Source organism: Zea mays, chromosome 4 (assembly GCF_902167145.1).
Source record: "Zea mays cultivar B73 chromosome 4, Zm-B73-REFERENCE-NAM-5.0, whole genome shotgun sequence".
Taxonomy (NCBI): Eukaryota; Viridiplantae; Streptophyta; class Magnoliopsida; order Poales; family Poaceae; genus Zea; species Zea mays.
This window is the reverse complement of record NC_050099.1, coordinates 170663022-170806455: the sequence shown is the minus strand read 5'-3', so window position 1 is coordinate 170806455 and position 143434 is coordinate 170663022. Positions and strand designations below refer to the sequence as shown.

The window sequence follows — 143434 nt, the reverse complement described above, 5'->3', positions numbered from 1 at the left end:
TTTATATGCTTCGGTTTGAATGTTAAATTTTGCTTCATCTTATTTTGCTTTATCCACCAATGAAAGTAGAATTTTGTCTTTCTCTATGGCTTCATTTCTCAGCCTGATGATCTCTGATCGAAGGTTGTTGAGAGCTACAGAGCAGCTCTCGTCTTCAGCGTTCTTTTGCGCCCTCAGCGCGTTGCTAAGGATTAAGCCCTGCAAGAAATAATAAAGGATTAGTGTGAGAATAAAAGACTTCATTCCCAAGTTCATAAACTTCAAAGTTCACTTCTATACCTTCAGACTGTTGTATGCGAGGCTATCCACGAGGTTAGCCTTCGTCATGGCGCAAAGGCTAGCTTCGAGCTTCGGAAATCCCATACTTCTGGCCATCTCCTGGTAGACGGATAACTCTTTGTTGTCCGGGAGGCAGTATAGGAAATCATCTCCGTCCGTCCCGTTAAACACTAAGGCCCCCTTCAGGTACTCTAGCTCCTGGGCATAGTGTTTGGCTTCAAAAACTTCTTCTTCGGACAATCTTTTCCCCGAAGCATGTCGAATAATATAGTCGACATTTTTAGACGGTCTTCGGGAGCAGGGGAACTGATTTTTTCGGTCACATCCATCTCCACAGCTATGCCGATATCTGGAAATTCCTCGGCCATTTGCTTAGTTGCGGCAAGCTTCGTCTCAGCAGGCATCGAAGGCCTAGTTTTGGTTTCGATGTGAGTTGTAGCAGCTTCGACAACTTTCTTCATAGGAGTAGGAGTCAACACTCTTGTTGTCTCTACAACGACGTCTAGTACACTTGCCATTCTTCTCCTTTTGGGAGTGGCGGCGGAAGCTTCTATGATCTTCGGTAGTTCTGTTTTTTTCTAAAGGACTTAGAATTTTAGGCAGCACTATTGTTTTCTCTATTTCTGGTCTTTTGGCCACCTCATCTTTAGCTTTGGCTGCCTCGGCTATAGGCACCTTCGGCACTACAGTCGATTCTTCAGCACTTCGAGTGGCGGGAGCCGCTGGTTCTGCTTTGGCAACGGAAGATGTCTCCTCACATAATTTTGGCATTGTGGCCGTTTCAATGTATCTAGGCCTGTGGGTCAAAACTTTGATCTTCTTGCCCTTCGGTGCGACAGGAATGGCCAAAGTGGCAGCTTTCCTCTTTTTTCCTTGCCTCCGTGAAGGATAGCAATAATTAGGATATATGAAACCAATCGCATCAAAAACTCTGTTCAATCTTTTCTTGATCCGACCCCCGAAGGCTGAAGACAAAGCATCGTCTTCAGCTTTGGTATATGCCCCAAGCAACTCATCGCTAGCAGCCTCAATACTTTTCAGCCAGTCGTCATTTGGTTCGTCAAACCGGTCTCTAAATCTGAAGGTGTATTCCAGGCGAACTAATCCACCTTCGCTGGACCCGATAACAGTCTCCTTTGGTGTTTCCCAGCTATCCACAAGTGGCCATACCCTGTAAGCTATGTGTTCTTGGATCAGGTCCCGTGTACCAATGAAAGCACAGACATTACTGAAGGCTTTTTGACATGCTTCGTCATCATTTTCAATCGCCACCCTTGGCCTTCGAAGTCCGAAGCGAGACCAGATTGGGCGTTGGATAATTTCCTTAATGTCCTCCCTGTCAATCAGACATAAAACCATTCCTCCATCCTGAAAGGGAAATAGGGTCAAACCTTTTCCTATATGAATTTTGGTGGTTGAATTGCCCAACATAAATTATTGGACTAACTAGTTTGCTCTAGATTATGAGTTCTATAGGTGCCAAAGGTTCACAACAAACCAATACAAAGTCTAAGAAAGGGTTCAAATAAAAAGAGCAAATGACAACCGAAGGCTGCCCTGGTCTGGCACACCGGACTGTCCGATGTGCCACCAGACAATGTCTGGTGTGCCACCAGACAGTGTCCGGTGCATCAGGGAGGATCAACTCAAACTTGCCAGCTTCGGGAATTTGGGGAAGCCGCTCCGCTATAATTCACCGGACTGTCCGGTGTAGCACCGGACTGTCCGGTGTAGCACCGGACTGTCCAGTGTGCCAGCGGAGCAACGACTACTTAGCACCAACGGTCGTCTGCGAAGGAACAGTAAAACGCTACAGTGCGCGCCTGTGAATCATCTAGGCCCCTTTGGTAATGTTTTGGTAATTAATGACAACTACTTGTGGACTAACGATTCTTGGAGAAATAAGAATGCAGGGTTGGGCCACATAGAACAGGAAATGTTGAAAAGTCATACGCATTGGTTGTGGATCAGATGAAGGCAAAGGTATAATATAGGTTTTACTTTTGTCGGTCTTGAGGAGTTTAGAGAAGATACCTGACCGGATTAGTAGGCTAGATAGTCGTACTATTAAGAGGGGTCAATGACTTAGATCTGTGTAAAACTTAGTGCCTCATAGAGCATCAAGTAGTTGCATTTGCATGAGGACTAACAGCGCTTCTCATTTCGTGAGTTAAAAGTTCATTCAAAAGCATGGTTGAGACTTGAGAAGTCTTGGTCGCGCGGACTGTCCGGCCCTTGGGGGCGGACCGTCCGCGACCCTCCAGAGGGTCCGAAGTCTTACCATTTGTGTTGACACTGTGTTCTATTGTACTGCGGACCGTCCGGGCCTTAGGGCCGGACCGTCCGCAGTCCTGACCAAAGGAAGGTGGCTTCGGGTCAGTCCCTGAATTATAGGCGGACGGTCCGCCTGTGAGGGGCGGACGGTCCGCATGTGTCTAACTCGTTTTTGGACAGGGACTGTGTGTTTTTATAGATTTGTACTACGGACGGTCCGGGGGACAAGTCCGGACAGTACTGTCTCAGGTCGCGGACGGTCCGGGATTTATAGCCGGACGGTCCGCGTGTGTTAACTCCGTTTGATCCGAGGCTCGGGTGTTTGAATTTGCCAGGTCGCGGACGGTCCGGCCTTGAAGGGCGGACTGTCCGGACCCACCTTTTGAGACAGCTCTGACATGTTTCAACGGTCATTATAGCCGTTATGTTGTACGGCGGACCGTCCGGCCCTAGGGCGCGGACGGTCCGCGTGTGCGCAGAATTGCCCCCCTTTGCACATAACGGTTGGTTTTAGATGGAGGGCTATAAATAGAAGGGTAGCTCGTGTGAGAGAGCTCTCTTGGCCATTCCTTGCACACATTGAGCTCATTTGTGATCCTCCAACTCACTCTCTCACACTCTTCGCTTGAGATTGCATTCTAGTGAGAGATTGAGGGTTCCTAGTGCATTTGCATCATTTGGTGATTCTTGAGGCACTAGGTGGTACACCGAACAAGCGTCATTGGCTTGTTACTCTTGGAGGTTGCCGCCTCCTAGACGGCTCGGGTGATTGTCTCCGTCGAGCTCTCCAAGAAGATTGTGGAGAAGCCGCGGTGTTGATTGTGAGGGGTTCGCGCCTACCTCGCCGGAGCGGCAAAGGTGACATTAGTGAAATCGAGGTATTGAGTGATTTCTTGTCCACTTGGCTCAAAGATCAAGTCGTGTCTTGATAGAGGAGCAAGTGAGAGCTTGAAGTCCACCTCAACGTGGATTAGGGGTGATCGGCAAATCACCGATACCACGGGATAAATTTCGGTGTCTATTCCTTCTAGCATTACTTATTGCCTTGCAATTGATTAGTGTTTTGCTTATTGTTCTTCAAGTATTCAATCTCCGTAGTTGTCTTTCATACATTGTTTACTTATTGACACTAGTAAAGTTATTCCTCTTGTCGTATTGATTAAATTTACTTAGTATTGTTGTTTTTAGTCAAAACCGTCTATTCACCCCCCCCCCTCTAGCCGATGTCCTAGATCCTACAAGTGGTATCAGAGCCGAGGACTCCATTGTTTGTGGATCTAATCATCCCGGAGTGGGACAAAATGGCTAGTAACAACAATGTGCACATTGGGAAGCCACCGCACTTTGATGGAAACAATTATGATTATTGGAAAATAAGAATGTCAATGCATCTTAGAGCAATGGGTGGAAAAATTTGGCCAATTGTTAGAGATGGATTTGTTGTATTGAAGGAAGATGAACCATCCGTTAGTGATAATGAGAATATCCTCACAAATGATCAAGCCATGAATGTCTTTTATGATGCTCTTGATATAAATGAGTTCAATCGTATCAAGAATCTCACAACCGCTCATGAGATTTGGGTAAAACTAATGGAAATTCATGAAGGAACTACAATTGTGAAGAGTGCCAAACTATATGTGTGCAAAGGGAAGTTTGAGCAATTTATTATGAAAGAAGATGAGAGTGTATCCGATATGTTCAATCGGTTGAATGAGATAGTAAATGAACTCAAAGGACTTGGTTTTAATGTACCGGATGTGGACTTCACACACAAGTTCCTTAGATCACTTCCGGAGAAATATGAGACTATTGTGACAATGCTAGTAAGGAGTGATCTATCTACAACCTCTCCAACCGAAGTATTGGGAGAAATTCTCACTCAAGATATATTTAAGAAGTCACAAGCCGATGCTTTAAGTTTGGCAAAGAAGGTGAAAAATGAATCTATTGCTCTCAAAGCCAAGGCCTCAAAGGCAATTGAAAAGGAAGATAGCAATGATGAAGAAAATGAAAGTGAGAGTGATGGTGACATGGCTTTATTTGTAAGGAAATTCAATAAACTCATGAAGATGAGAAGAGGTCAACCTAGAAGAGGTCAAACATCTAGAAGAAATGCTTTCAATGATAGAAAATGTTTTGAGTGTGGGGAACCCGGTCACATTGCCATGAATTGTCCAAGCAAGAAGAAGAAGGGCAAAGATGAAAGTGACAAGAAGAAAAAGAAATACTACAACAAGAAGAAAGATGGCAAAGCCTACTTAGTTGAATGGGACTCGGATGATAGCTCGGATGATGATGATGATGACACCTCATCCAAGCTTAATGCCGGAATTGCCATCAAGGAAGCTCCCTCACTCTTCTCATCCCCCCATTGCCTCATGGCAAAGGGAGATGCTAAGGTAAAAATCATCACCGATTTAAATGATATAAATGATGATGATGATATCGATGATGTCGATGATGATGGCTATTCATATGATGATCTTGTTAGAATGTTAGGTGAGGCCGATGACTACATGCACAAAGAAAAAGAAAAATTTAAGGCCTTGAAGGAATTGTACAAAAACCTCCAAGTGTCTTTTGAGGAGCTCAAGACCTCTCACAATGACCTCAAAGAAAATTGTGAGAAGCTTGCGGATGCTCAAAAATTATCTATTGTGCATGAAGTTGAGGTGGTCACTAAGGATGTTGGAGTCACTTGTGACTTACTTGATAGTCCTACAAGTGAACCACTACCTACTAACTTTATTTGTGATAAATGCAAAATTTCTCTCAATGATAACATTGCTCTTGATGAATCAAAAATTATTGTTGAGAATGAAGTGTTAGTAGATAGAATAAATACTCTAACTCATGACTTAGAAAAGGCATATGGAGGTAAGACTAAATTGAATTTCATATTGGGAAGTCAAAGATGCTCTCTTAACCGTGAAGGTCTTGGATATGTTCCCAAGAAAGGAAAGAATGCTTTTGTAAAGCAAAAGACATTGTTTGTGAAAGAATGTGACAAAGTGTGTCACAAGTGTCACAAAAAGGGACATGTTAAGAAAAATTGTCCCAAGTTCAAAAATGTATCCTCCACTTGTTTTGAGCATTGTTATGTTCTTTCTCACAATGCAAAAGGTGTTCATGCTAAATTTGTTGGTACTTCAATTGTTGGAAACAAAAAGAAAGCTATTTGGGTACCAAAGACCTTGGTCACTAACATCCAAGGACCCAAGCAAGTTTGGGTACCTAAAAGAGATTGATTTCCTTTTGTAGGTAAACTACAAGGCGGGAGGGAATCATTGGGTGTTGGATAGTGGATGTACTCAACACATGACCGGGGATATGAAAATGTTTACCCAAATGAGTGAGGAAGATTGCTCAAATTATGATAGTATCACATTTGGAGATAATCGTAAAGGAAAGGTTAAAGGTTTGGGTAAAATTGCTATCTCAAATGATCATTCTATATCAAATGTGCTATTGGTTGAGTCTTTGAATTTTAATTTACTTTCCGTAGCTCAATTATGTGATTTAGGATTTTGTTGCAATTTCACGGTTGAAGATGTTATTATCTCTAGTGTTGATGGTAGCAATCTTAAGTTTAAAGGTTTTAGACATGAAAATCTTTATCTTGTTGATTTCTCATCTAATGAGGCAAAGCTCACAACTTGCCTATTTTCAAAAGCTTCACTAGGTTGGTTATGGCATAGAAGACTTGGTCATGTTGGGATGAAGCAACTCAATCGGTTAACCAAGCATGACTTAGTTCGAGGCTTAAAAGATGTGAAGTTTGAAAAGAACAAATTGTGTAGCTCTTGTCAAGCCGGTAAGCAAGTGGCAAACACTCATCCAAATAAAAGTCAAATGTCCACTCATCGACCCTTGGAATTACTTCATATGGATTTATTTGGGCCCACATCTTTTGTAAGTATTGGTGGTAATTCCTATTGTCTTGTGATTGTGGATGACTATTCAAGATTTACTTGGGTCTATTTTCTACGAGACAAATCCAATGTGTTTGAAACATTCAAGTCATTTGCTATATTGGCTCAAAATCAATTTGATTTCGACATCAAAAAGGTTAGAAGTGATAATGGGTCGGAATTCAAAAATGCAAGAATTGATCAATATTGTGATAACAAGGGTATCAAACATGAATTCTCTTCAAAATATACCCCGGAACAAAATGGTATTGTTGAAAGAAAGAATAGAACTCTTATTGATATGGCAAGGTCTATGTTAGCGGAATATAATATATCGGATTCTTATTGGGCCGAAGCAATAAATACCGCTTGTCATTCATCAAATAGACTATATTGTCACAAGCTCTTGAAGAAAACTCCATATGAATTGCTCATTGGTAGAAAGCCAAATATCTCATATTTTAGGGTATTCGGTTGCAAATGTTATATTTTGAGAAAAGGGAGCCGGCTTTCTAAATTTGAGAAGAAATGTGATGAGGGTTTTCTTCTTGAATATTCATCAAATAGTAAGGCTTATAGAGTCTTCAACAAAACTCATGGTGTTATTGAGGAAGCATATGATGTTGAATTCGATGAAACAAATGGGTCTCAAGATGAGGGTGATAATCTCGATGATGTTGGGGGAACTCAATTGATAAATGCAATGAAAACAATGGCCATTGGTGAAATAAAACCAAAGGAAGATGATGATGAAGATAGTGTGGTTGTCATTCCTTCATCCTCAACTATAAATAAGGAAGAACATCAAAGCCAACAACTTAATGAAACCATGGATACTCATGATCAAGGTACTTCAAGACCTTCGGTTCCTCCTAATGCTTCATCAAGCAATTATCAAACGGTATCAAGAATTCATCATTCCATTGTGAAAGATCACCCGATTGATCAAATTGTGGGTGATATTAGTAAGGGTGTTCAAACTCGCTCTCGCATAGCTTCGTTTTGTGAACATTTCTCTTTTGTATCTTGTATGGAACCTAACCGTGTAGATGAAGCTCTACTTGATGTTGATTGGGTGAATGCAATGCATGAAGAATTAAATAACTTCGCTCGAAATGAAGTTTGGGAGCTTGTTGAGAGACCAAAGAACCACAATGTTATTGGTACAAAATGGGTGTTTCGCAACAAGCACAATGAAGATGGTGTGGTAGTAAGAAACAAGGCAAGATTAGTTGCACAAGGATATACTCAAATTGAAGGATTGGATTTTGGGGAGACATTTGCTCCCGTAGCAAGATTAGAAGCAATCCGGATTCTACTTGCTTATGCTTGTGCACATAATATCAAGCTCTACCAAATGGATGTAAAGAGTGCCTTCCTAAATGGTAAGATTAGTGAACTAGTGTATGTTGAACAACCTCCTGGTTTTGAGGACCCCAAAAGACCTAACCATGTGTTCAAGCTTTCTAAAGCTCTCTATGGGCTTAAGCAAGCTCCACGCGCTTGGTATGAAAGGCTTAGGGATTTCTTGCTTTCCAAAGACTTCAAAATTGGGAAGGTTGACACTACTCTATTCACTAAAAGAATTGGCAAAGACTTATTTGTTTGTCAAATCTACGTTGATGATATTATTTTTGGATCTACTAATGAATTATTTTGTGAGGAGTTCGGAAAAATGATGTCAAAAGAATTTGAAATGTCTATGATAGGAGAATTGAGCTTCTTTCTTGGCCTTCAAATCAAACAATTGAAAGATGGAATTTTTATAAGTCAATCAAAATATTTGAAGGACATGCTCAAGAAGTTTGGTTTAGAAAATGCTAAGCCTATCAAGACTCCAATGGCAACAAATGGTCATCTAGACTTAGATGAAGGAGGTACTATGGTTGATCAAAAACTTTATCGTTCAATAATTGGTAGTTTGCTTTATATTACCGCATCTAGGCCCGATGTTATATTTAGTGTATGCATGTGTGCTCGATTTCAAGCTTCACCTAGAGAGGTTCACTTGAAGGCCGCTAAAAGAATTCTAAGATATTTGAAGTATACTCCCAATATTGGTCTGTGGTATCCCAAAGGTGCTCAATTTGAATTAATTGGATATTCAGATTCGGACTATGCGGGGTGCAAAGTTGATAGAAAAAGCACCTCCGGTTGTTGTCAATTTCTTGGTAGATCTCTTGTTTCATGGTCTTCTAAGAAACAAAATTCGGTTGCTCTATCTACCGCCGAGGCGGAATATATATCGGCCGGAAATTGTTGTGCTCAACTATTATGGATGAAACAAACCTTATTGGACTATGGAATTATTTTCAAGAATGTGCCTCTCATGTGTGATAATGAGAGTGCGGTAAAATTGGCTACCAATCCGGTCCAACACTCAAGAACCAAGCATATTGATATACGACATCACTTCTTAAGGGATCATGTTGGCAAGGGAGATATCTCTATTTATTCCATTGGCACGGATGATCAATTAGCAGACATTTTTACAAAACCTTTGGATGAAACAAGATTTTGTTCTCTAAGAAGTGAAATGAATGTGATCGATATCTCAAATGTGGCTTGAAGTTGATCACACATGTGTCGTATTGCAACTCGGGTCTCAGTATGCTCATTATGCTATTTATTTGGTATTATTCGTGCATTTTTTTCTAATTGCTCTAGATAGTCTAATTCAAAAATCATGCATTACTCAATTAAATCATATGTCTATGCATGCATATCAACTCTTGGATTGGTCAAAATGTCCATATATGAGCATCAATTCGGATTCGGAATTCAAAATCAGAAAGTGGACAGCAATTGGAAAAATGAGTATCAGGCCGCGGACCGTCCGCCCATGGACCGCGGACCGTCCGCAGCATCAGGAAATGGACAGTCCGATCAGCCTCGCAGACCGTCTGAGATCATCAGGGCGCGGACCGTCCGCCGTCCCAGCGCGGACCGTCCGCGACAGGACAGAAAAAGGGGCAGTGGCCGCTGACTTGCCAGTAGTGCTCATTCGCTTGTTCTCTCTAGCTCTCTTCTCACCAAATCCTGTGTCGAGTGTGCGCGGACGGTGAAGTGAAGTTGTGCGCGGACAGTCCGACAACTTGTGGCAACATTCCCTCAACATGTCTTCCTCACGGTATCTTCAAATCTTGTGGATTTCATCAAATTTCTTCAATTTTGAGATTATTTGGGTTTCCTCTCTGATCTGAAATTGAGCAGTGGGTTTCCAAATCTGATTGGTGGGATTGATAGTTCTCTTCAATGTGACTGCTATGCAAAATTTTGAACTTGTTTGGCTGGGTATTATTTGCAAAAACATCAAATTGAACACTTGTGGCGGCTAGGGTTCTTGGGGTCGCCCCTGGTCGGTCGCGGACCGTCCGCCTGGTGGACGCGGACCGTCCGGGCCTCTGGCGCGGACAGTCCGGCCCCCTAGCGCGGACCGTCCGGACCCTGGCAGAACATTACCATTCCATTCTTTTTATAAGTGGTGATTGGTATCAATTATTTATCTATGGACGTCTGTCACCTTGTTGCAGTGGTTTTGGTGGTCTCCGCAAGAAACTTGCAGGTCGCTTTAAATCCAAGCGCCCTCGTGGCAATGATGATGACTATACACCGACCACTGATTCAGAGGCCCAATCCTCAGCTGGGGGCACTGAATCCATGGATGCTGAAGATTTTCCTCATGTTCATCCTGATTATCCCATTGATATCCAAGGATGGACTTATCCCAAGCGGAGATTTTCTATGGCTGAGTACTGCTCTAGACGGACTGTGAACCAGTATAATCTGCCATCTGATACAAATATCCAGTTTTTCCACACTCAGCTGCAGTTTGATGTCTTTTGGGGCACTCTGGTGGATACCAATTTCCACAAGCATCAAGTGATTGATTGGTCCTTCTTGCTCAGTCAATCAGTCATGGAGGGTCTCATCCCTAAGTTTGAAACATGTGGATTATATCAGTTTATGGGCCAACGCACAGATTTCAATGAAATGGCTATTAAGCAATTCTTGGCTACTTCAGAGATTGATATTGACGCAGAATCTATCACCTGGATGACTGGCTTCAAGCGCTATTCTGCTTCCTTTGCTGACTTTGCCGCTGCAAACAGTCTGAACTATGGCACCATTTCTGCTGGGCTGGATCTTTATACTGAAGATAATTTTGAGGATTTTGTGCAGTTTTATGAGCCAGCCAGGCTCGGTATTCCCAGGAGGTTTGGAGAGACAGCAGGCCTCAGACATCATCCTGCTGTCATCAACAAGATTGCCAGAGTCACCATTCTTCCCAAGAGTGGTGATAAGAGTAAAATTCGAGATAAGTTCTAGAACATAATCCAGCACATCATGAATGGTGAAGTCATGAACATTGTTCTTTTCATGATGAGGCAGCTTAATGATTTGAAAATGGACAAGAATCAAAATCTGGCATATGCTCCATACATTATGGCTCTCATCAAATCCAAGACAAGATTTGAGGGCCCATGTGAGATTGTTCACACACCATTCAGGCCTTTTAAGAATGAGATAGGATTTCTCACCAGGCCTCTCACTCCCTTCCCAGATGATGAGGAAGACCCTGGCTATGAGGGTGAAGCAGCTCCTAATGTTGAGGGACAGCAGATGCCTCCTCCTCCACCTCCTCCTCAGCCTCAGCCCTATTGGGAGCCTGCTCCAGGATACTTTGATCCTTATTTTCAACAAATGCAGCAGGGGCTTGAGACTCATATTGATACTCGATTTGAGGGCTTGATGAAACATGTGGATCACCGCCTCGATGACATGCAGTCTCGCTTTGACAATAACTGGGATGCGCTCAACTCTGAACTTTCTGACTTTCGTGATCAAATTCACACTAATGTCACTGATCCCATCATGTCCAGGCTGAATAATATGCAACAGAGTTTTCAAGATAATATGGGTGCTCTCTCCAGTCAATTTGACAATCTTTCTACAACTGACAACATGCATGATATAAGTCAGAGGCAGCAGCAGCTCCAGCAGGATTTTGGCTAGTTCTCCTCCCTGTTTGACACCTTCAGCACTCATTACTACAACATGCATCCTCCGCCGAGTGATCAGTGAAGCCTCTCCTTTGTGGCAATTGATGCCAAAGGGGGAGAGAAGTGATGAGAAGTTGTCAGGCGTCTCCTTCAGGGGGAGTTGGTGGTTCTATGGAGTTGGTGGTTCTATGTGGACATTAGACATTAAGACCATGCATATGCATTTTACCTTTTCATGCCGCTTTAGATGCATTTGGAACTTGGTTTGATCGATTAACTCTATGTCGTATGTCTGTGGACTATTATCTGTAATGTTCTGTGGGATGAACTATGTTTTAGTTCAAATTACTCTGTGTGTGGTTAATCGAGATGTGATTATAATTGCTGCGCTCACTCTACGGATCATCTCTTGTATGCCTCGATAACCATGATTGTAGGAAAGTCTCCATCAAGCTCCAATATATTATGTGTGTTATATCCTCAACTTCAAATAATCCTGCACACACTTAGGGGGAGCCTTTCTTGCATACTGAGTTTTTATTGGGATTTATCTATCTCTTGGACAGAACTTCAAATCAAGATAAGTCCTATGAAACTCATCTCCAAGATCTATCTTATACCTTAGGTATGAGAGAGATTTGGAGAAACTAAACTTCTCTTTAATATACTATGTGGTGTTGTCATCAATTACCAAAAAGGGGGAGATTGTGAATCATCTAGGCCCCTTTGGTAATGTTTTGGTAATTAATGACAACTACTTGTGGACTAACGATTCTTGGAGAAATAAGAATGCAGGGTTGGGCCACATAGAACAGGAAATGTTGAAAAGTCATACGCATTGGTTGTGGATCAGATGAAGGCAAAGGTATAATATAGGTTTTACTTTTGCCGGTCTTGAGGAGTTTAGAGAAGATACCTGACCGGATTAGTAGGCTAGATAGCCGTACTATTAAGAGGGGTCAATGACTTAGATCTGTGTAAAACTTAGTGCCTCATAGAGCATCAAGTAGTTGCATTTGCATGAGGACTAACAGCGCTTCTCATTTCGTGAGTTAAAAGTTCATTCAAAAGCATGGTTGAGACTTGAGAAGTCTTGGTCGCGCGGACTGTCCGGCCCTTGGGGGCGGACCGTCCACGACCCTCCAGAGGGTCCGAAGTCTTACCATTTGTGTTGACACTGTGTTCTATTGTACTGCGGACCGTCCGGGCCTTAGGGCCGGACCGTCCGCAGTCCTGACCAAAGGAAGGTGGCTTCGGGTCAGTCCCTGAATTATAGGCGGACGGTCCGCCTGTGAGGGGCGGACGGTCCGCATGTGTCTAACTCGTTTTTGGACAGGGACTATGTGTTTTTATAGATTTGTACTACGGACGGTCCGGGGGACAAGTCCGGACAGTACTGTCTCAGGTCGCGGACGGTCCGGGATTTATAGCCGGACGGTCCGCGTGTGTTAACTCCGTTTGATCCGAGGCTCGGGTGTTTGAATTTGCCAGGTCGCGGACGGTCCGACCTTGAAGGGCGGACTGTCCGGACCCACCTTTTGAGACAGCTCTGACATGTTTCAACGGTCATTATAGCCGTTATGTTGTACGGCGGACCGTCCGGCCCTAGGGCGCGGACGGTCCGCGTGTGCGCAGAATTGCCCCCCTTTGCACATAACGGTTGGTTTTAGATGGAGGACTATAAATAGAAGGGTAGCTCGTGTGAGAGAGCTCTCTTGGCCATTCCTTGCACACATTGAGCTCATTTGTGATCCTCCAACTCACTCTCTCACACTCTTCGCTTGAGATTGCATTCTAGTGAGAGATTGAGGGTTCCTAGTGCATTTGCATCATTTGGTGATTCTTGAGGCACTAGGTGGTACACCGAGCAAGCGTCATTGGCTTGTTACTCTTGGAGGTTGCCGCCTCCTAGACGGCTCGGGTGATTGTCTCCGTCGAGCTCTCCAAGAAGATTGTGGAGAAGCCGCGGTGTTGATTGTGAGGGGTTCGCGCCTACCTCGCCGGAGCGGCAAAGGTGACATTAGTGGAATCGAGGTATTGAGTGATTTCTTGTCCACTTGGCTCAAAGATCAAGTCGTGTCTTGATAGAGGAGCAAGTGAGAGCTTGAAGTCCACCTCAACGTGGATTAGGGGTGATCGGCAAATCACCGATACCACGGGATAAATTTCGGTGTCTATTCCTTCTAGCATTACTTATTGCCTTGCAATTGATTAGTGTTTTGCTTATTGTTCTTCAAGTATTCAATCTCCGTAGTTGTCTTTCATACATTGTTTACTTATTGACACTAGTAAAGTTATTCCTCTTGTCGTATTGATTAAATTTACTTAGTATTGTTGTTTTTAGTCAAAACCGTCTATTCACCCCCCCTCTAGCCGGTGTCCTAGATCCTACAGCGCCTGCGCACACAGAAGTCAGAGCAGGCGTCAGAAGGCACACCGGACAGTGAACAGTGACTGTTCGGTGCACCACCAGACTGTCTGGTGGCCCCACATGTCAGAGCTCCAACGGTCGAACCCTAACAGTTGGTGACATGGCTTGCGCACCTGACAGTGTCCGGTGGCGCACCGGACTGTCCGGTGCGCCATACGACAGCAGCCATCCCCAACGGCCACTTTGGTGGTTGGGGCTATAAATACCCCCCAACCACCACACTTCAAGGCATCCAAGTTTTTAGCCATTGCATTCAATACAAGAGCTCTGTACTTCACTCCAAGACACAAACAAAGAGATCAAATCCTCTCCCAAGTCCAAAGATCATTCCAATCAAATAGTGACTAGTGAGAGAGTGATATTTGTGTCCTTTTGAGTTCTTGCGCTTGGATCGCTTTCTTCATTCCTCATTTCTTGTTCTCAAGTGTTTTGTAACCAAGGCAAGAGACACCAAGTGTGTGGTGGTCCTTGCGGGGTCTAAGTGACCCGTGAGATAAGGAGAAAGCTCACTCGGTCTAGGTGACCGTTTGAGAGAGGGAAAGGGTTGAAAGAGACCCAGTCTTTGTGACCACCTCAACGGGGAGTAGGTTTGTAAGAACTGAACCTCGATAAAACAAATCACCGTGTCATTCGCTCTATTTCTTTGGTTGATTTGTTTTCGTCCTCTCTTTCAGACTCATTTATATTTCTAACGCTAACCCCGGCTTGTAGTTGTGCTTAAAGTTTATAATTTTCAGATTCCGCCTATTCACCCCCCTCTAGGCGACTTTCAATTGGTATTAGAGCCTGGTACTTCATTAGAGCTTAACCGCTCGAAGTGATGTCGGGAGATCATGCCAAGAAGGAGGTTATGACTGGCGAAAAGCCCGCTACAAGCCACGGGAAGGCTCCATCAAGGGAGTCCGGCTCCAAAGGAAAGGGAGAGTCAACCTCCCACAACATGTCGCATCAGAGTGGCGACAAGAAGAAGATGAAGAAGGTGGTCTACTATGAGACCGATTCTTCGTCGCCATCCACCTCTGGCTCCGATGCGCCGTCCATAACTTCTAAGCGCCATGAGCGCAAGAAGTTTAGTAAGATCCCCCTACGCTATCCTCGCATTTCTAAACATACTCCTTTACTTTCCATCCCATTAGGCAAACCACCCGTTTTTTATGGTGAAGATTATAATATGTGGAGTGACAAAATGAGGCACCATCTAACCTCACTCCACACTAGCATTTGGGATGTTGTTGAGATTGGAGTACAGGTACCATCGCCGGGGGATGAAGACTATGATTCGGACGAGGTTGCCCAAATCCGGCACTTCAACACTCAAGCTACCACTATACTCCTCGCCTCTCTAAGTCGAGAGGAGTATAACATGGTGCAAGGGTTGAAGACCGCCAAGGAGATTTGGGATGTGCTCAAAACCGCGCACGAAGGAGATGAGGTGACCAAGATCACCAAGAGGGAGACGATCGAGGGGGAGCTCGGTGGTTTCATGCTCAACCAAGGAGAAGACCCGCAAGCCATGTACAACAAGCTAAAAACCTTGGTGAACCAAGTGTGCAACCTCAGGAGTACCAAATGGGATGACCATGAAATGGTCAAGGTTATTCTTAGATCACTCGTATTTCTTAATCCCACTCAAGTTCAATTAATTCGTGGTGATCCTAGATATAAACTAATGTCTCCTGAGGAAGAGATAGGAAAATTTGTGAGCTTTGAATTGATGATCAAAGGCTCCAAGAAAATCATCGAGCAAGGCACCTCCTCCACACCCGATGTGCAACCCGTTGCCTTCAAAGCAACGAAGGAGAAGAAAGAAGAGTCTACATCAAGTAGGCTTCCCATTGATGCCTCCAAGCTCGACAACAAGGAAATGGCGCTCATTATCAAGAGCTTTCGCCAAATCCTCAAGCAAAGGAAGGGGAAAGATTACAAGCCCCGTTCCAAGAAGGTTTGCTACAAGTGTGGTAAGCCCGATCACTTTATAGCAAAATGTCCTATCTCTAGTGACAGTGACAGGGGCAATGACAAGAGGGGGAAGAAGAAGGAGAAGAAGAAGTACTACAAGAAGAAGGGTGGCAATGCCCATGTTTGCCGGGAGTGGGACTCCGACGAGAGCTCCACCGACTCCTCCTCCGACGAGGACGCCGCAAACATCGCCATCAACAAAGGTCTTCTCTTTCCCAACGTCGGCCACAAGTGCCTCATGGCAAAGGACGGCAAGAAGAAGGTAAAATCTAGATCCTCCACTAAGTATGCAACATCTAGTGATGAGGCTAATTCTAGTGATGATGAGGATGATTTGTTTACTCTTTTTGCCAATCTTAACATGCAACAAAAAGAGAAATTAAATGAATTGATTAGTGCTATTCATGAGAAGGATGAACTCTTAGATAGCCAAGAGGACTTCCTAATTAAAGAAAACAAGAAGCATGTTAAGGTTAAAAATGCTTATGCTCTAGAGGTAGAAAAATATGAAAAATTAACTAGTGAGCTAAGCACTTGCCGTGACACTATTTCTAGCCTTAGTAATGAAAATGCCAAATTAGTTGCTAAGGTTGAGAAATCAAATGTTTGTGATAATTCAATTGTTAATCTTAGAAATGATAATGCTAGTTTAATTGCTAAGATTGACATGTTGAATGAATCTTTTGCTAGCCTTAAGTTTGAGAATGATAAATTAATTGCTAAGTCTAAGGAATTAGATGTTTGCAATGTTTCTATTTCCAATCTTAGAAATGAGAATGATATTTTACATGCTAAGATTGATGAATTAAATGTTTGCAAACCCTCTACATCTACTATTGAGCATGTTTCTATTTGTACTAGATGTAGGGATATTAATATTGATGCTATTCATGATCACCTTGCTATGATTAAACAACAAAATGATCATATAGCTAAACTAGATGCTAAAAATGCCGAGCATGAACTAGAAAATGAGAAATTTAAATTTGCTCGTAGCATGCTTTATAGTGGGAGACGCCCTGGCATTAAGGATGGCATTGGCTTCCAACAGGGAGACAATGTCAAGCTTAATGCCCCTCCTAAAAGATTGTCTAATTTTGTTAAGGGCAAGACTCCCATGCCTCAGGATAACAAGTGCTATATTCTATATCCTGTTGGTTATCCTGAGGATAAGATTAGGAGAATTCATGCAAAGAAGACTCATTTTGTTACTCACCATGCTTTTATTTATAAGAATGAGGCTTCTAGCTCTAGGTGTTCTACACATGTTAAAATGCCTAAGAAGAAAATTCCTATTGCATCAAATGATCATAACATTTCATTTAAAACTTTTGATGCTTCATATGTGCTCACTAACAAATCAGGCAAAGTAGTTGCCAAATATGTTGGGGGCAAACACAAGGGATCAAAGACTTGTGTTTGGGTACCCAAGGTGCTTGTTTCTAATGTCAAAGAACCCAAGACCATTTTGTAGGTTTATGCATCCGGGGGCTCAAGTTGGATCATCAATAGCGGGTGCACAAACCACATGACTGGGGAGAAAAGGATGTTCTCCTCCTATGAGAAAAACCAAGATCCCCAAAGAGCTATCACATTCGGGGATGGAAATCAAGGTTTGGTCAAAGGACTTGGTAAAATTGCTATAGCACCTGACCATTCTATTTCCAATGTTTTTCTTGTAGATTTTTTAGATTACAACTTGCTTTCTGTTTCTCAATTATGCAAAATGGGCTACAATTGTCTTTTTACGGATGTAGGTGTTACTGTCTTTAGAAGAAGTGATGATTCAATAGCTTTTAAGGGAGTGTTAGAGGGTCAGCTATACTTAGTTGATTTCAATAGAGCTGAACTCGACACCTGCTTAATTGTTAAGACTAACATGGGTTGGCTCTGGCATCGCCAACTAGCCCACGTTGAGATGAAGAATCTTCATAAGCTTCTAAAGGGAGAATAGATTTTGGGACTAACCAATGTTCATTTTGAGAAAGACATGATTTGTAGCGCATGCCAAGCAGGGAAGCAAATTGGTGTTCATCATCTACACAAGAACATCATGACGACTGACAGGCCACTGGAGCTACTCCACATGGATTTATTCGGCCCGATAGCTTACATAAGCATCGGCGGGAGTAAGTACTGTCTAGTTATTATGGATGATTATTCTCGCTTCAATTGGGTATTCTTTTTACAGGAAAAATCTCAAACCCAAGAGACTTTGAAAGGATTCTTGAGACGGGCTCAAAATGAGTTCGGCTTGAGGATCAAGAAAATAAGAAGCGACAACGGGACGGAGTTCAAGAACTCTCAAATTGAAGGCTTTCTTGAGGAGGAGGGCATCAAGCATGAGTTCTCTTCTCCCTACACGCCACAACAAAATGGTGTAGTGGAGAGGAAGAATAGAACTCTATTGGACATGGCAAGGACCATGCTTGATGAGTTGAAAGCTCTCTTGTGGGTTTTGGTATTTGGATGACAACTCAATTAAAGGAATAACAAGTGTGTTAAGGGTTGAACAGGTGCTGAATGCAAAGCTAATAGGGTTCAACACAAGTAAACAAGTGTGATGGTCCAAAGACGGAATTATCTATAGATAGTGGACATCATAGGAAAGGTGGACAATGCTTAAGTGAGACTTGATGTGCATAACTTGGAGACAACTGATCGAACCAAGGATGGAAGCAAGAAGAGCTTCGAGGTACCGAGTGCACGGGAGAAAGTCAAGGAGACCAGGAACCCAAAGCCAGGGGTGAAGAAGGAGACTTGCGGAATCAGGGTTGATCGAGTTAAGAAGAGTTATGGTGCATCAAGGAACACTACATAAGGACATGACTTACAACCAATGAGGTAACATCTACAATTATGTGGTGTAAGTCATAAGGCTCAAGACCAAGCTCAAAAGGGAACAAGGTCACTGGAAGGAGAACAAATGTCAAAATCAGAACCAGAAGCAGCCCAAAAGAGCTAAGTGCACCTTGACCTTTAGTTCGAGTTGTTCCTATATTTGGAAATATTCTATGTGACCTTTGTAGGATGTTGGAGCTCAGAAATGACAATCTAGATCAAGTCAAGCTGACTTGATGACTTATGAGTCCAACATCAATCTCAGTTATGCCAAACGCTAAAGAAGTGAAAATCAAAGAGAAGGTATGTTTCTAGACTTAGTACATTAGTTTTTGTGTACTAACATATTTGTCTAAGTGTTAGAAACAGAAAGAAGAAGAAAAGAAGAGAAAATACAAAAGGAAAAAAGACTTGGCTGGAGCAGCCAAGACTCTGCGCAGTCTGGGTACACCGGACTGTCCGGTGGTGCACCGGACAGTGTCCGGTGCGCCAGGCTGGTGTCTGGTCAACTGGCCGCTCTCGGGAATTCGTCGACGGCGTACGACTAAAATTCACCGGACTGTCCGGTGGTGCACCAGACTGTCCGGTGAGCCAACGGTAGGACGAGCTAACGGTCGGCCGCGCAATCCGCGCGTGACGCGTGGACGAGCCAACAGTCTGATGGGTGCACCGGACTGTCCGGTGTGCACCGGACAGTGTCCGGTGCGCCAACGGCTCCAAGTCTGCAACGGTCGACTGCGCCAATTTAGGAAGGAGATCCGCACCGGACAGTGAACAGTGGATGTCCGGTGGTGCACCGGACTGTCCGGTGCGCCACCCAACAGAAGGCAAGGATTGCCTTCCTGGATTGCTTCCAACGGCTCCTAGGCCCCTTGGGCCTATAGAAGGGACCTCTAGGCGCCTGAAACAAGTGAACAAGAGCAGCCAATGATAGTATACATCACTCTGATCAATTCTCACTCTCCCTCTTGTGTGTATCTCTCTAGTTTGTGTAGAAGGCAAAGCTATAAGCCTTTAGAGAGTGGAGAAGTGCTGCTAAGAGATAAAGCAAGGTCTTGAGCATATTGTTACTCTGCCGGAGTGCTATCAAGAAGATTGTAAGCAGCCGCGGCTTTGTTGTAACCCAACTCGACATAGTGGAAGGCTCTATCTGTCATACTGACAGATCTGAGCAAACGGAGGAAGGAGTTGAAATAGACTCGAAGCCCAGGTGTGGCTAACTCCAACGAGGACTAGGCAAGCATTTCAGGCTTGGCCGAACCTCGGGATAAATCCCTGTGTCTGTGTGCTTCGCTCTGTATTGTGTGTTGTCTCTCTGCATTATCTACTCTTTATATCTGCACTTCAATACTTATTTATTGTACAAGTTATATTTGAAATGCAGGGCATTTTGAGATAGGATCTTCTATTCCGCTGCAACCTACTCGAAGGATCTTTCATTCCACTGCGATCTGATCTTCGAGTAGAGTAAGAATAAAGTTTTAAAGTGATAATTTTTATTCGCCTATTCACCCCCCTCTAGGCGACATCCAGATCCTGTTCCCGGGCAAAGGAAACTTTCATGAGTACAAGACTTCGGATCGGTTTTGGGCCGAGGCGGTCAACACCGCTTGCTACGCCATCAACCGGTTATATCTACACCGAATCCTCAAGAAGACATCATATGAACTCCTCACCAGTATAAAGCCCAATGTTTCATATTTTAGAGTCTTTGGTAGCAAATGCTTTATTCTTGTTAAAAGAGGTAGAAAATCTAAATTTGCTCCTAAGGCTGTAGAAGGCTTTTTACTTGGTTATGACTCAAACACAAGGGCATATAGAGTCTTTAACAAGTCCACTGGACTAGTTGAAGTCTCTTGTGACATTATGTTTGATGAGACTAACAGCTCTCAAGTAGAGCAAGTTGATCTTGATGAGCTAGATGATGAAGCGGCTCCATGCATCGCACTAAGGAACATGTCCATTGGGGATGTGTGTTCTAAGGAATCCGAAGAGCCTCCACAAGCACAAGATCAACAACCATCTTCCTCCATACAAGCATCTCCACCAACCCAAGATGAGGATCAAGCTCAAGATGATGAAAATGAAGATCAAGAAGATGAGCCACCTCAAGAGGAGGACAATGATCAAGGGGGAGATGCCAATGTTCAAGACAAGGATGATGAACAAGATCAAAGGCCACGATACCTAAGAGTCCACCAAGCAATTCAACGAGATCACCCCGTGAACACCATCCTCGGCGATATTCATAAGGGGGTAACCACTCGATCTCATGTTGCTCATTTTTGTGAACATTACTCTTTTGTTTCCTCTATTGAGCCACACAGGGTAGAGGAAGCACTTCAAGATTCGGATTGGGTGCTGGCGATACAAGAGGAGCTCAACTACTTCACGAGGAATGAGGTATGGCATTTGGTTCCACGTCCTAACCAAAATGTTGTAGGAACCAAGTGGGTCTTCCGCAACAAACAAGATGAGCATGGTGTGGTGACAAGGAACAAAGCCCGACTTATGGCCAAGGGGTATTCACAAGTCGAAGGTTTGGATTTTGGTGAAACCTATGCACCCATAGCTAGGCTTGAGTCAATTCGTATATTACTTGCCTATGCTACTTACCATGGCTTTAAGCTTTATCAAACAGACGTGAAGAGTGCCTTCCTCAATGGACCAATCAAGGAAGAGGTCTATGTTGAGCAACCTCTAGGCTTTGAAGACAGTGAGTATCCTAACCATGTATATAAACTCTCTAAGGCGCTTTATGGGCTCAAGCAAGCCCCAAGAGCATGGTATGAATGCCTAAGAGATTTTCTTATCACTAATGGCTTCAAAGTCAGAAAGGCCGATCCTACTCTCTTTACTAAAAATTGAAAATGATTTGTTTGTATGCCAAATTTATGTTGATGATATCATATTTGGGTCTACTAACAAATCTATTTGTGAAGAGTTTAGTAGGATCATGATACAAAAATTCGAGATGTCTATGATGGGGGAGTTGAAGTATTTTCTAGGATTTCAAGTCAAGCAACTCCAAGAGGGCACCTTCATCTGCCAAACGAAGTACATTCAAGACATACTCACCAAGTTTGGAATGTAGGATGCCAAGCCCATCAAGACATCCATGGGAACCAATGGGCATCTCGACCTCGACACGGGAGGTAAATCCGTAGATCAAAAGGTATACCGGTCGATGATAGGATCTCTACTCTATTTATGTGCATCTCGACCGGATATTATGCTTTCCGTATGCATGTGTGCAAGATTTCAAGCCGATCCTAAGGAAGTTCACCTTAGGGCTGTGAAGAGAATCTTGAGATACTTAGTTCATACACCTAAGTTTGGTCTTCGGTACCCTAAGGGATCCTCGTTTGACTTATTAGGTTATTCAGATGCTGATTGGGCAGGGTGTAAAATTGATAGGAAGAGCACATCAGGGACTTGTCAGTTTCTGTGGAGATCCCTGGTGTCTTTGGCTTCAAAGAAACAAAACTCAGTCGCTCTTTCTACCGCCGAAGCCGAGTACATTACCGCAGGCCATTGTTGCGCGCAATTACTTTGGATGAGGCAAACCCTTAGGGACTATGGCTACAAATTTAGCAAAGTCCCTCTCCTATGTGATAATGAGAGTGCAATCCGCATGGCGGATAATCCCGTTGAACACAGCCGCACTAAGCACATAGCCATTCGGTATCACTTTTTGAGAGATCATCAACAACGGGGGATATCGAGATAGCCTATATTAACACCAAAGATCAATTGGTCGATATCTTTACCAAACCATTAGATGAGAAAACCTTTACCAAACTTAGGAATGAGCTAAATATTCTTGATTCTAGGAATTTTGATTGATTCTTTGCACACATAGCTCATTTATATACCTTTGATCATATCTCTTTTATGTCTATGACTAATGTGTTTTCAAGTGTATTCTCATGCTTAGTCATAAGAATTGAAAGGGAAATGGAGTATTCGGCAAAGACGACGCTTCCACTCAACTCCATCGGTATTATCTACTCTTTGCCGGTATTCCGCATAGTTCTCCACTTTGGTATAATCTTCACTCATATTTAATTGTTTATCATTGGGAGAAAGAAAAAGGGCTTATATTTCACTCACAAGTATCCGTTTTTGGCGATTCATGCCAAAGGGGGAGAAAGTATTAGCCCAAAGCAAAAGGACCGCACCACCACCGAATTTTAAAAATAAAATTTTCAAATTGATATGTCATTGTGTTCAAAAGGGGGAGAAAGTTCTAGTATCTTGAACACTAAGAGGAGAATTTCATTGAGGGGGAGTTTTGTTTAAGTCAAAGGAAAAGCATTTGAAACAGGGGGAGAAAATTTCAAAACTTAAAAATGCTTCTTTCAGTCTTACTCATATACCTTTGACTTTTTGCAAAAAGGATTTTGAAAAGAATTTACAAAAGAATTTGCAAAACAAAACTCGTGGTGCTAATGTGGTCCAAAATTTTAAATAAGAAGAAAACCATCCATGCATATCTAATAGAAATAATTATTGGTTTCATTCCAAGCAACCTTTGCACTTACCATATGGAAACTAGTTCAATTCTGCACTTTTTATATTTGCTTTGGTTTGTGTTGGCATCAATCACCAAAAAGGGGGAGATTGAAAGGGAAATAGGGTCAAACCTTTTCCTATATGAATTTTGGTGGTTGAATTGCCCAACACAAATTATTGGACTAACTAGTTTGCTCTAGATTATGAGTTCTACAGGTGCCAAAGGTTCACAATAAACCAATACAAAGTCTAAGAAAGGGTTCAAATAAAAAGAGCAAAAGACAATCGAAGGCTGCCCTGGTCTGGCGCACCGGACAGTGTCCGGTGCACTAGGGAGGATCAACTCAAACTTGCCAACTTCGGGAATTTGGGGAAGCCGCTCCGCTATAATTCACCGGACTGTCCGGTGTGCCAGCGGAGCAACGGCTACTTAGCGCCAACGGTCGTCTGCGAAGGAACAGTAAAACGCTACAGTGCGCGCCTGCGCGCGCAGAAGTCAGAGCAGGCGTCAGAAGGCACACCGGACAGTGAACAGTGACAGTCCGGTGCACCACCGGACTGTCCGGTGGCCCCACATGTCAGAGCTCCAACGATCGAACCCTAACGGTTGGGTGACGTGGCTTGCGCACCGGACTGTCCGATGCGCCATACGACAGCAGCCATCCCCAACGGCCACTTTGGTGGTTGGGGCTATAAATACCCCCCAACCACCACACTTCAAGGCATCCAAGTTTTCAGCCATTGCATTCAATACAAGAGCTCTGTACTTCACTCCAAGACACAAACAAAGAGATCAAATTCTCTCCCAAGTCCAAAGATCATTCCAGTCAAATAGTGACTAGTGAGAGAGTGATATTTGTGTTCTTTTGAGTTCTTGCGCTTGGATCGCTTTCTTCCTTCCTCATTTCTTGTTCTCAAGTGTTTTGTAACCAAGGCAAGAGACACCAAGTGTGTGGTGGTCCTTGCGGGGTCTAAGTGACCCGTGAGATAAGGAGAAAGCTCACTCGGTCTAGGTGACCGTTTGAGAGAGGGAAAGAGTTAAAAGAGACCCGGTCTTTGTGACCACCTCAACGGGGAGTAGGTTTGCAAGAACCGAACCTCGGTAAAACAAATCACCATGTCATCCGCTCTATTTCTTTGGTTGATTTTTTTTCGCCCTCTCTTTTGGACTCGTTTATATTTCTAACGCTAACCCCAGCTTGTAGTTGTGCTTAAAGTTTATAATTTTCAGATTCCGCCTATTCACCCCCCCCTCTAGACGACTTTCACATCCAGGCCCCATGCCATCTTTTCCGAAATGTTGGAATAGGGTAGCTTGCATTGGGATGGGCAATGAATCTATAACAACCGAAGTTGTTGTGATACTGTTCTTTCCCAGTAGCCTTCGTCTCATATAATAGTTCGTGCATATTGCAGAAACACTTTGCGCTCGGTTCCAGCCCTTGGCTTCTCACAGCCTAAACAAACAACCCCATCGTAATTATAGCTTCGGGAGTAATTTGGTGGAGAAAGATCTGGAATATCTTCAACACTTCAACCACAAATTTGCTTAATGGGAACCGAAGGCCTGCCTTCAAAAAGCTTTGGTAAACAACAACTTCATTTTCTTTAGGAGCAGGGGTGGTGCTGTCTCCTCCAAGCTTCACAATAGACATATCACGAAAGTACCTTCCTCTCATGGCGTCAACCTGACTTTGTTTAATGGTCGATTTCCCAAAGATAGTATGGCTTGGCCGCGAGGGTCGATCTTTAGAATCTTCGTCTCCACTCTCCATATCAAAGTCGTCACTGTCATCAGAATCTTCAGATAAATCCGCCATTATCTCCTTGGTGATCTTCTCTGTATTTGTTTTTGCGATAGATTCATAAAACCCAACAATAAATGGGTCCATGACCTTCTTCTCCTCATCCACCTTCGTCACATCAGAAACCTTCTTCTCCTCAGACATTTTTACAAAACTTCAGCCTATCACAAAGTTTGAAAATCAAGCAAGAGCTGGTTGCAAGAGAATTACAAGTTTGAGCAAATAACGTGAGGAACAGAAATGGCGTAACAAATGTCCCTGCTGTGCGTTTCTATTTATACACCTAGTGCATTGCAACTTGGCAAACCCCATTTGTCATTGACTTTTGCTATTCTAGCGAAGCGAAGGTGTTTTTTCAGACCTTCGACTTAAGGCCTTCGTCCATGTCGTAGTCTGAATTCGTTGTTACAACAAATTAATACTGCGAGGGGCTACTATTGGGGGCCTTCGTCTTCCGAAGGTCCTCAAAAACATGACTAACATGCTTTTCGAGTATAATATATTGTCACAGGAACCTTCGGTCTTAAGATGAAGCTGTGCACAGTATGAAAGGCGCAGTCTGAGAGAAGGATGAATCAGTGCCGAAGCTATTGGTGAAGAAGCTTCGGCTCAGCGCAAAGGCAGCGATGGAGAATGGAACCGACCTAAAAGGGAATATACCACTCAGTCCTCGACAAATTACTCCTTAGTCAGTAGTAAGTGTTGAAGACACAAATGTAATTTTACCCACGCTGCGTCCTGTGCCTATAAATAGATGAACAGTAACACCGTACTATTCATGCTGACTTGTAATTGCTCGCACGTCACTTTTGGACTTTTGCCTTTTATCAAGCCGAAGGTATAAGATGTATTTCAATATTTGTCCGTAATCATATAATAAAAATGTTGATGATCTAATGATTTAATATAATCATTCATATCCATTCATGTTCTTTTATGTCTCATATGTTCTTGTTTTTACATATTGACATGATGAAGGTATGTCCTTTATGACCTTCGTCCGAAGATCATTATATCCTAAGGGATACAGTGCTTCAAAGGACGAAGGTCTCTAATCATTAACATTTGTGTTGCCTTATTCTTGATTCATAGCATTTGAGAACAAGTCCCCAACACGTACACAAAACAATCTTTGAATCTTATGGTTGTACCATTTCTGCTCATGTCAATGACTGTACAACGTCCTTAGGTGCTTACAATATTGTCACTCAGTCATTTTTGTGCTACTATTCCATCATTTTCCCTTGCTTATCAATGAGAGTCTTTATATGAAACTAATGCTTGATGAATTGCTTTCTTTTCCACAACTGAATGTTTCTTGGTAGGACTGATGTTCAATTTTTGCATAGGTGGCAAAAGGTTTTGAACCCTGAGCTTGTTAAAGAGCCATGGTTGAAAGAAGTTAGATCTACATATCTCTGGTTTGGATTTATTTCACTTTTCTTGAAACAAACAAATGTCATTTCGGTTATTTTACTAAATTATATTATATGCTACATGATTCTTTTATTATTTATTTTTTAAGAAAGTCAGGGCCATTACTCAGATGGTAAACAAACTTGGGCCAAAGAAATGGTCGACCTTGCCCAAACTATACCTGGACGTATTGGAAAGCAATGCTTGGAAAGCTATGCCATGAAAGATATTTGTAGCATTGTTACATGATGGCATCAAGTGCTGGGCAAATATTTATTAATTTGTGGTTTCGCTTCTATGGAATATAGGAGTCATGATTTTGTGCATTTGATCGGAGACCACATTAACTAGAGGATACTTTCTTTTTTCAAAATTACAAAAACAATACTAAGTGTACCTATTATTGTCTACTCGTCTCATGATGATTGCTATGTAGATAATTTTCTCTAAGTTATGAACAGTGACCAATGAAATATATCCATTTGCATACAGTTCTCAAACTAATGTGCTCATGTCATTATCTATTGTGCCAGCTTTGTCTATTACGCAAATTCTAAAATTAGCATATCACATAACTTTGATTCCTTTTGAGCAATTTAGTTTTTGATTTCTTTTGAACAATTTAGTTTACGAAACAACTATGTGTATATGAACAGATGATAGTTTAGCAACGCATGGACACCTTACTATATCTTTTAAGGTATGTAAACATCTACTTTTGTTGACGCTAACAAATGTATAGAATAACAATTAGGTAGTGTTCATTCACTCCAGGTAATGAGAACGGTAATGGAATGGGTTGGGGTGCTATCGGTCACAGTGTAATAATTACCTTGGTTTGTTTGTTTTATCTAAACAGCATCATCAAGGCGTGATCGTCGTGTCAAGGCATCCGACTCCGTCACAAATTCAGTGGTAACAAGATGGAACGGGACGAAGCCGACTCCCACCGTGATGGATCACAAACCGTCCGAAACAAACAACAAACAAAAGCAACAGTGTCGGGTTGCGGTGGGAACGGTTACCGACTAGGGATGGCAACGGATAAGCTATCCGCGGATAGTGTCTCTAGACATCTATATCCATGACTTATATCCGATATCCGAACCCGTACCCGTTACCCGTTACCCGCTACGAATAAAAAAAAAGTATCCACATTCGTTACCCGCGCGGGTAACGGATATCCGCGGATATATCCGTTTGCCCACTACACATCTGAAAAGCATACAAAAATCTGAAAAACTACAAGAATCTACAAAGAAACCGAACCTCCTGAGTGAGCTGGCGATGTCCTGTGCAGTGCTCGACGTGGTCGCGTGGAGAAGATCGATCCCCTGCGCAGTGCTCGGCATGGAGAGTAAGGAAGGTCGCGGTCGCGAGTGGATGGTAGAGAATGGAGCTGCACGAGGACGGCCGGTCTCCGGTGGCGTGTGCGAACAGTGAAGACGGCGGCGGCGCACTGATCTAAGCTACGACGGGGAGTGGGGACCGGCCATCCGCAGTTCGCACATGTTGGATCGCTGGCAAGCACGAGGAGTGGGGACCGCCGGGTGCCAGACCGTGGTCGTGGTGGCCGCCTGGCCGGGTGGTGGCTGGCCGCCAAGGTCTCGAGGAGGGTGGGGGTGGGGACTGGGGTTGTGGGCTTGTGGCTAGACCTAGACGGGTTGCTGCCTTGCCTTGCTAGATTGGGGATTTGGGGAGGCTAGACGGTCAGGAGATGGGCGGGCCACGACGGGACTTGGGTTGGCTGTGGTCCGTGAAGTGGTTCCAAACTCTAGTGATCCCACATATCAGGTTACTTTAACAGATATTCAGGTATGGATACTGATTTTTCGTACCCGTTTTAAAAATATCCATAGATATCAAATGCTACCCATATCCGTATCCACGAGTACATGATCGTATCCAAAACCATACCTAACGGGTTTTTTATCCGTCGGTACGCAGATAAATCACATCCATTGTCATCCCTATTACCGACCAAAATAAACCTAACCAAACAGCCCATTATTTGTTTTTACATATCAGTGCATTTTATCAATATTGGTTTTATAGTAACGCACGGGTATATACCTAGTAATGAATTAATCGAAGTGGTTATTGTTCCTGCATCAAGATCAAAGGAAAGCAAGCATGTTGCTAATTACGATGCCTCTGCCCGAAAAATGGCCCTTTCATTTGCCATTCTTCATTCATTCCTTTTTTCTTCGGGTGAGGACCGTGAGGTACACTTTGTTTCAAAACCCAAAATATATTGATACTTTTCTGCTTGCAAGTTAGGCTGGGTTTTTGTTATTAACAAGACTGCTGTATAGTTTCACTTTTTTTTTACGAAAGAGAAGGGGTGAAAAACCCATACTAGAAACGCATTAAACTAATTTTCTTCTCAGCCTCTCTAGTTCTGAAGCGAATTTGAGTTTCTAAATTGGGAGGTTTTCTTTCCTGAGTTTGCCTCCACTTGCTTACAAGCTAGCTTTTTATACTTATCATGATGCATATTCTTGCATTAAGGATCGTTCAAGTGCTTAACTGATATTTTAGGAGGTGCGAGAAAAGGAAATTTCTTTTGTTTTGACAAGCAGACTTCCATAACGATATTAACGAAGGAGAAAATGAAAGACTGTCCCGAACGCTTGGGTTCCAAAAGGTGAAAGCTTCAAAGCGCAAAGAGAGAATGGTCGGTCTACCTATCAACTAATTCTCATTCTACGAGTGTGCACATCGCGCGAAAAGAGAAAGAAAGCGCAGCGACTAAAAAAGAGATCTCAATGTGAAAAGAGGAAAGAGACTTCCCGTACGATGTGTAGGAACGTCGGAAATAAAAACAGTTCAGGCCACGTTCAGTCTATTAGCTTTGATTAAAGCTAGCTCTGCTTCAACTCTAATTCATAGCGGCAAAACACTGATTAAAGCTATTTTGAATTAAAGCCAAACGAACCGTTTGAAATAAAGATGATTAAATCCCTTATAGGTTTAAACCTTTCTCAATCTGCCATGGTACAGGATGAAACGGGGTCAGTCGCGTCGATTTACACACATGATGGTGTAGTACAGGAAGTACTACTAGTCGTGTACGTAGTACCAGGCGATCACGAGATGACCCGGTGGGCTATCAGCTATGGATCACACCACCTCGTCGTTCTCGCTGCCACACAACCCATACGTGTGGCCGAAAACCTTCGCACATTCCCAGAGTCATTAGCGCTACAGGGGGAGGCAGGAAGCCGCGCGCGTGCCCGTTTGTGGCCGAAATCGCAGCGCGGGTGGGTAGACCGTAGAAGACTGCAGGGCCGGCCAGCCGAGCAGAGCTGCCGAAGCCACCACCCACCCATGGCCCCCGTCCCCGTGTCGGTGTCGGCCACCCTCGCGCCGCCGCCGGCGGCGCCGCCAAAGGCAACATCCAGGAGCTGGGAACGGCGTGCGCCGGCTGACGCCGCGTTCGCGGCCGCCTCTTCCGTCGCCATCTCGGCCGCGTTGCTGACACTGACGCCGGCCGCGCCCGCCGCGGCCTTGTCCAAGGAGGACGTCGCCGGCTCGCTTACCAAGGTGCGGCGCGTGTTGTGTCGGTCTGTAGCGTCGGCGGACCGCCGCTCGTGTTGGAGCACGCATCAGTAATTGGTTCCGGGCGTCGTGGTTGGTTGGATTCGTTGCGCAGGCCGTGGACACGGTGAGCCAGGCCATCGACGTCGGCGGCAAGGCCGCTGAGCAGGTGGCGGCCGTGCTCAAGGCGTTGGGCGAGGCCGTCAAGCCGGCGCTTCCGGTCCTGAAGAGCGCCAGCGACGAGGCCCTCAAGCTGGCCGCGCCCGTGGTGTCCGCCGCCTCCAAGCAGGCCACGGAGGCACTCCAGGGCGCCGGCGTCGACCCCGCCCCCGTTCTGTCCGTCGCCAAGGTACACTGGTGTGCTGGAGCGTCTCGTACTGTCCTGTCCTGTCCTGTTTGGATTGACGACCTTGCTCCTCTGCTCATTAGACCGCAGCGGAGCAGAGCACGAAGGTGATCGACGCCGCGAAGCCCGTGGCCTCGGCGGCCGTGGAGACCATCACGTCGCTGGGCCCCGAGGACTACGTCGTGGCCGCCGGAGCGGCGTTTCTCGCGTACCTCCTCGTGCCGCCGGTCTGGTCGCTGGTCTCGTCCAGCCTCCGCGGTTACAAAGGTACTGGTGGCACTACCATTTGCATTTTCTTTCATCAATCCTGCAGCTGCGAGCCTGCAACATATCGCGGCCTCGCATTGCTCACCATGCGGTTGCTATAATAAAGGCGACCTGACCCCGGCGCAAGCACTGGACAAGGTGACCACGCAGGGCTACGTCCTGATCGACGTGCGGAGCGACAAGGACAAGGCCAAGGCAGGATTGCCGCAGCTGCCATCGAACGCGAAGAACAAGCTCGTCTCTGTGCCGTATGCAGCAATTTCTTCCAGTGCATTTTCTTCGTTGCAACCGCTTCAACTCATCACGCTGTGGTGTGTACGTGCGCTCTCAGGCTGGAAGACCTTCCGAGCAAGCTGAAGGGCATGGTGCGCAACGCGAAGAAAGCCGAGGCGGAGATCGCCGCTCTGAAGATATCCTACCTCAAGAAGATCGGAAAGGGCTCCAACGTCATCATCATGGACTCGTCGGTGCACCCCACCCATCTCCATTTCCGATTGCTTCTGCCTTTCAAGTTCCAACTTTGATACGAGCACGGTGGCGACCTTTTCTAACCTTGGCGTGTGGTATGGGCCTGCAGGTACAGCGACGTCGCCAAGACTGTGGCGAAGACGCTGGACAGCGTGGGGTTCAAGAACTGCTGGGTCATGGCCGGCGGCTTCTCTGGCCGGAAAGGGTGGGCGCAGAGCCGTCTCGGAACGGATTCCTACAACCTATCCGTGGTCGAAGTCGTCACGCCGTCACGTGTGATCCCTGCTGTCGCAGGCCGCCGCACTGGGACGACCGCTGCACGCATTGGGACGGCCTCGTCGGCGTCCAGAGCGACTACTCGCAAGCTTCTTCCCGGCGGCGTAGACTGATGATGAGTGGAGCTGAAACTGAAACAACTCCCAAGTGTAAATCCATATGTTTCTTTTATTTTCAGATGCAACTTTTGGTCTGTGCGTTCATTTTTTTTCTTTTGCAGTAATAACACAATTTTGTGTCCGTAAATAGGGACTGTCATCTTCTACACAGTAAACTATCTCAAAGTATGTCTACATACTAGTCGGTTGTCCGTGCGCTGCGATAGCTCAAAATAATACCCACGTAAACTATCTACCAAAAAGATCTCGAAATTTTTTATTAATTGTCTCCGCTCTCCACATAATATATTTTTTATTTGACTAATCGAGTCGACATCGTGGTAAAGGAAATGTCATTTAGATACACGATATCGAGCCATCGAAAGTGTACCATAGGTAGCAAATCAGGGATTCACATCCCTCGCCTCCCCCACTTCCAAGTTTTCGTAGAGCAGCAAGAGAATGGAAGAGACAGTCATGTTTGTTCTTGCCGAAGAAAGACACGACGAAGACGTAGACATCTGGAGGTGACACATGTAGTATACCGCTAGATACATACAGGGAGAGAGCACACAAGCGGAGAAAGAAGTCCAGCTAGAGCAGCTCCAAACCAACAGGCACCTGCACCAGACGTCATTTCGAAAAGGGCGAGAGAATGCGAGTGCCTTCCAGCCCTCGACCGGTTGAGGTGACACAACACCACCACCAACTCTGTAACATATGTCGACTGTTGCCACGCTATGGGCCTTTGTTGTCCAATATCTTAGATCTGAACTCGTCGTCGTCAAGATAACCTAAGCGTGGCACGCGCCATCATGTCCTCCTCGACGGCACGCACGAAAAAAAGCAGGAGCAAGACCGACTCGCCCGTACCCGCGTTGACGAGCGTCGGTCGGCTCGCGACTGTGACCGTGAGCACGGACAACAGGTTTGGGAGGAAGAACGGGGCGAAGGGCGGGAAGACGAACGGGACGTCCGACGACGGCGAAAACGATGGTACATATGCTGTGAAATATTCTCGTGGACGTGCAATAGCCACTGCGCGGGTCGGTGTCAGGGCTGGTGTCGGACGAAAACGATGGCGCCTCCTCCCACGCCCTCTGCCGAGAATGGGTGGCGTGGAGGCGGAGTCATGAGGGGAGAGAAAAAAGAAGCATGATGGCGAACGAGGTGGCGGCAAATGAGGCGAGAACTATCATTATCGTGCGGAGGTATAAATGGTCAAATGAGTCGTGTCTGGCAGACTGATCCGAGGCACGACTCATTTATAGTGACTGGGTCATCCCGACACAAGCGTCGTGCATGCTTGGGTCGTAGTGCTGATCCAGGCCGGTACGGTTATTTTTTTTACAAAATATCGTATTTATATACGTACAATTTATATTTAATATTAAAAACAGTTGACCATGATGTTCTACTGGTTAGACGACTTTACTCAGTGTTTCCTGCTCTTCTTCCATCAGGGTTTAACCAAATTGTCTGACGAGCTAACAGGAGGTTGTGTGCACGGAGGAATGTAAAAATATGACGCGGGAAGGCCATTAAAACTAGTGCTTTGATATAGTAAATACTAGTCTTGACATCTTTTCTTTAAAAAAGGGGAATAATTACTGGCATTTGGACGACTTTAGACAGAAAATCACAAATGCACCACCATTAAGAGATTTTGTGAAACACCAGCGGATCCCAAAAGTTGTCTAGAGGTGTTATCTAGGTCTCGAAAGTCCTAAAATACATTTTTTAGCTGCTGAGAATTATAACGGATTTCTCATCCAGGTCTAAACTAGTGTTTACTTATTTTCACTGTTTTACATGTCATGTCAATCCAACACACTTGTGAGAACCACATGTCAGCGGCAGCACTATTTAGCTCCCAAAAGTTTGTATCAAATTTTCTCTATAAAATAAGTATAAACCTTCTTGTGGTCTACGAACAACTTTAAATGAAAATCATATTAGGACCATCGATGTACGAAAAGAAAAGTCATATCTCGTAGTTCCTAGTATGTTGCTGGCACCAACTTATCAATAATTTTAAAACACATATAAAGGAACAATGAAATGAAAAATTTACAAAAAAAATACCTACAATAAAGCTATCATATGTGTAGAAACTTGAAACTACCTCCGCTGAAACACGGGTTGGTTCAGCCACAGTTAAGCACTTAGAGCTTAAGCTATGCATCTATCAAAACAAAAGGTTATAAGGTCTTGTATAGCTATGTTGAACCAACTATAATGCGCTAATTGTTAGTTGGTGTCGGCGGCCTGCCAGATGCGTTCTGCAACACCGGCTCTGTCAAGGTATTGTAGTTGTAGGGCTGCCGCCTGCCGGAGAGATAACATTATCTTCATCGTACCGAACAGGGGCGATGCCAGCCAGTGCGTCGTTGACATCTATGCGGGAGTGGCAATCCTTTCTGCAGGTGAACAATCATTGCTTAGATAGGCTTTAGGGAGATACACATTTTTTCTACCAGAACTCATCGAGGCAAGAAGAGCTTTCTGTTGTTGCTGAAGAAATATTATACTCCATGGTGTTGTTCTTTGTTTGCAGCAATCAAATAATAATCACGGATTAGCTTAGTGCTTGGCCATTTGAACCTTAGATTGTGACCATTTGATTTCAGATTCTCTCGATTTCGTTGCTTTGTCAACTAGAAGTCAATGAGTTTCAGATGTCCTGAAACAAAGTCTTCTTTTGGTGGTTCATAAAATCATCCGGTTGCCACAATTAATACTTATGCGAAAATGGGTATAAGGGACTTTTCCTAGTAAAATCTTATTTTTTAAAATCTAAAGCTGGTCTGTAAGCCAAACATTGTCAGAAACTCTATAACTTTAAAATAAAGCTCCTTTACAGTGAAGTTTATGAACCTTAGTTGGTTTATGTGAAGCTAAACTGTCCCAAACACCCTCTTAGGACGTGTTTGGTATGGCTCCACAGCAAAATTTTAAGGGGAGCTGACAAAAGCTTGCCAAACACCCTAACTCTAGAGTTACAAACTATATAGAGTTTTGAGAGCTGCATTACAGATTTTTGGAGTACCTCTTTTGATTCTCCGAAAACTATAAAAAAGCAACCTAAACCCGGAGTTTGGATTTATTTATCCACCACTGTCACTGGTTATGAGAAAACCACTTAAATATGGAGAAGAGGTGCTCCATTCATAGTTTTGGAGTGAGCTCCTCTAAAGTAAAACATAGTCACGCCAAACATCTCTACTACTTATTAAGAGAGCAATAGTAGTCTGCCTCTAACATGTTCTGCCATCAGTGTGTTCTGTCGTTCTGCCATCTACCCCACCCAGAGCAAAAGTAACACACGAACGTGAGAATTGAAGCCACCAAACACAATATAGTTCAACCACAGAGTTCTTATTCACAAGACTGAGCTAACGCTTATAAGCCGCTCTATGCCTCTTTTACTAGCCGATACGGTACTAAGTTTTTTGCAATACAATGCAACAACACAGCAGTGCAAGCGTCCTGGGCTAAATTTTTAGTGCGGCCCATACTCCAGCTACGTTTGGCGCGGCCCATATACACCAGCGACGATAGCGTTCTTCATTTGTAACCTCCTTATCCGCGACGCCCTGCCCAACCCCTCTTCTCCGAGTCAGTTCCCCTCTCAATCCCCTCCCGCACTTTGCCGATGCCAGAGACGTCCGCGAGCTCCCCTTCCTCCTTCCTGCATCGGGAGCCGGCAGGCCTCGTCCACTCCCTTCCTCCATCGACCATCGATGCGGCATCAGCGAGTTTGCTTACGGGCTATCTCAGCCGAGCCTGTCTCGTCCATGCCGCCTTCCCTTTCTCATCCCAAACCCTAGCCCTAGCGCCGGCCTCCACGCAACACCCCATCCCTCGAGCGACGCCAAGACAGAGAGGGGAACAATTGGGGACAGGGAAGCCATGGCCACCAGCACGATGAAGCTGTCGCCGTCGAAGAAGGCAAGAAGAAGAACAACTCCTTGCCGTCGGCCGCTGCACCGACCCCTCCGCCGCCGGAGGGCACTATGGATCCGAAGGCCTGCCCCCCGCTGCCTGGAACCTTAACCCTAGCCGCTGCCATTAGTAGCAGGCTAGCAGTGTCAATTTTGTCCCCCTTCATTACATTTGATTGGCGGTGAATTGGGCTCCGTTTTGATGATTCCTTGGGTTCGTTGGACGGCAGGAAACAAGATCCTCTAGAGGTTTGTGCTGTTTGGCGTGAGTTTTTTGGGGCCGATTTGCTTTGCTCGCATGGGGGATCATGTCACGGTGGATGTTGGGGAGCTCGTAGCGTCCCGAGTCGTTGAGACAGCGCGGTTAGTGTCCGGCGCCAAGGAGGAAACAGAGGCGCTGGACGCTGGTTGAGATGGTGGAGTGCCGCATTTGCCAGGAAGAGGACCTCAGGAAGAACCTCGAGAGCCCCTGCGCTTGCAACGACAGGCTCAAGGTGTGTGCTGGCTTACTTCTCTTCAAACCAGAGATTCTGGGTCCATCATCCCATCTTGCTTATGTTGTTTGCCTCTGGTTCATTCTATTGTCAATTCATAGATGAGAAATTCTTAAATATAAGTATATAAAATGCACGCATCAACAGAGCAAAATATCACATTAAGACTTAGCCTGCAGCTTTGTTAGGGCGTAAGAGCAGCTTCAAAAGGTGACTAGAACATACCCCAAAACCCGTTTTAGACATGGAAACAAAAAATGTCTCCCATCCAACCGTTTTATGTAGCCCTATGGCTGAAATATTCAGCCATACAATTTAGTATACATGATGTTATTTATGGTGATGATTCTGCTTGTTTCACTTGGAGTGTTCTAGAATTAGTTGATGTTGTTGTGTATCCTTCACTTCTAGAACCAATCAAGGAAACTATTTTGAGGGTTCATAGTGTGAAGGTAGAATTTTAGTTATTACCTAAAATTCAGTTTCTTCTCAGCCAGTTCTATATCTTTTAAATGCGCAGTTATGTGAATCTTTCTAGGTCAATCTTCTTAGAGATGCTTTGAAAGGACAATTTATTACTATACTCTCAAATCTCAGTTGGGGGCGGGTTGGTCTACACTATCATCTCCACGGTGTAAATAGACTCGACTACTGAGGCTAGGCATCTCTTCCTTCAAGCAGACTGAATATTCTTTTAGCTAGCATCACATTATTGTTCCTTCAATTGGACCTATCTTTTTTGGAAAAATCTTCATTAGTAGTTCTGGTTTATAGTAGTTCAGTTAGGCCTCCTTATTCATTGCTCCTAGAGCTGCCGGTTCTCTGTTGGAGGACTCTGCCAAATAATGCAACGGATAGACAATGGTCAGACACTAAAACTACAAATACAGGAGCAATCTCCAATTGGATAAACAAAGCACAAATTACCTGATCGTTGTATGCTCTGCCATCTTTCGAGATTGCAGCTGGGAAGACAGATTCCTTGTCACCCCTTAAGATATGGACATAGATGGTGGCAATCTACAACAGAAAGACAAGTAAAAAAAACGAGTGAACTATCCCATAAGGCCATAACAGATGTAGTAAATCGCTCCATCCTTGGAACCTGTTTCAACAGCTGCTTCGGCTTGAACTCGTACTTGTCTGGATCCTTTACAGTCAAAGATTTCCTCTAGGGACCAACAAATTGCAAGAGGAAGTAATTAAGCATGCTCGCGACCCTTTCCACCTAAAAAAGAAGAATTATTCAAAATATTTACATAAAAGGGACAGTCCAACAATGATTCCCATTTGGCTATCATAAGTAATATTTGTGTTAGTGAGAAATAATAATTATTCAGTACAAAAACCCCCAAATAGCTTTGACAATGCTACAATAATGAAGTTTACAATAACACAGGACATCATAAAAAAACAGAAACTAATATATGATTTAATGACCTTACCATTTTAGGCTGGGTGAGAAGTACAAATCAATACATCTCTGTAGCTCACTGAATTAACTGATTTTTCCTTTTAGTGCAAATCTATACTACTTATTAAGGCTCTAAGGGTAGCCTGCCTATGCTTTGTTCTGCCTTCCGACGATCTCAACCGTCCAATGTCCCGTGAAGCCCTCCTCCATCCGATGCGCCCGATCTCTCCCCCGACGCCCACCCGCCCACGATCCCGCATCTCCCACCAGTCGTCACCTCCGGCCTGCCCTACTTGCTCGTCCCCCAACCGCCTCACCTCACCTCCGTCGCTGCCTTCGAGAACGAGGCGATCACCTCCGCGCTCTGTGCTTCCGGCACCAAGATTTTAGGAAGACCAGAGGCAGGGTGCTGTGAACCTCGCCCTCGCCGCACTGCAATGGAGCTGTTGACCAAGGCGCCCGTGGTGGACTGCTCCGGGAAGATGCAGAAGCAGCGGCAACGAGAGTCCGTGCTGGACTCCCTCGTCGTGGGCGCGGGTGGATCCCCTACAACCATGTCCCCGATTTCGCCCGCCGCCAACGCCGCCCCGGCCTCGATTCCGCTGTCGCCAACCGTCTGATCCACCCCCCATCACCGATGAACCACTCGTCGCCTCCCCCGACGCGGAGTTCAGGCGGGAGCAGGTTGCATCCCCCTCGGCCGGGCGTGCTGCTCGATCGATCTGGGAGGGGCTTTTTAGCACACCAAATCAGCTCGGTTGCTTGCAGCAAATGAAGGGTGCAGTCCTGCAGGATCCAATGATGGATTGACTTGTTAACGATCTTTGAGGAATTCTCTCTGCTGGTTGACATGGCGTCAGACTGTCAGAGATCGATCAGTCCTTCTTCCTTTCAAGGTAGGACCTCGTTGAAATACTAGAACCTTAACACTTCACTTTCTCAGGGGATTGAGATGCTGTCATTGGGATCATTTAAAACCAGAGCCATTCTCTCGGTAAGTGTTTTCTCAATGATTGCTTGATTTAGTCTGAACACTATATACTTCTATTTTCTGCTATAACTTCTGAGAACACATCATCACTATTTCAATCACAAACCTGTCCTTATTTTATTATCTCTGTACCATCATAATCACCACTTAAACATTACAATATTATATCTATGGTTTATTACGGATCATCTGGTCTTAATATATCTTTACTTCTTTTGTCTATGAAAGGAGCTATCTCTTATGCACTATAGGAAGCTAAAAGTATTGCTTGTTGTTTGTATGTGGATTTAAATGTGTACAATTTCATATTCTTGTTAGATTGTATTGGGCAACAAGTATTGCTTGATGTGGGGTTTTTTAGCATGCACTTTGTCATATACTTCCTTGGCGAGCTTTGAATTGTGATCATATTATATCATGAATATTATAATATGGAACCTGTGTCTCATGCATAATTGATTAATACTCCATCCAAAATAGTAGTCGTTTAGCTCTAGATTTTTATGTCCATATTCATATGGATAATTATGAACCTAGACATATATATAGAACACATACATTAATTATTATTGTATGAATCAGTAAAAAGGTAAAATGAATTTTAATTTGGGACGGATGGAGTAGTTCTGAAGTAATTGGGGCTGGGTCCTTGCACTTTGACTGTAGTATTGACTATTTCTGAAAATAATGTTACAACCATTTTATCAGTTATGGCTGAGTTGATTTCTTCTACTTGTTTCAACATTGTGCCAGTGAATCATTCTCTGTTCATTATTACATGCAATTGTCATTTTCCATTTCCTGGGTGGACTTCTTGTGTATGCCATTTTCTGGGTGTTCTTCACTCCAGTTATGGTCAGTGTGGCTAAATCTTTTGATGCTCCGATAAAGGTCAGCACTCTTTCATACTGAATCTTTTTTTTGTTAATACCATTGTCAGTTACTCAGTTAGTTGGTTCCATTTTTCTCATCTTGATGCTTCAGCTGATCTGGCTTTGTTTGGTTATGTACAACTTCTGTTTCCTACTGTGGATGATGCACGTGCATTCTCCATGCTTGGCCTTGGTGACATTGTAATACCTGGTTAGTAATAAAAATTCCTTTCCTTGTGCTATGTTACATTTTGCTTTGCAGTGATGTAGATTTTGCCCCCTTATTGAATGGTAATATTAGCCCCTATAGGATTGTCAAGTGCCAACTTTGTTCTGCATGATTAGATTATTTGTACCAAGCTGCTATATATTGCAACATTATTAGAATGTCTATAAGGAGGATTTGCTGATATGCTGTATCAGGGGACCTCTTGCTTTTGTTGATTCATGGGGATTGACTGTAGTTGTTAACTCCAAACCTACATTTATAGCCACTTAATCAATAGAACACATATATTTATATTTTGTACTCTATATTTGAACATAAATAAATAAAACTGTAGCAACATAGAGTTTTGTTTTCATAGTGAGTTGATATCCCATCTACGGTTGTTGAGACATGAACCACGGGGACACCTCCTAGACAAGCTATAAAAAAATAAACACTCTCCTCTCTTGTGTGCTAAGTGTTTGTTTTTTCAGTAATTTTAGATAACATTTTTTATAGACAACATTTTTATATATAGAACCAATTAATAAAAAATATTTTTTTCTTATGCCTGAAAAACGGTAGACAAACTAATTGATACTTCATACTTTATCCCTCTATGATTTCGACTGTCTATAAAGTGATCTGTACCAAATGATTTGACAATAATATAGGAACATATCAATGTAGAGGAATTGCTAGATGTTAATCGAGTCCATGTATATAAATTTTCTTTGAGGGCTATTCTGAAGTCACGTCTGAAAAAGTTTGTGCAAGATATGATGGTCCACCCACTGTATCAATTTCAAACCGGAACTATAATTTTTATAGCCTTATTAAAGTCTTATTCATGCCCCATGGTGCTGCCTCTTTTATTGCTTTAGCTATGAAATATTGTGAACATAGTGCAAATGGGCACTAGCTATGGCTAACTTTCCTACTATCTGGAGTTCCATATTGTTGATATTGCTATGTTTTTTCTTCCCTATCTGCTTGAAGGTTATAGCAGCATGAGTTGCTTGTAACCCTGGAAACAAAATGAAGCCTACTCTGCTTGGATTTTGGATCTTAAAAAATGGGAAGGTCAGTTTTAGTAGTTTTAATTTGCAATCATAGCATTTTGTGGTGTGAGATTTTGTGGCTCGAGATTGGATGATGAAAAAGTTTGGATTTAATCTAGGAAACGACACTTTAATACTGTGAAGATCGCTAGGCTGCTAGGTGATGGATTTGGCTCAACACCAGAATTGAGTAAACAGAACTTCTTGTGGGTGGTTAGCCAAATGCAGGCCATCATCGAGCGTTAACCTTGCTGGTATGGTTTACAACATCATATCATCTTATGATCTTGTTCAGTTTTCTTATGAGGAAGCTAGAGCAGTTGGACGTCGCGCACAACTTGCTCACCGGCGCGGTACCGCCGGGGATATGCGACCTGCTGCGCCTCAAGAACTTCACGTTGGCCACAAACTTCTTCACGTGCGAGCCGCCGTCTTGCGCGCGCGTCGTGCCGCGGGACGGTGACCGGAGCAATTGCCTGCCCAACCGCTCGTCGCAACGGACGTCGCAGTTGGCACAATCCTTCTATCTCAGCATGGTTTTTTTGGAGAACAAAAACGAAATATATATTGAACTCACTACATTTTTCATTGTTTCACATGACTGTTTGCCAGAAGATCATTTTGCTCTTGTTTTAATCCGTGTATGGTAACTTGCACTGACATTCTAAGTTTGATTAATGGATATTATTGCCTTTCTTTCCATTTTCCCCAATAATTATGAGTCCATGGCAGCCATCATCCAGTAAGTTATCTGGCTATCATTTAGTTGCTTCATGTAGCAGAATGCTTCAATAGCTTTGGCAATATCTATAAGCTTTTGGTTTCCATGTTCCTAAGCTTGTGATTTTCAGCTCTTGTATTAGGCTATAAATGATATGTTGTTATCCCATTTTCAGCAAATCAGAACATTCATCCAGATGAGGACTAACCTGAAGGTGGTTGATAACTCTGGGGCCAAGCGGGTGATGTCCATCCAGTCCTTGAGGGGGAAGAAAGGAGCAAGGCTCGGGGACATGATCATCGGATCCGTAAAGGAGGCCCAGCCTTGTGGCAAGGTCAAGAAAGGAGACGTAGTCTACGGCGTGGTCGTCCGCGCCGCCATGAGGAAAGGGCGCAGCGACGGCAGCGAGGTCCAGTTCGACAACAACGCGGTGGTCCTCGTGAACAAGAAGGGCGAGCTGATCGGCACCCGCGTCTTCGTCCCCGTCCCCCACGAGCTGAGGAAGAAGAAGCACCTCAAGATCGTGGCCCTGGCTGAACACATCGTTTGAGGTGTGTTGCAGAGCCAAGTGTTTGTGTGGGAATGTTTTTTTTGTGTGTTCTCTGTTTGAATAATGCATTGTGAAACGATAGCATGGACCGTTTGAACTATTTTGATGATATTGCTCGCCCATTTGGATGGCCAATACGTGTCGTGATCGATTCTGGAGTTTCATTTTTTTGTTACAAGCTGCTTTCACATGTATGCATATATCCTTGTCTACGAGTTCATCTATGTGATGAACTTCGAATTAGTTGCCAATAGCATAATCCTATTAATCCTGATTGTATATGTCATATAATTTACAAATTAATCTGTGTAAAGTTTCTAAAAAACAATAGTTTTAAACTCGAAAATAAGTAGCAATGTAGCATATCTATTTACGGTCGATCGAGAGATCGTTTTGCATTTGTCTCTCGAATTGTATTGAGGCGGACACGCTTTGGTTTGAGTTTGTTTTCATTGCTACTGTAGGTTTTGGTAGATGATGCTTTATAGTAGTAGAGATAAGATGTTAGAAAAGAATATTTTAGATATTGAGGTCGATGATTATCTTGTTCGTTTTCATGTATTCGTTTTGCACTAACATTTTATCGAGTAATTTATATATCATTGCGACATTGCACTATGTAGTGGTAAAATAGTTAGATTAAAATAATAAAATTTATGTATGATAAAATCACAAACGGATTACGAAACCTTTTCTTTTTACAGTATATCACATTTGTACATAAATTATCTTGGTATTATATATAAGTTATCTTTGTATTATATATTCTCGTTGCAACGCACGGGCACTCTGCTTTACACACAATATTATAATTTGATCCTTCTGTCTGCAGTTCATTTGGAAACTTGACAGTACAGAGTTCACTAATGAGGAAAGGTTCCAAGTCATGCGAAGTGTTGCTGAAGAATTATCAGTCAGTTTTGATGCCAAGGAATTGGAACTCAAGTTATGGGCCTCACTACAAACAGAACATGTAAGTTCTCCACAAATTTATTACCTATTTTTCCAGAACAAATTTATTACATGAACTGTGATGTAGACACACTAAAATGTCCTTAACTTGAAATCATTTAATGTGTTTTACACTTTCCCTTAGGATATGCTTGAGAAGGGTTCAAGGAAGCCAGCAGAACTAGCAATGCCTTCATCGAGCAAGCAGATATGCGTCGAGAATGCTTCATGTGAAGAACAAGAGGATATCCTTGAGAAGAGTTTGACAAAGCCAACAGAACCAGCAATGTCTTTATTTGACAAGACAAAGTACAATGGGGATGCTCCATGTGAAAGAAAAAATAAGGATATGCTTGAGAATTACTCAACCAAGCTCATAGAACTAGCAACTGATTCATCCAACAATCAGAAGGTTACTGAGAATGTTCCATGTAAAAGAAACTATGATGCTGAACCTGCACACCATACCGAGAAAGTGGAGATACAGTTGATCCAAAAAAATATTCAGTCTGTTGCTGATGCACACCATACAATTGATGAGAATTCGAGGAAGCAGCAACCTTATGTGTCTGATGAGAAGGAACATTTGCAGAAACCAATGTCTCCTGTGGACACTAACAGGACCCAAAAAGATGTTCAGAAGCTTAACAGAAGAGTTGTCCGCCATTTGGAAAAGGAGCTGATGGAGGCAGTGGAACTTGATCTCAATGGCCTAACAAAAAATGGATTTGGCGCAGTCAGATTTCCCGAAGCAGAAGGCAACAAAACAGTTCAACTAAATGTCAAGCCAAATGAGGCCGCGAGAGATTTCCATATTGAAAAAGAGAATGATGAAGTCCTTCATTGTTCACGTTTGCATGGTGGTTCTGAACACAATGAGGGACATGCAGATTCAGGGCTAAGAGCTCAGCGCCTAGAGAATCAAGGACATCCAGTGAGTCCTCTTAGTGGTAACACTAGAAAAAAGGCTCCTTATACTAAGCCGAATGTTGTAAACATAAAGAATCCTACTAAGAAACAAGCAAACAATGGTTTCTTGCATGATAAACCGCAACATTTAGCTGATCTGGGATACCCGGTGCAGAAAGGACAAGGAGACCCAGAGAGGGCACTTACTATGTTGTCTCCTTATGTTGAACCAAAGTCTAACATGCAACCTGTGAATGATGATCCTGAAAAGCAAACTTCAAATGGTTACAGAAAGTCCAACATCCCTGGACAAACTGATCACTTGGAGAACAAAAATGTGCTTCGACCTGTTTCTGTCAGAAGGAGAACTGCAAAGCTGCCAGCACCTGTTGATGCTTATGTTGAGTGCCTAACAATGCGAAGGTCACAACCCAAACACACATAAGTCACAGAAGCCACTCAAGCAGGAGGAATGGTGCTAAAGATGACCAGAACCGGAAATGTAATGGGACTGATGATGTTGGTAGCAAGACGAATGCTCAGATAACTCCAAGTAGCCAATCAAAGCACATAGGCAGAAGGAATGGAGCTTTAAACCACAAGAACAACTCTGGCAGGTTGATGCAGCGTATGCAACCTGAAGCAGCTGAGACTGCAATTGATTGTGGTAATCTCTTGCTTACCTAATTCTTGTTGTGTAGGGAGAAAATTTACAATTGCTCAAATTAAGGAATCCAAACATCAACATGAATATATATACGCAGCTTGGAGACTAGGATGAGGTAAATAGTTGGGTTTCAAAAAGCTTTTTTATTAGAAATAGATTCTTTTGTGAATATGCATACCAATCCAGAATATGAAAACAGTCCATCTTGACCAAACAATTCAACCCTAGATGGGCCAAATCAATTTGATTAGTCATGGTAATATCGTGTTATTTACCATTATATTCATGTTCTGTATCGAGAACATTCACATTAGATTGCGCAATAAAAAAATTGCGCTTATTTTTCTTTGTTTTGATCCATTATGAAGTCTAAACATGGTTGATATCAAACCTATCATGATTAGACAACAGTTGGTAAAAATAATCTGTTTGAAAAAGTTGGCAAGACAACGCTTGGTAAAAATAATCTGTTTGAAAAAGTTGGCAGCATCAAACCTATTTGTTAAGGTTAATTATCAACTTTTATTAGGAAAAAATGTTCACGAGGCCTTCTTGCAAATAACGAAATACTGCAGATTTTGCCTCAACTTTTGCATCTTTTTTATTTTACAACAATATTGAGGTTGTCCCAAACTTGAGTTACAACTGACATAGAATGCTCAAATTTAAGGATTTTGTGTATCATATATTTCAATTCTTTCCACTGCACGTAAATTTGCTCTTGGCTGTACCAAGAACCTCCAATAGATGTGTCAACTAAATATGTATGTTAGATATCTTTAGAAACAACTCGCTAATTATTAAAATACGATTTCATAGCCTTGTTTTATTTGGTGCGGCATCTGAATTTGACTTCATGCTATAAATAGAATCTGTTTTCATAGCCTCCGAGTTGTTATCATGCGGCGAACAGCTACCTACCAATCCCATCCCACCTTGATTGGAAATCACAGATGTATGGTACCTTGCAATAAAAGTGGTAATTATTAGTACGTATCATACTGTTGCTTTCATAACTCGCTAATGACACTGATACCATGTTTTGCACCTTATAAGAGCTGACAGATTTGATCGTCTTAATACACAATTCCATTGTTCGTCTTTGATTGTATTATTGTTGGCACCATCTCCACATGATCTCGACCTCTTCAAACTCGACTCAAGTGATGGCAAAACATAATTATCATGTCGGTTATTCTTATCTTTCCCTTCTAGCACTTTGGAAGATAAATTAGGGGTATCTTCTGCAGCTCTTGTTGCCTGTTAGGTTTCCATTTTTTGGTCATTGAACCAATTAGATCTGCATCTCGAACAGTTGACCCCTCTAATTTTTTTCCATCATTGATTCATTTGAATTGTTCCCATGATCTGCTACTTTGATGGATCTCCCATTTGGGGAAGACTGGTGACCTATGTATAAATTTTCTAGGCCACCTATCTCTAGGACATTTCCCTTAAACTCATAGTGCATTGGTTGAGCATGTCATGCCATTAGTGTTTTTTGCTTCAGTTTCTGTTGCTCCTATCTGGTAGCCACTTGTTGCAACATATATCTGACTTTGAGTGGATTACTTGCACACAAGTGCTATTGGGTGGATCGGCTAACCGGTCCAGATACATAGCTTGTGGACTATCGATCTCCACAGCAAGCTTAGTCCACAAGTTCTTTGTCTTATGGCTTATTAACGAGTAAACAAGTTATACTGTGCAATACTTATATATATATATATATATATATATATATATATATATATATATACAAACTCCAATGGGGAACCTTGCTTTAATTTCTGTTACACACATATAAATTTACAGACTTGAAAAATAGATTAAGGAACTATTGGGCGCACTACTATTAATGTCTATTTCATCAATCTGATTGTCACTAGGTGGTTATGATACTTGAAACAGATTGTGCTTTCTATTTTTTTATTAAAAGAGACTGCACTATCTGATATTTAAGTTAAATCTCATCATTATATTGTGTTTTTTGGCACTTGTATTAGTGGGCACGGCAAGCAGTAGCAGCCAGATGTTGTGTAGTGTTCTGTTTCAAATTGATCTTGACATCTTTGTGTTCTAAATTATGTCCATGAAACTGGCCACCGTGAATCCAGGTGGACTTAAATAGCCTGACTAACGTCCTCCCTAAAGATGTGAGGACACACATACATGATCGCTCGCTTCATGTTACTACATTTGGTTTCAGGTATGGATCGAGGGGCCCTAGCTCACATTTTGTTCCTGTTTGTGATCAGGTACATCAGTCTTGTGGTCCACCACATTTCTCGCTGGAGACCTCAGGTGCTCCGTTGTCGTACCTCAGCCAGCCTCACCATGGAAGCCCTCTTGGCTGCATGGACAACCAGAGTTGTATGCACCCACTTGACACGGCGTTTTGCCTGGCGATAAATCCGCAGTATCATTTCCTCAACGGTGTTAGCGATGCATCGTCTCAGGTACAAAATGTAACCATTGTCTTGTGACTCTTAACCAGCTTAGACCATATTCATGCAGTGACACTGACGGTGAACATCGATACGTCACATAGGTTGGGAATTTCTAGCCTTGCATTTCCAAGGGCCGGTTAATAGGCGATCTTGTAGTCTCTGTGTTGTTGTGCGCTTGCTGATTTTAGAGATCCAGTTAGCTTTAACAATGCTTGCTCATGCCTTAACATCCTGCCAGTAATGTGTGACTAACACAAGATTTTATTTTCACTCCCCACAGGTTGAAACAATTGAGCTTTTTTGTTTATTTTCATAAAATGAAACAATTAGTGTGGACGTAGCATAATCTTTTGCTATTGCTTGTTCTGATCTCTGAAGCCACCTGATCGACCATCAGTTTTTATTCTGCGATTCAATCAATGAATCAATGTTCCAACATTTTATATATATGTACTAATTTTCTATTTTCTTTTCAGTTGCAGCTAATTTGATGCTTGTGTTTGTGGAAACCAAGAGGTGGCGCTGATTCATTGGAAACCTGGTTGTGTATGAATGAGTTTCCAGCTACTTCTATTCTTGGAGATAGAAACCAACATGTTTGGTTTTTGTTTTTATTCGCTTTAGAACAACTCATTTTTGTACGGGAAGAGTCATTTAGCTATAATTGTTTGTTGTAGTATGTTTATCACAGGATAGCCGATTCCATGAAATACATAAAAACCTGATATTGTTGCTATATTTAGTTTAGTCATGCTCTTATGGAACCTTTAATGAGGATTTTTCTATATCAAGATATCATCGTCATCGTCATTATTATTACATATCATACTTCCAGATCTATATAACACACTTAAAAAGAGTTTGTTATTACGTGTACTTGTTTGCTCATAAATCAACCTTCTTTGTTGTTGTCTCAAGGAGGAGCGAGCGTTCACGAGGCCGCTCGGCGCTCCGCCTCGCCTCGCCCTTTTGAAGGACTCCGCTTTCTAATTTTTACCTCTTCTAAATTGTTCCTAGACATTGGAGCTCGTTGCAAGTGGCAAATCTCTTATACTCGAAGGATGTAATGTAGTGGCCCCGTTGCAACGCACGGGCACTGACCTAGTCCCTAGAGAATCACCGATAAATGTGCTGATTGAAAAGAAAGTGATTTGCGGATGCCAAATCACCGATAAATGTGCCAGGCCGAGTAGCGGTAGTTTAGATAATGCGGCTGCCGCGAGGGCCGGTGTCGTCACGAACCCTGCGCCGTGTCGGCCCATTACGGCCCTGTTTGTTTTGGCTTCTGACAGCTTCTGGCCACCAAAAGCTGCTACGGACTGCCAAACGTTCTTCTTTTCAGCCAGCTTCTATAAAATTCGTTGGGGGTAAAAACCATCCAAAATCAACATAAACATATAATCGGTTGAGTCATTGTAATAGTAGGAATCCGTCACTTTCTAGATCCTGAGCCCTATGAACAACTTTATCTTCCTCCATACGTAATCGTAATGATACTCAGATTCTCTCCACAGCCAGATTCTCCTCACAGCCAGATTTTCAGAAAAGCTGGTCAGAAAAATGCTGAACCAAACAGGCCCTACATCACTTGTTTGATTCTGGCCCAGACACTAGACACGTCACTGAGCGTGCCCGGTGCCCAACAGGGCTTCCGTTGAAGTGGAAGTACACTGTACAGTGTACACCCTACTGATCTGACCAAGCCCTAAACAGCACCGCCCTCTCACATCTCCTCTCCCCTCGATCCATGGCCGCCGCCGCCGCCGCCGCCGCGCCATCCCGCAAGACGGAGACCTACACCGACACCAAGCGCCGCGATGACGTGCGCGGCGCCAATATCGCCGCAGCGCGCGCCGTCGCTGACGCCGTGCGCACCTCGCTGGGACCCCGTGGCATGGATAAGATGATCTGTTCGGGCGACCAGGCGCAGGAGGTCATCATCACCAACGACGGTGCCACCATCCTCTCCCGCATGGCGCTCCTCCAGCCCGCCGCGCGCATGCTCGCGGAGCTATCCCGCTCCCAGGACGCCGCCGCTGGGGACGGCACCACGACTGTTGTCGTCCTCGCTGGATCCCTCCTCCGCCGCGCCCAGTCGCTCCTCTCCGCCGGGGCCCACCCAACCGCCGCCGCCGACGCTCTCCACCGCCTCGCGACACGCGCTGTTGAGATCCTCCACGGCATGGCCATCCCCATTGAGCTATCTGACCGGGAATCCCTCGTGAAGTCCGCGTCCACTGCTCTCAACTCTAAGGTCGTCTCCCAGTACTCCACCCTTCTCTCGCCCCTCGCCGTCGACGCCGCCCTCTCCGTGGTGGATCCCGCTCACCCTGACCTTCTCGACCTCCGTGACATCCGCATCATCAAGAAGCTTGGTGGCACCGTGGACGATACTGAGCTTGTCACTGGCCTCATTTTTGACAAGAAGGCTAGCCATGCTGCTGGGGGGCCAACTCGGGTAGAGAATGCCAAGATCGCTGTCATACAGTTCCAAATCTCACCACCTAAGACTGACATTGAGCAGAGTGTCATTGTATCGGACTATGCACAGATGGACCGCATACTACGTGAGGAGCGCAATTATATCCTCGGGATGGTCAAGAAGATCAAAGCTGCTGGATGCAATGTTTTGCTCATTCAGAAGAGCATCTTGCGCGACGCGGTCACTGACTTGTCTCTGCACTATCTTGCTAAGGCAAAGATTCTGGTGGTGAAGGACGTGGAGAGGGATGAGATGGAGTTCATCACCAAGACCCTAAACTGTCTTCCCATTGCCAACATTGAGCACTTCCGCACGGATAAGCTTGGGTATGCAGACGTTGTTGAGGAAATCTCTGTTGGGGAGGGCAAGGTTGTGAAGATCACTGGTATCAGGGACATGGGTAGGACCGCCACTGTAGTTGTCAGGGGCTCGAACCAGTTGGTTATTGATGAAGCTGAACGTAGTCTCCATGATGCCCTCTGTGTCATAAGGTACAGTTTATCTTATGTCGAGAAAATATTCCATTGCTATATTCATAATTGCTTCTGAATTCTAGTCTGTTTTATGTTCTTGTTGTTTAATGTTCGGCCAAATCTTTCTGTTTATTCTTTATGTTCACCAAATTCTTTATATGGCTTTAGTTACTGGGACTAGATTTGAATTTGAAAAATCTATCCAAAGTTCAACTGATGAGCTCTACTTTGTCCAATTTCAATTAAGAATGTTCTGCTGGGTTTATTTTCATTGCATTAAATCTTTTCATATTCTATTCTTCTAAAATTGGAGTACAAAAAACTCCATGGTTGCTTAATTTGTTGGATTAGATTGGGGATACACAGATGAAGAGGACTTGTATTAGCGAAGTTGCAAGAAGACTTGTATGTTATTTTAATTTGGTTCTATGGATTTTTTTACCATGTATCTGTATTAATGTAACACGTAATAAAACAGAAACCTGCAACATGTCTTGAATATAGTACACTGATCACCAACATTGGTGTTCTGTTATCCTGTGATGACTATTTTAGTTAGTATCAATGATATATTCATCTATATTATCAACCATATGATATGTTAAACTATGCTGGGTTGTCTGAATGTTAGGCATAAATATCTGTAGACTAATTATATTTGCTACTGCCATGGTTTATGAGGTGTCACCTAGGTGACGAGGGTGTGTTATGAGCCCTTGGCATCGGGGTCGCCATGACTTGCGGACGTATGACGTCCGCCTTAAGTGATTAGGCGTCACACTGGCAATTTGAAGCTTGTGGCGGACGCCGGATGTGGAACTGGATGGGGAATCAAGCAAGAGGTGTTGTACCGAGGGTAATCGAGCGGAACATGCCAAAATCTGGTGGGAGTGATCGTGCCTCAGTAGATCGGGTGCGAATTGGCTGCATATATACACATTGAGAGGGAAACCAACCACACATAGGCATATACCGTGGGGGACGACACTTCATAGAGAGAGGGAGAGACAGAAAGAGAAGGTGATGGACCTAGAGTCCTGGCTTCTGAGCGGGGGTGCTGGGTGGACCTGGTGCCCTTACATCCCAGCGGCCGCGGACCTGGTGTCCCTGTGTCCCGGCGGCGGCCATCTTCCTCTGCTACTTGCCTGCCCGCCTGCCTGGTAAATGAGCCTGCCTGGAAGAAACAGGGGCGGTCAAAGCCGAATGGAGGAAAATTACATTCTTTTTAAGTAGTGTAGAAAGATATTTTGTGTTCTAGAGGAATTCATGTTTTTTATTTTACGTGAGAGCTATTTATGAATGGTGGGCCCCTGGCTTCTTCTGAAGAAAAAGTTGTGTGATGCCTGCCTGGGGTAAGCAGTGCTTGTTAGCACAAGTCCGTGCATGGTGAGGCTTGGTGGAGTAGTGAGAGCTGTCTTACTGAATCACTAGTTCGCAGTTTCGAAGCAGCCTCTCTGTATTTTAGGGCTTGTTTGGATGCTCTAGTATTCATCCCAATACATATGGGTTGAGGGGGATTGGGGTGTAAATTAAACTAATTTACACCTCAACCCCTTTTAATCCATGTGTATTCGGATGAATACTAGAGTATCCAAACATAGCCCTTAGGGGGGCTTGTGGCTTGCCTTGGTTTATTCCAATCCCATAACCCACTCAGGCCATGTTCGGTTCACCGGGAAACAATCCAGAGAGGAATTTATTCCAGAGAGGGATTAAGTTAATCCCCTCATGTCACTTAAACCCCTTGGGGGTATAATCCCCTTCGGATTATAATCCCTGGCACTAAAATGCTGTTCGGTTAATCCAGTGATAGAGAAAATACTTTAAACAAGCGGCACTAACTGAACCAAGATTGCACCTTCAGCTTCATGGAGCGTTTTGGTATCTTTAGCCTCAGTTGTCCCTTCTTTAAACAGTAGATTTGTCGTGGAAGCTTGCTGGTTGGAACCAACCGTTTGTATAGTGCAATTTTAGGTGTCTATTAGGACTACAACTACCGCATATAATCTCATGGTCATGTGCAATGCCTTTTCAAACAACCAGCACAATAATCTCATGGTCTGTTAACACTAATAAGTTGCAAAATACTACATCGCCAGTGTACTGAACATGACGACATCATAGATTTAGATAACGATTCACTCTTTGACAGAACAAGTACATAAAAACCATTGAGAAGACATTCTTCCTCTAAAGATTGGAGCTGCTTCATGCATGACTGGATACTTGGAAGTCGGGAACTATCATAAAAAGAAAAATGCCATTGTAAATACATGTAAGCAACTATAAGCTATTTAAACAAGGAGAATATTCAATTTATTGGTTTAAAAACAATGAACATAATGACTAAAACAAGTACCTCATGGTAGAACCACCTTTACAATTTAGTATATGCCACATGACTCAATGTAGAGCAAAAAAAAACTTGCCAACAATTTGAAAATTTCAGGCTCCATCTTGAACGCTACCCGACAGTTGTTCAAATGACCTTAAAGCAACTCGACATGTTCTTCACCACTTAACTTTGATGTATGCCTTCACTTCTTTTCCGTTGCTATGTTTGAACTAGAGCCCAATATATGTAGCATAGGGGAAAACAATATCATATCATCATCATCATCATCATCATCATCATCTCTTCTCTTTCTAAGGTGATTTCTTAGTGCCACATCAATTGGTAACTAAAAAAAAAATTATAACAGAAAATAAATACCAACAAAAACAGAACATGATGTAATAGAGAACATTTAGGATATAACAAGTACCTAAAGGAGAGAGTATAGGGTCCCAAGACGGTGGAAGTTCGTCTTCTCCAACTCGAACTGGTGCAGGGATAATCTAGAAATATAATAGGTTTTTGTTAGAAATACATCTAGACAAGTACAAGTAAAGATATGTACTCTGAATCGAAACATTAAACAATTTTTGTTATTTATTAGATACATCTAATAGAATAAACGAAATCTGGGAGAAGAAATGAGAGCCCAATAATAATAAACAAAAGAGGAAACATATAAAGTATTGTAATGGTAGTGCTGTCGTGCTATGGAATGAACTAAGTGTAGCTCATTTGTCATGGCATAATAGGTGACTGAATTTAGATGGCTACGTAGTCTGCTATGGGATCAATGGAGGTTCGTTTAGGCTGAAAGCAGTAACCTCTAAATTCAGTTACTGCTCTCAGTGCATCAAATACTGATACTGGCTTGGCTGATACAACAGATTGTATGTTTATTTAAAACATGTTTGTCTGTTTATTTAAAACTATACAACTTATTTTAAACAGGTGACTGGTACTGGCTTGGCTGGCTACCCCTACACCATCCATAAAAGCATCAAATACTGGAAACATAAGCAAGCTCGTGATACTGAACATAGTAATGAAATCAAATAAGAATTGCATACGAATTTGATAATGAACACAAACAAGCTTCAAGGCAAACGGAGGCCATTCAGCCTACTCATTGGCAATTATTATCAAGCGGAGGCCAGCTCATAAGGTTGTTTATGTTCAGTATTTTAAACGTAGGCCATCTAGCTAACGGAGGTCAGCTCATAAGGTGGAAACATAAGCTTGTTTATGTTTAGTATCAAATACCGGAAATGAAGGCCATCCAGCCAAGCTTGATATTCAGCAAACGGATGCCATCCAGCCGACTCTGCCGCTGCGAGTCCAGACGGTGTGGTCCTGCAGCAGGAAGTGGCAGACCGGACTTGTCGGCGTGGCAAGATTTCCGCATCGACTCAAGAACCCAAGAACACAACGAACCGAGAACTGAACGCCCAAAAAAATAGATTTCTGCATCGACTTAAGAACCCTAGCACCAAGATTTCTAGTGCGTGGTAGAAAGAAAGGAGTTAGAGGAGGATGTGAGTACCAGCGAGAAACAGGCACCAAAGGGATTGCACGGATCCGTGTCGTAGCCGCGTCCCTGGACCGTCGTAGCTGCCGCCGCCACCTCACGCCGTCGCACGTCTCCGCGTCGTAGCGCTCACGTGTCGTGGTTTCGTTCGATTGCACGGATCTGTGTCGTAGCCGCCTCCGTCGACCGTGTAGCCGCCGCCACCGCCGCCACCTCGCGTCGTTGCGCGGCTGTGTCGTAGGGCTCGCACGCTCACTTGTCATGGTTTCGTTCCACTACCATGAGACGAGGGAGATTTCCCGGCGAGGGTTGGGCTGAGAACAGCTGGGGCGGACTGGGGTCGACGCCCGGGCGGGGTGAAACGAACAATTGTTTTGTTGTGGGCCGAGATCTTTCCAGACCGGGTTGATCCAGGGGGAAATCGGCCCGAACCCCGTCGGGAACGGCTTAAACGAATAAGGCCTCATGTGGGATCCTTTGGCACTGGGTCTGCCCTTTGGTCTAGTATGATCACAATTTGGCCTAATGACAAAATGTTTGGTGTTTTCTAGTCCATGGACTAGGAAGCTGGATCCTTTGTTGAACTGTACATTTTTTTTGCGTGATTGAGCCCTAGCTCTATATAGACATTGAGACTCCTGTAGTTTATTGCTCAATCCACACGAGCTGAAATACAGGGCTATCGGGACTTGATTTGCATTAGCAGAATGATTACATTTGTTTTGCATTGTCCTTTTATGCTACTAAACAATCTGTGGACCCCTTTACCTAGTTCATGGAAAAGTAGGCTTGGAAGTGTGATATTGTACACTGTCGTTCTGGAGTCTGTACAGTGTTTTGATGGTTGTCCTTGCTTGAATGCTTTGAGTTTGTCTGCTCATTTCTTGACTTTGATTTAGTACATGTTGAAGATGTTATGATCATTGGCTTGCCTTCCTCATTTATTAGTAAGGCAATTTTCATGGTATGATCGCTGTAATGCCTGTTATAAATTTCATAACAATGTAGCTGGGCGTAAATACACATTACATTCCTTTTAAAATGCCCCCCACATAAACATTTGCATTAGTAATGCTGTCTATATTTCCTTAAACCAAGTAAAAAAGGAGTTTTATGTTATACTGCTTTTGTTGCTTCAGGTGCTTGGTCAACAAGAGGTTTTTGATTGCTGGTGGTGGTGCTCCAGAAATAGAGATGTCAATGCAGCTGGCTGCTTGGGCAAAGGAGCTTCGAGGGATGGAGAGTTACTGCATTAAGGAGTTTGCTGACGCACTTGAGGTCATCCCTTACACACTGGCTGAGAATGCTGGGCTCAACCCAATCTCCATTGTCACCGAACTCAGGAATCGTCACGCCAGAGGTGAGAAGAACGCTGGCATCAACGTCAGGAAAGGGCAGATCACAAACATCTTGGAGGAGAATGTCGTGCAGCCTTTGCTGGTGAGCACAAGTGCCATTACGCTGGCCTGCGAGTGTGTCAGGATGATCTTGAAGATTGATGACATTGTCACTGTTAGGTGAGAGCATGAAGTCGGTGGTTTGGTCAGATTGCTCTGTTCTGTCTGGATTGATAGTAGTTAGGTTACTACTTAGTGTAGAACTTCTATTCACGGGCGTGTTTCAATGTTTTAAACACAATGTTAGTACGGAGAGGACAGTAATGTACCCATCCTTGCATGACACTACCAGGGTTGCATCTGCTATTTCCAGTTTCTTATGATTGGCCGTGTATGTATGCCTTGTTTCTGTCGCCGCTTACATGTAACCTGTTGGCTATATCATATTATATATTTTCTCTGTTTCTTTTTAGTTGTCGCTGGATAATTTAATTTTGTACTATCCAACGACAACTAAAAAGAAACGGATGGAGTATGTTTTTTTTAAATGAGAAGGATTTCAACGAGGGCTTTGCCGCGCGGCTCCGTAGGTTGCCGTTTTTCGGGCCTCGCTGTGGCATACAGGAGAGATGACATTTGATACCATGTACCATATCAGTTTGTCATGTCATTACATAACAAAGATATAGCTGCCATTTCCTAGGTCCATGAATTTGTCTTCTTGGGTGTTTCTCCGAAATCTGGAAACTAATCCAGTCGCACCAAAGATACAACTGCCCGAGAAAATTGGGATTTTGCTCTCAGATAAATTTCGCTTAATAAATGTTATTAAAATTGTCGACCTCGGTACTTTTATTGAACGGTTCTTTCATGCTATATTGACATTTTTAAATTTAAATTGACTTTTAATCTTTTTTCACCCTAACTTTTGACATTTTACCTCTGTTCTATCCCTGTCTCCCCCTCAGTCCCTCTCTCCCTCGCCTGTCGGCTTCTCTCGCTCGCAGAAAACAGCCTAGCGTTGCGCCCCTACCCCAGCCTCCGCGTCCCAGGTGCCGTGCCGTGCCACTCCTACGACGCGCCTCGCCGCCGCCGACGTGGGCGCACCTGGCAGAGGCGCTGGCGGAGCTGGAGCGGGCGTGAGTCGAGCAGATCTACGTCAAGCGTTGGCACCTTGTCGAAGATCCCCGTGGCCGGATCCACGAGATTGACTGCTTCCCGTATCTGATCGTCCAACAGTAGCTGCTCGATTCCTTCGTCGATTCGTTCTCTCTGATCGGGCGGTGATGGCTATCAACATTTTTCTCCCGGCCGATTCTCTTGTGCGGCTAGGGCTACAAACGAAACGAGGCTCGGTGCAGGTGCAACGAACGTTATGCAAGCAGTCATTCTTTGCAAGCGTACAAATAAACTATCTGTTTCATTAGATCGTGATCCAACTGTAGGTTACAGTTAACACTTAAACTCTTCCATCACCAGCTCAATAATCTTTATAAAAAAACCCTAACAAACCATAGTTGTATCTGTGGTTGGATCGTAATCTAATGGACCAGATAGTTTGTTTGCATGTTTGCAAATAAGGACTGCTTGTATAGCGGTCGTTGTCCGGTGTAGGTCACTAGTTAATTGAGCTAGGCTCGTTTGAGCTCGTTGAATAAGCTCCGACATGGCTGGATAAATATAGTAAATTAATAATTTATAAATATGAAATATAGTATCATTATTCAACCTTACGAATAATCTAAATTATAAACTATAATATATTCATTATTAAATCTAAGAAAACGTGATATATATCTATAAAATTATCTAATATTTATTATTATTATTATGTAGGTTGATTAATTTGGTGTACCTCGCGAGCCAGAATAAGCTCGAAAAACTAGATCAGCTCAGCCTAGAGCTTATTTTCCAGCTTTGTAGTTAAGTGCTGTTGCAGGGGGTGAGTTGGTGTTGGATGGTGGCGGTTGGGCCATGCACATCCCTATTTAAATATGAGGTCTCTAATATATCAGTTAAAAAATATAGGACATATACAACCTCATTTAATATCTCGTATATTGAGAAATTTCTAGGTGTTAAAATGAAAAAAAGACGAGCTCTCTTCATACATATGTATCTCAACTGTATTTATTACGTGACTGATTTTAAAGACATTACATTGTATAATATATTTTTTATGTGTCTCTTATGCTTAGAAAACAAATCAAAGGCCCTAAAAAGTTGTCTCTATATAACTCTTCATACATATTGTCTTATCTGTATTTAAGATCTAAATGCTTGGTATTATATCATGGAGTCTCGTAGCTTTTGTATTTGAAAATCTGATCGAGTTTCCAATTTGTATATGCTCTTAGACTGTCTCTAGCAACTATCCTATTACATTTCTTATCTCATCTTCTATTTTAAACCATATTATATAAATAATGTAATCTGCAGTATAAATCCTCTATTTTACACAATCTATTATGGACATTGTTACTACTGCTTGCCTCTTTCGTATAAAGGGCGTGTTTGGTGTGTGGCGTGTGGCGCCACTCCACACCTAAGTTGCGGCGGCCGAATCGGCCTCCACAACTGTGACGTGAAAAGTGTGGTCGGTGGCAGCGGCTTAGGCCAACTACCAAACACGCCCAAAGGCTTCTACTTCTAGTTATCAGGACTAAACACAACACACATATTTAGACGTCGGATATTATGATACCCAACAAACTAAACAAATATAAGAGCTCACCTATTTTTACTATGAGTACATCTCTAGTAGCTTATTCATCCTTATCTTTATATTCAAACTATACTCTATGAAAATACAGTCTACAGTGCAAAATAATGTTTTAGGTGACCATATAAATATATGGCTGAAACGGTTCTTATAGCATGAGTCCTGATCATCCGACACCAAAAAAATCATATATTTTTTATAACTTTTTAATTATTTAACAAAAATAAACATGAATAAATCTACTCCAGTCATATGTTATATGATTAACATAAAAATTGTACTATATATCAAGCATAAATGATTAGATCATTATAAAAATTATCACAATTGAACCACACAAAATATAGCTATGAATTAATCATAGAAATATATATATTTAGAAGCTATAGCAAAAACTTTATACTTAAATATAACCTATCATATGTTTAGTGTGTATACACCATGTAGAATCTAATAAATTTAGATTTTTATTTTATCATTTTCTATGGTATATTATAAATTTTTAAAAGATTTAGTCAAAATAAATATAAATATAAAAACACTTAGAAAAACCATATGTTCGGTTTTAGGAGATGATAGAGAAGTTGAGCGAGATTTTTTCCCAAATATAGTTGATCGGGTGTAAAATAGATTTTCTTTCTTTATTCTTAGTTCTTAAAGTATCTCCAAAAGACTATTTTTGGCTCTATATTTGACCATATATTTAATTTTTATAAAGATTACATTTTATATATAGCATCTTACTCCAACAGACTATCGATTTAATTTAGATATTCAGGTGACTAGCCAAATTTGATTAATAAGAAAGCTAATTTAGAGATTCAAATAGTTTGACGAGTTAGATAGTTAATCTGTTAGAAAGTTGTTTTAATATTTAGTAGTCAAAATTTAGCTTAATTGATTATTTAGCTAGTTTTTTGAAGATGCTATTAGTACTTGTGATTTGCAAAGGTGCCGCGTGGACCCGACCTGCCATTTTATAGCAACTTCAGTGAGTAAGCTTTCGCTAAAACCCTAGCTCCAAAAAACGAACTAGAAACGACCGCGAAGCCACAGGTCGAAGGCGGCGGCGGCGATGGGGAGCGACACGGAGACGGAGAAGAAGGCCTCGGTGGCGCTGATGTCCATCGCGAAACCCCTCGCTGGAAAGAAGCTCTGCAAGCGGACCCTCAAGCTCGTGCGACGAGGTTCGTCAGACTTTCTTCCTCGCCCACGCTCAATTAGATTCCGTGTTTGCCCCATTCGGTGATGTGATTTAGTTCTTGGTGAATTTGCAGCCTCCGAGGCGAAGTGCCTCAAGCGCGGAGTCAAAGAGGTAGTCAAGAGCATTCGCCGCGGGAACAAAGGGTAAGTCAAATCTAGCTGCGACGTATTCAGCTCTTCTCTTGGGCTGAGCTCCCTTGATCCCATAAACTGTCTAACCGAAGAAAAATATCTGGAGACATTCCTTCCAGCTACCCCTGATACGAAGGCTTACAGTACAACCATTATGTCATAATTTGGACTAAATAAAAATATGACCTAGAGCAGGAATGAGATAAGTCATGATGTAGGATAGCAATATGCAAGGAGACAACTATATCATACATGGTCCAGTGAGCCTAACCTATTTAGAAGAATGTGATGCCCATTGATCACGCAGTGGTGCATATTTATATTTTAAATCCTTTCTACTGGGTATCCCCTCTCCTCCATAGCTTTGATGTGTCGACTTCTTTTATGGGAGATTGGTACCCCCCCCCTCTCTCTCTTCTCTGGTGGGTGGAGGCAATCGGCAGACATGAACAGGTGCATGTGGCCAAGGAAACCGGTCAAAGCAGTTAGACTACTGAGATTTTAATGGCACTTAGAGCATCTCCAACGGCTCTTGATTTATTAGCTCCTAATACCTTCAGATTGGAAGCTTCCTAACAACATTTAGATCCAAATAAAAACCATTCTCCAACGGATTCCTATATATCTCCCAAAAAACATTGTAACTACTCCTGCCCGCACCGCATCTGTTCTCTTTCCTTCCGTCATCTCCTTTTTGCTCTGTCCGTCAGCGAGAGTATGAAAAAGTTTTATCTTAGATTGCGAAACTACCTCAGCGAGACCCAACGAAAACAAGATTTCCCAAATGAATGCCTCCAAAACATTGCAAGAAAGGGGAAAAAAGGAGAGCGCAAGGTGCAACTGCTCTTTGACCCAGTGCTTTTCATTCTTGTTCCTGTTCCTTCACGTCTAATTCCCCCATGGAACACTGGTTGGGGAGGACTCTGCTGCAAGTGAAGGATGATCTGACGTCTACAGAAACACAGGTCATGGATTGGTGACAGGAATAAATGCAAGAACGAAATGATCCCAGAACGCGACGGAGGCGGTGAGAGGTGCACAGCGCGGTGTGCGAGGATGGCATCTGGCCGGGGCTGAAGAGCCTCTGCAGGTTCCACCGCTGCTTGATGACGGAGGTTAATGGGGCCTTGGCGGCCCGCGCCACTGCACATGCCACCAGCCCCGATACAAAGGTTGGGTTGGCTGCCAGCGCCAGTAGGTATGAGCTCTCTCGCGCCTTGATCACCGCCGCCGCTGTGGTGCTCATGAGCAACGTCATTATCCCATGGCCATGGCCACAAGGTCGGGGAGCTCCATTCCCGCGCCGGTGCCTCGCAATGCGGCGGCGAGGAGCCGGACGAGCGATGAGCCGATGACGGATTTCTCGCGCAACGGCGAGGAGCCGGGCGAAGCTGATTTCTCGAACGTGAACAAGGAGAAAAGGAAAGATTGGGAGGACAACGCTCGACGAATACATTCGCCGTGAGGGTGATGTTTTACGCCTGTGGCGGTATAGGGAGATGGAGTAGGGAGCTGTTGGATACTTGTTTTTGCTTTTTTTCCCAAAAATATAATTTAGGCTTAGATGTTTTGGGAGTTGTTGGAGATGCTCTTATATGGGTCAAAAACACCACGTGCAATGCTGGGATATGCGATTGACGCATGGATGCAACCAACAGTTGCTATTACTCGTTGAAGCTCTACTAATATACATTTTCACTCACAAAATGGTATTATGTACTGTAGTGTTATTTTACTCTTACATAAAAAATTACAATAATACCTGCCATTTTGATTTACTTGGACATCCACATGAATAACAAATGGTAATTGAGTGTACTTATTGTGATGAAATTATCCATTTTTTGGATGCACAATTAGGGCTGAACGAAATGCTCGTGGCTCGTTGGCTCACTCGGTTCATGGTCAGCTTGGCTCAGCTCAGATTGGCTCGTTTGAATTTTTTCATGAGCTGAGCTGACATCCTAGCTCGGTTTGTTAACGAGCCAGCTCGGTTCGTTAACGAGCCAGATCGCGAGCTAAACGAGCTACCACATTCCAGCAAAATTTGTTAATTTGGTCTATGCAAATATAATTGTGGATTAAACTGATGAACATGTATTTGAATTGTGAATTGATGAGTGATGAATTGTGCTAATTTGGTGTTACATTGACGTGGTTTGTGAAACTATGAGTATAGTTACTATTTTCTATTGTTAAATTAGTTTGAATTTAACTAAAAATTAATTATTATGTACACATTATTTTTTTCTGCTCTGGCTCGTGAGCTAAACGAGCCAGTTCGAGCTCGTAAACGAGCCGAGCCGAGCTGGCTCGTTAGCTTAACGAGCCAGCTCAGACTCGGACGATCCGAGCCGAGCTGGCTCGTTATCCACCCCTATGCACAATGAACTGTTGTCTATAGTGCATTTAGCATTTATTGCCTGATTTTTAGCATTATCTGAATCTGCTTTTATTTTTTGCAGATTGTGTGTGATCGCTGGAAATATTTCTCCTATTGATGTGATTACACATGTTCCGATACTATGTGAGGAAGCTAATGTTCCTTACGTATATGTTCCATCAAAAGAGGTGGGTTCACATTTCCTCTATTTTATTTTGGCTTGATTATTCTGCAGTGGTGTAGATATAATATTCGTTCACTGTGTGTAAGATATTACAAGATGACAATTACTAGCGCATGGTGCATATCCATATAAACAAAGAGTGCTAGAAGTTGCTTATCTGATGATCAAAATCCATATTTTTTTGTAAGTGGGAAAATTATGCGTCATATTACTGGTAGCAGTTGCTTGTTATTCATGGACTGTTTTTGGTCTGCTCACATAAATAAATACTACCACCAATTCGTCTTGTCAAAATTGTTAAAAGACATCCATGCACATGTAAATACTGATGGCATGTTTGGTTCCAGCCACAAAAAATTGCCAAGGTTAAGTGCTCAAAATCTTTGTCACACCTTAGTGTGCCTAAGAGAATCTTGCCACACTTTTGTTTGGATTCATTGACGTGTGGGGGTCTAATTGAATATAAGGGAATCTTACTATACTTTGTGGTTGTCAATAAAGCTTCTGCGTTCGTCCACATACAAACAAACTCTCAAGGAGCGATCGGCTTAAGTCGGAAACATCTTAAGTCGGTACAGCACGCTCATGCTTACAAGACTAAAGGTGCTTAACGGAGCAATTGGCTTAAGTCGAAAACGCCTTAAGTCAGGTGGTAACCAAACAACAACCAAAGTTGGTCAAACCTGCCTAACCTTAAGTGTGGCAAATGATGGCAAGCTGTGTCCACCTTCCCCCCTAAACATGGTACCTGAAGGCTAAAAAATCCATATATCATAGAGACCATTTGTCTTTCTCAACAGCAAAATTATCATAAACCTCAAGCATACTTGAAGATTAACAGTAGAACAATGGTAACATGGGGAAATAATACTTGTTATAAATTTGTTCTTTAAATTGTATTGCAGTTATTTATTCATACCGGATGCTTATGATAGAAGACAAGCCCAAGATACTGATGTGTCATTTGCCTTCTGCACAGGATCTTGCGACCGCAGGAACCACTAAGAGGCCGACTTGTTGCGTCTTGGTTCTGACCAAACCAAACAAGGGGGAGCTCAGTGGAGAGGTGAAGGATAAACTGAAGTCGGACTATGACCAAGTTGTAACGGAAGTCGCTGAGGCTACATCTGCAATGTTCTGAGGACCACATTATCTGAGAATCCGGCAATTCCCTGTGCACGTCTTTCTTGGTGTAGTATCCTGCCCAGCTTCTGTGAACCGAACCAATATGTTTTGCACGGTGGCTGGAGCGAGATATGACTATGAGTTTACCTATATGCTATGGACCATCCTTGTTGGCGGCATATGATTCTACCAGTGATTAGATCTAGCCAATTACAATCAGTTCTGTGAGCAGACTGTTTCCTTGTGTTGTCAGATCTCGGTAGCTAGTGTGTGCGTTCCAGGTCTTTTTGATCTTATCACAAGATGTGCTCGTGATACTTGTGTTGAAGGAACTGTGGTATCTTAGCGCCTTATATCAAGATTAGTTTTTGGCTTCTGCTCGTATTGGGTAAAACTTGGAATGTAGAGCATCCCGTCAATGCCCTAAACAATGATAAGCAAAAGATCCAGCGGCAAAATGGCCTTAGTTTATGAGATCCAGCGGCAAAAGAACCAGATATCTATGTTGTAAAAAATCATATGACCATGCATCCAGATTTGGTAAATTAAACGTGCTAGAATCTTGCCACGGTTTTACTCTAGTAGAAAAGCCCTTCCCCTTCGTGTGCAGCCTTTTTAGCCTGCTGGTCAAAGATACTTGATGGCGGACGAGGGCGAATGGCGTGCAGAGTATTAGTTATCTGGTGTGACACAAAACTTTAGTTAGTTAAGGAAACCAAACAGCCTCTAAGACCATCTCCAGCAGCAAGAACATATTAGGAAAAGGTGGGTTTGGTGTCGTCTACCGGGGCAGCTCTCAGATGGAAGTCTTGTAGCCGTTAAGAGGCTCAAAGATGGTAATGCTGCAGACGGGGAAGCACAGTTTCAGACTGAACTCGAGATGATCAGCTTGGCAGTGCACAGGAACCTGCTTCAGACTCTATGGGGATTCTGCATGACCTCCAGTGAGAGGCTACTGGTCTATCCATACATGTCAAATGGGAGTGTCGCATTGCGCCTGAAAGGTAAGCAGTTATTCAAGTTATGAATGCATTGATCACCAGTGTCATGTGCCTTTCTTTGTTGAGGATTAATTTTTCTTAAGTAAACCATATAATTCAACATGACTGCCTAATTTTTGTTTCCTGAACAATGTAACTGCCTGATATAACTGAAGACAGCCTACCTAGGCTGAGAAGCAGAATAAAAGAAGATTTGGGATTTGATTATTTTGTACCGCTTTCATTTCCTATCCTTTGGGGCATAATATTAGAACAAAGAATATGATTCCCTTATAACCAACTCAAACTACAGGGAAGACACCACTGGACTGGATCACCAGATTACCAGAAAGAGGATAGCACTTGGGGCAGCACGAGGTCTACCGTACCTGCACGAGCAGTGTGATCCCAAGATCATCCATAGAGACGTTAAGGCAGCAAACATACTGCTAGATGACTGCTGCGAAGCGGTTGTCGGGGATTTTGGGCTCGCGAAGCTCCTGGACCACCGTGAATCACATGTCACCACAGCCGTGCGGGGAACTGTTGGCCACATCGCTCCTGAGTACCTCTCCGCTGGCCAGTCATCTGAGAAAACAGATGTCTTTGGCTTTGGAATCCTGCTGCTGGAGCTGATCACCGGTCAGACTGCACTGGCGTTTGGGAAGTCGTCAAATCAGAAGGGAACCATGTTAGACTGGGTAAGTTAACGCAATATCAGTTTGTATGGTTTACACAACTTGTGGCATATGATCAAATACCTGAGCTAATGGACATTGATGTTGTTCAGGTGAAGAAGATGCACGAAGAAAAGTAGCTGGATACACTTGTGGACAAGGGCCTGGAGAGCCAATATGACCGTATTGAGCTGAAGGAGATGGAGCAAGTGGCACTGCTATGTACCCAGTTCCTTCCGGGCCACAGGTCCAAGATGTCAGAGATGGTCAGGATGCTGAAGGGCGATGGGGTTGCATAGCGATGGGAGGCGTCACAACACAACCAGTCACACAAGTTCAAGGTGCCCCAGGTCTCCTCCGGCCGCTGCCACTCTGACCTAACGGACGACTCGTCGCTGCTGGTGCGAGCAGTGAAGCTTTTTGGGCCGAGATGATACCATTATAGTTAGTTTGGGAGCCACAAATCTGGAAGTGATTTGAGCGGCTAGATTTCTCTCCTTATTCAATTTTGAATAAGAAGAGCAATTTAACTCCAATTTTGAAAACATGAAGATATACCTATGACTCGATTTTTAAACCTAAAAGGCTAAATGCTAAAACACAACTTCATTAGTATAAATAAATCATGTCCTAAAGTTTTTTTATATTGAATCTCTACTACTATTAAGAACGGAAGGTGAGCAAACCATACGTATCTTAGTGTTTAAAATAAACAATAATTATATAAAAAATAGTGCAAAATGAGTATTTGAACACGGGAACATAACTGGTGCAAACCAATCCCTACGTGCGTGCAAACTTCTAATCTGGGCCACATAATGTTGATCTAAGGGACACATGTGCGTGAATAATTCTACACTTAACCACCCGCTGCTAATCACACTTTTTCAAATCCTCCCTCCCACTCTCCCGCACGCCCCCTTGGATCAACAACATGTGGTTCAGATTAGAAGTTTGCACGGTTGCACGGAGGGATTAGTTTGCACCAGATATGTTCCCTTTGAACACATGTCCTCTAATCTAGAAATTTAGGGCTAACCAACAGACTATACGTACCTTAGTGTTTAGAAATAAACAATAATTATATTTGAATAAATGTCTCAATATCTATTTATATGATATATTTAGGGTCCGTAGCAAAAACACGAGTAACGGTCTAGTAAGACATAAGGTTAAGAGCATCTCCATCAGTTCTATAAAAAAAATCCCCCAAACTCTGATTTAGCAAGTAACTAAATATATATTAGGAACAAAAATAACCGTAGCCTCCGACAGTTCTTAATTCTCATGCTGTTAAATATTTAAAATTATGCAAACTCGAAGGTTTCCATAACTTAAATTATTTGAAGTACATTACTTGTATACATGTGTAAACTCTATGGCAAACAAGTGATGATAAACAAGTGATTTTACCGTGTGACTGATGAGCAAAACATGCTATTTGAGTACGAAACAATTTCCCAAGTTTGAAAATTGGTATATTTATGAACCTCACTTAAGTAACTGTTGGAACATGTTTTTTGTTATCGACATTCTAAATTAAATTTAAATACTCTAAATTAAATTTAGTGAGTTTTTTAGGAATTACTAAGTTGTTCTTAGATACATTCCATTATACCTATATTTATCTTAACTACGTCTTCCAGTTAAAAATATTGAACAGTGACGATAAATAGAGTACAAATTTAAAAGGAGATAAACGTGGCAACAAATCAACCGCCCCAGAGGTATCCGCCTCCGGCCTATCCCCTCCACTCCCGACCCCGCGATCCCCAGACCCGGTCCACCAGACCACCACGCCGCCTCCGCTTTCTTCCCTGCCTCTACTAGTCTACTTCAACTGCAGCCATCCGCCATTCCCGAAGCTTCCAGAAGCTCGCCTGCAATGGCGAGGCTTCTCGTGCTCCGCACGGCGCCGTACCGTCACTCTGCCCACCTTTGCGCTGCCACCCTCCTCGTGCTCCCTCCCTCCCAGCACCGCCACTTCGCCTCCTTCACCTCCCCTGCCCCCTTTGCCGCGCGCCGCATCCTCCCCTCGCCACTCCGCCTTCCTATCCGCGCAGTGGAGTCCTCGCCCGGGCCCACCAAAGAGGATCAGGAGCCGTCTCCGGCCGCCAGTGAGGCCCAGGAGCAGCTAGCGCCCGCGGTGCCTGCGTTCGAGGTCGAAGAGCTTGGGTGGGGGACCCAGCTCGCCGTCAAGCTCCGCATGCTCGTAGCGCCGCCGTGGCAGCGTGTCCGCAAGGGAAGCGTCCTCAACATGAAGCTTCGCGGCGAGGTGTTTGCTTCCGGCACGGAGCACTTGCCGTTTATGCTCTCCTGTAACGTGATTTGATCATTTCGTACATTCTGAAGGTCTTATCATAAAGTGTGTCTTAGGGCCTGTTTGGATCCATTGTGATTATAATAATCAACTAAAATAATCTAGTTGTGATCCCAACAGGCCTAGACTATGACCTGGATTATATCCACCTCAGCACCTCCTTTGGGTGATTATGTTTTTTTTTCACTTGAACTCTGAATAATCCGCCGCAATAATCCAGGAATCCAAACACTCTTATTTTTGTAGCTCATAATCCATATTATAATAATCTTACGTATAATCTAGATTATAATAATTCAGTTGTGATCGAAACGAACCCTAAATATTTTTGTGCTGGCTGTTTATCTTTGCTTCTGTAGAGTTTTCTTATGGTGTTGCCTCCACTCTCGTCCAATACTAGTTGCCATTGTGCAATCTAGACTTTGTTTTGCCCCCCCAGTTGTTGTCAACTTTAATAATGTATGGTCTATGGTGTAACTTTGAGATTTTTGTTGGCATTGGCGATGGTTGCAGATATCTGATCAGTTGAAGACACGCTTCTCATCAGGGCTGTCGCTACCACAAATCTGTGAGAATTTTGTTAAGGCAGCATATGACCCACGAATCTCAGGGATTTATCTGCACATAGAGCCACTGAGATGTGGGTGGGCGAAGGTGGATGAGATCAGAAGGCACATTGTGGATTTCAAGAAGTCTGGTACTCAGAAGCTACTCTAAAATTTGTATATTACTTATGTCATGCATGGCGGATGATGAACACATTTTAAACAATCTTTTAGGTAAATTTGTTGTTGGTTATATGCCTGTTTGTGGGGAGAAAGAATACTATCTTGCTTGCGCGTGTGGTGAGCTATATGCACCTCCAAGTGCTTATGTTGCCCTGTTTGGCCTAACTGTTCAGCAAACATTTCTCAGAGGTAATTTCTTGTACAAAAATGACATGAAACATGTATTTTCCTTTTTTTTATTCTTTCTTTTGGGACCTTGAGGTGAGCTGTTGGGACGGGTTGAACGTTGAACAAGAAACATTATGCTCTTCTGCAAACCTGTTATTAAGTTTCACCTCTTAACAGTGGAAAGATGCTTTCCTGATTTATCGTTGTTGTAGCGGTGCAATAGAACTAGTTAAGTTGGTTACTCTGATTTGGATGGATTTCATGTGCACCTGGAATGTGCTTCTTTAAACATCTTTTCTCTTAGTACAAAGATAATTCATTATATTATAGTAAATATTATGCTCTTAATATGTCCACTGCAGTTAAACACAAAGTGATTCATTGAATACATGCAATAAGTTTTTACAATATTGGCTATTTTTACCTCCAAATATTAGACAGGGCCCGTCAGTGGTGGAATCAGGATTAGCTAAAGCCCTGGATCGACTTGTGACAAAAGCACGCCAAAAATATAGTTGAAAAACTATATGACAACGTAACATAAAGATAGATAACATAGGAAAAACATAATTGTAAACCAATAACTTTATTTTTCTTCATCAATTATTTTAAGTCCAGAGCTAGATCCTAATACAAGAATAAAAACATATATTAAATACTTAGAACATGTAACAAAGATAATGTAAATCAAGATTTAGAACATGGACTATATAGACACCATTAGAACAAGATAGATTAATCATGTGATTTTTTAATATTTTGAGAGGGGTTAAAAAAATTAGGCCATGGCCTAGGTGGCTCATGGCCTGTCTCCTCCCTTGGGGCCACATATATATCTTGAAAATACTCGTACTAGGTTTTATAAATATGTTAGAAGAAACACAAGTGATTAGCTGCAAAAAAAATTTTGTGCCTTGGGACTGTTAGAGGAACAGTAGCTATAGGATGAGCAGAGGTGAATGGCTGGGCTGGGGATAGAACACAGGTTCTGATCTTTAGGCCCTGTTTGTTTGAGCTTTTGGACATTTTTATACCACTAGCTTTTGGACTTTCTAAAAGCCAAACAGCTCCCATATATATAGAATTAACTCAGTTGGTTTGCAAAACCGACCTGCTGTTCCTAGCAGCTATATAATAGCTGCACAAAGTCAATTTGACTACTACCGCGGGCTGTCAGGGCAGCGGGTGGCACTGCTCGTACTGCCTAAGCAACAACCGGCTACATCTGGGGAGGGGCAGACCCAGTGCCGGAGACTCCCACATGGGTGGGGTCTGGGAAAGTGATAAATCAAGATAAGTCTTTTTTCGCTCAAATGCGGAGAGGCTGCTTCTAACCCCGCGACTTAGTGACTCATGAGACAACTCTCACCACTACATCATGTCTGCCCTTCCTCCTCCTGCTGTACGCTAGTAATAACAAATTGACTGCTACTACTATCTGCATACATGACACTTACTAGCTAAGGGAAGTCTGCCGACCTCCATATACCCAGTGGTGGACCTAGGATTTTTACATAGGGTGTGCCGCAACAAAATTTTCATGTAAAATTCTATCTAATATACATATAATTTCATAGTAAATTTGGTAAACAATTTGATATATAGATATAAAGTTTGACACTCAACAAATAAGCATGAAAATTGCATACATTAAACATAAAGATTGCAATAATACTATTTATCTGACCTGCGTTTCCTCAACGCCATAAAAGTTTCAATTATATCTTCTTCATTCACTTCGAAGAAAATATCCCTCTCGATGTATGTAACAAGACAATCATCCAAAAGACTATCACACATCTTGTTTCTCAATTTAGTCTTCACCAAACTCATTGCAGAAAATGCCCTTTCCACACTTGCTGTCGCCACCGGCAAAAGCAATACCAATTTGAGAAGCAAATAAACCATATCAAACACCTTATGTCTCTTTGTTTCAACAAGCTTAACTGAGAGGTCCACAAGATTAGTTATGTCTTTGAATCTATCATCTTCTCTTATGCCATCAATGTAGTTGTCAAGTTGCAAGTCAAGTTTTAACAAATCAGTGCTTGACATGTCGGAAGCCGAACGATCGAGATCGAGAATTTGGAACAACCGTCTGGCATCGGGCGAACGGGATGGCCGGGCGGGGTCCCTAGTGGGCCTGGCTTAGGGTCTGGATAGATGCCGTTGGGCCCTTGCCCCTTGGCCGTTGCAGAAATGCAGAACGAGCAGAGCGTGGGAGGCTGCCAGGCTGGGAGCGTCAGCCGTCAGCCGTCAGCGGACAGGCGGACAGCGGCTCAGCGCGTGGCGGCGTTGGGCCTGGGCGCCTGGCGTGTTCCTGTCGCCGGCTCGCCGCTGTCGCTGTCGGCCAGATCGCCACTTCGCCAGACACGGAGTCGCAGGTCGCCAGCCGCCAGAAATTGCGTCGGAAGCCGAACGATCAAGATCGAGAATTTGGAACGACCGTCTGGCATCGGGCGAACGGGATGGCCGGGCGGGGTCCCAGGTGGGCCTGGCTTAGGGTGTGCCAGGGCCCACCCGGACCCCCCTGTGGGTCCGCCCCTGCATATACCAACCTGTACTATTTACTATCTGGTCAAGTAAAAGACACAAGGATTATATCCAAAAAAGGGGTAGACCCAGTATCGACGGCTCCCACATGAGTGAGGCTTGGGAAAGGATAAACCGAGGCAAGCCTTTCCCCGTAAATGTGGAGAGGCTTCTTAGAACCCGTGACTCAGTGAGACAGCTCACAGCTCTCACCACTCTAGGTCTGCCCTTCAGGCCTCACAAGTATTATATCTAACAGGGACGATATTGATCTCCAAGTTTTACTTCTTTATGACTGATGGGACTATTGCCTGATGCATTTCTGATAGTTTCACTTCTCACTGGGTGCTAAGGGCCTGTTTGGTTGCTGCCCTGCCAGGCAACCATCCTAGCCCCAGGCGACCAAAAATCGGACGCATGGGATGGATGCCTGGGCCAGGCAGCTCCGGCCAGGAGCCATCCAAACGAGCCCTAAGTTTTATACAGTTGGTCATACTTTACATTTTATTATCCCACACACATAACTTAAATGCAGTAAGTTCCTCTGAGGGTATCTAATAATTTCAAATTCCATCGGTAAGGTGTCCTTGAGAAAGTTGGAATTGAACCGGAAATTCAAAGAATTGGTAAATACAAAAGTGCCGGAGATCAACTTGCACGCAAGAGCATGTCAAATGAAGTTAGGGAGATGCTGGCAGCACTGCTTGACAATATTTATGGAAACTGGCTGGAAACAATATCTTCTACACATGGTAATTTCAGCAGATTTGTTTTACGCGTGTTAAGAGAAAAAATGTCATTGCAGAGTTTGCTCTACAGGGAAGAAAAAAGAAGAAATTGAGGGATTTATTAATTCAGGGGTCTACCAGGTTGCCAGACTCAAGGAAGAAGGTTGGGTAACAGATTTACTGTATGATGATGAGGTACAGGTTTCTGAATTAGCTGTTAGCATGGTGAAGTTAATTGCACAGATAGTTACTACAATAGCATTTCATGTTCAGAGCACATCTATGTTGGTTGTTTATTTAAAGGCATTTTCAACAGAAAGATGAAGCTGGAGAAGGTCGATCTTATTGCAGTAGGGGGCTCCCCTAGTGTATTTGCGTAGAAAAAGAAATCCAAAAGAGTTGCATGAAGTAAAATACAAAGTAAATTATGGATGTTAACAATATATTTGCTCACAACAATTATAGGAGTGAAAGAAAATTGATTTCTAGTTTATGGTTTTGGCATGTGAATTGCTAACTTCCATGTATTCATTGGATGATAATTCTTCATTTTGCCTTTCCCCATCCATGAAGGAACAAAGAACTTTTCAATTAGGTTGCAAGGGCCTTTTAGTCATTTCTTATTATGCTTATTATGAAGTGTTCACAAAAGTTTAGGATTCATATAGGACAGTAAGTTGACATTTTATTTATCCATAGGTTCCTTATTTTTAGCTGGTTACGCGGGGGGGGGGGGGGGGTTCTCCACCTAAGGATTCCATTGATCTTTCTGCCATGGCGGATAACATGGTTTTTAAAGCGGTAAGGCGAGACAAGGCGTTGGACTACCGCCTGGACGCCTAGGCGAGGTAGGCGGGCAAGACACCTAGGCGTTGGACCTCCGCCTGGACGCGTAGGCGTCGCCTATGCGACGCCTTAAGAACAATGGTGGATAGGAATGTTTTACAAAATGTATCATTACAAAACAAGCACATTGGGGGCAAGGGGGATAGATGGGGGCTACGACGTAATTACACACTAAAGAAGGTACACCAAGCCTCCATCTGTCTTCTCTTATGTGTGTGTGTGTGGGGGGGGGGAGACGTTGAGCCCACAACCAGGAGTCGGCCCTGCATAGCTGAATTATGTGGCATAGCGGGGGGGGGGGGGAGTTCACCTATGAAAACATTAGCATTCCTGCGTTTCCAGAGATGCCAGCAACACAGGAGGATGAAGCCGCTAAAGTTCCGGCCTTTGAGGGTAGGCAAGTTCATGAAGGCGAGAGCAGTGTATGTTGGGGGGATGGCAATGTCAGTGGTAGCCCAAAAGGTGTTTGCAAAGCTGCAGTGGAAGAGGATATGGGAAGTTGTCTCAGGGCCAGCTTTGCAGACAACACAAGTGTCACTGTCTAGAATTTTCTTTTTGCAGAGATTCACCCGGGTTTGGAGTCTGCCTTTATAGGCGAGCCAGGCGAAAAACACACTATGGGGGAGTGTGGGAGGACCTCCATGATTTTTCAGCATTTTGAAGAGGAGGTCCGAGTGCAGGGAGCCATCCTTTTTAGCAAGAACACACTGCCTGCTATCTGGCGCATCAGTGAGCCTGATGTCCTGGAGGAGAGTGCTGAGATTGTCATGCTCTATCTTGGCCTAGTCCGATAGGCGGGGAACAAAGGCCAAAGGCAACTGGTGGGAGAAGACCCTTGAAACGGGTGGATCCACCAACTTAGCATGCGATTTGAGGGTAGGGAATTTCGTGGCAAGGTCGTCATCCGAGCACCAAACATCATGCCAAAAGGAGCTATTGTTCCCAACTTCCCATCATGAACGTCATAGGTGGTGATAGCACGATATAGAGGAAGCAAGGATTGCAGAGAAGCCTAGTGGGCGCCTGGGAGGTCGCCGGAGAGATTTGCCAGGCAAACATGACGGTGGACCCAGGCACCCTAGGAGGAGTTGGAGGAGGATGCGTGCAGGCGGTGCAACAGTTTAAGGTGGAGGCAGTTGTTGAACAACTCAAGGTCACAGGTCACGGACACCAAGGCCCCTGGAGTTTTTGGCCTCGAGAACATTATCCCAAGAAACAAGGCAGCGAGATCCGCTGGAACTATCTTTGCCCGACCAAAGGAAGCCGCGACGACATTGATCAAGCTCTTTAACAACACCTTTCGGAAGATGAACAACACTCATGGTGTAGTTTAGGTGGCTATCGAGAACGAAGTTGATGAGCACCAAGCGTCCCATAGGGTTCAACAAGGATGCCTGCCACCTAGCGAGGTATTTGTCGATTTTTGCTATAGTGGGGTAGAAGTGGTGTAGACGGAGTTTGGTGGGGGAGAGGGGGAGGCCAAGGTAGGTTTGGGGAAAACCTTCTATACGACAGCCGATAGTGGAGGGGACTTGCTGGGTATGCTCTCGGCTCATATGCATGGGGACAACAACGCTTTTGTTGAAGTTGATCTTGAGACCAGTTAAGGAGCTGAAGAGGTCAAGGGTTGTTTTCAGGTGGGTGGCGTCATCGGGGTGGCCTTTGAGGAGAATGAGGGTGTCATCAGCGAATTGGAGGACTGCGCAAGGCTCGAGGGGAGAGAGGGTGCCTGGTATGCTGCACACGAGTGATGATCGCCTGGAGCACATCAACAACAAGGATGAAGAGGTAAGGGGACAAATGATCCCCTTGGCGCAACCCACGTTTGCAGGTTAACCAAGGCCCAAGGGACACGCTTACCAAGACAACAGATCTGGAGGAGGTTATGATTGATTGAATCTAACCAAGCCAGGGGTTACTGAAGCCACGAGCCACAAGGATTTTAAACAATGCACCCTAGTCCGCAGTGTCAAAGGCTTTGGCGAAGTCAAGTTTGAGGGCAAGGGTGGGAGTTTTTCTTTAGTGGCAGGCATTGTACAAGCTCGAGTGCGTAGATGAAGTTTTCAGAGATCGATCTTCCTTTGAGGAATCCAGTCTGGTGAAGGTTGATGAGGGAGCAAATGATCGGTTTAAGGCGGTTTGTGAGGATTTTGTAAAGGATTTTGATACCGCAGTTTTGGAGGCAGATGGGGCGGTAGTATCCTATGGCTAAGACATCATTTTTTTGGGAGAAGGGTGACTTAGGATCGGTTGATGATGTCCAAGTTGGCGTGTCCGGTGTGGAAGGCTTGAAGGAGGTTCAAGACGGTGTCCTTAACAGAAGGTCAGGCAACTTTGTAGAAGCTAGGACCGAAGCCGTCAGGGCCGGGAGCACTGTTGGATGGCATGGCGAGGATGGCGTCTAGGGTTTCTTTCGGCGTGAAGGGGATGTCGAGGCTGGCTGGGAGGGATGAGGGGGTATAGGATTTGGAAGTCGAACACGGGGGCTGGGACAAGGGTTGTCCCCATAGTCAAGGCGAAGTGGTGGGAGATTGCTTTGGTTTTCTCTTTTTGACCGGAGTAGACAACCTGATCAGCCTGCACCAGGACAATGGAGCGTTTCTTCCTTCAAGCGCAGGCATGAGCGTGGTGGAAGGCAGAGTTTTCATTTGCTTCTTTGGTATCTTTTTGTTTGCTTCTTTGCTTCTAGTAGGCCGCCCGCTCAAGGAGAGCTTGCAACAGCCAGGATCTGTAGAGCTCGTGAGTTTGAATTTCGGCTGGAGAAAGATCTCTGCCTTCCTCAAGGTCGTCGAACAATGCGATGAGGAAGGTACAGTCGGCGATCAAAGTGTCCTTGCGGCGGTATAGGTGCCCCCACCATTTGCAAGAGCGCCTAAGATTTTTCAGGCGGTCGGCCAGCGTCGCGGCCGCGTTAGGGCGCACAGGAGAAGCGAACCAAGCCGAGAGCACGATAGGAAGGAAGTGGCGGTTGAGCACCCAGGCATTTTCAAATCGATTTTTTTTGAATTTTGGGATCATAGTGGAGATGGAGACTAGGATGGGCTTGTGATCTAAAATCGGGCGAGGGAGAGCGGACATGGAGATGTTAGGGAAGAGGGTTAGCATCTGAGTGTTTGCGAAGGCCTGATCAAGCCTGGCGAGGGTGGGGGGTACGACAGTTGGACCAAGTGAAGGCGCACCCAGAGAGGGGGAGTTCCATCACATAAATATCATTTAGGGTAGAGTTGAAGGAGGAGCATAGTCTATTGTTAGTATGACCGGAGCTGATCTCATCATGGGATCAGACAAGGTTGAAGTCTCCAAGCGGGAACCAAGGACCTTGAACCGAGGTGTAGAGGTTAGAGAGTTCAACGAGGAAGGAAGGGGAGAGGTGGTGGTATGCAGGAGCGTAAACATTAGTGATGGTAATTGAGCCATCGAAGAGCGAGGATGAGAAGGTGGTGGTTAAAGAATAGGCTCTCTGGATGCAAGAAGCGATGGAGATAATTCCTTATTTTACCATTGTATAATTTGGCAAGAAGTAAATTATTGGTAGTCTGTGCAATTCATGGTGCCAAAGATAATCAAGTATGCATGAAGATGAATAGATGCAACATTGTGCAAGCTGCAAGGCATTTTTGTTCGTACAACTGTGCATGCTATATTATGTTTCAAACCAAAAGTTTCTTTTTAATAAGGAACCCAAAGTTTTGAACTTATGTCTTAGAAGTTAGAATACAAGAGAATTGTTCGTTTCTCTACATCTGCTTAAGCTTTTGGGTTTAACTGGTCGGTGCATGCAATTCAATATGGTATCAAAGGCAGAGGTCTCGAGTTCAAACTAAGGCTTGTTTGGATCCTAGGAGCTAAAGCAAAAGTGACTACAATTTAGTCACTTTAGGAGCTAAAGTTGCAAACAATAAGAGCTAAAAGTGACTAAAATAGTAAAAATGTGTCCTTTTAGTCACATTTAGCTCCTATGTTTTCCGGTCGCTCGACCAGCTAGTCGAACTGGGGGACCGACCAGCGACTAATCTCGATTAGTCGTCGACTAGGTCCGACTAATCGAGCTCTGGTCGACCTGGTCGTTTACTGGTCGTCCTGTTCATCCAGTAGACCAGGACCTATGTATATACTATATAATATATACTATTATACTATATAGTAAATAATTATATAACTATATAGTATATATGAACTTCATATACTATATTATGAAGGATAGGGTAAACATGACATGAATTCAGCAATACTGAAAAGTGAAAACAGCAGAGAAACACATCTAGTTATTAATACTACAAGTCCTAGATACCAGTACCACACAACACACATTAATTTTTCTCGAAAGCGCAGGAGAGCTGCGCGAAAATATATTAAGAAGGGGAAAAAAGGTCCAAAAAGGACCCCAAGATACAGATAAGGCCGCCCTACGGCGGCCAATAACAAGCATAAATGAAACCATCCATGACAAAAAACACTGCTACCAAAACAGCACTACAGCTATCTAGCTAACAGGTAGACCTGGGATGGGGGCAGTAAGCAAGGACAGCTTCTTTGCACCAGCCATAACCCAAAGATCAATCTCCAAACCAATGCTTCTAATAGCAACAGCCACACTAGGACTCTTATTGTCAAAAACGCAGCCATTGCGATGTTTCCAAAGGGTCCAAACACCAAGAATGACAAGAGAATTAAGACCATTTCTTGCAACCCCAGGAATCTTGGTGCTCAAGTCTTGCCACCAATCCATAAAAACCCCTTCACAGGACTGATGGGCCAAGTGTTGTAGATTTACAAGAAGCATCTTGAACCAAAATTCTCTAGCAAAAACGCAGCCCAGCAGCATATGATTTAAGGTTTCCTGATCCTGATCACATAATGGACATCTCTCCGGATGATCCATACCTCTTTTTTGCAACCTATCAGCTGTCCACACCTTCTTATGAGCGACCAACCACATGAAAAACTTAGATTTCGGAGGAGCCCAAGTCTTCCAAATTATATGAAAAGGCTCAAACTCAATTGACCCAATAAAGAAACCCCTATAAGCTTCCTTGGAAGAATATTTTCCATTGGCAGCAAGGCGAAAGAAATGCTTGTCTTCAACATGAGGTCTTAGCTGAACCAAATCTAATAAATCCCACAGGAGAAGATACTCGTTGATAACACCCACTGAAAGGCCCCCCTGAATGTCCGAAATCCAGCTGTGATTGGAAAGAGCGTCCAATACTGTTCTCCGATTAGTCCTTTGCTTAGAAATAATTCTGAATAACCGTGGAGTCAAATCTGCAATTCTATGTCCCGACAGCCACCTATCTGTCCAAAAAAGCGTGGAAGCACCATTACCAATATCAGTTTGCATAGCCATTGAGAAGAAATCTTTTACTTTCTTAGGAACATGGATAGAAATAGAAATCCAAGGGCGAGTTGGATCAGTTTTTGCCAACCATAACCAGTGCATTCTAAGTGACCAGGCAAGCTCTTTTAAGCTCGAAATACCAAGTCCACCCAGCTCAATAGGCCTGCAAACAGTCCCCCAGGCCACTTGACAGTGACCACCTCTTGCATCTTTCCGCCCTCTCCATAGAAACCCACGACGAATCTTGTCAATAGCTTTGAGCGCCCAAGCTGGAAGATCCACAGCCATAACAAGATAAATGACCATCCCTGTGAGAACATACTGGACGTGGATTTTACGACCAGATTTAGTCAATAAATCAGCCTTCCAACCAGCAAGTTTATTTGCAATCTTATCAATGATGGGCTGAATCTGATCTCTAGTGACCTTTTTAATAGCTAGCGGTAGACCCAAGTACCGACAAGGAAAATCAGCCACCTCGCAAGGTAGCAAGTCATGAAGCACAGCAAGGTCTTGATCGTCACATCTAATAGGATATACACTGCTCTTCAAGACATTAGTACATAAGCCGGAAGCCTCTCCAAAGAGGTGAAGAATATCCAAAGTAATATTGATATCCAAAGCAGTCGGACGAAGAAATATCACCACATCATCAGCGTATAACGAAATCCGGTGCTGCAAAATCCGTGGGGCAAGGGGCTGCAACAGCCCAACCTGTTCAGCACGGTTAAATAAGAATACCAAAATATCCATGACCAAGATAAACAGAAAAGGGGACAAAGGATCGCCTTGTCTAAGACCACGTCGGTGAATAATAGTCTGTCCAGGCAGTCCGTTAAGTAGCACCTGGGATGAAGAGGTCCATAGCAAACCACTAATAATGTCCCTCAATATCTGACCAAAGCCCAAATGTTGCAGAACTTCGAGGAGGAAAGGCCAAGCAACTGAATCAAAAGCCTTTGAGATATCTAACTTCAGGAGGATTCGAGAAAGCTTATGTTGATGGAGAAAGCGAGTAGTCTGTTGCACTAACATAAAATTATCCTGAATGAAGCGACCTTTAATAAAGGCACTTTGATTAGGAGACACCATAGTGTGTAATCTACCCGCCAGACGATTAGCAAGGAGTTTAGTGAGCAGTTTTGCGAAGCTGTGAACTAAACTTATAGGTCTGAAATCCTTTACTTGATCAGCCCCTTCAAACTTTGGGATGAGGGTGATATATGCAGTGTTTAGAACATGAAAATTAATGAATCTTCTGCATCCAACAGCCGAAAACGCAGCCATAACATCAACCTTGATAATATCCCAGCAAACTTTATAAAATCTCCCCGTGAAACCATCCGGACCAGGAGCCTTATCTAAGGGAATAAGACAGATTGTATCCCACACTTCCTTTTCTGAGAATGGGGCATCCAAGGCTGACAGATCAAAGTTTGGAATCCCCAAATTTTCCAAGGATATAGTATGCTCTCTATCACTGCAGAGCCCCAGCAGCCTGCCATAAAAATCATCAATCAGATTGGCCTTGTCATCATGACTAGAGAGGACTGCTCCATTGGACACCAATTTTGTGATGAAATTTTTCTTCTTTCGAAATCTGGAATGCATATGAAACAGTTTAGTGTTGGCGTCCCCCTCACGCAGCCACCCAATTCTGGACCTCAACCTAGCAATAGTCCTTTGAAGGGAAGCAAGGGCCAGAGAATGTTTCTTAAGATTTACTTTAAACCACAACTCAGCTGGAGACAGCAGGCGAGAGTCTTGGGCAACTTCCAAGTGATGCAACAACACTCGGGCTAGAGCCAAAGTGGACGAAATATTTCCAACTTTTTTAGCACTCCATTCATGCAGCCCTTTAGCAGCAGCTTTCAACTTAAGATTCAGAGTGGAAAAAGGACAGTTCGAAACAGGGACAGAATGCCATGCCAACGAAACAACCTCCAAAAAACCATCAATCTTGGGCCAAAAAGCTTCAAAATGGAACCTGCGCCTACCCGAAATGTTATCCCTCAAACCCAAAAGAAGGGGACAATGATCAGAGTCATTGGAGGCCAGACTTTGAAGCAGAGAATTCGGAAACATTTCCTCCCAATCCAAGGTACATAAAACCCTGTCCAACTTCACTAAGGTAGGATTAGCCTGCTGATTGGACCACGTGTATTTTCTACCATTCAGAGGAAGATCACTCAGAGCAAGGTCGTTGATCAGATTGCGAAATCTTCCCATCATACCCCGGTTGAAGTGTGGGGTATTCTTATCTTCAGCTTTAAAGATCAAATTAAAATCACCAGCAATCATCCATGGTCCAAGACACAGCCCCCTCAGATTTCTGAGTTCCTGCAGGAATAGGATCTTATCATTATTTCCCTGCGGTCCATAAACACAAGTAAGCCACCAGGGGCTCCCATTTCCATTGAGAAATTGTACTGAGACGCTATTATTCCGGATATACTGCGTGCTTGTGACAACCACATCTTGTTTCCAAGCCACCAAAATCCCACCACTGGCGCCAACAGCAGGTAGCTCGATAAAATTAAGAAACTCGGAGCCTAAGGCTGATAGGAGGACCCCTCTGGTAACGACATCCAATTTAGTTTCTTGTAAGCAAATGATATCAATTTTTGAGGAAGTAACTAAAGAACGGACTGAGTCTTGCCTAGCCGAGGAATTTAATCGAGCGACTAGAATCTAGGTCCAAAAAAATCTAGGTCCTAAACCTAGTCGCCTAGAACCGGCTAATCGAGCGACTAATCGGCCCTAATCGTCGACTAGTCGGACGACCAGGGCGACCAGGTACTCTAGTCGAGTCGGCTGCCTAATCGAGCTCTGCTAACCGACTAGCCCGACTAATCGCGACTAATCGCGATTAGTCGGACGACTTGAAAACACAGTTTAGCTCTTAAAGAGGAGCTAAACTTTAGTCTGTTTCTTTAGCTCTTGGATCCAAACAGACCCTTAGAATACAAGTGAATCGCCTACCTTTCTACATTAACATAAACTTTTAGGTTGGACTGCTATTATAATACAAGTGAATCGCCCACCTCTCTCTATCGACATAAGTTTTTAGGTTGAATTGGTTGGTGCATGCAACTCAATATGGTATCAAACCACAGGTCTTGAGTTCAAATCCTAGTTAGTGCAATTAAATAAAATAATTGTTACTCGCTCCTATTCCACGTCTGAAGACTGAGAGAGCTATTCCACGTCTGAAGATTGAGAGTGCCTCGACATGAGGGGGAATGTTAGAATACAAATGAATTGCCTATCTTTATTCATCATCTTATGTTTTTGGGTTGAACTGGTCACTGCATGTAACTTAATATTTTGGAACAAGATATTAATACACAATTACTTCTTTCACTGACAGCATTAAGTATCCCCTTTGAATGTTCAATACAAATGTGCTTTTGTTATGCGTAATAACAAGTCATAAATGAAATACAGTTCTAATAATATAACTTACATCTCTTCTGCATGTATCTGTTGCCATTGTCTAATTTTCAACAGGTAATGACATTACTAAAGGAGAGAGTAGGGCAGAAAGACAAGAAAAGTCTGCGTATGGTTGACTACAGGTAATTTATGTATTTCTGTGACACTAGGAATAAAGTAGCCTTTCAGAATGGTCCAGTCAAATGTTCTGCAAAACTGGCTGATTTTTTTGTTTTTTCTTTACATATATTTTCTATGTTGCATTTGAAATCTTGATGTTTGAAATCTTAACTCATATATGCAACTAGAAGTATACCCCACGCGTTGCTGTCAGTCTTTTTAGAAATAAAACAGTTACATGTATGAGTTAAACCTATATTTTCTTACATCAATTCTTATTGAAACCGGGCAAGACAATGAAAAGAATCAAATACAAAGAACTAAGAGAATTAGATCAAATTATAAGATGATGGAATAGAAAAACAAACATCAATATATGGATGCCCTCTATATTTCTTATATATTGAAAGTAGTAATTGCACTTAGTAGGATGACATGGATAACTTGCATTAAAAGGTTGAAACTTAGTAGGATGACATGGCTATTAATAGGAGATGATGTGGATAGTTAGTGGGAGATGATGTGGATGACTAGCATTTGAGATAGAACTTGTAGTGGGGATTAGCTTTATAAATGATATAGATAAGCTCTGTAGTATGCATTATTTTACTCATTCTGCACAATATAGCTTTACATAAGGTGTGATGGTTGCTTGCATTAACCTTACCTGCGTTAGGGCAGCTCCAACATATAATCTTAGCCAAGGTGCAAGCATCTTGCATGTCTTAAGAGGTGCTTTGCTAGCCAAAAAAAAGTCTCCAATGTATAAATTTCTTAGCACATACCAAGATGGGACTTGCAACAAATAAATTATCGTTCACAGGGCAATAGATGGAAGGGAAATTTGGATCCATACCATTAAAAGATCACCACTTTGGATCCATACCATTACTATCTCACTTACATGTGGGTCCACATGAGTCAATGACATGTGGGGTCCATGGTATATATCTAAAGTTTGGATCTTTTAATGGTATAGATCCAATTGTTCCTAGATGGAAAGGTGGTGTGGTGAAACCTGTATCTATTGCTCTGAAACAACTCTTTTTTGTTTCTTTGTGTCGAGTGCTCAAATAGCCCACAGGCAGTGGCTGAGGGTGAAGAAAAATGTAGGGGGGGGCAACTTCACAGAATATCTAACTCAGCTCATTGTCTCATACTCCTGCTAATCCTGAAAGGAAGTATGTTCAATCAAACAAGCCATCCGAACTTTACAATTAACCTCAGCTCTACTCTGCATCTTTGACATCCTGCTAATCCTGAAAGGATTCCAAAATGGAGTCTGGATGCAATTGATAAAATACGCAGGGGTTTTCTTTGGAGGGGCTGGAAGGAGGCGAGAGGAGGTCATTGTCTTGTAGCATGGGGTCGAGTTTGCTGACCACTGCAGCTTGGAGGTCTTGGCATATCTAGTTTTCCAGAATTATGTTGGGCCCTTCGAATGCGTTGGCTCTGGCTGCAGAAGACTGATCCTACTCGCCCTTGGTCTGATCTCCACATAAAAGTTCCTGGAAAAGCTAGTGCTTTCTTCATGGAGGTGATCATTACTGAGGTGGGAGATGACACAAACACAAAGTTTTGGAAGGATAAGTGGTTATATGGTAAGCGAATTAAAGACCTTACTCCAAGTTTATATAATATTATACCCAAGAGGATTATCAATAGCAGTCGTTTATGAGGCAATTACAGATAGAAAATGGATCTCTGATATTAAAGGTCCACTGACATTGGGAGTCTTAACATATTATCTTCAGTTGTGGGATATGACTTCAGTTTGGCAGCTGCAGCCTGAGGTTGAGGATAAACATGTTTTCAGTATTGCTCCTAATGGCATCTATTCAGCAAAGATTGCTTACGAGGGCTTATTTTTGGGGTCTGTAATTTTCCCTCATCACAAGAAAATTTGGAAAACTTGGGCCTTGCCAAAATGCCGTTTCTTCATCTGGCTGGTTGCACAAAATCGTCTTTGGACAACGGATAGACTTGCTAAAAGAGGGCTGAGTCATCCTGAGAAGTGCCCCTTTTGTGATCAAGAAGATGAAACTATTGATCATCTCCTTGTTACCTGTTCCTTCTCCAGGGAATTCTGGTACCTGTTGTTAAGGAATTTCGGTCTGCATTCTTTGGCACCTCAACCTGATGTTGGCTCATATCTAGGCTGGTGGGAATCGGTGGAGAATATTGCTACTGGGCTCACTAGAAAAGGGCTTGATTCCCTTATCATTCTGGGAGCCTGGACCTTGTGAAAACATAGAAACAAATGCGTTTTTGATGGCTGCAACCCCAGTGTTACCATGAGTCTTAGAGCTGCTAATGAGGAAAGGATGCAATAAGAGATTACTGGTGCCAAGGGGCTCTGCCATCTAACTGTACCTTTAGCTGAGAACTAAGGAGAGTCTAATGGATTTTTTTATGTATGCTTCTTACTGGCCTCCGTAAGGAGGCTGTTTGGTATTGGCCTTTCTTGGCCCCCTTTTTCCTCTTCTTAATATATTATGGGGCGCAGTTCTCCTGCGCTTTCGAGAAAAAAAAGTATGTAGAAAAAATGGTTTCTTCTTGCTATTCCCATTGCTTCATCCTGGTCTTCTTGTCTTTGTGGTTCCGGATCATCTTAATCACTTGCGACTGCAGCTTTCTCGCCTTTTGTGATCCAGTTATCTAAGGGATGATGATGAGTCGCGAGCAGCTGCCGAGCTGCGGTGTCCGCTCAGCCAGTGGCGCCGTGGCAGAGTCAATCCCATGACTCCCGTTGCCCATCGCATTGTCGCCTGTGAGGTGGGTGCGTGAGCGACTAGGTGTGGACTGCCTCTGTTCATCTGTTCTCGTTACTGTTCAGTGTGGGCTATTGGGTTTTCTTTGCGTGGGCTGAAGAAGTGAAGAATACCCGGGAATTTCGTTTCGTTTTGGGCAAGGAGAGGGGGGTGGGGACAGTTTCGCCTCCACTGGACTCCGCCCCTGCCCACAGGTGCTTGTTGGTTCTAGCATAGCACCATGTCTCTAATGTATTGCACCTGTGTATCGAATCTTTCTCTCCTGCTAGCACTGGCTTAGCAAGAACGTTGGAGTTGTCTTTAGAGTTTATGCATTATAACCCAAGGCAGCATAAATGTATGCAAGGTGTTTGGTAAAATTATGTTTGGTGCACATTGTTTTGCATGCAGTCACCTCCATGTTCTAGTAGAGGTCTGTAGAAGTAGGGTATGTTAAAATATTTTACTTTTTGTGTGCCTCATTGGTTTTTGCAAATCTGCATTGTTCGGTATGACCAAATCTGGTGTGTTAGCTAAGCTAATCATGTAACTTGTATTGGACCTGCTTTGAGCACTGTACAAGCCTGCCTTAGAGCCTTTGTCGCTCTGCGAGCAACCAGACATGAGCAAACTGCGTTTTGCAGGCCTGCATAAGAGACTCTAGCTGGCAACCATACATTAGCAAACTGCATTGCACAAACCTCGATACATGCTAATGCTGGCAACCAAACAGGCCCGTAGATGTCTCCTCCAGCCAAACATGTCAAACAGACCTATATTACATGTATGCCTTTGGTCTATTTTTGGACCCTTCGTCCTTTTCTTAATATAATGATACGCAGTTCTCCTGAGTGTTCGAGAAAAAAAGTTCATTTTAGCAAGTTCTGTGTCATCCCAACTACCCAAAGGAAGTGGAACCTGCCTCCCTATGCTTTCTAGTCCAGGATGCCATTTCCTATATACTTATTAGTATTACTGTTTGACTGTTTCATGTGCTGAACTAGTGAAGATTCTCTTTACAGTAAATACTCGCGTGTTAGTAAAAAGACTCTTGGATTACAAGGTGGAGGAGAACAAATTGCTATAATCAGAGCATCTGGAAGTATAACACGGACTCGTAGCCCATTGAGTGCTCCTAGTTCAGGCATTGTCGCTGAGCAGTTAATTGAGAAGATACGAACTGTTAGAGGTAATTTTGCTATATTATTTAAGCGATCAGTTGCACTCTTTGAGAAGTAAATTTTATTTGTTGTTTGTAAGCAATCAGGTAATTTTGCTATATTATTTCAGCGATCAGTTTATATCTTTGTTTTGGAATCTGGTCTGCAATTTACTTTAGTACCAACTGCTCAAAGCCTCAGGTATTCTGCAAATTTAGAAGGCATATGTGCCGGTTTGTAATTGATATTGAACACATGATATATAATCTCTTTAATTTGCTCTCCATGCCCCTTTTGGTTCAGCCAAAAAATGTTGAATACCAATCATTTATAGCAAGGCATTCAGTCACTCTTTGCTTAATAAAAAATTGAAGCTTTCCATTTCCACTCATCTGTGCCAATTCATTGGTCAATTTCAGTTTGTGCAGAACCAGAACCATTAATTTTGGAAGATTTAACTCATGGAATCCCGTAGCTAGTGAGGACTTGTTTCATTTTCGTACCCCCTTAAAAGGATTTCTTTACCCAATTAAACCATTTTCTTGTAAAAAAATTCAGCAACTATCTGCAACATGATCCCTTCCTTTACACTTCACTACTTCAGTAAACCTTACAAGCTCACTTTGCAACCTTACTTAGTTAAAGGACAAACTCAGTGTTGGCGGCTCCGACATGAGTAGGGTCAGGAAGGAATAACCGAGACAAGCCTTACCTCTACATTTTTGCAGAGAGGCTGCTCGAACACAGGACCTTTAGCTTAGTGGGAACTGGGAAGGCTTCTTACTGAAAGGAGAGATACTATTGCATTGCAGTGAAGATATGTTACATAGCCTAACCCGAATGGGCCTCTTGGGCTAGGCTCTAGCCCAAGTCACATAACAGTCTAACACCTACCACTGCGCCATGCCTGTTCTTCTGCAACCTTAATTAGTTATTCTCCAAATTTTTACTTGTGCTGCTCGATCTCTCTGACCACAAATATAAAGGGTATTACACAAATAGGTGAAACTTTGACTAGAAAATTACATGAAAAATATGATCTATAAGATGAAAATGATTATGTCTTGAAAGTTCTTTTTATATGGACCAATTAAGTGGATACAATGTAACAGTGTTAGCGCAGTTGCAAAATGCTTTTCTGTGAGCAGCCTGCCAAACTGACCTTGAACCAAGAACCGCATGGTTGTGCCCACCTTCCTGAGTAATAGAAGAGCATAGGGTTGCGCCAAAGAAGCAAGACTCGGAGGTTTCTGCCTGTTTCCGTGGTTCAGTTGGCCCCTGCCTTAGAACAACATCTGGGGAACGTCTCTCCCACTGATCAAGTTTTTTTTTTGTATGGACCAGTTAACATCAATTTTCCACTGTCAATCTATCTAATTCTTTACATGGTCATGACTGAATCTTTTACCAGCATAGGTTCTGGAACTTATTTTTAAGATCAGAGGAAGTAGTCCAATGAACTCTGTTAGCAGAATCGACAGGCAAAAAACGAAGTAGATCAACCAACAAACCACAGAGCACGACACACAAATTTACGTGGAAAACCTTTCAATACGAAGGAAAAAACCACGGACACCAGACAGGCGAAACCTTCACTATAAAGTGGAGTGTTTATAGAACGTCGTCCTTAGACGACGGCTTACAAGAGGAGTAATTATGATGACACGCTGCAACCCTAATTATACCGCGGGGGGACCCCGCCCCCTGCATCCCCTGGCGTGCAGGGCTGCTGGCCGATGGGCCAGTTGGCGTCGCTACGCTCTGGCCCAAGCCTCCGCGCGACGGGCCTTCGCTTCGCTTGCCAACGTGGCCCCTTACCCAGAATTTGGATCACCAATTCAATAGACTCTACGAGATTCTTATAGTTTATATGAGCATATACATATTGTGCAAACTCATGTTATTTCAACTGACAATTCCATCACTTCTAATTATGAAGCTTCTTGCTATTTGCAGAATCAGAAAAGTACAAAGCTGTTATCCTACGTATAGACAGCCCTGGTGGTGATGCTCTTGCTTCTGATCTGTAAGTTACGCCTTAGGATTTAGTGATTTGCTTCTCAGCAGCAGCAGCAGCAGAGTTTTTTCAGTAACATATTACGAATTCTTATTTCAACTAGGATGTGGAGAGAAATCCGACTTCTAGCCAACTCTAAACCTGTAGTTGCTTCGATGTCTGATGTTGCTGCAAGTGGGGGCTACTACATGGCAATGGCTGCACCAGTAATTGTTGCTGAGAAACTGACTCTCACAGGGTCAATTGGAGTTGTTACAGGTGATCCTTGTTATCTTGTGTTCTAACTTCTAAGGTTCTAAGGTTATCCGCCTGCAATTGTCACAACTTCAGAATTGAATTAACTCTAGTCTATTCAGAATTCAGGTAGTGAGTTGAGCTACCATCATGTATTTATTCATGTTTTAATACTGGTTTCTGGAATTACAGGGAAGTTCTGCCTTCAAAAGTTATATGAGAGGATTGATTTCAATAAAGAAATTATATCCAAGGGTCGATATGCTGAGCTTAATGTTAATGATCAACGACCTTTAAGGTCAGATGTTGCTTTATTTACATCATGTTATTAGTAATGCTGAGCCATTGGTTAATAATAGGAGCAACATAAAAGCAATGCACTGGAACTCTGGTATAGTTTGCTGTGGTTCCAGTGACATAAAATTCCCCCTCCGCCCATTAATGCAAGGATATTTTGGTAGGATAAAAGTTTTTCAAAGTATATTTTGGATCTTAGTTTCTCTCATGACCAATATTATCTTGAAGCTACTTTGAACACAAATATGTTTATGCAATTTTTATACACTATAGACATGTATACAATTTGTATAATTGTTGGTAAAAGGTTGTAAAGTCTAAATTCTCCCTATTCAAAAGATGCCTTACGTTAGTAGACAGGGGGAATATTCCTTCTCATCATTTCTGTTTGACTTTTAGTTTTGTTTTTGTTGGTACGTTTTTGAAATTTGACTGCATGAACAACATAAACATTTAGTGAATATGAACTTCCATAATGTAGCCTATTGGGCGAGTTCTTTGTCGTGGGCTTATCATATGACTAACTGTGGCATTTGATGTAATATGTGTAATATTTCGTTTCAGAATTGAGAGCTAAATCCACGACCCTACATGCTTTGTGTGAATAGAAAGAAGTTAAATTCTTTTTCCTGTCTATTACTCTATTATGGTTGTGATGCCATCATGCCAATGGCCATCTGTTTCAATTCCTTTTAGTTAACATGTTTTTTTCTTCTGAAAAATCTTAGTTAATAAGTTTAAACACCCTTATCCCTTCTTTCGGAGAAATTGGTTCAGTCCGGTATTTGAACCTCATTCTCTCATCTCAATGGAGAATGTCACAACCATGAGGCAAACCTTACTCTCCCATGGTTCAGTCTGGCCGTTCTGCTGCCAGTAGTAAGTGGTTGACCCAGGTGTGGCTCCGAGCAAGGAGATGAGAGAACAGATTAATTTGTTACGTAGCCCAAAACCACACAGCTACTATCATTATATATATATATTTGTAGCTGGCTGTTTAAATCCATCATCTCTAGACACTAACAAACACTTACTTACTAACAAACTTCTCTATCTAAACCAAGCAACTAACTGAACTTGGCTATTAAGCAAAGATCGAAATCAGCTGGACATGACTGCAGACCACCCCTGATACCTTCTCTGATAGTGCTTGCCCATCATAATTCATAACAGAGCACCGATGCAGCTTGGTTACTATGTGACCTCTGATTAGCCAGGCTGTCTGCACTGCTACCATTTCCATGGCTTCGAGATTTGCAATTAGTTGTTCTATGCTTCACTATCGGATGAACTGCCTTCAATATGAAGTACTTGATGTATTTCCACAGACCAGACGAGGCAGAGCTTTTTGAAAAGTCAGCACAAAATGCTTATGCATTGTTTCGTGATAAAGCAGCCATGTCGCGATCAATGAGTGTAAGGACTGATCTCAGATGTTGAGTAGATAATGTATCTTCAAATATGTGCTAAGTGTTTGTCCCTCCAGGTTGATCAGATGGAGAGTGTTGCTCAAGGTCGAGTGTGGAGCGGCCATGATGCGTTTTCAAGAGGGTTGGTTGATTCAGTAGGTGGACTCTCACAAGCTCTTGCTATTGCAAAACAGAAAGCTAATATACCCAAGGATAAGAAGGTATGGTCTATTATAAAGACTAAGTATTTTGATTAAATACCTATATTGCATGCTACGAGTTTATAAAAAAAATTCTAGTATTCAGCTGTTACCTTATGGTTGTCATTTTGTGAACTAGCGCTTTCCATGTTTAGTTGATCCGTTTCTATTTGGATTTGCTTTAGTTCTGTTACTTTTTATGTCTTGCTTTCGTACTTTATTTCACTTCTCGATAAATTATGCAAGCTTGATGTATTTATGGAGCGACATTGGTAGGAAATGCATGCGTTCACTTCCATATGCTGATTGTATGCTAAACACTGCAGATCCAGCTAGTTGAAGTTTCAAAGCCCTCTCCATCATTACCGGAGATCTTATCCGGCATTGGAGGTTCGTTGCTTGGAGTTGACAGGGCAGTGAAGGGAGTGCTCCAGGACATGACCTCCCTAAGTGGAGTCCAAGCTAGGATGGATGGAATTCTGTTTGAAAGTTTAGGAGACATGTCAGGAGAAAACCAGTTATTGTTGCTTGTAAAAGATATCATGAACTATTTTGATTAATTCTAGCATTCAGGTCCTTATGTTCCAAACATTTGTATTTAGAGATGAGGGGAAATTCATAATGTCACTACACATCTATCTTGCACAGAAACAGGTAGCTTGTGATTTGTGTAGTTAATTTAGCATTGTATATGCCATTTTATTCTTTTGCACTGATGACTAAAAATATCATGATTGATATACTGGGCAAAAGTAAAAGGAACTCCACCTTTTCTTATGCATGATATTAACTCTAATCCCCAAGGGCCCTTGCATTCACTGGTGAGATTTTATTATATGTTGTCGTTGGTCTCATGTTTTTGAAGAGTTTGTAGGATGACCTTGAAGTTTTAGGGAGGTTCATTTGTGACTGGAACCAGTAGACTTGTTCGGTTTGAGATGGATTGGAGGGGATTAAATCATCTCATATTCAAATTTGTATAGGAGAGGATTTAATCTTCCCCAATTCTCTTCAATGCACCCCTAACCGAATAAGTCATAAGGCAGTAACACAGCCTTATGACAGGAGCTTCAGACATGTGCATGTTCATTGGCCATATTTCAGATTTGGTGCATAGCTTGTTTAGGATTTAAATTTGCTGAAAAATAAAGGTAACTCCATTTGCACTCAGTAGTGTTTTGACAGCACCCTTTCTCTTCTTTTTATGAGAAGGCTCCACTACCGTCTATTGCGAGCAACAGCATGAAATCTTTATCAACACTACAGTGCATACGGATGCTTGTGTTGACTACGGCTTCTCATTGTCCTTTTGAGCAACAATTTTACTGCAGGCGTCATGTTTTACATAGTTCCTCAATCTATCCACCCTGCTGTCCTATCTGACAGCTAGTTGTAAGAAACTAAGAATATCATAGAAATACATTTTCCATGTAGCCAAAAAGAGATTCTTGACTAATGTACTTTCCTAATCATCAAATGTATTCCAGTTATTGTGAATTTATTTCTATGCTGGATGAGTACGGACTGAGTGGCTGACTGACGTTTTTTTTTATCTAGCATTGATTCTGAGGAACGACGTACTGAAGTTCATTGCTACTTGGATTTTTTTTTGCGACATTCAACATTAACAATTAACATGATGAAAGAAAATGGAGAACTCATCATTTACCACATGGCAGCTACATACTAGCTTTGATACCAAACATAGAGCAACGATAAAAAAAATGAAAGCATCAGGATAGAAGGAAGGAAGGAAGGAAGGAAGCCTCCTAGTTAAAATCTCATCTAATAACACCTGTAATCCTGGATGCTTCAAGAGTCAGGAGGAGGACTCATGCCACCACTCTCCGCGGCCTCTGCAGGGAGCTCCTCCAGCTGCTGCTGCAACCTGGTCCGTTCATCTCTCAGCCGGGAGTTTTCACGGAGGATACGGTCGCAGTCTCTGATGACACGGTTGAGCACTTGAGCTGGTCAAGGAGCTGGCGGTTGGTGCCGCGGAGGTGGACGACCTGCGCCCAGAGCTCGCTCAGCTGCTTCTGCTTCCTCACGCGCGACCGCCGGGCGGACTCCCTGTTGGATACCATCCTCCTCTTCCTGCGCTCCTCCGCGAGGCTGCGCTGCAGGTAGGCGTCCGACTCCTCCGAGCTGGACCTGTTGTCACCAGCAGCCGGGAAGCTAGCTCCGAGGACCAGGTGATCAGCGACATCTTGGTAGAGCGAAGGGTGCGCAGGCGCCAGCAGGAGGTCGCTGTACTGGAACTGGAAGAGGAAGTCGTCACGGTAATGAGGTCTGAGAGAGGCTGCGCCTGCAGCAGGAGATAGGTATCGGACGCTAGCGATCTCTGCAGCAGGGTACATGTTCACCACACCACTCGATCGAGTTGTGAAATGGAGGGAATGGGTGGCGCGTGGCTTGTGAGAGAAGCGGAGAGGGTGTCCGGGTGGATTTATAGCGTGCAAGAATCATATAGAGACGGACAGGAGTCGACCCACAGCTGCAACGTTCGGCTTGCCTTTTGAGATTAAAGACAGTTGTTTGTTCGGACTGCTGCAGCTATAATTCATATGGATAAAGTCTGTGAGGAAGTGAGGATGCAAGGGCATGAACAACGTCACTAGCACCAGGTGCTCTCTGGCCATTCAAAGGGATGGTGGTGGTTGGATAACAGTGACGGGCATTTTGTGGAGACTTGTGGAATGGAAACGGACCTGTAAGGTTAAAATGCGTGTATGCCTGAGTGCCCGGTATTTGATCGAGGTATAATTTCCCATATAGTCTAGAGAGGGCTGTGTGATCTACTTGACTACGTACTTTTCTAGCCTGTGGGATGCCAGTGATATATATTTTTTTTCTTAATAAAACAGGAGTGGCCAAGTGATCATTAGTTCATTACAGCGGGAATTGTAATGAAACGTTGTTCTATTCGATCTGCAGCAGCTGCTAGCTAATAGTTTCTGCTAGATCGCTCGTTCGACGGGAGAACATTTCAGAAAGCAAACTGTCCGCTGCTGTGGCCCCCGGTGGAAACTTGCTCGGATATAAAGAACGTGCACTTCTGAGGTTGGCGACTTGGCATTATTATTATTTTTCCTTTCATGAACTAGAGGAAAAAAAAACATATCCACTATCTATTACGCCCTGGCACATATATAAACGTTGCGCAGTAGTTCCAGTGGTTGCCTGCATCTCATTTTTTTTTCTAAAAAAAAACTCTCGCTGTCCTGGGAGAACACAACACGATGGGTTGGGTTGGGTAGCGCATGCAGCACGGTCAAGTACTTGCTCACAAAGTCGGCGTTTAATGATGCGCATCATGCAAGAATAGGGTCACGACGTAGTACCTTGTTTTCTGTCGTTTAATGTGCGAGTGCAAGCACAGACAGTGGTAGACGCAAAAGGCCAGGCCAGCCCTGGCCCTTGTGCTTGCTGTTAGCAGCAAGGATATTCGGATAGGACAGGGATCCAGAAGAGAGGAAGAAGCGAGAACGCCGGCTAGAACGCCGTGGCGGCTGTAACTTGGAAGAGAAGACAAGTATCGTATATTTCTTACATGCCCTTCTCCAGGCAGCTCTCAGGTATTTATACTAGTTACTTTCGCTCAGCCCATTAACCCAGGACGGCCCACAAACTCTAGTATTCCTTCTCCTCACTCTCCCAGACGTGCGTGCTCCAGCGTCGGCCTTGGTTGCTGCAGTTGGCCCGGCTTCTTGATCTGTGTTGCTAACATTCCCTCCCGGTGGAAACGCTGATTGCCCCCAAACAGCGGCTTTAGGAAACTGCTGGCGCAAGTCTTGTAAATTCTCCCATGTAGCCAAAGCCTCCGGCATGTAGGACCAACGCACCAGCACCTGGGAACACGGATGTTGACCACGCATCACAGTACGGTACTGCAAAATCTTCTCAGGAACGCTGAAACCGTAGTCCTCAGTTGGCAATGAGGGAGATACAGTCAGACCAGCTCCAAGTGCCTTCTTCATTTGAGAAACATGAAACACAGGATGAATCCTTGAAGATGATGGCAGCTGCAATTTATAAGCGACAGTGCCGAGACGCTGCTCAATACGAAAGGGCCCGAAAAACTTGAAGGCCAATTTTTGGTGAGCCCGAGCAGCAACCGACGATTGTACATATGGCTGTAACTTCAGAAATACCCAATCTCCAACTGCAAATTGTCTCTCGGTGCGGCCCTTGTCGGCTTGGCGTTTCATACGCAGTTTAGCCCTCTCCAAATGTTGTCTAACCAAGGACGACATCAACTGCCGATCATGAAGCCAGGATGCAAGATCGGTAGAGTGCACATTAACTTCATCAGGAATACCAAAGTGGCGAGGACGACACCCATAAAGAGCCTCAAAAGGAGACATGCCAGTAGCTGAATGAGGAGAGGAGTTGTACCAAAACTGAGCCACAGCTAGCCATTGACTCCATTGAGTTGGACAGGCATGGACAAAACAGCGAAGAAAAGTTTCAAGACACTGATTAACTCGCTCGGTCTGTCCATCAGACTGTGGGTGGTACGCCGAACTCATACATAGCTGAACATCCGCCAAACGGAAGAGCTCCTGCCAGAGATGACTAAGAAATATCTTGTCACGATCTGAGACAATGGACTGGGGCAGCCCGTGATGTTTATAAATTTGGTCATGAAACAATCGAGCCACTAAGAGTGCAGTAAACGGGTGTCGCAATGGCAGGAAATTGGCGTACTTGGTGAAGGTGTCAACGACAACCAGAATGCATGTGTAAGTCTGAGATGGAGGTAAGGCTTCAATAAAATCCAATGAAATCATCTGCCATAAAGAAGTGGAAACAGGTAGGGGTTGCAACAGGCCTGGCAACTTGGAGCGATCAGCTTTGGCCTGCTGACAGACAGTGCAGTGACTGACAAATTTCTGCACAGTCTCCTTCATTCCCTTCCAAGCAAACATCTGCTTGAGACGGGCATAAGTAACAGGTATGCCTGAATGACCTCCGATAGCTGAAGAATGAAATGCAGTTAACAATCTGGACTGTAATTCTGGCGAAGCACCAACCCATATACGATTTTTATAGCGAAGCAACCCATCCTGCCAAGTATAATGTGGCACAGCAGAAGGATCAATGACTAGTTTGGCAATTAAATTTGTAGCTACTGTATCTTGTGCATAAGAATTAACCACATCAGTCACCCATTTTGGTATACAGGAAGATAAGGCCAGACAAGAAGACACCACTCCAGGGTGCCTAGAAAGAGCGTCAGCAGCACTGTTATCTACCCCTTTTTTGAATACAATCCGGTATTGAAGTCCTAACAGTTTGGTGAACATTTTCTTTTGCCACGGAGTGTGAAGTCTTTGTTCATCCAACTGAGCCAAACTTCGGTGATCAGTGAAAATCTGAAATTCCTTCAACTGGAGGTAGTGACGCCAGTGATCGACAGCCGTGATAATAGCGAGATACTCTTTCTCATAAGTGGACAAGCCTTGTGACTTAGGACCAAGTGCTTTGCTCAGATAAGCTATAGGGTGCCCGGACTGCATCAGTACTGCACCAATACCAACCTGACTAGCATCAGTCTCCAAACAAAAAGGTTGTGAAAAATCCGGTAGTGCCAACACCGGTGCTGAAACAAGAGCTGTCTTAAGAGCTTGGAAAGCAGTCTCATGAGATGACGTCCATACAAACAAAACCCCTTTTTTAAGCAGTGCTGTCAGCGGTTTTGCCAGGATACCGAAATGCTTGACAAAACGACGGTAGTACCCTGCCAGCCCAAGGAAACTACGCAATTCTTTGAGATTATTAGGGGAAGCCCATTGAGCAACAGCTGTGATCTTCTCAGGGTCAGTTCCAACACCTGCAGCTGATATAACATGTCCCAAATACGATAATTCCGGTTGGGCAAAAACACACTTAGAAAGCTTGATCTGCCAACGATCCCGGCGCAACAACTCCAGCACCGACCTCACATGGTGACAATGTTCTTCAAAATTGGCACTGTAAATTAGAATGTCGTCAAAGAATACCAAGACACAGCGGCGCAATAAGGGCGCTAGTGTGGCATGCATAGCCCGTTGAAAGGTAGCTGGTGCCCCAGTCAATCCAAATGCCATAACCCGAAATTCATAGTGGCCGGAGTGAGTTTGAAAGGCAGTTTTATGTGTATCATCTGGTTGCAGGAGGATTTGATGATAACCGGCTGTGAGGTCCAAACTGGTGAAACATGAAGCATGGCCCAATTCATCCAGCAACTCCTCAATGACTGGCACCGGAAAGATAGACTTCTTTGTAATGGCATTCAACTGTCGAAAATCCACACAAAAACGCCAGGATTTATCCTTCTTTTTTACTAACAAAACAGATGATGAGAACGGGCTTGAACTGTGCTGAATAATGCCGGACTCCAACATTACTGCTACCTGACGCTCAATTTCATCCTTGATCGCTGGAGGATAGCGATAGGGGCGAATCTGAAATGGTGAAGCTCCTTGGATTAAAGGAATTGCATGGTCACAATTTCTCGATGGTGGCAGACCTTCAGGAGGTTCAAAGACACTGGCATATTCAGACAATAGCTGGAACATGGGCTCCGGTAAATTCAGTTCAGACAGTGACTGAGGAACAGACTGAGCCATTGCTACTTCGACCACTGAACCAGGAGGCAACGAAGCCGATAAACCATGTAACAAAGCTGAAGAACCTTGATATGGAATGAGCATCCACTTATGGAGCCAATGCACCTTCATAGGACTGTGTTCAGATAACCAATCCATGCCCACAATTACATCATACGCAGTTATATCCAAGACTCTGAAATTGGTTGTAAAAAGGCACTGCTGCACAGACCACTGAGTTGCTGTTATTTGCCGAGAACACTGCAACCGTCCACCATCAGCTACACGAACAGCCACTGGACTAGAGAGCTCAGACACACCTGACAACCCCGATGCAACCGACGAAGACACAAAGGAATGTGAACTTCCAGAGTCAACTAATATCAACACAGCAAGACCCTGAAGAGTGCCGTGAAATGTCATTGTATGAGATGATTCCAGACCACGCACTGCAGCAACTGAAACAGCCACAAACAATTGATCTTCAGTAGACACCTCCTGCTCTGGTGTAACCAATGTCTCCCCATCTTCAGTTGAACATAAATCCCAAACTTCCTGGATAGCCTGCAGCTGAACCGTGGGAGGACATTGATGATTCCTCGACCACTTCTCCGCACAACGCTGACACAATCCGCGCGCACGCCGATATGCACGCAGTGCTGCCAACTTATCCTCCACAGCACGCGGTCGAGGGGCCTCGACACGCTTGTCCTCTTCAGCTACCATCCCAGGATGACCTGGCCGTGGTGGCAGGGGCAACGGCATTGGCCCTTTGCCAAACGGCTTACTGGTCATGGCAAAATCAGCACGACGAAGATCCGGTCGTTTGGACGCACCAGCCACCTCTTCCTGCAATAACGCGAGCACGCAAGCAGTATCCAAGGAAGACGGACGATGGACAAAAACAGATGCACGAATATCTTCCCGTAAGCCATCCACAAAACGCTGCACAAAATACATGGGATCCAGCTGCCTACCATAAGCATTCAAATTATCCACTAAAGCCATGAAGTGTTCCACATACTCGGAGACTGTAGCAGTCTGACGAATACGGAACAACTTACGAATGAAATACTCATGCTCATCCTTGCCAAAACGCTCTAACATACCACGACAAAAATCAGTCCATGACACATTCGGACAGTGATCTCCCAACGATGAAAACCAGCGACCAGCTGCCCCTGAAAGGTGCATGGATGCCACCTTAACCCACATCTGAGGTTCAACACTGTACATATCAAAGTAGTCCTGAGCACGACGGATCCATAGCTTAGGGTTTTCACCATCAAATGAGGGAAAATTAAGCTGAGGTAAGCGACCCCGAACCGCCCCCCACCAACACCGGGATGTGACTGTTCCCAGCGATTACCGACGCACTCCATAGATTTTGACTCCATGCCAGTAAATTGAGGAACCGGTGGTAAGGGCAGACACATACCCTTGACCGGGGGATGAAGAAGGGTGGTGACCGACCCAAATTCACCCTCCCGGTTATGGTTGTTGACGCGGTGCCCGTGGGGCGATGTGGCTGGCGATCCGGCAGATGGGCGCCCAGCAGCCGTAGGAGAAGGCGCGAAGATCGCCGCCGAAGGTGAAGGAGCGAGAATCCCTTCCACGGAGGTTGGCTTGTCCACAACGGCACGCTCCCAGTACCGTGAAACCTTGCCCACCTCCAGCTTCAGGTCATCGACAACTCCTTCCAGTCCTTGACGCCAATCCTCGAACACGTTAGACGCTGTCTCCAGCGCCACAACGCGATCGACCTGGCCTCTAGTGAACTCCGCGAACGTCGCCTCCCAACGCGATTCCTGCTCGGACACTCGCCGATCCCACTTGGCGTCGTGATCCGCAAAGCGCCGAGCGATCTCATCCAAAATGATCTGAGTTTCTGGATTCATCAGTACTTGACGCCGACGAAGACGAGTGAAGTGGCTATGAAGAGCAGAGGAATCCAGCGCGAGAAGAGATTCAAGATCGCTGAATCTGATACCACTGTTAGCAGCAAGGATATTCGGATAGGACAGGGATCCAGAAGAGAGGAAGAAGTGAGAACGCCGGCTAGAACGCCGTGGCGGCTGTAACTTGGAAGAGAAGACAAGTATCGTATATTTCTTACATGCCCTTCTCCAGGCAGCTCTCAGGTATTTATACTAGTTACTTTCGCTCAGCCCATTAACCCAGGACGGCCCACAAATTCTAGTATTCCTTCTCCTCACTCTCCCAGACGTGCGTGCTCCAGCGTCGGCCTTGGTTGCTGCAGTTGGCCCGGCTTCTTGATCTGTGTTGCTAACACTTGCCTTCGCCGCGCCAAGGCTCGGAGTCGGATCCATGGCGCGATGATTGCAGCCACTCGCCTTGCCGCCCCCTGCCGAACCACGGACCCCACGAATGGGTCAATGTCACTCCCTGCAGTCGTGCAGTGCTCTGCTGCCGCGGGAGGAGGGAGGCCGGCGGACGGGTCAACGCCCCACCCGTAGAGCACTCGAGGCCGCGCGGACGGATGCCGGGCGCGCACGGGTGCACGACGAGCGCACGACCGGATGGACGCCGGCGACCCGGCCTTGCCTTGCCTGCCGCAGAGCGGCAAGCCCGTGTGGCGGGGCCCCGCGGCGCGTGTCGCGCGCGCTCGCGCTGGTGCGCGCCCATTTCCCCTGCCGCGCCCGCACTTCCTCCGCCCTGTGCGTGTTTGTCGTGCGCGCGGCTGTACTACTACTTACTGCATGCGTTCCTGGTTTATTTGTTCCAGATCGTGTCGTATATGTTCTCATCCTTCGTACCGTCGCTCAACCCAACACGTACAATTCTAGTACCTCTCAATGATACATAAGCTGGTAGGGTAGTGAGAAGCAGAAAGTCTAAAACAAACACAGCCCTGTCAGGTTAGCAGAGTATCGTTGTGTACTACAATAATCCAAGCAACTCAACAATCATCGGAGTGGCGCAGCGGAAGCGTGGTGGGCCCATAACCCACAGGTCCCAGGATCGAAACCTGGCTCCGATAATTGTTTTGTTTTTTTTTTCAATTTTCTTTTTTAAGAAAACCGATCTCCGGCTCTGCGCTCCGGTTGGATTGGCTATTTGGCTACTGCGACGGACCGGCGCCGTCGAGGAAGAAAGAGCAAATTAATCCTACGCCTGCTCGCATAGTCGCATGCATGATGCATCATTTACCGCTTTATTAATCGCCTCTGCTGGGCAACAAGCCATCAGAGCAGAGCGCCCTGCGCCCAAACCCTTTTCGGCTTTTCGTACGTGGCACGAGCGACAGAGGCGTAGCAAGCTTGGTTGGATGCAAGGCAGCGTCGCTTTGCTTGGGTACATACATTAAACTATTAAAGCGACTGGGTCGAGCCAGGGAGAGCAGCGAGGCCATTGCACTATTATCATTAGTTAATCATGACGCTAATGCTGGCCGACTCGAAAGGCGACGCGGACAGCCGCGCCCGCGCGCTTACGTCTGCGCCGTGACGCGGACAGCCCGCCGGTTGGAGAAAGCCGTGGGTCTCGGTTACTTCTTTCTTCCCGACCGCGGGCGGGAGTGGGCGCGCCCGTCGATCGGGCAATGTCGGTCCGCGATCGGCGATCGTGTTGCCCGGCGTCGCGCGCGCGCGCCGGCCTTCCCGTGCCCGCCGGCGGCGGTGTCGACTCTCCCACACGCCCCCCCGCGTCGCTTTCCGGGATCGATCGACCACTGGGATTTGTCGGTTCTTGGTCTATCCATTCTTTTGTTTGCGCTCTCTTTTTAATTTGCTTGCACGTCCAGGGGTCGCACGGCACCGTGCAGCCGCGCGCGACTCCCATCCCCTCCATCGTCGTTGGGGCTCAGCTCGTTGCCGTTGCCGCCCTGGTGAACGTCCCTATCCGTTCGGGTTCGGGCCACGCCGCGCCGCGCCGCGCGCGTGTGGGTGTGGCACCTTTTTCCGCGAACCTAACTCATCAGGACCCACCTGTCAGTAAGCAAGCACGTATAGACGCCGAACTAGTGCTCTAATGAAGCTGTGTGTCCGCGCGTGGTCTTAGTAGTCTAGATTTCTCCTTCTTGCTTCGTCCATATGTGCAGATATGTGGGCACAAATAGTTGGAAGCGCTGTGAATCTCTCGTCACGTCCTCCTCCTATTTTCTTTTTACAGAAAAAAAGAGAAAAGAAAAGGAAGAGCACTATGCGTGGCATGTGGGGATTGTTAAATGTTTTAAACTTTTGTCGTTGGCCACGTAGTGACTTTTGCTATTGTATCATGTGGACGGGAAGTTTCTCCTTCTACCGTCACGACCTCTTCAGAAACTCGCACGGCACGAACTCCACTTGTCTACCGGACCCCCGAGAGCTGGATAGGGTCACAAAGTTAGAAAAAAAAACGTGTTATGTGTTCGCTAGAAGAAGCAAACGGTGAAGCCAAATAAATACCCGCTATGAGATTGTTGCACCAGCGCCTTTGTAAAGTTTAGCCCAGTAGCACGCACATGTTGGTTTAGTTGGGCCTGAAAACCCACCTTGAATATTATTGGACACATTTGCATTTGGGCCTACTGCGTTCATCACCCTCTTTGTGCGAGTCCCGGTTTGGCTTCCGATGATTTATATACTAGTGTATGTAGCGCGCCATGCGCGCGATATAAAATTACATTCTGGATTTTTAAATTTTACTTAGATATTATATATAATCTGATTCTGTATTTTTAAGACTTGCCAACTGACTAATCTGAAATAGATCAAACCAGTGTGGTCAGAGGGAGAGCTGCAATATGTAACCCATAAGGCGTTTTTTATTTAAGAAATACTAAAGAATTACCTAATTGTAAATTACAAAATTGATAAGAGGCACTACTCTGCATGCAAACGAACATTTTGGAAAATTATAACTTCTCATGCACAACAATACGGGTTATTAAACAATCGCCATCACACAGCATTATTAATAGTCCACATATGATTAAGTCGTCTACAGAGTAAAAATCTAGACTATAAATTTAATATGTATGGAGGCGAATTCCTGTTTTTGACATATAAGAATGGTGGTAGGGGATGCGTCAATGTGATATGGTTTAAAGTAGCAGAATACATGACGCCACCAACCGGGAAGAGGAGTTAGTGTTGCTTCATCCATCCAATGCAAACCATAAGAAGCTCCCAACCCCACCTCCCAAGAGGCGCCTGGGAATTAACATGGTTGATGGGAGGACCAAGCTAGTAGAGTACAGGCTGCCACCAAAGATTGAAAAGAAGGTGGTCAATGAACAGATGTATGAACAGATGGGAGGACCAAGCTAGTAGAGTACATATAACTAATTGAGTTGACCTAAATACAAATATGAACGTACATATTTTACCATGCAACTTGATATGTATTCGACAATTAGAATATAAACATTAATAGATGATGCAACAGCAACATACGATCATAATTTCTATGGAAATTAAAACATTATCTCTAAACTTACCTAAGAGTTGGACTGCACAATTAGAAAGCTCAGTGGGAGTGGAGGTGGGGAGGTGGGGAGCAACAGAAAGGAGATACTGCTGCATTGCATCTCCTCGTGGATTGTGGGTCCGTGTACTGCTACAACATGCTGGACTCATAGTATCGGCCTTGATTATGCATACCGGCACAGTTGTGCAGCGCCAGGCCGAGCCAGCCACCAGAAAGGAGCAACACATGTATCAAATGGGGAAAATAAAATGAAATATTAATCCTAGCTTAAACTAAGATCCGACTGGCAGCACCAAATGGAAAAAAAATGAAAGAATCCAATTCTGTCGGACGCCATTCATTCAGATCCAGCCATCTGAGCACTTGGTTGTTGTGCGCATGCAACAGGAAAGCAAGGCATGCAGTATAGTCCAAAGCTTACTTACCTACCTTTGTCACAAAGCTGACAAAATGACATAGGATGCATGCTAAATATTTCTGCAGTGAAACCGCGATCAACCTCAGTGCATAAAACGTGAAACCGCGATCAACCTCAGTGCGTAAAACGGTCTTCTCTTTACCAAATTGAGCAACCTGCAATGAGCATATCAAGTTACCATCCACCAAAATAGAATAGGGTCTCCAAATAAAATTGTAGAGGACACCATTGATCTATGAATGCCTTGTTCCATAGTAAAATTAAGATCAAGCTAGTGTCTAAAGCAGTTAGAGTAAGTTTTCATAAAAAGTATGACATTAACTGCAATGCTCAAAATCATGTTATATTATTTTAAGGCTCACCAAAAGGGCATGTGTAATACAACACTAAATAGAAGACAAAAGTAATAAGGATAGCTTAAATGTGAATGTAGCATTGAATTGGCAATGGATTAACAGGCGACGAAGACATGATATTGATCTCAGGATAAAGAGTGGCAACTCTTTCGGTGGCCATGCATAAAAACCAGAGGTAGATTATATATCGAAATGATCAATTCTAAGGTGTTTAGCAATACAATCCTACTTCTATTGTTTTCAGATCTTAGGAAGTCGTCTGCCAGTTGAAACAGAATGGGAGTCTGGGCACCAGAGATCTTTACACTATCAACAAAAGCCTCATCACCTAAGCTGATTAGAACATTGCAACAAACAAAAAATTCTCCCTCCCCACCATTCTGAAGGCCAAGTATTTACCAAACAAATCATTTCGGACTGCTACTCATAATGGACCAAGGTCTGTCTTCCAACCACATAAACATGGTGATTGTGCATTTCTCCAGGTAAGCATCGCAGGCGAAAAATTCAGAAGCTGTGTAATTTGTTGAAGAATATGGAGAAGAAGCATAAAATTCATAAGTTGTGTAATTTGTTGAAGAATATGGAGAAGAAGCATGTTAAATTAGGTTTATTAGTAAAGCATACCTGTTTTTGGATAGAAGTTGCAGGCTGTATAAATTGACTCCTAAAAATTCCAAGAAGTAAGGTGCCGTTTGGTTCATAAATTGACTCCTAAATGAGGTCGATTAGCGAGCTGCAAAAACACAATTAGAGTTACTATGTATCTGCAACATTTAATATATATATGTGAAGGTATATACATTAGGAAGGATGGCTGGTGTAGTAATGAGGATTGAATAAGCAAGCCATGAAAATGTGTTAGCTAAAAATTATCTTTTGGGGTATTCGATCGAGCAAGTTTCGCGTAGGGCCCATATGAGTCAATCTTGCTTTACAATTTAAATAGATGTGCTGCAGACCTGCAGTATAGCTATGCAAATATGTTAGCCAAAAAAATATTGGGATATTCGATCAACATGGTTCCACATGAGCCTACTCTGCTTTACAATCTAAACAAATTTGTTACAGTGTCGTTTGCAGCAAGCAAGCTATGTGAATGTGATAACCCAAAAAATCAGTTGGACATTCGATCGAGCAACTTGTGTGCATGGTCCACACCAGCCAACCTTTCTTCCCATAACCGTTAATGGATATCAGGGATAAGATCCCTGTGGTGAAGGTCGTACACCGCAATAGTGCATCCGCGCTAAGTAGAGCAGCGCGAGCAGATGGATGTGGGCGTGGACATGAGTATTGCAGAAGAATGGGGGAGGCGGGGAATCAAAAAGCTATAGGAAGGCAGCACCGACGGACACGGTGTTTGCGCGATGACGCAAGAGATGACAATGTTAGTGCGAGCTGCGAAGTGGAGAACTGCGATACACAAGAAGCTCCAACTGATGCAATCCTCTTGGAGCTAGCCGCATGCGTGCTGACCTCTATGCTACATCACGAAAGTGAAGATGTGGATGGGGAGATGGAACAGAAGGGGCCTACTTGATGTGCTACTTGATGTGCCGTCATACAGATAATCAGAACACGTAAGCGAAGTGAGGATGCAGGGGAGGGATGTGGGCGAGCACCGGCTTCAGGCGCGTGTCGTCGGCGAGGGCCAGTCGCTTGAACATCTGTTCCAGGGCATTCATCCTCTCTGCGTCCATCTGCTTTGCGGCGGCGACGCCCGCGGAGGATCACCCTTGTCCGGCAAAGCCGCCACCTCGGTCTCCAACGCCGGTAAGGTGGTAAGTAGCACCCTCGCTACTCCGTGTGGCGAGCGCGGCAGCGGGAGCCACCGCGAGCCGCGACGTAGGGGCGCCGGGGAGGGAGAGGATGCGGCGTGGGCAAGCGTGGGGAGAGCAGCCAGGGCGTTCTCGCGGAGTTGTGGGCATGGCGGGTGGCGACAAGGGAGAGCGCGAGGAGAGGAATTTGGAGTGGGAAGAAGCGCCTGGAAGAATCCAGTTGTGGGGAGATGGAGACTTTTTTAATTGGTGTGGACTGGAGGCAGCAGACATCTGTTGCCTGGAGTGGGCTCGTGTTCACTGGATCCAAATCCTACGGCTGATATCAGAATGAATGACGTGGACGCATATCAACTATCAAGCCGCGTTTCCTTCCGGCTTTAATATATAGGAAATATACTCTTGCGCAGCTGTGCTAACTTCCCTTGTCTTAAAGACACGTTTAATACCAGGACTCTGGCCTCTGTGACCTCGCCAACTGAACAACACTTTAGCACACGCAAAGGACCCAGAGAAAGTATCTGATGGAAACAAGGGCGAGGTCACATGCGCACGGAACCCAAACCCCAACCCCGACGGCAGCGGGACGGCGACTCTCTCTAGTCTCGAGTCTCGACCGACGCGACGTGCCTACAGTACAGATCCCGCAAGCGACGAGCAACGAACGCATCCGTCACCGCAGTCCGTGTTCAACGTCAGCAATTATACGTGCAGGTGGCAACGCAGCGTCCGCAAGTCTTCGTCGCACAGGCCCAGGCTGATAAGTAAAAATGCAGTAAGGGATAAGCAAAGTGTGGAGTGGAGACTGGAGAGAGAGAGAGAGAGCCCAGGGAATCGGTTCCATTCTTCGTAGTGTATGTATGTACCTCGCATCGCTCTCGTTTTCGGCGTACATCTTGAGAGCATTTGCTGGGCGGGCTTTGAAGCCCGCGAGGATTCTGCTGGTTGCGTCCACAAGCCACCACATATCTAAACTTTCCATTACAAGTTCCACATCTCCATATAATCCTCGCTCCAACACCCCGCCATAAACGTCTTCCATATTTCCTCTCACTGCTCATTTGTCACATAATCGTTTGATGATCGAACTAGAATACTAAAAAGTAATACTCTCTTCGTTTTTTTTATTTATATCGGTTTAATTCAAAAATAAAGTAGCGAATGAGAATTATTCGAATATTCGAGAACGGAAGTGGTAGTATTTGTATTTCCTAGACATTCTAAAAACAAGCCTGATGACAGTGCAATTGTGCAAACAATGTCCTGCCACCCCTATGTTTGGGGTGTTCCTCAAAATACTCAATAGAAACGATTCATGATCTTTTTCTCCTACTCTTTCACTGTTCTTTCCGCCTTATATAAAGAACAGAAGAAACCGATAACCTTAAATCTCACATCCAAATACACACATTGTAAAATTAAAATGCGCCGTGTTATGTCATCGCTGTCTACGAAAACCACCACCACACCAACCAATCCACACTACTGATTTGATCCCTCTCCAACCCGACCAAAAAGGAATTTGCAGCAAGGTTGCAGAACCGAACATTAACACGGCACCGCGCTCTAATTGCTGAATCAAACTAGCCCGTTGCTCCTTTCGCCTATCCATTCGTCAAGGTATCCTGACGAGGACACCGTACCTGCCGCCGTGCCAAGCCGGTCTGCATCGGCATCGGCAGCATCGCCACCGTCGCCGGCGGCCCGCCTCGCCTTCCACCTCTCGTACTCGGTGTCGTCGGTGGGCAGCTCGTGGCGGCAGAGCGGGCACGTGTTGCGGATGGCGAGCCACGGCAGGATGCACCCGTCGTGGTAGAGGTGCGCGCACGGCAGCCTCCGGGCTCGCTCCTCCCCGGCCTCGACGCCGTCCTTGCATACCGCGCACTGCGCGTCGGCCTCTAAGACCACCACCGTCGGGAGCGCCTCCACCGCGGCCTTCGCGGCCGGTCGCCCGCACTTGCCCGGCGGCGGCTCGTGGTCCGCATCCGCCGCGGCGAGCTGCCCGAATAGTAGGTCGTCGGCGTCGTCGAGGAAGTACGTCTCGATTCCCGAGTCCAGGTCGTCGTCGCCGTCGTCCACCACGAGGCTCCCCAGGCTGTTGGCGGCGAGCAGCACCTCCCACTGCAGGCTCCGAACCGCGGGCGCCGCAGCCGCCGCCGCAGCCTCCTCCTCCCGGCCGGCAACCTGCTCCCACTCGTCCGCGTCGCTGACGCCGACGTCCCACCTTCGGTGGTCGTCGTCGTCGTGGTCCTCCAGCTGCAGGCAGTCCCAGCAGAGGGGCAGCCCGAGCTCCCCATCCTCGTCGGCTGGTGCCCACTCGTCGTCTTCCCCGTCGTGGAAGCCGAGCCCGAAGAAGGACGACGCGGCGGTCTCCCGGGGCCGGTCCATGCGCGGACGCACGAAGCTGTCTGCGTCGGAGTCGGGGTCCGGCGAGAGAGCGGGGAAGGGCGGCCAGAACGAGGGGAAGGAGACGTTGCTCGCCTCCTCCTCCTCCTCCTCCTCCTCCACGTCGGACCAGCAGCCGCCGGCGAGAGGAAGCAGCAGGTGGTGGGCGAGGGAATCGTTGGCCATCGGTAAAAGAAGAGGAAGAGAGACCGCTCGCCTCGGCTCGCTGCGCTCTTCTCTTTTTCTCCCCTTCCCCCACTTTTCGTGCGCTTTAAAATTGGGTTGGGTCAAGTTGGGTTGGTACACCCGACACCCGGCGCCGCCGTGAGGGCTGAACGGAAACGAGACGGGCGTGGGCGCGTGGCCTGGCCTTGCGCTTGCGGCTTGCGCACATTCTTCGTTCGGTTCGGGCGAGCACGCGAGGATGTGTTGCTCCTGATTCTAAGCGAGGATCTGAAGGAGCCGTACCAAACAAGTATTTTTTTTAAACTGATTCTCGTGTGGAGCCTAAAGATCGGGAGTCGTTTTTGTGAAGAAATGTGGTATCTAAAAAAACCTGCTCCACTCTCCCTTAAAACAGCTCCTCAACCAACCAAATATGGACATCTCCTTAAAGTTTGATCGTAATTACCCGCAATTGCCATAGGACAAAAATATAACGAGCCAATTTATGGATTAAACATTTGAGACCATTTTATGCACTACTATGATGAGAATATTTTATATGTTATTGTTTCATATTTTTTTCCGTATATGTATCCTGCTTATTGGTTTGTAACAAAGTTGAACTGCAAAGGGTAAAATAGACAATCGCCACAGACCACCAACTCTTAGAACACAAGAATCAGTTTACTTGCCAAACGGTTTTAAAAATGATTCTGATTTTCTAGGAGAATTAAGAGGATCAGCTCCTTACGAGGATTAGGATCTGGAGCTAAAGAAGCTGGAGCTAGAGCTTTGCCAAATGGGCCCTAATTTTCGCGCTTTTCGAATCGAAAAAAGTATGTGCCACCTTAACAAGAGTTCCATGGCTCTCTAAAGTATTGTTTAAAAGGTTACTAGTCGGTTACCCGTACGTTGCGACCGCTCATAACAATACTCACGTTAATTATCCACCAAAAAAATTTCAAGATTTTTTATTAGTTTTCTCCACTCTTCGCATAATATTTTTTTATGAACACACGAGTACCATAGGCAACAAATCAGAGACTCTCATCCCTTACCTCCCTCACTTCCATGGTTTCGTAGAGCAGGAGGGGAAGAGAAGAGGCGGACATACCTGTTCATTGCCGGAGAAGGACACGACGAAAAGACCTTGGCATCTAGAGGCGACATAGGTAGTATATCGCTAGATATATAGGGAGAGAGCACGCCAGCGGAGAAAGAAGCACAGCCGGAGCAGCTCCAAACCAAGAGGCACCCGCACCAGACGTCAGTCCGAGAAGGGCGAGAGAATGCGAGTGTCTTCCCAGCCCTGGACCCGTCGAAGCGACACAACACCACCACCAACTTCGTAGCATATGCCGACTGCTGCCACGTTACGGGCCTTAGTTGTCCAATATCTCAGACCTGGGGTGGCAGACGCCATCATGTCCTCCTCGACGGCACACATGGAGAAAGGCCAGGAGCATGACCGACTCGCCCCGTACCCGCGTCGACGAGCGTCGGTCGGCTCGCGGCTGCAACCGTGGGCGGGGGCAACAGGTTGGGGTGGAAGAATAGGGCGAAGGCAGGGAAGACGAACGGGACGTCCGACGATGGCGAAAACGATAGTGCGCGCATGATGTGAAACGTCCTCGTGAACGTACAATAGCCACTACGCGAGTCGGTGTCGGGGCTGGTGTCGGACGAATACGGGGATGAGGCGCCTGCTCCTACGCCCTCTGTCGAGAATGGGGTGGCGCGGAGATGGAGGCATGAGGGGAGAGAGAAAAAAAATAGAACGTCGAACGAGGTGGTGGTAACTGAGGCGGGGACCATCATTATCGTGCGTAGGTATAGATGGCCAAATGAGCCATGTTTGGCGAGTCGGCCCGAGGCATGACCCATTTAATAGTGTCTGGGCCAACCCGGCGCGAGCGTTGTGCGGTGCTTGGGTCGTAGCCTCGGCCCATAGTGCTGGTCCGGCTCGGCACGGTTATTTTTTAATTTTACAAAAAAAATCATATATACATATGTACTATTTATATTCATATTATAAAACTTGAGCATGATGTTATATTGGTTAGACAGCTTCGCCCAGTGTCTTCCACCCTTCTTTCATCAGGTTGTGGATTCAAACCCCACCTCCTGCACAGTTTTTTAATATACCACATCTGTTGTACCGCTTTTTAATATTTTACGTGGGTTTGATTTGGAAGAAATGTAGAGATTTTTTTGTAAAAAGATGACACATGACGACCGTTGAAACTGTTGCTTTAAGTATAGTAGAGACTAGTCGGTGTTCCGTGCGTTGCAACAGCTCACAATAATATCTATATAAAATATCCAAAAAAATCTTAAGATTTTTTATTGATTGTCTCCATTTTCTGCATAATATTTTTTGATTTGACTAATTGATGTTGTTGTTTACTCCATTCAATATGTCTTGGTACAACACGACCAATCAAAAAGCGATTAAAAAAGAGTTCACAACGACTGACTGAACGAACATAGTTTATATAATGACATAATTCCAACATACATAGACCAAATAAGAGGAAGTTTGTGAGGTCAAGTTTTTAAAATAAGTCACATGAACTCAAACTTATAAAAATAGATCAAAATATGGAGTGGCTGCGAAAGTCAGCCATCAATAAAAACTGGATGCGCTCCATACAAATTATGGTACTTCGTAGCAATTACTAACGTTTAAAACCAACAAATAACCTTTCATTTTACTGTTAGCATGACAAATCATTACTGCTCCATCCAATTCAGCAACCTCAAACACCATATAGTCTATTGCGCCAATGTGGTCTTAGAAACAACCTAATGTGTGCAAGAGCCAAGAACACAAGGGACAAGCATCATGTGGTAGTGCCCGCATGGATCTCCAAATCATAACACATATTTTGTAGGATCCATGAGCCATCATCAGAAGAACACAAACCATGTGCAGACAATAAATAAAGTATTAACACACCCAAATTATGTCCAGTCCTTAGCACAACAAAAAAAACTAACACCCAAAACAACAGAGGAACATCACAATAATTTTTGCAATGACAGAAGGATGGGCGACAGGTGCATAGAAGTGGTAGAAGCATACCGAGTCGATACCGTGCTAAGGGAAAGGCCATGTAGATAGGCGATGTCGAGCCATTGAATGGGTACCATAGGCAGCAAAACGGGGACCCCATCCATCGTCTCCCCCACTTCCAAGGTTTCGTAGAGCAGGAAGAAAAAGGGAAGAGGCGAACATACGTGTTCATTGTTGTTGGTCCTTGTTCTCAAATGCTATACATCAAGAACAAAACAACACAATTGTTAATGATAAAAGACCTTCGTCCTTCGAAACATTATCTCCTTTTGGGTATAATGATCTTCAGACGAAGGTCACGAAGGACATGCCTTCATCATTTCAATAAATAAATGTAGATGAAGGCACATGTAACACATAAGAATGTAAATAATGATGATAAATCGATAAATTGTTTACATTCTCATTTAACCATGAATAAATACTCATAATATTCATATTTTATTGATACCTTCGGCTTGTCGGAAGGCGTGAACGTGAGAGTGATGCGAGAGCTATCACAGTGTAGCCTGAACAGTACGATGTTACTGTTCATCTATTTATAGGCACGGGACGCAGCCCGGACAAGATTACATTCATGCCCTCGACTTTTACTGCTAACAATAAGACAAGCTGTCAAGGGTTAAGTAGTCTTTTCTCCTTTAGGTCGGTTCCATCTTCCACCTTCGTCGTTGTGCTAAGCCGATGCTTTTTCGGCCACAGCTTCGACGCCTGTTCATCCTGTTCCATATCACACATGCTTTCATCCCAAAGTCGAAGCCTCCTGTATTAGTCTGTGTTACACTGAAAAACATATTAATCACGTTTTTTAGGACCTTCGGAAGAGGAAGGCCCCCAACAATTGCCGAAGAAGGACACGACGAAGACCTGTCACCTGGAGGCGACATAAGTAGTATACCGCTAGATACATATAGGGAGAGAGCACGCAAGCAATAAAGAAGCCCAACCGAAGCAGCTCCAAACCGAGAGGCACCCGCACCAGGCGTCAGTCCAAGAAGGGCGAGAGAATGCGAGTGCCTTCCTAGCCCTGGACTCGTCGAGGCGACACAACAACACCACCAACTCTGTAGCATATGCCGACTGTTGTCTCACTATGGGCCTTGGTTGTCCAATATCTCAGACCTGGACTCCTCATCACCAAGATAACCAAAGCGTGGCAGGTGCCACCATGTCCTCCTCGGCGGCACACATGGAGAAAGGCTAAGAGCAAGACCGACTCGCTCCGTACCCATGTTGACGAGCGTCGGTCGGCTCGTGGCTGCGATCGTGGGCGGATGCAGCAGGTTAGGGAGGAAGAACAGGGCGAAGACCGGGAAGGCGAACGAGACGTCCGACGACGACGAAAACGATGGTGCGCGCATGCTGTGAAACGTCCTCGTGGACGTACAATAGCCACTGCGCGGGTCGGTGTCGAGACTGGTGTCAGACGAATACAGGGAGGAGGCACATGCTCCCACGCCCTCTGCCGAGAATGGGGTGGCGCGTAGGCGGAGGCATGAGGGAAGAGAGAAAAGAAGCAGGATGGCGAATGAGGTGGCGACAATTGAGGCAAGTGAAAGGGAAATGTGCACTTGGGCCATTTCTAAGAATTTTGGTGATTAAGTGTCCAACACAAATGGTTATGTGTTAAACTATGCCAAATGGTGGACAAAGTGCAAATCAATACAAAGGTATGATTCTAGACATAGTACATTGGTTTTTGTGTACTAACATATTTGTCTAAGTGCTAGAATCAGAGAAAAGACAAATGGAAAAGACTTGGCTCGAGCAGCCAAGACTCTGCTCAGTCTGGGTGCACCGGACTGTCCGGTGGTGCACCGGACAGTGTCCAGTGCGCCAGGCTGGCTCTGGTGAAAGGCTGCTCTCGGGAACTCAACGGCGGCGTACGGCTAAAAATCACCGGACTGTCCGGTGAGCCAATGGTCGGCCGTCGGCCGCGCAATCCGCGCGTGACGCGTGGCCGAGCCAACGGTCCGATGGGGGCACCGGACTGTCCGGTGTGCACCGGACAATGTCCGGTGCGCCAACGGCTCCAAAACTTCAACGGTCGACTGCGCCAGAACAGGAAAGCAATCAACACCGGACAGTGTCCGGTGGTGCACCGGACTGTCCGGTGCACCAGTCGACAGAAGGCAAGAATTGCCTTCCTGGATTGCTCTCAACGGCTCCTAGCTACCTTGGGGCTATAAAAGGGACCCCTAGGCGCATGAAGGAGTACACCAAGCATTCTTTGATCATCTCTTAGCACCAAGACATCTCTCTAGCGCATTTGATTCGTTGTGATAGCAATTTGAGCTCCTCTTGAGTTGAGAACTTCGTGTGTGATCTTAGAGCTCAAGTTGTGACTTGTGTGCGTGTTTGTGCTCGTGCTTTGAGGATTGTGTGTGTTGCTCTTCCCACTCTTACATCTGTGCTTCTTTGTGATCATCTCATTGTAAGGGCGAGAGGCTCCAAGTTGTGGAGATTCCTCGCAAACGGGAAAGAGTAAAGAAAGAAGAACACCGTGGTATTCAAGTTGATCATTGGATCACTTGAAAGGAGTTGAGTGCAACTCTCGTCCATTGGGACGCCACAACGTGGACTAGGCAAGTATTGTACTTGGCCGAACCACGGGATAAATCCTTGTGTCTCTTGTGCTTGTTCTCACTGTGTCAATTGTGGTTCACAAGAGCTCTCCTTAGCCACTTGATTTCATTGTGCTAACACTTAATCAAGTTTGTGGCTTTAAGTTTCAAGTTTTTACAGGATCACCTATTCACCCCCCCTCTAGGTGCTCTCAATTGGTATCGGAGCCGTTCTCTTCACGAAAGGGACTAATCGCCCGAAGAGATGGATCCTAAGGGAAAGGGGATGGTGGTCAACGATAAGGAGAAGGAGTCCATCTTCAATGAGCCGAGGGATGACAAAGCCACTGAGTCTGGCTCAAGTCAAAAGAAGAAGGACGGGAAGAAGAAGAGGCGGATCAAGAAGATAGTCTACTACGACAGCGACGAGTCTTCCTCTCCCCAAAAGGACGACGAATACAAGGAGAAAAAGAAAACGGTTAACTCGAACTTTTCTTTCGATTATTCTCGTATTCCGCAAAGTTCTAATGCTCATTTACTTTCCATTCCACTTGGTAAACCTCCTCACTTTGATGGAGAGGACTACGGATTTTGGAGTCACAAAATGCGTAGTCACTTGTTCTCTCTCCATCCAAGCATATGGGAGATAGTAGAAAATGGAATGCAATTTGATAGTACGGATAGTCCCATATTTATCAATGAACAAATTCACAAAAATGCACAAGCTACTACTGTGTTGTTAGCATCATTGTGCAGGGAAGAATATCATAAGGTGAGCGGCTTGGATAACGCCAAGCAAATCTGGGACACCCTCAAGATCTCGCATGAGGGAAACGACGTCACCATGCTCACCAAGATGGAGTTGGTGGAAGGTAAACTAGGAAGATTCGCGATGATCAGGGGGGAGGAGCCAACTCAAACCTACAACAGGCTCAAGACCCTGGTCAACAAAATAAGGAGCTGTGGAAGCACGAGATGGACGGACCACGACGTCGTCAGGCTTATGATAAGGTCCTTCACCATCCTTGATCCACATCTTGTAAACTCTATTCGTGAAAATCCTAGGTACAACAAGATGACGCCCGACGAGATACTTGGAAAGTTCGTAAGCGGGCGAATGATGATCAAGGAGGCGAGATATGTTGATGAGGCGTTAAATGGCCCAATCCACGAGCCTCAAACCATTGCTCTAAAAGCAACAAGTAGCAGGGAGGCACTACCTAGCAAGGTGGCGCAAGTTGAGGCGGCCGAGCTAAATGAAGATGAAATGGCCCTCATCATCAAGCGCTTCAAGACGGCGCTCAAAGGTCGCAAGGAGCATCCCAACAAGAGCAAGACGAAGGGGAAGCGCTCCTGCTTCAAGTGTGGTAAGGTTGGTCACTTTATTGCTAACTGTCCTGATAATGATAGTGACCAGGATCAAGAAAAGAAGAGGGAAAAGAAGAAGACTTACAAGAAAGCGAAGGGCGAGGCACACCTTGGCAAAGAGTGGGACTCGGATTGCTCTTCATCCGACGAAGAAGGACTTGCCGCCTCGGCCTTCAACAAATCATCCCTCTTCCCCAACGAGCATCACACCTGCCTCATGACAAAGGAAAAGAAGGTATGCACTAGGGATACTATTACATATGCTTCTTCAAGTGATGATGAATCTAGCGATGATGAAATAGACTATGCAAGTTTATTCAAAGGTTTAGATAGAACTAAAATTGATAAAATCAATGAATTAATTGATGCTTTGAATGACAAGAATAGATTGTTAGAAAAGCAAGAGGATCTTTTGTATGAAGAGCATGATTAATTTGTAGATGTCCAAAAATCTCTTGCTTTAGAAGTTAAAAGGAATGAAATGCTTTCTTGTGAATTATCTACTTTCCATGAGACTATTTCTAGTTTAAAAAGTGTTAATGATGATTTAAATGCTAAGCTAGAAGTAGCAAATAGATCTAATTCTTGTGTAGAACATGTAGTGATTTGCAATAGGTGTAAGGACTTTAATGTTGATGCATGTGTTGAGCACCTTACTTCTATTGCAAAACTAAATGGTGAAGTGGCTAGTCTTAATGCCCAACTTAAGACTAGCAAAAATGAATTTGATAAATTAAAATTTGCAAGGGATGCCTACACTGTTGGTAGACACCCTTCAATTAAGGATGGGCTTGGCTTTAAGAGAGAAGCCAAGAACTTAACAAGTCATAAGGCTCCCATCTCCGCCAAGGAGAAAGGGAAGGCCCCTATGGCTAATAGTGTTCAAAAGAATCATGCTTTCATTTATAGTGATAGAAAATTCTCTAGAAATGCTTATAGGAATTATTCTTATGATTCATATGCTATGCCTGCTTCTAGTTCTTCTATTGTGCATGATATGCCTAGGAAAAATGTTATTCATCATATGCCTAGAAGAAATGTTGTTCATGTACCTAGGAAAGCAAGTAATGAACCTTCTACAATTTATCATGCTTGCAATGCTTCCTTTGCAATTTGTAGAAAGGATAAGAAAGTGATTGCTAGAAAATTAGGGGCAAAATGCAAGGGAGATAAAACTTGCATTTGGGTCCCTAAGGCTATTGTCACTAACCTTGTAGGACCCAACAAGAGTTGGGTACCTAAGACCCAAGCCTAAATTTGCCTTGCAGGTTTATGCATCCGGGGGCTCAAGCTGGATTATCGACAGCGGATGCACAAACCATATGACGGGGGAGAAGAATATGTTCACCTCCTACGTCAAGAACAAGGATTCCCAAGATTCAATCATATTCGGTGATGGGAACCAAGGCAAGGTTAAAGGACTAGGAAAAATAGCAATTTCATCCGAGCACTCCATTTCTAATGTGTTTTTAGTAGAATCACTCGGATATAACTTGTTGTCTGTTAGTCAATTATGTAATATGGGGTATAATTGCTTATTTACAAATGTAGACGTGTCTGTCTTTAGAAGGAGTGATGGTTCATTAGCTTTTAAGGGTGTACTAGACGACAAACTCTATTTAGTTGATTTTGCAAAGGAGGAGGCCGGTCTAGATGCATGTTTAATGGCTAAGACTAGCATGGGCTGGCTGTGGCATCGTCGTCTAGCACATGTGGGGATGAAGAACCTTCACAAACTTCTAAAGGGAGAACATGTGTTAGGACTAACAAATGTGACTTTCGAAAAAACATAGACCTTGTGCAACTTGTCAGGCAGGTAAACAGGTGGGAAGTGTTCATCACAGCAAGAATGTAATGACCACATCAAGACCTCTGGAGTTACTTCATATGGACCTCTTCGGACCCGTCGCCTACCTAAGCATAGGAGGAAGTAAGTATGGTCTTGTTATAGTTGATGATTTTTCCCGCTTCACTTGGGTACTCTTTTTGCAGGATAAAACAGAAACCCAAGGGACCCTCAAGCGCTTCCTAAGGAGAGCTCAAAATGAGTTTGAGCTTAAGGTGAAGAAGATAAGGAGCGACAACGGGTCCGAATTCAAGAACCTTCAAGTGGAGGAGTACCTTGAGGAGGAAGGAATCAAGCACGAGTTCTCCGCTCCCTACACACCACAACAAAACGGTGTGGTAGAGAGGAAGAACAGGACGCTCATAGACATGGCGAGGACGATGCTTGGAGAGTTCAAGACGCCCGAGCGATTTTGGTCGGAAGCCGTGAACATGGCTTGCCACGCCATAAACCGGGTCTACCTTCATCGCCTCCTCAAGAAGACTTCATATGAGCTACTAACCGGTAACAAACCCAACGTTTCATATTTTCGTGTATTTGGGAGTAAATGCTACATTCTAGTGAAGAAAGGTAGGAATTCCAAATTTGCTCCCAAAGCTGTAGAAGGGTTTTTATTAGGTTATGACTCAAATACAAAGGCGTATAGGGTCTTCAACAAATCATCGGGTTTGGTTGAAGTCTCTAGCGACGTTGTATTTGATGAGACTAATGGCTCTCCAAGAGAGCAAGTTGTTGATCTTGATGATGTAGATGAAGAAGACGTTCCAACGACCGCAATACGCACCATGGCAATTGGAGATGTGCGGCCACAGGAACAAAAGGAGCAAGATCAACCTTCTTCCTCAACAATGGTGCAACCCCCAACTCAAGACGATGAACAGGTTCATCAAGAAGAGGCGTGTGATCAAGGGGGAGCACAAGATGATCATGTTATGGAGGAAGAAGCACAACATGCCCCTCCAACTCAAGTTCGAGCGATGATTCAAAGGAATCATCCCGTCGACCAGATATTGGGTGATATTAGCAAGGGAGTAACTACTCGCTCTAGATTAGTTACTTTTTGTGAGCATTACTCTTTTGTCTCTTCTATTGAGCCTTTCAGGGTAGAAGAATCCTTGCTAGATCCGGACTGGGTGTTGGCCATGCAGGAGGAGCTCAACAATTTCAAGAGAAATGAAGTTTGGACACTGGTGCCACGTCCCAAGCAAAACGTTGTGGGAACCAAGTGGGTGTTCCACAACAAACAGGACGAGCACGGGGTGGTGACAAGGAACAAGGCACGACTTGTGGCAAAAGGTTATGCCCAAGTCGCAGGTTTGGACTTTGAGGAGACTTTTGCTCCTGTGGCTAGGCTAGAGTCAATTCGCATATTGTTAGCCTATGCCGCTCACCATTCTTTCAAGTTGTTCCAAATGGATGTGAAGAGCGCTTTCCTCAATGGGCCAATCAAGGAAGAGGTGTACGTAGAGCAACCCCCTGGCTTTGAGGATGAACGGTACACCGACCACGTGTGTAAGCTCTCTAAGGCGCTCTATGGACTTAAGCAAGCCCCAAGAGCATGGTATGAATGCCTTAGAGACTTTTTAATTGCTCATGCTTTCAAGGTTGGGAAAGTCGATCCAACTTTATTCACTAAGACTTGTGATGGTGACTTATTTGTGTGCCAAATTTATGTCGATGACATAATATTTGGTTCTACTAACCAAAAGTCTTGTGAAGAGTTTAGCAGGGTGATGACTCAAAAGTTTGAAATGTTGATGATGGGCGAGTTGAACTACTTTCTTGGGTTCCAAGTGAAGCAACTCAAGGACGACACTTTCATCTCCCAAACGAAGTACACGCAAGACTTGATCAAGCGATTTGGGATGAAGGACACCAAGCCCGCAAAGACTCCAATGGGAACTGACGGACACGTCGACCTCAACAAAGGAGGTAAGTCCGTTGATCAAAAAGCATACCGGTCTATGATAGGTTCCTTGCTTTACTTATGTGCTAGTAGACCGGATATTATGCTTAGTGTATGCATGTGTGCTAGATTTCAATCCGATCTAAGGGAGTGTCACTTAGTGGCCGTGAAGCGAATTCTTAGATATTTAGTCGCTACGCCTTGCTTTGGGATCTGGTATCCAAAGGGCTCTACCTTTGACTTAATTGGATATTCAGACTCCGATTATGCTGGATGTAAGGTTGATAGGAAGAGTACATCAGGGACGTGCCAATTCTTAGGAAGGTCCCTGGTGTCTTGGAGTTCTAAGAAACAAACTTCCGTTGCCCTATCCACCGCTGAGGCCGAGTATGTTGCCGCAGGATAGTGTTGCGCGCAACTACTTTGGATGAGGCAAACCCTCTGGGACTTTGGCTACAATCTGAGCAAAGTCCCACTCCTGTGTGATAATGAGAGTGCTATCCGCATGGCGGACAATCCTGTTGAACACAGCCGCACAAAGCACATAGACATCCGGCATCACTTTTTGAGAGACCACCAACAAAAGGGAGATATCGAAGTGTTTTATGTTAGCACCGAGAACCAGCTAGCCGATATCTTCACCAAGCCTCTAGATGAGTCAACCTTTTGCAGGCTGCGTAGTGAGCTAAATGTCTTAGATTCGCGGAACTTGGATTGATCTATAACATACATGTGTCTTATGCCTTTGAACATGTTCCTTTATTCATTTTGTTGCTTAATTATGGTGATCAAGTTGTACAACGCAATCCCCGGATCTCAAAAGTCCATGTGTGAGTGATGCACATATTTAGGGGGAGATGTGCTACAACTTGATCCTTTGAGACTAACCATGTGCTTGAGTTTTCTTAAATTAGTCTCAAAGATATATTGAAAGGGAAAGGTGGACTTGGACCATGAAAGACTTCCACTGCACTCCGATGAGAGGGTAACTTACTCCAAGTTCATCTCCATACTCTTATTGCCTTTTACTCTTATTTGAAAATTTTGGTGAGGCAATGGGGTTTAAGGGCCAAAAATGATCCTGTTTTGGTGCTTGATGCCAAAGGGGGAGAAATTAGGGCCAAAGCAAGAAATGGATCAGCTACCACTTGAGAATTTTGAAAATAGTAGAGTTAGAACTTTTGTTTTGTCAAAATACTCTAAGTGTCTCTTTTTGTCAAAAGTTGGTCTCTTGTGGGGAGAAATGGTTGATTATGAAAAAGGGGGAGTTTTTGAATCTTTGATCAATTTCTCTCGGAATACCTTTCTCTATGCCTCAACAAGTGAATTTGACTTAGAGATAAGAAATTGAGTTTGCTTTGCAAAAACAAACCAAGTGGTGGCAAAGAATGATCCAAATATGCCAAATTTGAATCAAAACAAATTCTTGTGCTCATTTGCTTTGATGTTGCACTTCTATATGTTGCTTATTGTTGTGTTGGCATAAATCACCAAAAAGGGGGAGATTGAAAGGGAAATGTGCCCTTGGGCCATTTCTAAGTATTTTGGTGATTAAGTGTCCAACACAAATGGTTATGTGTTAAATTATGCCAAATGGTGGACAAAGTGCAAATCAATACAAATGTATGATTCTAGACTTAGTACATTGGTTTTTGTGTACTAACATATTTGTCTAAGTGCTAGAATCAGAGAAAAGACAAATGGAAAAGACTTGGCTCGAGCAGCCAAGACTCTGCTTAGTCTGGGTGCACCGGACTGTCCGGTGGTGCACCGGACAGTGTCCGATGCGCCAGGCTGGCTCTGGTGAAAAGGCTGCTCTCAGGAACTCAACGACGGCGTACGGCTAAAAATCACCGGACTGTCCGGTGAGCCAACGGTCAGCCGAGCCAACGGTCGGCCGCGCAATCCACGCGTGATGCGTGGCCGAGCCAACGGTCCGATGGGGGCACCGGATTGTCCGGTGTGCACCGGACAGTGTCTGGTGCGCCAACGGCTCCAAAACTTCAACGGTCGGCTGCGCTAGAACAGGAAAGCAATCAGCACCGGACAGTGTCTGGTGGTGCACCGGACTGTCCGGTGCACCAGTCGACAGAAGGCAAGAATTGCCTTCCTGGATTGCTCTCAACGGCTCCTAGCTGCCTTGGGGCTATAAAAGGGACCCCTAGGCGCATGAAGGAGTACACCAAGCATTCTTTGATAATCTCTTAGCACCAAGACATCTCTCTAGCGCATTTGATTCGTTGTGATAGCAATTTGAGCTTCTCTTGAGTTGAGAACTCCGTGTGTGATCTTAGAGCTCAAGTTGTGACTTGTGTGCGTGTTTGTGCTTGTGTTTTGAGGCTTGCGTGTGTTGCTCTTCCCACTCTTACATTTGTGCTTCTTTGTGATCATCTCATTGTAAGGGCGAGAGGCTCCAAGTTGTGGAGATTCCTCGCAAACGGGAAAGAGTAAAGAAAGAAGAACATCGTGGTATTCAAGTTGATCATTGGATCACTTGAAAGGAGTTGAGTGCAACTCTCGTCCATTGGGACGCCACAACGTGGACTAGGCAAGTATTGTACTTGGCTGAACCACAAGATAAATCCTTGTGTCTCTTGTGCTTGTTCTCACTGTGTCAATTGTGGTTCACAAGAGCTCTCCTTAGCCACTTGATTTCATTGTGCTAACACTTAATCAAGTTTGTGGCTTTAAGTTTCAAGTTTTTACAGGATCACCTATTCACCCCCTCTAGGTGCTCTCAGCAAGGACCATCATTATGATGTGGAGGTATAGATGACCAAATGGACCGTGTTTGGTGGGCCGGCCCGAGGCATGACCCATTTAGTAGTGCCTGGGCCAGCCCGGCACGAGCGCCGTGCCGTGTTTGGGCCGTAGCCTTGACCCATAGTGCTTGCCCGGCCCGGCACGATTATATTTTTTATTTTACAAATAATCGTATATACATACATATATATATTCAATATTAAAAACATTTGAGCATGATATTCTACTGGTTAGATGGCTTCACCCAGTGTCTTTCGCCCTTCTTCCATCAGGGGGTTCAAACCCCACCTCTTGAACCACTTTTTAACATTTTACGCTGATTTAACCAAATGACCCGGCACAGTCTGTGGGTCGGCGTGGAGGTTGGTTGCAGGTTAATTCGAAATAGATGTGAGGGATTATTTATAAAAAGATGACCACCGTTGAAATTGATGCTATAATATAGTAGAGATAGAGATTTTATATAAAAATTTTCTATATCTTTTATTGTCTAACAGATTTTCTATATCTCATTTGTATTTTATAGAGTCGTTCTTGTTTTTATCTTTGGCTAACAAAAAATTATAAATAAAATAACTATATTTAGACAAACAATTAAAGAAGTTGTAGAAAGATAATTTTTCATCAAAATCTCTACAGTTAGAACTTATTTGGACGCATGACGATTGAAAGTTTCCCCATTTAATCCCTATGTATCCAACAAGCATTTGACAATTAGAAAAGATATGTTTACAATCACTCTCGCCCACTGAAAAAATAAATTTTAGGCTCTTCTAAAAATTTGAAAACATCTAATTTACCTCTTAAGCAGTTTTAGTTAACATGAGTGCGTCACACTACATCAGTTGTTCTACGTGACACCACGTTAGAAAGATCTAGAATAGCTATAGTGAGTAAATAGCTTATTAAAATTCTTCCAATGATGCTTGCTAGCAAAAAATACAAATATAGATCAAAGACAGGACATAAAAAATTTCATGAAAAAAAATTATGAAAAATGACGGGGACCAACCGAAACATTCACTGAACGAGAAAAAATTATAGAACACAAGAAATGCGGTGACCGTTTTTTTGCAATTTAGCATTTTTAGAAAAAAATCATATTTAGCTCTCTAGACGACATAATAACGTTTTTGAACCCTTTGCTCAGTGACATAGACCACGACGCCGAGATAATATGTCTCCGTGCCTTAACTTATGCGTGGAGGCCAGAGCAGCCGCACGTGAGTTTGAAACTTTGAATTCTAAAGTGTTTTTTTCTTCTAAAAGCTGTAGTTCTGTGCTTATATATTTGGTTTGCCCCAAGCGCTATTGTAAGCATAGCAGTAATTTCAGCTAGAGAAAAAGGAGTCGCGTTTGTTTAGTTAAGTTTGTTGTGCAGAGAAAACGACTTTGTTCGAGGACTGCATGTAGTTTTATTCTAACCTTCAACTTCAAGTTTTTGTTTCGATATAATCTCTCAGTTGCATGCATAACTGGGTACGGGGATTCCCGCGGGGAGAAAATCCCCCGCTCGGGGACGGGGATGGGGAAAATCCTCTCCGTTACACTTTGCGGGGATGGGAACGAGGATTCTTCTCCCCCGCAGGGATGAGTATGGGGGCTCAACCCTCGACGAAGAATTCTCCATTGTCATCTCTAGTCTCATGGTTAGCAGCGTGCCGCACGCTACATTACATACACGTGCGCGCAGAACGAAACAAACCCGTGCTCACACACTTGGCACCAAGATCTATGATGATGAGATATATCACGTCAGTCGCTAGTGTGTCCCGTAAACGTTAGTATGGTTGAGATCTCGGTGCCAGGGGCGGATCTAATATCTGATCATGCCCCAGGCCAATCTATTTAATCTATTAGAGTTTTAATAGATTTTGACCTAAATGTAATCAAGTCATGCAGAGATATATAGATCACGTCTCGAGCCACGAACCGAGTGGGTAGCCCCCTGTATGCGCCCCTGCTCGGCGCCATGGCATATGGTGTCGAGCAAAGGGTCCAAAAATACTATTAAGTTGTCCAAAAGGCTAAACATGATTTTTTAAAAAGAAGCGGTAGAAGTTGATCAATCCCTTGACTAGCCACAAGGCTTACTGAATCCTTCTACCAAAATGTTGCCAGTTCAGGTGATCAACAAGGCACTAATGTGCTACGTGCAATCACTGTTGTCGGCGTTTCGAGACAGGGGGGTCCCAAAGCCGACGAGTGAGTGTGCTGCGTGCCCCAGCCCAGATGGGTCGAGCGCGTGGGCGAGCGCGAAGGGGGGAGAGGCGAGGTGGCCGGAGCCGAGCGTGAGAGAGGTGGAAGTCCCGCGGCCTTCGTGTTCGTCCCGCGCCCAGGTCGGGTGCGCTTGCAGTAGGGGGGTTACAAGCGTCCACGCGGGTGAGGGAAGCGAGCGGCCCCAAGAGAGCGCCTGTCCCGTCCTCGGTCCCGCGCGGCCAACCTTCTCTAAGAAGGCCCTGGTCCTCCCTTTTATAGTCGTAAGGAGAGGATCCATGTGTACAATGGGGGGTGTAGCAGAGTGCTACGTGTCTAGCGGAGAGAGAGCTAGCGCCCTAGGTACATGCCAATGTGGCAGCCGGAGAGGTCTTGGCACCTTGCTGGCGTGATGTCGTGGCTGTCGGAGGTGCGACGGAGCCTGGCGGAGGGACAGCTGTTGGAGCGGTCGAGTCCTTGCTGACGTCGCCCTGCTTCCGTAAGAGAGCTGGGGGCCGCCGTCGTCACAGAGCTTGTGGAGCGCCATCATTGCCCATCCGGCGGAGCTGGCCGGATGGGACGCCGGTCTTGTTCTCCGTGACCCGAGTCGATTCGGGGTAGGACGATGATGGCGCTTCCTGTTGACGTGGCGGGTCTGTGCCCTAGGAAGGGTGACGTGGGGGCTCCTCCGAAGCCGAGGTTGAGTCTGTCTTCTGTTGCCGAGGCCGAGTCCGAGCCATGGGGTCGAGCGAGGCGGAGGTCGTTCGGCCGAGGCCAGGGCGGAGTCCGAGCCCTGGGGTCGGGCGAGGCGGAGTTTCGTCGTCTTCCGGGTCTTAGCCCGAGTCCGAGCCCTGGGGTCGGGCGAGGCGGAGGTCGTTCGGCCGAGGCCAGGGCGGAGTCCGAGCCCTGGGGTCGGGCGAGGCGGAGTTTCGTCGTCTTCCGGGTCTTAGCCCGAGTCCGAGCCCTGGGGTCGGGCGGAGCGGAGTTCGCCGTCTTCCGGGTCTTAGCCCGAGTCCGAGCCCTAGGGTCGGGCGGAGCGGAGTTCGCCGTCTTCCGGGTCTTAGCCCGAGTCCGAGCCCTGGGGTCGGGCGGAGCGGAGGTCGCCGTCTTCCGGGTCTTAGCCCGAGTCCAAGCCCTGGGGTCGGGTGGAGCGGAGCTCGCCGTCTTCCGGGTCTTAGCCCGAGTCCGAGCCCTGGGGTCGGGCGGAGCGGAGTTCGCCGTCTTCCGGGTCTTAGCCCGAGTCCGAGCCCTGGGGTCGGGCGGAGCGGAGTTCGCCGTCTTCCGGGTCTTAGCCCGAGTCCGAGCCCTGGGGTCGGGCGGAGCGGAGTTCACCGTGGCGCCTTTGGCAAGGCCTGACTGTCTGTCAGACTCACTCTGTCGAGTGGCACCGCAGTCGGAGTGGCGCAGGCGGCGCTGTCCTTCTGTCAGACTGGTCAGTGGAGCGGTGGAGTGACGACGGTCACGTCGGCTCTGCCGGGGGGGCGCGTGTCAGGATAAAGGTGTCAGACCACCTTTGCGTTAAATGCTCCTGCAACTCGGTCAGTCGGTGTGGCGATTTAGTCAGGGTTGCTTCTGAGCGAAGCCAAGGCCTCGGGCGAGCCGGTGATGTGTCCACCGTAAAAAGGGGGGCCTCGGGCGAGTCGGAAGTCTCTCGAGGTCGGCTGCCCTTGGCCGAGGCTAGGCTCGGGTGAAGCGTGATCGAGTCACTCGTGTGGACTGATCCCTGACTTAATCGTACCCATCAGGCCTTTGCAGCTTTATGCTGATGGGGGTTACCAGCTGAGAATTAGGCGTCTTGAGGGTACCCCTAATTATGGTCCCCGACAGTAGCCCCCGAGCCTCGAAGGGAGTGTTAGCACTCGCTTGGAGGCTTTCGTCGCACTTTTTTGCAAGGGGACCAGCCTTTCTCGGTTGCATTTTGTTCCGGTGGGTGCGCGCGAGCGCACCCGCCGGGTGTAGCCCCCGAGGCCTCGGAGGAGTGGTTACACTCCTTCGAGGTCTTAATACCTTGCGTAATGCTTCGGCTGGTCTGGTCGTTCCCTCATGCGAACTGGTCGTAGCCCGGGTGCACGGTCGGGGCCCAAGGTCTCGGGCTGGTATGTTGACGCTGTCAACGGTTTGGCCGGAGCCGGTTTTTGCGAGAGCAGCCCCCGAGCCTCTGCACAGGGCGAGAGGACGATCAGGGACAGACTCGACTTTTTACATACGCCCCTACGTCGCCTTTCCGCAAGGAGGAGGGGGGGAGTGCGCCATGTTACCCTCGATGGGCACCGAACATGGTGTCTCCGGTGAGCTGCAAGCGGGTAATCCGAGTGGACGTCCGTGCCCCGTTCGTTGGGGGTCGGCTAGGGGCCCAGAGGCACGCCCAAAAGTACCTGCGGGTGATTTGCCGGACCCGGTCCCCTGGCGACGGGGTCCGAGGGCTCGATGCCTCCCTCCGATGGGATTCCGTTACAAGATCGTTCCCGCTGGTCTCGGAAATGTCCTAGGGTACCTCGGGAGCGCAGCCCGAGCCTCGGTTATGTATCGAACGTACCCCTGGTCATCCCTCGCTCGGTGTCTGAGGCGACTGTGAACCCTTCGGGGGCCAGCCTTCGAACCCCTGATCAGTAATGGGCGCGGAGCCCGAGTAGCCTGAGGCGGCCATGGAACCCTTCGGGGGGCTGGCCTTCGAACCCCTGACCAGTAGTGGGTGTCGGGCCCACGCGATCTGAGGCGACTGTTGAACCCTTCGGAGGGCCAGTCTTCGAACCCCTGATCAGTAGGGGGGGCTCGGAGCCCGGTTCCTTCGCGGAGAAGGATCCTTTTCGGGGTATCCCCCTTTCCCGGTCCCTGTTGCAAGAGATAGAGAAATAGGAAAAAGGAAAAGGATACGAAATCGAACGACGTGGCGTACCTTTTCTGACGCGGTTATTACGGCGAAGGTGAAGCGTCGCGCGCTCCTCCCGTCAGAGGCGCCGCCTGTCCCGCCGCGGAGTTAATGCGACGAGGCGAGTGGTTGGCGGGGCGGCCGTTGCGCGTGCGCGATCCGTTCGAGGAACGGGTCACGGGTGCACCGTCTTCACGCCGTGGGAGGAGGCTCTCTTGCTGTCCCAGGAGGAGACGTGAGCCTGGCTGACGACGTGACTGCTGCGCCCGCCCGCCTGCCACCACCATCACTGCCGGCCCACTTTCGGTCGCTTTGACCGACGCACCAGGCTGTCGCTGCTGGGTCGCCTCGAGTCGCGGCATGGGCTCCGCAACCGAAGAGGCGCGACGGTGGCACAAGTGGTGGCGCGGTTGCTTACATGCAGCAACTGGTGCGCCGGTTGCTTGACGCGTGGGCCTGGGCTTCCAAGCTGGCGTGTCAGAAGTCGGAGAAGCGCGTCCACCTGGCACGGTTGCATGCCGCCTACATGGCTGCCCGCCCCTTCCGCCCGTTGGTCTGGGCAAAAGTGGGGGGTCGCTTGTAACCGCTGGACGGTCGTGCGCACCACGCGCGGCGGTTTGGCTTCTTCTGCCCTGAGCTGGTTTGCATGACATGCGGGACCCAGCCCCCGAGTCGCAGGGGAGGGCCTTGGAGCGTATTGGAGAAGACTCAGCCCGCGGCGTCTGGGGGCGCACGTAGGGAGAGTTGCCTTTAAAAGGAGAGAGACTCCTTTCAGAAGGCAACCATGTCTTCTTCCTCCCTTATGCGTCGTGTCTTTCCATCTTCCAAGCCCCCGGATGGGGGGTATCCGCCGCCTTTCCGCCTCCTCGTTGGAGGAACGCAACTCCATGGGAGTTGGTACCTTTCAGCCATCGTTCGGCTTCAAGGATTTTCATCATGCATCCCGGCTGCTCCCCTCCACCGGCGGTCACCCGAGATGGTGACCTCCGGCTTGATGGTGGGGGAAAGCGAGCCGGGCTGTGGCCTCTGCCCCTCCCTCAGCCTCAAGGATTTTCATCACCAGGGTTGGGGAGGGGAGTGCGCCGAGTTGAGGTCGGCCCCTGCGCGGGCGGTGGCCCGCTCATTCACTCAGTGATCGGAGGGAAGGGCGGCCGTCGTCCGTGGCGCTTGGCAGCTGCAGCGTGCCTGGCTTTCGGGCGCGAGTGGCTTCGGAGCCGCTCGCGGTGCCGGCATCCGCCACGGCAGCTGGAAGAGGTTCTGCTGCCGGCGAGATAGCCGGGGCCGGCCACGGACTGACCTCCAACTCTACGGCCTTCTGCCCGTCCTTGCCTCACGAGTTTTGTCGTGGGCGGGGGCCTCCTGGCAGCAGCATCCGCCCTGAGGTCAGTGCTGCCGCTGTTCGACCCCCCGGAGCAGAAGTCGTCGTTGTCGCCGCTGCTGGGGCAGGTGACGGCGCGCCATTCGTCGGCCTTCCCCCTCGGAGTGGGGTTGTTCGTACCTGCGGAGGGGGAACCGGAGTTCCGTTTGCAATGGCATTTCGAATGCCGGTGAGTTTGTTCATTGTGGCTGTCGGGGCCTGAACATGTATGTAATTTCGGCACGGAGCCGTGTTTTTTCCTCATTTTCGAGCACTAAGTCTCGTCTGTTGATTATCTGAACCGCTTTACCGAGCATGAGTCGCCCCGTGTCAAGGTGACGAGTGAGGTATCCGTATCCCGGAGGCGTAGGAATCCCTCGGCCCGATCGGCCTTGTTGTCTGGGGCTCCTCTAGCTTAGTTAAAGAGACCCCTCGGCCGCCCTTCGATGAGCCGAGGCCAGGGGTAGCGATATCAGTATGAACAGAGGCGGAGTTGGCTCGAGAATGGGAACCTGGTTGGCCGGAGCCTAGCCGTGTTGTCCGTCAGCGGAGCCGACGCCAAAGTCGATCCGCCGAGGCCTCGGGTCGGGCTGGCGCCCTTGGAAGCCGGTTGGCCGAGGCCCCAGGGGTAACCGGCCGAGCCGCCTGCTCGGGCCGGATTCCCGGAGGGGTCCCTGGACCGCGTCGCCGTCCGAGGCTGGGTCGGACTTTGCTGAAGACGTCGTCGATGCCGAGGGTGCTACGGCTCCCTTCAGCGTGAAGACCCGAGCCTGCAGGATCAGATCGTCTTGTAGCGTGTGCCTTCTGCGGCCGCCGAGGCCAGAAAACACACCCTCGCCGTGCTTGCGAAGCTGCGTCTTTTTTCCTCTTGTTTCGAGCATCTGGACTCTGTCGGTAACAGGGATGTTTGTGTGAGCGAGAGTTGCTTCTCGCGGAAGGGACGAGTGAGGTATCCGTATCCCAGAGGCGTGGGAATCCCTCGGCTCGGTCGGCCTTGCCGCTTACGCGTACTTTCACCCGTCCATGAGGCCCTGTCCCCGACTTAGTCGAGAAAGCTTGAAGGACTGCTTCGGCAGGAGAGCTTCCGAACGTGAAGACTTGTTCGGTCCACGGAGTCGCTTTATCCGAGCGCGAGTTACTTATCGCAGAAGGTGATGAGTGAGGTATCCGTATCCCGGAGGCGTAGGAGTCCCTCGGCTCGGTCAGCCTTGGCTGCTTACGTGTACTCCGTCGTTTCCAGGATCCGCTTTCCGAAGTAGTCAAGAAGCACGAAAGTAATCCTGCTAAAAAGAGATCCTTTTTCGAGGAAAAATTCGACGCAGAGGGGTCTCCCCCCTTTTAGCCCCCGAGGGAGGGTCGGGCTTTGCCGAGGCTAGGCCGACCCTTCCTTGACGACTAAACTTTGCGTAGGTGCGAGGTATATGAACAACTTGGAAACATCTTAAGGGTAGAAGCGACGTAGCTGTTTGATGTTCCAAGCGTTGCCGTAGATCTCGCCTTGATTGTCGGCCAGCTTGTATGTTCCGGGCTTCAGAACTTTGGCGATGACGAATGGCCCTTCCCAGGGGGGCGTGAGCTTGTGCCTCCCTCGGGCGTCTTGCCGCAGCCGAAGCACCAGATCGCCCACCTGGAGGTCTCGGGACCGGACCCCTCGGGCGTGGTATCGTCGCAGGGACTGCTGGTACCGCGCCGAGTGTAGTAAGGCCCTGTCCCGAGCCTCCTCCAGCTGGTCCAGCGATTCTTCTCGGCTAGCTTGGTTGCTTTGATCGGTGTAGGCCCTCGTCCTCGGGGAGCCGTATTCCAGGTCAGTGGGCAAGATAGCTTCAGCCCCGTAGACCAGGAAAAACGGCGTGAAACCCGTGGCACGACTCGGCGTCGTCCTTAGGCTCCAGACCACCGAGGGGAGTTCCTTCATCCACCGCTTGCCGAACTTGTTGAGGTCGTTGTAGATCCGAGGCTTGAGCCCTTGTAGAATCATGCCGTTGGCACGCTCTACTTGCCCATTCGACATGGGATGAGCCACGGCGGCCCAGTCCACCCGGATATGGTGATCCTCGCAAAAATCCAAGATGAACTGGGTGCCGTTGTCGGTGATGATGGAGTTCGGGACCCCGAAGCGATGGATGATGTTGGTGAAGAACGCCACCGCCTGCTCGGACCTGATGCTGTTCAGAGGTCGGACCTCGATCCACTTGGAGAATTTGTCGATGGCGACCAGCAGGTGCGTGTAGCCCCCGGGCGCCTTCTGCAAGGGACCGACGAGGTCCAGACCCCATACAGCGAAGGGCCAGGTGACGGGTATTGTCTGCAGAGCCTGAGCGGGCAGGTGGGTCTGCTTCGCATAGAATTGGCACCCTTCGCAGGTGCGGACAATTCTAGTGGCGTCATCCACCGCCGTTGGCCAGTAGAAGCCTTGCCGGAAAGCATTCCCGACAAGGGCTCGGGGCGCTGCGTGGTGGCCGCAAGCCCCCGAGTGTATTTCTTGCAGCAGTTCCCGACCTTCGGCGATGGAGATGCATCGCTGGAGGATGCCCGAGGGGCTGTGATGGTAGAGCTCCTCTTCATCGCCCAGCAAGACGAACGACTTGGCGCGTCGCGCTACCCGCCGAGCCTCGACTTGGTCGGGGGGTAGCTCTCCTCGACGGAGATATTGCAGGTACGGGGCCTGCCAATCTCGATCAGGCGTGGCCCCGCTCTGCTCTTCCTCGACGTCCAGTGCCTCGCCCTCGGGGGCCGAGGGTACCTCGGGCTGTGCCGAGGGTGCCTCGGGCTGAGCCGAGGGTACCTCGGGCTCGGGCGCGTCGTCGATCTTGACAGAGGGTTGATGCAGATCCCGGGAGAAGACGTCCGGGGGGACCGTCGTTCGCCCCGAGGCTATTTTAGCCAGCTCGTCTGCGGTTTCGTTGTAGCGCCGAGCGATGTGGTTGAGCTCGAGCCCGAAGAACTTGTCTTCCAGGCGCCGAACCTCGTCGCAGTAGGCCTCCATCTTCGGGTCGCGGCAGTGGGAGTTCTTCATGACTTGGTCGATGACGAGCTGCGAATCGCCGCGGGCGTCGAGGCGTCTGACCCCTAGCTCGATGGCGATCCACAACCCGTTGACTGGAGCTTCGTACTCGGCCACATTGTTGGACGCCGGGAAATGGAGGCGCAGCACGTAGCGCAGGTGCTTTCCAAGGGGCGAGATGAAGAGCAGGCCCGCGCCGGCTCCTGTCTTCATCAGCGACCCGTCGAAAAACATGGTCCAGAGCTCCGGTTGGATCGGAGCCGTCGGCAACTGGGTGTCAACCCATTCGGCCACGAAGTCCGCCAACACCTGGGACTTGATGGCCTTCCGAGGGGCGAACGAGATCGTTTCGCCCATGATTTCCACCGCCCACTTTGCGATCCTGCCCGAGGCCTCTCTGCACTGGATGATCTCCCCCAGGGGGAAGGATGACACCACAGTTACCGGATGAGACTCGAAGTAGTGTCGCAGCTTCCGCCTTGTCAGGATCACAGCATACAACAGCTTTTGAACTTGTGGGTAGCGGATCTTGGTCTCGGACAGCACTTCGCTGACGAAGTAGACCGGCCTCTGAACGGGCAATGCATGCCCTTCCTCTTGCCTCTCGACCACAATCGCGGCGCTAACCACCTGAGTGGTCGCGGCGACGTAGACCAAGAGGGCTTCTCCGTCCGCCGGGGCACCAAGACAGGCGCCTTCGTAAGGAGCGCCTTCAGGTTGCCGAGGGCTTCCTCGGCCTCAGGGGTCCAAGCGAAACACTCGGCCTTCCTTATGAGGCGGTACAGAGGCAGACCTCTTTCGCCAAGGCGTGAGATGAAGCGGCTCAGGGCCGCGAGGCATCCCATGACCCTCTGTACACCTTTTAAGTCCTTGATGGGTCCCATGCTGGTATTGGCCGCGATCTTCTCCGGGTTGGCTTCAATGCCTCGCTCGGAGACGATGAACCCTAGGAGCATGCCTCGGGGCACCCCAAAGACACACTTCTCAGGATTGAGCTTGACTCCTTTCGCCTTGAGACATCGGAATGTCACTTCAAGGTCGGAGAGGAGGTCGGAAGCCTTCCTTGTCTTGACTACGATGTCATCGACGTAGGCCTCGACTGTGCGACCGATGTGTTCGCCGAACACATGGTTCATGCACCGCTGGTACGTCGCGCCTGCATTCCTCAAACCGAACGGCATGGTGACATAGCAGTACATGCCGAACGGCGTGATGAAAGAAGTCGCGAGCTGGTCAGACTCTTTCATCCGGATCTGGTGATACCCTGAGTAGGCATCGAGGAAGGACAGGGTTTCGCACCCAGCGGTGGAATCCACGATTTGATCGATGCGAGGCAGAGGGTAGGGAACCTTCGGACATGCTTTGTTGAGACCAGTGTAGTCTACACACATCCGCCATTTCCCCCCTTTCTTCCTCACAAACACAGGGTTGGCAAGCCATTCGGGATGGAATATCTCTTTGATGAACCCTGCTGCCATTAGCTTGTGGATCTCTTCGCCAATCACTCTGCGCTTCTCCTCGTCGAATCGGCGCAGAGGCTGCCTGACGGGTCGGGCTTCAGCCCGAATATCCAGCGAGTGCTCGGCGACATCCCTCGGTATGCCGGGCATGTCCGAGGGACTCCACGCAAAAACGTCGGCGTTTGCGCGGAGAAAGTCGACGAGCACTGCTTCCTATTTGGGGTCGAGCCCGGAACCGATCCGGACCTGCTTGGTGGTGTCGCCACTGGGGTCAAGAGGGACGGCCTTAACCGTCTCTGCTGGCTCGAAGTTGCCGGCATGGCGCTTCACGTCTGGCACCTTCTTGGAGAGGTTTTCCAGGTCGGCGATGAGGGCCTCGGACTCGGCGAGGGCCTCGGCGTACTCCACGCACTCCACGTCGCATTCGAACGTGTGTTTGTACGTGGGGCCGACGGTGATGACCCCGTTGGGGCCCGGCATCTTGAGCTTCAGGTAGGTGTAGTTGGGGACGGCCATGAACTTCGCGTAGCATGGCCTCCCTAGTACGGCGTGGTAGGTTCCTCGGAACCCGACCACCTCGAACGTCAGGGTCTCCCTTCGGAAGTTGGAGGGCGTCCCGAAGCAGACGGGGAGGTCGAGTCGCCCGAGGGGCTAGACGCGCTTCCCAGGGATGATCCCGTGGAAGGGCGCAGCGCCTGCTCGGACGGAGGACAGATCGATGCGCAGGAGCTTGAGGGTCTCGGCGTAGATGATGTTGAGGCAGCTGCCCCCATCCATCAGGACCTTGGTGAGCCTGACATTGCCGACAACGGGGTCGACGACGAGCGGGTATTTCCCCAGACTCGGCACATGGTCGGGGTGGTCGGCCTGGTCGAAAGTGATGGGCTTGTCGGACCAGTCTAGGTAGACTGGCGCCGCCACCTTCACCGAGCAGATCTCCCGGCGCTCTTGCTTGCGATGCCGAGCCGAGGCATTCGCCGCATGCCCTCCATAGATCATGAAGCAGTCGCGGACCTCGGGGAACTCTCCTGCTTGGTGATCTTCGTTCTTGTCGTCGTCGCGGGCCCTGCCACCCTCGGCGGGTGGCCCGGCCCTGTGGAAGTGACGCCGAAGCATAACGCACTCCTCGAGGGTGTGCTTGACGGGCCCCTGATGGTAGGGGCACGGCTCCTTGAGCATCTTGTCGAAGAGGTTTGCACCTCCGGGGGGCTTCCGAGGGTTCTTGTGCTCGGCGGCGGCGACAAGGTCCGCGTCAGCGGCGTCGCGTTTCGATTGCGACTTCCTCTTGCCTTTCTTTTTGGCGCCGCGCGGAGCAGACGCCTCGGGAGCCTCTTCCGATGGGCGGCCCTGGGGCTGCTTGTCCTTTCGGAAGATAGCCTCGACCGCCTCCTGGCCAGAGGCGAACTTGGTGGCGATGTCCATCAGCTCGCTCGCCCTGGTGGGGGTCTTGCGACCCAGCTTGCTCACCAGGTCGCGGCAAGTGGTGCCGGCGAGGAACGCGCCGATGACATCCGAGTCGATGATGTTGGGCAGCTCGGTGCGCTGCTTCGAGAATCGCCGGATGTAGTCCCGGAGCGACTCCCCCGGCTGTTGCCGGCAGCTTCGAAGGTCCCAGGAATTCCCGGGGCGCACGTATGTGCCCTGGAAATTGCCAGCGAAGGCTTGGACCAAGTCGTCCCAGTTGGAGATCTGCCCCGGAGGCAGGTGCTCCAACCAGGCGCGAGCAGTGTCGTAGAGGAACAGGGGGAGGTTACGGATGATGAGGTTGTCGTCGTCCGTCCCACCCAGTTGGCAGGCAAGGCGGTAGTCCGCGAGCCACAGTTCCGGTCTCGTTTCCCCCGAGTACTTCGTGATAGTAGTCGGGGGTCGGAACCGGGTCGGGAATGGCGCCCGTCGGATGGCCCGACTGAAGGCCTGCGGACCGGGTGGTTCGGGCGAGGGACTCCAATCCTCCCCGCTGTCATAGCGCCCCCCACGCCTGGGGTGGTAGCCTCGGCGCACCCTTTCGTCGAGGTGGGCCCGACGGTCGCGTCGATGGTGCTCGTTGCCGAGGTGGCCCAGGGCCGCAGGCGCGGTGTTGCGCGTGCGCCCGGTGTAGACCGAGGCTTCCCGCATGAATCGGGAAGCCGCGGCATGAGGTTCCGAGGGATATCCTTGCCTTCGGGAGGCAGTGCTCTCGGCCCGTCGGGCCGCAGCGCCTTCCAGGAGATTCTTGAGCTCTCCCTGGATTCGCCGACCCTCGGTGGTTGATGGCTCCGGCATCGCGTGGAGGAGCATCGCTGCGGCTGCCAGGTTCTGACCAACCCCGCTGAATGCGGGCGGCGGCCTGACCCTGACATCGTTGGCGACGCGGTGCTGGAGACCTTGGGGCAGGTGACGTATTTCTCCGGCCAGGGGTTGGCCCGCCCATACTTGCCCGACGTCCCGACGGATCGGCTCAAGCGCTCCTGTTCCCTCGTTGAGCCTGGCCTGCGCCTCGCGGACTTGCTCGAGTTGTGGGTCGTAACCCCCCGCCGGAGCGGGGACCACAGCTAGCTCCCGTGGGATGTCGGCGCGAGGCACCGGCCTAGGAAGATCACCGTCCTCCGGCATGCCGAGATGGTTGCCTTCGGAGGGATCCCCTAGCTCGATGTGGAAACATTCGCGGCTTGGGCCGCAGCTCTCGTCGCCAAGGCTGCGGCTTCCATCGGAACAGTCGGATAGGCAGTAGTCACATGCGGTCATGAAGTCCCGCATGGCACTGGGGTTGCCAAGTCTGGAGAAATCCCAACAGACGCTGGGATCGTCATCTTCCTCGGACCTAGAGGGCCCGTAGGTCGAGACGTCCGTCAGCCGGTCCCAAGGCGACCGTATACGAAACCCCAGTGGGGTTGCACTCGCCTCAATGAGAGCGCCCGCCAAAACGAGGTCGTTTGGCGGGTTGAGGCCGAGTCGAAATGACGTAAGATGGGAGTTAGTCGGTACCTTTTGGTCGACGAGGAGCGACGTACTCACATCGGGGACTGGTTGCACCGTCATCTCAGGTACGAGGGCGACGTCCTGCAGGCTTTCCGCGAGCGCGCCGGCGTCGTCTTCTTGCTCGGGGTCAGCGTGTCGCGGGGGGACGGCGCTTGCCTTCGTCTTGAACGCGAGGTCGACGTCCGGCGTGCCTTCCGTCGGGGCGTTAGGGGCGTCGATTCGCTCGACGGCCAACGAAGCGCGGCCTCCCGCTTGACCTTGATGGCCCCGCCTCCTCCTCCGTTGGCGGGGGAGAGAACGGAGCGAGCTCGAATGTTGCTCTTCCACCACGCGGGGAAGATGTCGTCGATTCCGCCGCCGGCGGGCGGGTTGTCGGCCGCCATTGTCGTTGTCGCGCGGCGGTGGAAGAAGTATCATGTCGTAGCTGCCGTCGAAGGACATGAACTCAAGAGTTTCGAAACGAAGCACCGTCCCGGGCCGGAGAGGTTGCTGGAGACTGCCCATCTGCAGCTTGACGGGGAGCTGTTCGTCAGCACGCAGCAGGCCCCTACCTGGCGCGCCAACTGTCGGCGTTTCGAGACAGGGGGGTCCCAAAGCCGACGAGTGAGTGTGCTGCGTGCCCCAGCCCAGATGGGTCGAGCGCGTGGGCGAGCGCGAAGGGGGGAGAGGCGAGGTGGCCGGAGCCGAGCGTGAGAGAGGTGGAAGTCCCGCGGCCTTCGTGTTTGTCCCGCGCCCAGGTCGGGTGCGCTTGCAGTAGGGGGGTTACAAGCGTCCACGCGGGTGAGGGAAGCGAGCGGCTCCAAGAGAGCGCCTGTCCCGTCCTCGGTCCCGCGCGGCCAGCCTTCTCTAAGAAGGCCCTGGTCCTCCCTTTTATAGTCGTAAGGAGAGGATCCAGGTGTACAATGGAGGGTGTAGCCGAGTGCTACGTGTCTAGCGGAGAGAGAGCTAGCGCCCTAGGTACATGCCAATGTGGCAGCCGGAGAGGTCTTGGCACCTTGCTGGCGTGATGTCGTGGCTGTCGGAGGTGCGACGGAGCCTGGCGGAGGGACAGCTGTTGGAGCGGTCGAGTCCTTGCTGACGTCGCCCTGCTTCCGTAAGAGAGCTGGGGGCCGTCGTCGTCACAGAGCTTGTGGAGCGCCATCATTGCCCATCCGGCGGAGCTGGCCGGATGGGACGCCGGTCTTGTTCTCCGTGACCCGAGTCGATTCGGGGTAGGACGATGATGGCGCTTCCTGTTGACGTGGCGGGTCTGTGCCCTAGGCAGGGTGACGTGGGGGCTCCTCCGAAGCCGAGGTTGAGTCTGTCTTCTGTTGCCGAGGCCGAGTCCGAGCCATGGGGTCGGGCGAGGCGGAGGTCGTTCGGCCGAGGCCAGGGCGGAGTCCGAGCCCTGGGGTCGGGCGAGGCGGAGTTTCGTCGTCTTCCGGGTCTTAGCCCGAGTCCGAGCCCTGGGGTCGGGCGAGGCGGAGGTCGTTCGGCCGAGGCCAGGGCAGAGTCCGAGCCGTGGGGTCGGGCGAGGCGGAGTTTCGTTGTCTTCCGGGTCTTAGCCCGAGTCCGAGCCCTGGGGTCGGGCGGAGCGGAGTTCGCCGTCTTCCAGGTCTTAGCCCGAGTCCGAGCCCTGGGGTCGGGCGGAGCGGAGCTCGCCGTCTTCCGGGTCTTAGCCCGAGTCCGAGCCCTGGGGTCGGGCGGAGCGGAGTTCGCCGTCTTCCGGGTCTTAGCCCGAGTCCGAGCCCTGGGGTCGGGCGGAGCGGAGTTCGCCGTCTTCCGGGTCTTAGCCCGAGTCCGAGCCCTGGGGTCGGGCGGAGCGGAGTTCGCCGTGGCGCCTTTGGCAAGGCCTGACTATCTGTCAGACTCACTCTGTCGAGTGGCACCGCAGTCGGAGTGGCGCAGGCGGCGCTGTCCTTCTGTCAGACTGGTCAGTGGAGCGGTGGAGTGACAGCGGTCACGTCGGCTCTGCCGGGGGGGCGCGTGTCAGGATAAAGGTGTCAGGCCACCTTTGCGTTAAATGCTCCTGCAACTCGGTCAGTCGGTGTGGCGATTTAGTCAGGGTTGCTTCTGAGCGAAGCCAAGGCCTCGGGCGAGCCGGTGATGTGTCCACCGTAAAAAGGGGGGCCTCGGGCGAGACGGAAGTCTCTCGAGGTCGGCTGCCCTTGGCCGAGGCTAGGCTCGGGTGAAGCGTGATCGAGTCACTCGTGTGGACTGATCCCTGACTTAATCGTACCCATCAGGCCTTTGCAGCTTTATGCTGATGGGGTTACCAGCTGAGAATTAGGCGTCTTGAGGGTACCCCTAATTATGGTCCCCGACAACTGTAACAACAGTTTGAGGTAAGTAGCAGAGTTCGTTTGAAGCTAATCATGTGCCGTGGGATTCATCCACCTACCAAAAGACCTACAAATTTCACTCTTTTTTGGCCTCACATCCTCCTTATCAAGCCTGCCACCATGAGCTCGCTCGACTTAGCAACCTACAAGAAGTTGTAAGTCTAAACTTTTCCTTTCTGAGCATGTCCTATAATGGATCAGTTCAGTCCACAAGATTAGTAGCTGCTTACACGTACACACGGTGCCCCACAAAAATTCACATGTATTGAATATTGAATAAATATTCGTGCAACCACACGGTGCCCGCAAAAATTCACACGTGTTGATTAATTGATTAAACACCCGCGTAATGCGCGAGCAAAAGTAATAGTACATAGGATGGAGGAAAAGATAGAAATTAAGCTTTGTTTCCTTCCAAAATCAATCATCTATCTACGAGAAGAAACCATTCATAACCCCCAAAAATAGGCATTTTGTGGAAAAATCCAACAGTGCTCCGAATACTATCCAGAACACAAAAGAAAACAGGGATTTTTGCTTGGCATAATGTAGCAGTCATCTCAACACTGGCCGATGCAACTTCCTGGAACACTAAAAATAAAAGCAGCATATCCAGATTTCCAGTTGATTCACCAAGTTGAACATGACCAACGAAGATGGTTGCGAGTAATACAGTCGGCACAATGTGCGTATCCCTACCTGATTAGAGATTCACAGATGCAAACCAGACCATTTTTCAGCACGGGCAAAGGTGAGTGAAAGCGCCGGTAAACCAATGAATTAAACGAAACCACGTACAAGACACTGAGGCTAAACATGACAACCATGTAGAAACAAAGACAGGAAAACCCATAAGCATGGTTCGTAACTTTCGTAAGCGAAAAACCTGCGTGGCCAGAGCACTGAGCAGAGCATTGACGACATGGAACACACAGAACTACGACGCCTCGAACGGGCAGCTCACCTACGACTACGAACGTTGCACACGAAAAAAGCAACACAGGTTCCAGACTACCACATCCGCAGCAGAAGAGCCCTACAAAGGACACACACAAAAAAGACGGCGGATCGGTAGGCGCTGCCGAGCAGGCGAACAATCGGTGAGCATATCGGAGCAGAGAAACTATACGTTGGCTAGCCCTATACACTGGAGGGGGCTCGCCGATGGATTCCAGAGGGAGCAGGAGCCCCTCGCAGCAGCAGGACGACGGCGCTATGAGCCTCAGGCACGACGACCGAGCACTGTGAGAAGACCGGTCGCAGATTTTTTGGAGAGGGAAGAGGAGGCGATGAGTGAGGGGCGAGACGTAGGGACGACGAGTTTGGCGACCGCCGCAGCATGACTGCACGGCTGCGCCGACGTCAGCGCACAGCACCGCAGCCCGCAGGAGAGAACCTGCCCTTGCACGGCAGCACCGCGCGAGGATGGGCCGCGCCACGACCCAGCGGTGAGTGCTCTGCTCAACGGCCAAAAACCGCTTGGACAGGAGCTCGGACTCGGACACGGACACGAACACGGACACCGCGTGGAACAGGAGATCGGACACGGACACGGACACGGACTCTCTGAACGATGCAATCCCGTTTGCCTTGGTAATATATATTTCTTGCGCAATGCCGTTTGGTTCGGCAGTCTCTTTACAAATTTCGCGGTTCCATCTCTCGTGCTTAACAGCGGTCTCTAGCAGTCTCTCTATAATTTTACTAATTTTCTTTGTTACATCAAGATGTTGGAATACCAAAACGTCGTTGGAGGACGGCTGCAGCTGAAGGGTAAAGCGCTGGACGTGAAGGATGGTGGAGTAAAGAAAAAGAAGAAAAAGTACCAGAGTCGTCTCAGACTGAATCTGATAAGAATGGAGACGAAAGGAACCCACATTCTGACTATGACCATCTCACACCAGCAGAGCGCCGCTACATGGAACAGAAGCAGAAGATCGGCATGAAGAAGATGGGCAAGGTCGCAAACAAGTCGTACAAGGACCGCATGCAGGACTTCAACCAGTACCTGGCTAACCTTAGCGAGCACTATGACATCCCCAAAGTTGGTCCTGGCTAACCTGGATGTGTTACGCACAAACAATTGTATGCTGTGTGGGCCTATCTACTTTTCTGTTAGCATATTATGTATCGTTTTACATATATTGTAAAACGACTTGTTGCCACCAGTAGATAATATTTATTGTCAAAAGCTTGTTCCATGTATTCTGATCGCGTGTTTAAGCCTTTTTTTGTTGCCCCTTTTAGTTGCATTCATTTTATTCAAAATGTGATCCGCTTTTGATATTTCTAGGTAACTTATTTTCTTTCAATACAGTGGCAGAGCTTAACAACAGATTATGCCCAAAATTTTCCAAGTCAACATGGCCTTCAATTTAGGAAGTGGGAAATAAGGGTGGGATCATTTGATTCCATGTTTGGATAATTGAATTGAAGATAGAGATATATAAATAAAGACTACATCCATCTCATGCCCCCTCCTTTTGTCTCAACCCATTTTTATTTCCCTATCCAATCCCCATCCAAACGTTCACATACAGATTATCCACTAGGCTAGAGTACTTAAAAAGTAGAAAGTACAACTTCTGATGCAACAAGAAGTTGGCTGAATCGAGGCCCACCTGAAGCATTCAGAACCAAATTGAATTGATTGATGTTTGATGCAAAGAACTATTATTGAGTTTGTATATATTATTTTCATTTTCTTTGAATCGGAACAAGCGCTCATGGACTTGAGAACCAGTTGGAAATCCTTGCCCACCTAGCCTAACTTGGCTAAACTGTCGAGCCGACTTCGCTAATTGGGCGTGATAAGCAGCAATACATCATAATTTGGCGATGTCAGTGCTGATGTCCTCATGCAGAACAAGCAACAAATTGACACAAAATCCTTTCGTCGCCTGGCATTATCTCCTATGGAATGGCCCGTGCCTCTCTTTCGAGCAAGTGCATAGAGAAACACAGTACTAATAACATGTTAAAGCATGAAATATAAATAGAATATTAGAAAGGAACTAGTGTTTTTTTATTAATCTAGAGACGTAACACATACACAAGGTAAAACGATGTAGTAAAATGATGCCTTGTCATGACAACCATTCACACTCTTTATGCCAAAGCGTATGCCCAGTTCGTGGTCATGTATGACAGTTACTAATGCCTACTCTAATCTTGATGAGGTCACTCCTTAAAAGATATCTATTCGAAGAGGTATTCTAAAAGAAATGTCTATTTCAAAAACAGTGACATCGGTGTTCTCTATTGGATCTTCTTCCTCTAGATACATATTCGTGATAAAAAAATCCTCCTACCTCCCATGATCTCCTTTACCAAACTGGCAAGGGGCTCTTCTTCCTGATCAAATCATAAGGAGTTGGGTTGATCAGAGTTGAAAAGTGGTGAGCATGTAAAAGTGGAATAATAAAGAGAGGTGAAGGTATCGTGGTGATGAAGATTTCACTACGACCATGCACTCCTAGTTGCTTGAGATCACTTGGCAGTCGATCACTAGTAGCTTGGCATCTCTTCTTAAACACTAAAACTCAGTTCAAGCATAATTAATAAAAAATCGTGAACCTATAGGATAGGCGCCTTTTTTTTAATGATGGCCACAATTTAAGTGTGGTCTCAATAAAGATGATCTAGAATGTGTACAGGAAGCAATCATAGAACTTTTAAGACCATGGATGGGTGTATTGTTGGTCACTCGTTTTGATTCTTGAAAGACATCAAAGCGAGACAACAATTAAAAACAAGGGACCTTCTCCCCTTCAATTTATCTTCAGCTTTGAACATAAATTGTTGAGAAGGTTATTGAGATTGAAATCATAATGAAATAAAGAACACATAAATACACAAAAGAAATCTTCATAGTTGTGCTCTTTGTATTATCTTCTTATTGTAAATGAATACAATTATATCTTCATAACTATAGACAACAACCAGCAAGGTAAACTTAGCTTCGTAGGTGGAGCTAGGCGGCATGCCGTGAAATCATGTTCGGTCTGTGCATGAGCACTGTTCACCTATTTATATGGACAACTCAATATACAACTCAATGTAAAATTACTATCATAGTCTCAAAACCTATACATACATCTATAAGAATTGTTGGGGACATAATTGTCATTTCTTCTGAAGCAGCGGCAAACATGTTGGTCTTCATTTTTTGGACAAACATATGTTAATTACTCGTGAGACAAATTATGAAAAACTATCAGTATTAATTAATTTTGAGGACCTTCGGCAGATACATTCCCCCCAATATGTATCAACATCATACTAGCATACTTCAAAACATATATGACCTCCTTTTGCTTCGTGACAAAAAACTTCATTGCTATTAGTTAAGACATATTTTAAAGCTATAGCTTCAGGCAGAAAAGAAACTGAACATAACTCAGAATCATTTTAGATAAGAAGATGTAGGTAAAGGAAGCAATCAGAGAACTTTGAAGAGCATGAATCACTACAGTAAAACGACGCACATCTGACGGCCACTTAACCTCCGACGGCTATCTACGAGACCATCGGACATAAGCTTATGTTCGACGGTCTCTGCTGGCCCTCGGAAATAGCGTCTTATGTCCGACGGCTGTCAGAGAAGCCGTCGGACATAAGCTTACGTCCGACGGCCGAACTGATAACCGTCGGACATAAGATATTTTAACACGGGCCACGCACCATGCGCCGTTTCATTTCCGCATCCGGTCCTCTCTCTGCCACGCTTAGCCATCGCTGCCGCGCTGCCGCCGTCGCCTGCTTAAGCCGCCGCCACCGCCCATGCCCGTGCCCGTGCCCGTGCCTGCCGTCGCCGTCGCCCGTGCCCGCCACCCAGGCGCCCACCACCGCCGCCGCCCTGACACTTGTTCTGACGCCGGCTGCCCCGACTCATCCTCCGTCCCGCCACGCCGACCACCGTCCCACCGTCAAGCCGATAAGTGAGTATTTTTAATTTTGTCAATGTATATATTATTTTCTAGTTGTCTTTTTTCAGTATTAAATTTTTTTATGTTTAATATTGTTTAGCTTATTATGTCCGACGACCGAAATTTGATTATGTAATAAATTTTATTTGTTTTAGTTTACTTAGTGGTGTTTAGATAATTTAAACTTTTAATTTCCGAGGGTTTTTATTATGCCCTCGGAAATAAGGTTATTTTATATAATTTGGCACTCGTGACAATGTTATTTCGTATATATTATTGTGGTAGTTTATTAGTTGAACTCATGACATTGTTTTAGTTTACTTAGTGGTAGTTTATTAGTTGAACTACGTAATTTACTTATTCTTTCCTGTAGATATAGGGGTGATTTACTTAAATAATCAAGTAAACGTAATCAAGTTACCTGGCGAGAAAGAAGAAAGATACTTGGCATCCATTGAATCGACGAAAGCAACTAGACCCTGATTTTGATTACGATTACAATTGACGAGTATGGATCATGATTTTATTGAATATTATATATATATTTCATTTGTTTCATTATTTTATTGTCGATTTGTGTACTAACTTGTTTTTGTTAAAATAGGATGTCAAAGAAAATGTTGTCTATCGCTCGTAGTTTGCTTGGGACGAGGAGTAGCTCGAGGAGCAGCTCGAGGGGTGAGGATTCAGTTTTTCAGGGCACAGGTTCTACCATGAGGAGACGCAGAGCGCTGGCAGAACATTTGCCTCCACATGATGTAAGTTAGTTGTTAATTTACATTATTTTAGTTACTTAATATTGTATGATGTAAGTTACTTGTTTCATAGGATGTTGAAATCGAGGAACCAGTGGTAGATGATCATGCGAGAGATGATGATGAAGATGATGATGGAGACGATGCTGGTGGGTATTCTGCAGGAATGGATTCTGGGGCTGGTGGTGATTCCGCAGCTGGGTCTGGAACTTCTCGAGTTAGGAGAACGAGGAAGCTGCATTTTGTTGGACCACCTCCAGAGCTTCCACTCGAATCTCAGGTTTTGATAAAGCCTAGTGGAAAGTGAGTGACATATCTTTGCTTAATTGTTATTGAAATTTATGTTTTCATTTCTACATTGTTTTCTGTTTGCAGGACTTGGATCGACAACTCGTTCACAGGCACAGGACACTACAGGCAGGTGAACATGGTCCTTGGTAATCTTGTTCGTCTACACTGGCCTGGTCTTGTGACTTTGCCTAGTGGCGAGTCTGTCCCCGCCACCACTTGGGAGCATTATCACTATGGTGTCTGTAGAATGTTTGGCAACACACAGACACTAGTTTGGGATGCATTCTGGGTATGAATTGTTTATACTAATTTAGTTATCCCATATATGGTTGCTTTTATGATAACACTATTTTTTTTGCAGAAACGGTACAAGTTGTCGGACGATGGATCATATGATATGAACGCTCGTTACGTGTTTGAGTATAACGCGAACGATGTCGTTGCAGATGCAATGTACTATGCACGAATTCAGGCTATAAAGGCATGGTACAAAGCAAGTGCTGATGATCGACCGATGCCAAATACCAAGGCCGAGTGGTCATCAATTTACCTTACGGAGGAGCAATACCTTGAGGTAAACAAGTTGTTGCATCTCATATCGCACGAATCCATGTATTTGCTTTATTGAAAAAATTCATGTAGGTGTCGGTGCCGTGGATGGCCACCCGATTAGAGGGTTATCGGGCCTTGTGTAGATGGTGGGCTTCCCCTGAGTTTCGTGCCTTTTCCGAAAGGAACAGGGGAAACCGTGGACTGAGTCGTTCCACAACTACGACGGAGATGGACATGTGCCCTTGGCTAAGACGACGCATCACATTCTTGGGTGAACAACCTTTTCAACACGCAGAGTCCAGCCGGAGGAAGTGGCTACAACTCGAACCAACCAGGCGATGGATATGAGTGATAGTTCATCAAATGTGTTTAAATTGGAACTATTACTATTTATGTGAAAGACTATCCGTCGAACAATGTCAGTTTTGATTTTGGACCTATATGTTGATGTAAAACACTTGTTGCAACCATTTGGAACTATATGTCGTTATGTTAAATTTGTGAATGTGAATACTTATGTGAGTATATTTGTGATTGTGAATACTTATGTGAGTATATTTGTGATTGTGAATGTGTATATCTGCATGAAATCTGTTTTGTTTTTGTAAATGTCAGATTTTTTAAAAAACTGAATTTTGTGTAATTTCTAAAATTTGTTATGTCCGATGGCCTGGCGTCAGCCGTCGGACATAAGGGCTGCTTATGTCCGACGGTTTATATTTAAGCCGTCGGACATAAGATACCGTTATGTCCGACGGCTAACGCCAGGCCGTCGGACATAACAGTTGTGGGTCCCACCAGTCGACCGGTAAAACGATTGATAGTCACTATCTTCGATGGGTGGTTGCGGCCGTCGAAGATAAGTTATGTCCGACGGCTGCCGTCGGAGATAAGTTATGTCCGACGGCTGCCGTCGGACATAACACTATTTCCGACGCCTTATGTCCGACAGCTAGAGACCGTCGGAGATAACCCAAAGCCGTCGGACATAAGCTACGTCCGACGGTTTACAGCTTATGTCCGACGGCTTTGGCCATCGGAAGTTGTTTCGTTTACTGTATTGAATGTATGTATCAACATCAGATGATATCTTTAGATTACAAGACCTCTTCATGTTGTTTCTCAGCGACTAAATGCTACAGTTCAAACTCAAGCATAAGTGGTACCAGTATTCAAATGCCATAGTTAAAGAAAATAGAATACTGTTGCACTAGACAAACATCATTTGAATACCATAGGTACAAGGTACATAAATAAAGCAATCACAGAACTTTGAAGACCATCCGTTAATTATCAACAACACAGTAAAAGATGGTATAGATTCCTCATTTACTTTGCAGTCGCTACATGTTGATTTATTCACATGAAAGGGTGTGGGCCAAGAAAAGATTGAACATGAAGCAATCAGAGAACTTTGAAGACTATACGTGTTTTCTCCACATAAAAACATTCAGATGTTCCAGTCTCCTCATTTCGCTTCTAAAAATATTTTAGAACACGATTATACTCAATTGATACTGAGCGAGTAATAAATCGAAGAAAACAGAAGCAAGATCATGATGTGGGCAGAAAATATGACTGAGGACAA

At 46.0% G+C, this 143434-nt stretch overlaps 5 protein-coding genes, 2 long non-coding RNA genes, 3 other non-coding genes and 5 pseudogenes across 12 annotated transcripts; 10 read left to right on the top strand and 5 right to left on the bottom strand.

Annotated features, from left to right (window-relative positions):
* The first annotated feature begins 29634 nt into the window (after nucleotides 1-29634).
* LOC100284608 (calcium sensing receptor) lies at nucleotides 29635-31576 on the top strand. The gene is given in 6 exon segments (NM_001157503.2): nucleotides 29635-29983; nucleotides 30093-30326; nucleotides 30407-30590; nucleotides 30697-30838; nucleotides 30922-31053; nucleotides 31168-31576. Coding segments are annotated over 6 exon segments (1188 nt in total). The 5' UTR covers nucleotides 29635-29767; the 3' UTR covers nucleotides 31448-31576.
* A 9379-nt stretch (nucleotides 31577-40955) lies between these two features.
* Nucleotides 40956-41853, top strand: LOC111591362 (Ribosomal protein L14p/L23e pseudogene; annotated as a pseudogene). Its single transcript, NR_164648.1, has one exon. The product of NR_164648.1 is annotated as a Ribosomal protein L14p/L23e pseudogene (transcript).
* A 4350-nt stretch (nucleotides 41854-46203) lies between these two features.
* Nucleotides 46204-47400, top strand: LOC103654053 (uncharacterized). Its single transcript, XR_002269205.2, has 2 exons — nucleotides 46204-46673; nucleotides 47141-47400. It is a non-coding gene; the product is annotated as an uncharacterized lncRNA (long non-coding RNA).
* Nucleotides 47401-48374: 974 nt separating this feature from the next.
* On the top strand, nucleotides 48375-55245 carry LOC100191456 (uncharacterized). Its single transcript, NM_001136889.1, has 2 exons — nucleotides 48375-49637; nucleotides 54622-55245. Exons 1-2 carry the CDS (start codon nucleotides 48412-48414, stop codon nucleotides 55001-55003), a joined length of 1608 nt encoding a protein of 535 aa, NP_001130361.1. The 5' UTR covers nucleotides 48375-48411; the 3' UTR covers nucleotides 55004-55245.
* A 3317-nt stretch (nucleotides 55246-58562) lies between these two features.
* LOC100383935 (uncharacterized) lies at nucleotides 58563-63038 on the top strand. Its single transcript, NM_001176554.1, has 4 exons — nucleotides 58563-58728; nucleotides 58819-58888; nucleotides 61342-61447; nucleotides 62423-63038. Exons 1-4 carry the CDS (start codon nucleotides 58617-58619, stop codon nucleotides 62582-62584), a joined length of 450 nt encoding a protein of 149 aa, NP_001170025.1. The 5' UTR covers nucleotides 58563-58616; the 3' UTR covers nucleotides 62585-63038.
* Nucleotides 62700-64770, top strand: LOC109945858 (LRR receptor kinase SERL2-like; annotated as a pseudogene).
* A 1164-nt stretch (nucleotides 64771-65934) lies between these two features.
* LOC100279804 (putative signal peptide peptidase family protein) lies at nucleotides 65935-89155 on the top strand. Its single transcript, NM_001152760.2, has 13 exons — nucleotides 65935-66500; nucleotides 67059-67242; nucleotides 67325-67462; nucleotides 70555-70725; nucleotides 70793-70896; nucleotides 80396-80463; nucleotides 84213-84379; nucleotides 86307-86376; nucleotides 86471-86625; nucleotides 86794-86899; nucleotides 88227-88314; nucleotides 88385-88528; nucleotides 88834-89155. The coding sequence occupies exons 1-13, from the start codon at nucleotides 66111-66113 to the stop codon at nucleotides 89065-89067; spliced, it is 2019 nt and encodes a 672-aa protein (NP_001146232.1). The 5' UTR covers nucleotides 65935-66110; the 3' UTR covers nucleotides 89068-89155.
* Nucleotides 89156-90144: 989 nt separating this feature from the next.
* LOC103654051 (basic leucine zipper 8-like) lies at nucleotides 90145-90923 on the bottom strand (annotated as a pseudogene). Its single transcript, NR_163815.1, has one exon. The product of NR_163815.1 is annotated as a basic leucine zipper 8-like (transcript).
* A 7103-nt stretch (nucleotides 90924-98026) lies between these two features.
* On the top strand, nucleotides 98027-98098 carry TRNAM-CAU (transfer RNA methionine (anticodon CAU)). The gene has a single exon. It is a non-coding gene; the product is annotated as a tRNA-Met (tRNA).
* A 1886-nt stretch (nucleotides 98099-99984) lies between these two features.
* Nucleotides 99985-101900, bottom strand: LOC103654049 (uncharacterized). Its single transcript, XR_002268824.1, has 3 exons — nucleotides 101701-101900; nucleotides 100538-101100; nucleotides 99985-100298 (listed from the first exon to the last, which is right to left on the bottom strand). It is a non-coding gene; the product is annotated as an uncharacterized lncRNA (long non-coding RNA).
* A 590-nt stretch (nucleotides 101901-102490) lies between these two features.
* LOC103654050 (uncharacterized) lies at nucleotides 102491-103089 on the top strand (annotated as a pseudogene).
* A 1331-nt stretch (nucleotides 103090-104420) lies between these two features.
* Nucleotides 104421-105696, bottom strand: LOC100217052 (putative RING zinc finger domain superfamily protein). Its single transcript, NM_001143424.1, has one exon. The coding sequence runs from the start codon at nucleotides 105651-105653 to the stop codon at nucleotides 104661-104663; it is 993 nt and encodes a 330-aa protein (NP_001136896.1). The 5' UTR covers nucleotides 105654-105696; the 3' UTR covers nucleotides 104421-104660.
* A 31351-nt stretch (nucleotides 105697-137047) lies between these two features.
* Nucleotides 137048-137379, top strand: LOC103655668 (protein FAM32A-like; annotated as a pseudogene).
* Nucleotides 137380-143103: 5724 nt separating this feature from the next.
* On the bottom strand, nucleotides 143104-143180 carry LOC111591399 (small nucleolar RNA R160). Its single transcript, XR_004858034.1, has one exon. It is a non-coding gene; the product is annotated as a small nucleolar RNA R160 (small nucleolar RNA).
* A 65-nt stretch (nucleotides 143181-143245) lies between these two features.
* LOC111591391 (small nucleolar RNA R160) lies at nucleotides 143246-143324 on the bottom strand. Its single transcript, XR_004858026.1, has one exon. It is a non-coding gene; the product is annotated as a small nucleolar RNA R160 (small nucleolar RNA).
* Between the last annotated feature and the right edge of the window lie 110 nt (nucleotides 143325-143434).

Excerpts from the sequence above, each read along its gene's own strand:
- LOC100191456 (NM_001136889.1), top strand. The coding sequence starts at position 48,412 with ATGGCCGCCGCCGCCGCCGCCGCCGCGCCATCCCGCAAGACGGAGACC. Across the intron at positions 49,638-54,621 it reads GATGCCCTCTGTGTCATAAG|GTGCTTGGTCAACAAGAGGT; the intron begins GTACAGTTTATC and ends TTGTTGCTTCAG.
- LOC100383935 (NM_001176554.1), top strand. The coding sequence starts at position 58,617 with ATGGGGAGCGACACGGAGACGGAGAAGAAGGCCTCGGTGGCGCTGATG. Across the intron at positions 58,729-58,818 it reads CCTCAAGCTCGTGCGACGAG|CCTCCGAGGCGAAGTGCCTC; the intron begins GTTCGTCAGACT and ends GTGAATTTGCAG. Across the intron at positions 61,448-62,422 it reads TATATGTTCCATCAAAAGAG|GATCTTGCGACCGCAGGAAC; the intron begins GTGGGTTCACAT and ends CCTTCTGCACAG.
- LOC100279804 (NM_001152760.2), top strand. The coding sequence starts at position 66,111 with ATGGCGAGGCTTCTCGTGCTCCGCACGGCGCCGTACCGTCACTCTGCC. Across the intron at positions 66,501-67,058 it reads ACATGAAGCTTCGCGGCGAG|ATATCTGATCAGTTGAAGAC; the intron begins GTGTTTGCTTCC and ends CGATGGTTGCAG. Across the intron at positions 86,626-86,793 it reads GTCAATTGGAGTTGTTACAG|GGAAGTTCTGCCTTCAAAAG; the intron begins GTGATCCTTGTT and ends CTGGAATTACAG.
- LOC100217052 (NM_001143424.1), bottom strand. The coding sequence starts at position 105,653 with ATGGCCAACGATTCCCTCGCCCACCACCTGCTGCTTCCTCTCGCCGGC.